Here is a 144,179-nt window from a genome sequence, read left to right on the forward strand (position 1 = left end):
AACTATTTATATAGAGAAATAGAAAAAAAGTTCATATTAAATGATAGAAAATAAGCAAATCTGACATCAAGGTGAGTTTATATTTCAATTAAGAGCATGGGCTACAAAAATAGCAGTGTTTCATGTTATGACCTTTTGTTCTATTATCCCTCCCCACTTTTTGGGTTATTTTTTCACCAAATATAGTTCTGATTTCCAGCCTTCCATGTGGATTCTTTATTTCGCTTCATCCAATTTTTTTTATGTCCAGCTTTTGTCGAGAGAGCAGGTTTTCAGGACTGTGCCCAATAACCTTCCTACTGCTGATGTCTGTGCAGAAATTGGGATATTGGTGCCATATTGTCCCTATTGATCCAGATTATTTCTTCATTGAACTAAAAATCAGAGACATCCATGCTTTTATTTATTAACTCTGTCTTCTCAGTCTTGATAGCATCAGGTAGCAAGTCAGATGACAGAATTGATCTCAAGCTTCTAAAATCGTACTACAAATGATAAGCTTTCTAATAACAGGTGGAGTACAAATAGAAGATTTTTGAAATCTCTGTTACAGCTATGGAGGTAAACTTGCAAGAGTTCTAACTATACTTTTGTAACCTTCAATAGTTCCTGTGTTTTTGACCTTACTGAACAGCTGTTAAAGGAATTATTCTTTCATGCTTGGCAGTTTTGTTTTGTGACTATCTTAAAATTCCCCGTAAACAGAGATATAGTGATCTGCATAGCCCATTTCAGGAGAGTGAAGTCTGACTTTTTATTGCAGGCATTGCATTTTATTGTATTGTCCTAGCTTCTGTTATCATCCACCTTTCTAAAAAGATTGTAAATGGGATGCTATGCTGCTTTCTGTCATAAAATTATAACTTAACTATACTTCGGAAAACACGCAGGTGTCTGTATGCATAGATTTTTTTTTACTCCTAAAATGGAAAAATGTTTCCTTCAACAGAACTATTAGACTATATATTTATTATCCTCAGGCTTGAAAAAGAAAGGCTGAGGTGGTTCAGTACAGTATCTGAGCATAGAAAGATAAAGTAGAATAGAGATGATATAAGCAATATTGGATTAGAAATATTTTTTTTTGAAAATTTTGTGCATGAGAAAGATTTCTAAACTGGTAACATATTAGAAGCTCCTGGAATTCAGGTTGCAAATATCACCAGTAATGATCCGCACATGCTCCTCCTTCAAGAAAGTGTTAGAATAAAGTCTTGGCCAATAATTTATTCAGTACAGTATCTGAGCATAGAAAGATAAAGTAGAATAGAGATGATATAAGCAATATTGGATTAGAAATATTTTTTTTTGAAAATTTTGTGCATGAGAAAGATTTCTAAACTGGTAACATATTAGAAGCTCCTGGAATTCAGGTTGCAAATATCACCAGTAATGATCCGCACATGCTCCTCCTTCAAGAAAGTGTTAGAATAAAGTCTTGGCCAATAATTTATTCGCCCTCGGAGTCCTCTCAAATGGAAGACCTTTTAAAAACCTGAAAACTCCTGAATTTAGAGATTCTTAGAAGTCATTTATTTTACCCCAGTGTTCATGCAGACAGAACATGACACCTTACTGCTAGATCATATTCAAACTGCTGGCCCTCAGAAGGAGCTGCTATAGCAAAATACCTCTTGCCAACACACATCAGCCCCTCGTTCCCTGCTGGGGTTCCTTTGCTTCACCCAGGTCTCATTGCTCAAACTTCCTAGATTTGGGTACCATTACTCTACACATAAAAACTTCCATATACTTGAAGGTTTAAATTATCTCTGACTTCTCATTTAGAGGAGAAATAATTCTTGTTCTTTTAGTCTTCCCTCAAAGGTATTAGCCTTCAAATCTTTTATCACATTCATTGCTCTTCTTTGGAACCTGTCCAAGTACTCACAAGCCTCAAAAGTTTTGGAACTTAGGACTCGTAGTTCTGTTCTGACAAGTGAAAGAATGACCTCAAGTTTTCCATAGCCCACATTCCATACATTCCTGGAGGCCCATGTCTGCTCTTGTAAACTACAGATGATACAAAGCAAATAACTTGTTATTCCATGTGACTCTGCCCATCTTCAGTTTCTCTAAAATGTATCGAACATTTCCTTGTTCCGATTTATATATTTCCTCTTCCAATTTCTCTCAAATATAGAAGATAGACATTTCCTCCAGAATTATATTTATTTTTCTCTCCAAAAAAGATGAGAGTAGACAACAAAATGGACAGCATCACCAAGAGAACATACACAGTCTACTCAAGAGAAAAATGGCAAACAAACAGGTAAATCTTTCCTGTTGTATGGAGCAAAAGAAGGGAGAATGAAAGAGTGCCAGATTGAGGTTATTATCATCATTATTGTGATTATAAAAGTTTCAGTATCACTTTCGAGAGTCCAATGGCATGATCCATTGTGTGCAATGAAATGTTAGCCTTACAGAGAAAACCTCCCCCACCCAGTATGTCTGGTATAGATTGTTAAGGTGAGTTCCTACCTCAATATTAGTTCTATTCTGTCTTCCCAAAGTAATTTATTGAGGTCTGGGGAGGCAGCTCAGCAGTAGAACTTATCTAGCTAGTTTATGTGAGGCCGTGAGTTAGATCACTAGCCAGTGGTAGGTAGGGAGAAGAAGGAGACTAAAAATGTATTTGGTTGAAGGTGTGACTTGGGAAATGTAGGCTGGATCTAAATAAAAATTAATTGGCTTATATTGAAGAACAACATTCCTGATCATTTAGTTCAGCAACTCTAGATGATTTGCTCTAATCTGTGTCTTCTGCACTATCGAGTCCCTCTCTATCTATCTAGCATCTTTTAGTGGCTCCGCTGCTGCCTGAATGTTGTAGTCTGTCCATCTCCTTGGGTACAACATACTTAATTCTGTCTGTTTTTCTCTAGATTGTTGGTCCCTCTACTTGGATCATTCTTCCTATTCTTTCTCCTATAGTTTGCACTCATACCTCAGTGAATGTAAGGTTGCTGCCAATTCTCTTCAACAGCATTCCCTTGAACATCCACACTAACTGAAGGGAACTTCTTATCTGCTTCCCTTACATCCCAAGACACCCCAAGTGCATCTGTACAGCTTGTGCAGTTGACTTCCTTGATGGAATGTAAGTCCTGCAAAGGAGACAGGATCACTTTTTCAGCTTGCCCAAGACTTCATGCTTAGAACAAAGCAAAGCCCAATATTTTTGTCAAATAAATAACTGGCATCAGTAGTATTTCATTGAGCCACTCATTTATCATAAAACCTTTGATTATTCTTCGTTGACTACAGGATCAAGCATGACTGTTTTATGAAATACTTTTTGTCCTTCACAAATGTCCACAACTTAAATTCTAAGTCTCTCTCTCTCTCTGTCTCTATCTTTTTTAGTCTCTCTCTCCCTCTCTCTCTCAAATTTTGCTCAGTATTATAGTGTCCATTGTTTAAGAGGTAGAATCCATGAGGAGATTCTTTGTCACTGAGGGTCTACCCTCAACGGCAATTGTGAGGCCTATACTCTTTTTTCTTTCCTCCTTGTTTCTTAGCCCTTTTGGCGAGTGGTATTGCTCTCCCTTGTACGTATTCCCTTCACAATGTATTTCCAAACTAGAGACTCAAACTAAGACAGCCATTCAGTCATGGATTGAAATCTACAAAATTGTAGCCTAAAGAAACTATTTATCTTATACATCAGTTATCTTTGGCATTTCATTATATTAATAAAAAGTTGAATAATCCACCACCCCAGGGCTTCTCTGCCAACAGCAACTGAGACACAAACAGGAACCTGCGCAGTCATTCTGTGCCTGCTCAAAACTTCAAATGCAAAAGGAGTTTACACACCTGTGGAAACATGCAAGCATTGCAGACAACAGACAGGATGTAGATACCTGCTTCTGCAACCCTCCCCTACCCCCCGCCCCAACCTGAGCTCCATCTGTCCACAGTAGCATTTAGATTCCAACAGTCTCTTTGGATTGATATATCTCCTATCCCAAATTAATCTTGATTTCCTTCCATTCCTGTTCTAAGTGATCAGACTCTTATCAGGTGCCATCCTTACTTCTATTTATTAATTTATTTGTTTTTGTTCCTTCTGCTGGAACTTCTTGCTTCCCATATCAAGCTACTTTTTCTTTTGATGCTCCTGTTTTCATCCAAACAATAGCATGATGGCATTTTCACAAAGCCTCTCCAGTCTTACTGACTGTGTTTTCTGGGTTCTGATTGCATCACATATACATTTCTTCTAATAAAATATTACAAAACTATGAGAATATAAGAGATACACCCATTCAATCAATTTATTTATAAAATATTTTATGAACAAACCTTTCTATGCACAAGTATTTTGTGAAGAGTCTGTTGCTAATATTCAGGGTTATATTAAATAAACTCTATTTGTAAGTGCCTTTGCAGTCAAGTTGCAGTTCTATGTAGCAATGTTCTATATTGCAATAGCCTACAATGATGACTTGGTAAGAAATCCCTTTTTACAGTGTCATATTGTGAACATTGATAGGTTTAAGATTTCTTTTCTTCAGTGCTGACAACCAAACCCAGGCCTTGATGCATACTAGGTAATTCTGAGCACTGAGCTCTATCTCTGAGAGCCCAATATTTTCTCACTGTGGGATGAATGAGTATTTGTGGGAGCCCTGATAATTTAAGGGAGAATTAGGGTAAGGTTTGCTCATACCTAGTAGGGTACCCTACATGTAGGTTTCTGCTCATGAGGCACAAAGAGGCTAATTTCATGTCACTCAGAAATGCATAGGCCACATTGTACAGGTCCTCAGGTAACCTTGTGTAGTAGAGTCATACAAGAAGGATGCTCTCTGCTCAGCTTTTTGTCGTTGCTTTGAGAGTCTGATAGAACAAGCAACAATGAAAGCAGGCCTAACATAAAAGAGTCATATTTGGCAGCCTGGAGGTTTCTTTAAGTACTCAAGAACTACTCTATGGAGTTGACAAACACAGCTCACTTTCCATAATGAGTCTTTTTGCAACACTGTCAATACCCGGTCTGGAGAGGCCCAGAGGAAGTAAGTGCATAATTAATGGACATTTACTACCCAGAGGTCCTACTTTGGTGGCAGAAGAAAAGATTAAAATTATCTCTTTTTTCATACATTTCCTACTTTTATATATTAATATAAAGATTAAATCATATTTTTCTTAATTCATTGAATATGAAACATGTGGTTTGCCTTACTGTGTTTTGCTACTTTTAAACTTGAAATATTTGTATAGGATCATTCCCTCTAGGCATATATTATGAGATGAGAATGTGGACGTGTCTTCTCTGACTGCCCCTGTTAATTGGTACTTTTTAACTTCTTATGTAAAACTGCTTGTAAGGCTTCATTTAATGCAGAAAACCTGCAGGACTCCTTAAATTATGAAAATCTTATTCCTCAAAAGTCAATAATCTCAGGGACCTGTGAATTTATTATAAATATGAAGCTTTGAATAATGTAAGCAGATCCTACCTGATGGGATTTGTCTCCTCCCTACATCTCAAGATGCATTAGAACTACTGATAATTCTCTAGGATGAGCCCCAGTGGGTGAAAGGGGCATCATAGGAGTGTTTCTCAGGTGGACTCAGTGCATAGTGGTACATACTCATCTTCCTGTGTGGCAGGAAATGTAAGATAGGAGGATTTCAATCCAAGGTCAGACCAGGGTAAAATAACCTATCTCAAAAAAACAAACAAACAGCACAGAAAAGAGTCTTACAGTTATGGTGCAGAGGTAGAGAATCTGTCTTGAAAATACAATGTCCTGTGTTCAAACCCCAGTGCCATCAAAGGTGAAAGGTAAGAAAGAGAAATGGCAGGGTTAAATTTAATCACTGGGTACCAAAAAGGCCACTTGGGAAAGCAGTATGGAGGTTCCTCAAAAGATCCACATAGAACTCCCCTATGACCCAACAATCCCACTTGTGGGCATTTACCCCAATGAAAACAAACAGGGCCATACTAAAGCTACCAGCACAACTATGTTTATCGCAGCATTATTTACTATAGCTAAGATATGGAACCAACCCAGGTGCCCCTCAGTAGATGAATGGATCAACAACAACAACAACTATATATATATATATATATATATATATATATATATATATATATATATATATATATAGTGGAATTCTATGCATACATCACAAAGAATGACATTGCCCCATTTGTTAGGAAATGGAAAGACTTGGAAAAAAATCATATTAAGTGAAGTAAGTCAGACACAAAGAAATATAGGTCCCATGGTTTCCCTTATTTGCAATAATCAATATATGTACAGAATAATCTTATTAGATGAGCAGAAAAGCTTGAAGCCAAGTATATATGACGATATAAGATGTTGCTAAGCAAAATAAACCTCAAGATAGGGACCCCAAGACCTCTTCTTTGTTGTTATAGTTTTTAATTTACTATATGATTTTCTCTTTGTTTCTTTTGTATGTTCTTCCTCCTATGGTATATCCCTGTTGTCACTGTATTTTATTTTGGTACCCTGCATCTTGTATATACATTTATCTAATTTGGGGAGGGGAAGGGGAATTAACAAAATGATGAAACAAGGACACAGGATGACCCAATGCAACAATTATATTCACAAGACACTATGAATCTTACAACTTTGGAGGGGGAGGGGAGGCGGGCAAGGTAGGGGAGGAAGGGACAGTTGGAGAACAAAGGAGGGCATAACAATGTCCCACAGGACACATACTCATGACCTTACTCATGTAACTGTAACTTTTCTGTACAGCATCTTTACAAGAAAATAAAATAAAAACAATCACTGTGTAGATATCTGCAGGTTCCTTATTTTCCCCATTTACCAAGCCTGTATCATAATTCTCCTCTTCTATCTTCATAAGCAGCTCCATGCACTGTGTACACTATTGCTAAAGTCAAGGCAGACACAGGAGTCCTCACTCTCGTCTCTCTCTGTCTCAAGGCTTCCCCTGTTCTTACTTTTGTCATTAACTTGTGCTGGTTTTCCAGTAACATTGTTCTCAACTTTTCTGTTTTGTTTGTTTAAATTGTTTTCTTCTTTTCCGCAGTGTTTGGTGGCTCACGGGTGAAATCATAACTCCTCAGGAGGTTGAGATTTAAAAATCAAGGGTAGAGGCCAACCCAGGCAGCAAAGTCAGTGATACTCTTATCTCCAATTCACCACCAGAAAACAGGAAGTGGCATGATAGCTCAAGAGATAGAGTACTAGCCATGAGCAAAAGAGTTCAAGGACTGTACCCAGGCCCCAAGGTCAAGCCCCAAAACCTATAAAATAAGAGTTTTTCTTCTTTCTTTTTTAGTTTCTCTTGACTTTTTTTTTAAGTTGAAAGTAGTTGTATAAAGGGGTTTGGATGACTGTCACCCCTTTCGTCATTCTTCATGGGATAACAGACATCAATAAAAGTAATTTAGTATAAATGAATTGTACTGTATGACCTGAAGTAATACTGACTGCATACTCTTGTTTTAATTTTTACTTTTTAGAGGTAGCATCTCATTATGTGGGATCCTCCTGTCTCAGTCTCCTGAGTACCAAGTGAGAGACGATCAGATGGGTGATATAGATTGAAAGTTGATTTGTTAGATTTAAATGGAGTTGAGCTAATTAGTAGCTTTCAAATAAAAGTAGATTTACATCTGACCAATGCAGCCAAGTTGTTGTCTTTCCTAAAAATATTAGAGAAAGAGGGTGGTATATATTTGTAATATCAGCATATTAGAGGAAGGAACCAGAGAATAATAAATTCCAGGCCAACCTGGGCTATACAGAGAAAACTGTGTATGAACGAATGGACTGAATTAATGAATCAGAAAAGAGATTAACACCTAATTTGGGCCACTGACCAAGGCATTAAACACCTAATAGAAATTCAGAATAATGAATTTTAGTGGCAGAGCTCCTAAATAGTTATCTATATTGATACACACATTAAAATTTAAAGAGCACTGGACAAAATTCCTTGTTTTACACATCTGCTTTTTTGAACAAAAGGAGTGAATAGGTTTTCAGTGGACCACTTGTAGGTCCTAGTGATTTCTCCTTGATAAGAAGCATCAACATCAATGAATTCCTTTGATTGGGCCATCCTGGTGCATCCTGGTTTTTGCATTGCCAACAGCTGCTAGAAGGAAGAGAAGGGAGAGTGTACCAGGCAATGATGAATGCCTTTCAATTGGAACAGTGATGTTTTCTACATGAAGGAGAATTGTATCAATTAGGAAACAAGAACCCATTCTTTCTAAGAAACATTAATACTGGATCCTTAGTATAACTTTTCAACTCACAAGAGCTGTGTTACTATAGTCTAAGGAACTTGGCTTCCTTCCCAGTATCTATGTAGTTTTTCTGAATGCAGGCAGCCAGGCACAATGACCCACAGGATCGTGTTGCCCTTCTCTTGTAAAAATGGTTTGAGAACCTAACAAAAGCTCACTCTTCCTTAGCAAAATAGCAGTGGAAGAAAAGTTAGAGGATGGATTCTAGAGAAACTGCACAGACTAACTTGGCTGAACTTGTTTTGCTTACCAGCTAATCAAATCTGTATCATCATACAAACTTTTCTGCTTGCTTGGCCTTGTTTTTAAAACAATACCTCCTAGCTGTTGGGATTAAATCCAATATTACACAAAGCTGAACTCTTTAAAAAATATTGCTCAGTATGAACATGAACACTGGAATTAGGCTTCCAACACTAAGCATTTTCATCCTGAAGAATTGCTCAATATTTTTTTCTGTAGTAGTCATAACTTTATTTATTTATTTTGTTATTGTGAAAATGTAGTAGTCATAACTTTAATTGAAACATTTTAATCGGCATATGCAAAGAGACAGCAATAGAGAGTCTTTCTAAACAGGAATTCCAGGATACAGTTTCCAGGTTTGTCAAGAAGAAAAACACTAAAAAAAAATGGAAAACCAGAAAAGAATTCTCTGGTGATTTTCTAGATCAAAGTTTTAATTTGTAAGACAACAGAAATAAAGTTTTCTATTGCCATATGTATATTTCTTTTGTTAAAATGATCCTAAAAGAAAGGGATTTTCAAAAATGAGTCAATTTTTATTCATGGATAATTAATCATTTCATTTAATATCATTTCTTGAAATACTAGAAGCAAATTATGCTCACATAACTTGATTTTGCCCTGTTGTTATATGACTAATACATTTAAAAATACATTTTTGAACAATTTTAATTACCATATATTTCATCTAAAAAAAATGTCTGTGTTGTAATATGGCCCAAAACCTAGCCTTTCAGGACAGCAAATAGACAAAGAGACACCAGATCTTATTACCAGGTATAACTGGTTTGAGTTCTCACTGAACCATTTCCTAGCTGTGAAACCTTGGAAAGTTTCTCTGTGCTTTATTGGTTTCACTTAAAAGAGACACAGAGTGAAATAATATTCTTACTCAATTAGTTTTCTTTACCTATTAAATATGAAAAAATATATAATGAACTTGGATAAGAGCTCTTAGTGATCAATAGTATATAATTACTGCTATTTTGCTCATTCACAATACTTAAGAGACCAGCTACAAGTACACAAAAATGTTCATTAAGACTTACATTTAAAAGTTATGTTCTGATATCTGAGGAAGCAGTTATGTAATAAAACAACAATGAGAAAAGAAATCCCACAGGAATGCAAACTAATATCTCTTGAAGTACTCATATGTGACTTGTACATCTTGGAAGAGTGAGGCTGAAGTATTTTGAGTTCAAGACCAGCTTTGGACTAATCAGTGGGTTCCAGGCTGCCAGGGGCTACATACTAAGACCTGTTACAAAATACAAAAAAAAAAAAAAAAAAAAAAGGATAAAATAAGGAGACTTTAATTAGTTAATTTATTGTAACTCAAGAATCTCCTTTACAAAATGAAGTCCTCTATAACTTATAGTAAAAAGAGCTAATATATTACAAACACATTTTATGTGCTAGATATACGTTACACAAATCCACAAATCAGTTTATTTAAGCTCAAAGATATAGATGGCTATGGGTTGGCAATGGTATTTTAAGCTAACAACATTTAACTAACAACAAAAGGTTAGCCATAAAAAAAGAAAAGAAAAACACCTATTATCCCCCAAAAACAAATCCTCAAGGAAACAGCTGCCTGATAAAGAAGTGGGCTAAAGACTTAAAGAGAAACTTCTCTGAAGAGGAAATAAGAATGTCCAATAGACACATGAAGAAATGCTTAACTTCTCTAGCCATAAAAGAAATGCAATAAAGTTGCAGAGCTTCTGCAGGGCAAATGACATAGCTAGCAAGATCAATAGAAAGCCCACGGACTGGGAGAAGATCTTTACTAGCCATACAACGGACAAGGGTCTCATATCTAAAATATACTTGGAACTCAAAAAATTAAACCCCCCAACAACAAATCCTCAAAGAAACAACTGCCCAATAAATAAGTGGGCGAAAGACTTAAAGAGAAACTTCTCTGAAGAAGAAAGAAGGATGGCCAATAGACACATGAAGAAATGTTCAACATCCCTAGCCATAAAAGAAATGCAAATCAAAACAACATTGAGATATCACCTCACTCCAGTTAGAACGGCAAAAATCAAGAACTCTAACAACAACAGATGCTGGAGGGGATGTGAACAGAAAGGAACCTTACTTCATTGTTGGTGGGAATGTAAACTTGTTCAACCACTTTGGAAAGCAGTATGGAGGTTCCTCAAAAAACTTCACAGAGAACTCCCCTATGACCCAGCAATCCCACTTTTGGGCATTTGCCCAAGTGTTTACAAACCAGACCACACTAAAGCTACCAGCACAACAATGTTTATTGCAGCATTATTTACCATAGCTAAGATATGGAACCAACCCAGATGCCCTTCAGTAGATGAATGGATCAAGAAAATGTGGTATATATACACAATGGAATTCTATGCCTCCATCAGAAAGAATGGCATTGCCCCATTTGTTAGGAAATGGAAAAACTTGGAAAAAATTATATTGAGTGAAGTAAGCCAGGCCCAAAGAAACATAGGTCCCATGGTTTCCCTTATTTGCAATATCTAGTATATGCATAAGTCAAGCGGAAAAGGTCAGATAATGTGATGTCAGGAAAATGAACCCTTAGATATGTATTTTAATGTTTTTTTTCTTTCATGCATGTGTTTCTAACGCATTTATAAGATTATCTCTTTGTTGCTTTGTATGTCCCTTCCCCACAGTATAACCCCTGCTTTCACTATATTTGATGTCAGTATAACTTGAGGAGGAGATGGGGAAAAACCAGTTGTTTAAGGATACAGGTGGACCTATTGCAACAATGAGAAGTACAAGTTGTCATGTCCAAAACGAGCTTTACAACGTCGGTGCGGGGGGGGGGGGGAATGGGGGGAAAGGAGAAGGATTGGGATTGCGGGGGAGGGGGGAGGCTGGGAAGGGACGTGAAGGGTAAAGAAAAGGAGGAGGCTGCAATGCTTGGTAAGAAATGTACGCATTATCCTGCCCATGTAATTGTAACCCCTCTGTACAGTATGTTCACAAATAAAATAAAAAAAAAGAAATGCAAATCAAAACACCATTGAGATTCCACCTCACCCCAGTTAGAATGGCTATAATCAAGAACTCTAATAATAATAGATGCTGGAGGGGATGTGGCCAAAAGGGAGCCCTACTGCATTGTTGCTGGTTTAACCACTTTAAAAAACAGAATGGAGGTTCCTCAAAAGACTCCACATAGAGTTCCCCTATGACCCAGCAATCTACTTTTGTGAATTTACCCAAACAATCACAAACAAGGCCATAATAAAGTTACCAGCACAACTATGTTTATCACAGCATTATTTACCATAGCTAAGATATGGAGCCATCCCAGATACCCCTCAGTAGATGAACAGATCAAGAAAATGTGGTATATATAATGGAATTCTAGGCCTCCATCAGAAAGAATAACATTGCCCCATTTGTTAGGAAATGGAAAGACTTGGAAAATATTATATTAAGTGAAATAATCCAGGCCTAAAGAAACATAGGTCTCATGGTTTCCCTTATTTGCAATAACTAGTGTAAGTCTAGGACAAGCAGAAAAGGTCAAAAGCTATGTACATATGACCATATAAAATGATGTTAAGTGAAATGAACTTCAAGAAAGGGACACAAGTGTTTTTTTTTTTCTTGCTTGCTATTGTTTTTTTTTTAAACATATTTGAAATGTACTATGTGATTTTTTTTCTCTTGTATGTTCTTCCCTCATGGTATAACCTCTGTTTTCACTGTATTTGATGTTGGTGCGCTGCATCTTGTTTATACATTTTTTTTAATTTGGGGAGGGGAAGGGAAATAACAAAATGCTGAAATAAGGATACAAGTCGACCCATTGTAACAATGAGATGTAGAAGACACTAAGTTGAGGACACTTTACAACTGGGGGGTGGGGAGAGGGAGAGGTTGGGAAGGTGGGGAGGGTTGGGGTGGTAGGGGAAAAACAAAGGAGGAGGTAACAATGTTCAATAGGAAATGTTCAAATTACCTTACTCATGTAACTAATTCCTCTGTACAGTATTTTTACAATAAAAACATATAAAAACAAAAAAATCAGGGGCTGGGAAGGTGGCTCAGTGGTAGAGTGCTTGCCTTGCATGCCTGAGGCCCTGGGTTTGATTCCCCAGCACCACATAAGCAAAAAGAAACAAAGCCAGAAGTGACGCTGTGGCTCAAGTGGTAGAGTACTAGCCTTGAGCTGAAGAGCTGAGGGACAGCGCCCAGGCCCAGAGTTCAGGCTCCATGACAGGACCCCCCCCAAAAAAAAATCAATTAAATGATATCATAAATGACTAAAGAATATTCACTTTTACATTTATTTCAAAATGTTATACACATGAGTATAGTATCATGCACCTGAGTATAATAGCCTCTGTTTATAATTCAGAGTTCTTTTGGGAAATCCCAAAGTGATAAAGTCAAAATAAAGATGAACATAATAAATGATTTCACGAAACATTTTATGTAAAATTCTTATAAGTCTTGAAAGACACTAAGGGGGAGACAGGATGATCAAAGTAATATTTCTTTCCAGTTGATATGATCCTCTTGCACAATTTTCCCCGGAGGGGCAGGAGCACCATACCGACAAGCACAGGTCAGGAAATTAACATTTGGGCTACATGGGCACTCATATGTGTGTAGCTGGGCACATCCTTTCCAAAACCTTGCCTCCATGGTAATTAAAAGAATTTTGTTTATCTATCTATCTATTTATTTATTTTAAGACCATATTGTTTTACAGTACTGGCAGCCAAAAACAGCACCTGGACTCTTACCTCATTCTCCTTGGGATTCCAGCCTGCTTCTACAGCTGTCTTGATTTTTTTCTTAAAGTTCAATAGTTCTCTCATGCTTAAAAAAAAGAAAAATACTTTTGAATATTGTCTATCTTTTCTCCTCATTATCTTCCTCTTTGGCTTCTACCTCCTCATTCTTCTTCCTCTCTCAGTCTCTCCCTTCTTCACCTTATCTCTGTCTCTGTCTCTATCTCCTACACACACACACACACACACACACACACACACACACACAGAGCAGCCTGAGAATGCTCAGAGTTTTATACTCATGCTCAGAGTTGGCATACTGATTAGAAAAGAGAGCTCAAATTTTCTTTCTTTTGTATGTTAAATATTTTGGAAAGAGAGAGTAGAATTACTAGATAATGTCTTCAGTAAGCAGAGAACCAAAATTTTGAGAAAAAATTCATTTATAGAATAAAAGTTATAATCACTAGGATAGAAAACAACTTGGCAACCTATGTTGCGAGATGAGATGTTTGAAAACTAAGTGATATCTATTCTTAGTGTCCATAGAAGTAATTTTTCTTTCAAGAGTAGCAATAAAAGAGATGTTTCAGTCCCTTTACAATGCCTTTCTGGTTAAAATCACTTTAATTCCTAATCTTAGGCATTTTGTTATGATATTTTATCAGTGTGGAGAAATACCCACAAATTCTTTTTGTGTAAGCCATCCTGTAATGTCAGATATGTATCTTACACTTAAACATCTTTTGCTCTTATTTTTTATACTGAGGGAGCTGGTTATTGTTTATATCGTATGTGAGTCAAATATTAGTTGGATTATTGAATAATAAGAGTTATCATTTTATTACATATTTATTTCTACAAAACTCTCTGTGAAGTGCATTTCAAGTACCAATTACCTAATACTGTAACAAATCTATGAGGAATTATTGTTATTTCTCCATTGTCAGTGTGAGCCTTAAGTTAAATTTCCAAAGGCGCTGAGCCAGCAACTGTGGGACTTAGCACACAGCTTACCTCAGGAGCTACATTCATAGCAATGATCAGATAGCACAGCAGCATGCATTGAAGAGCCATGGGCAACACACAGCAATTTTCCATACATGAATACAATTAAGTGACTGACTAAATTTTTCTCCACCTAAACTGATGGCATTTTTAACCCACACTTTGGCAAAACTGGGCCATTCCACATGCCCCTTTTTCCCCTCACTTTTAAACTCTCAGATCTCTTCTTTTTTTGGGGGGGGGGTGGTCCGGTCGTGGGGCCTGAACTCTGGGCCTGGGCGCTGCGTCCCTCAGCTTTTCAGCTCAAGGCTAGCACTCTACCATTAGAGCCACAGCGCCACTTCCGGCTTTTTTTCTTTTTGCTTATGTGGTGCTGAGGAATCGAACCCAGGGCCTCATGCATGCAAGGCAAGCGCTATACCACTGAGCCATCTTCCCAGCCCATCAGATGTCTTCTTGTTTTGTTGTTTGTTTGTTGCTTTCAATCCTGGGTTTTTCATTGTGGGATCTGTGTGTGTGTGTGTGTGTGTGTGTGTGTGTGTGTGTGTGTGTGTGTGTGTGTGTGTGTGTGTGTGTGTGTGTGTGTGTGTGTGTGTGTGTGTGTGTGTGTACTGAAGTTTGAACTCAGATTTTGGCTGCTGTCTCTTAGCTTTTTCACTCAAGACTGGCACTCTTGCCACTTGAGTCACAGCTCTTTTAATGTTTTAGATGTAAATAGGAGACAGTCTTACAAACCTTCCTGCCTGAGCTGACTTCGAACTAGAATCCTCAGATCTCAGCCTCCTGAGTAGCTATGATTACAGGCATGAGCCAAAGACACCTGGGATGGGTTTCTTTCTGGCTAGGCTGATCCCCTACCACATGAGACATTTCTCCAGTCTATATTTCCTAATTATTATGGATATTGAGCCTAGCAGACTTTTCTGTCTGGGTAACTTCAGACTGGGATCTTGGATCTCAACCTCCTGAGTAGTTAGGGTATACCTGTGAGTCACTGGCATTTGGTTTTCCTTTCTTCTTTTTTCCCCTCCAAATGCCACTATATTGCATTAAGTAACTTAATTTTTTAAATTCTCTTCTGCCATTAGATGAGTTCTTAAATAATGATATAAAGTATTCAAAGGTGCAATAAATATCGGACATAGACTACTGCTTGGAGATGTAAGTGAGTGTACTTTAGGCTTTTAGCTTCAGGAAATAAACTTTTTCTGATTCATTGTCTTGAATCTACTGGTTTGACAATAGATTGCTGAGGGAGCAGAATCTGAGAGGAACATTTACTTTCAAATCATCAATGAAGATATGTGATTGCTGTCATCAGATTCCCCCAGTGCAGAAAGACATACCTTTGGGTTAATTTTAAGACTCTGCTATTATGCTGACTTTTCAAAATGTTCTATAATTTACATTTTTTTTTCTGTGTTTATGTGAATGCTTCCAGACTACAAGCATTAGAATCCTGGATTTCTTAAATGCCTGCTGCTAGACATTTTATGACTCTTACAATCTCAAAGGTGAAAACGTTTTCGGAAAGAAAATAATAGCTTCCTGGTTTCTTATTTTATCTAAAGCTCGGTTCTTTACAAGGGAGTTTAAGTAATTTTTTATCTCCATTAAAGCCTTAGTTGACAAACTAAGGCTTAGATACATAGTACAAAATCTCTTTTGTACCTGTCAGGGAAGATGATGGCTCTAGTATATTAAAGCTAAAGAAACTAAGAGAATGAGACTCTGATGCTTGACAGACATATTGTTGTAAAAATACTGAAACTAAGCCTTTATAATGAATGCAATTTGAATTATGTTCCAGTAGAGATATAGTACAGTGGTACTTGGTAATTTGCTTTTAAAATAATGTGATTGAAAGTTATCTTCAGTCTTCATGATATAATAATGATACTTCAAGACTAATGCCTTAATGTTTCTGCAGATTTAAAAGAATAATCTCCTGGATACTTGCTATTTTGGTCTGGTATAATATTTCCCAATTATCAGTGTAATATTTTCCCATGTAATTTCATCATCTTTGTCACATATACCCCTATGCTTAGAAAAAGTAATTAGTGGTTAATGAAAACAACTGGCTCATTAAGAGAGGAGAAAGTCCCTCCAAGGGAGTTTTAGGAAACATGGAAAGATTTTTAAATCTATCAAATTCATGCCTTGGCTTTACTTTAGATTTACCATTGCTCTACATTTTTGGCAATGAGACATCCTTGTTACTACATTGTGGAAAGTGGATGAAGCTAGGTGAGGACAGAGGATGTAGGAGGAACATTATACATACAAAATGTAGAGCAATTTCATAGCAAAGTAATTATGTCCTAAATATAATACTGGTTAAAAAACTATATAAATAAATTACCCTTAACAAAGAACTTTCTCATATTAAAATATTTATATGACTTTTTGTTTAAATAGGGATACAGGTGGACCCATTGCAACAATGAGAAGTACAAGTCGTTATGTCGAAAACGAACTTTACAACTTTGGTGGGGGGGGGGCAGGGAGGGAGGGATGGGGGGGGCGGGGGGGGAGGATGGGAAGGGATGGGAAGGGGAAACAAAGGAGGAGGCTACATTGCTTGATAAGAAATGTACTCATTATCTTGCCCATGTAATTGTAACCCCTCTGTACAGTATTTTCACAATAAAAAAATGAAAACCAATAAAAATAAAAATTTATAAAAAAATAAAATATTTATATGACTTAAAATGCCATGGAGTTATTTAAAAAACAAACAAACAAAAAGCCCAAGAACAACAACAAAACTCAGGAATGTATACTGGATGCCAGTGGCTCACACTTTTAATCCTATTCAGGAGGCTGAAATCTGAGGTTCATAGTTAGAAGCCAGCCCAGGTTAGAAAGTCCATGAGCTTCTTATCTCTGGTTAACCAACAGAAAACCAGAAGTGGTATTGTGGCTCAAAGTGGTAGAGAACTAGCCTTGAGGGGAAAAGCTCAGAGACAGTACCCAGGCCAGGAGTTCAAGCCCCTTGACCAACAAACAAAAACAAAAACAAAAACAAACCAGAATGTAGCCAGGCAATGGTGGCTAACATTTGTAATTCCAGCCACTCAGGAAGCTGAGATTTGAGGACTGAAGTTGGAAGCTAGCCTAGACAGTGCAGGAAAGTCAAAAAGACTTATTTCTAATTCAGAGCCAGATTGCAACAATGAGACTCATAAGACACTATGTTGGAAATGAACTTCACAACTTGGGGGTGGGGTAGGTGATGGAGGGAAGGGATAGTAGAAGAAAAACAAAAGAGGGGGTAACAATGCTTGACAAGAAATATACTCATTACCTTACTCATGCAACTGTAACCCCTCTACACAGCATCTCTACAATAAAATAAAATTTAAAAAAAAATTGGGTAACACACACACACACACACACACACACACACACACACACACACACACACACACACACACACACGAGCCAGAGTGGAGTTGTGGTTCAACTGAAAAAGCACTCGCCTGAAGAAAAAAGCTCAGGAACAGGGCACAAGCCCTAACCTCAGTCCCCAGGACTGGCACAAAAAGACGACAAAAAAGACAAACAGGCAGATATTGCTTCATAGTTTTGGAGCCTGAAAACCCAGGCTATCGGTGTTAGCAAAATTCTATCATTGCCTTGTGCTGTGATTCCCTCTTCTCGGAAGGAAACCTTAAACCTTAATTATCTGTTGAGGACCATATCTTTGAATATAGTCACATTCAGAGGCTCTGGGGTAATGAGACCCAATTCAGTCCATAATAGTACTTAAATGCTTGTATTAATTTTTACATACATTTTATACTGCTCTTATTTCTGGTATGTCATGTTTCAATAGCATGGTCTTGAATTGTTCTTAGATTCACAGCACACATACATATATCTAAATTAACACTAAATAGTTGTACAAGGAGTTTCCATTTAACAAAGTAGTTTATGAATAAATCTTGATCAATGTCACCCCTTTCAACATTCTCAACCATGTCTCCCCTCCCTATCCACCTTCCTCTTACTCTTCTTAATTTTGTGGGATATACATTGGATTCTTCATGTTTTTCCCCTCTCCTTCTCTTTATTTGTCTATCTATCTCCCTTTGATCCCCCTCTACTTTCAAGTATCTCCCCTTGACCCTCTTCTACTTTTAAGTATGCACAAAGTTGTTATCTATTTTTTTGGTTGGTTGTGGGGCTTGAACTCTGGTCCTGGGCACTGTCCCTGAGCTTTTGAGCATAGGTGAATGCTCTACCACTTGAGCCGCAGTATCACTTTCGGTTTTCTGGTAGTTTATTGGAGATAAAAGTCTCATGGACCTTCCCTCCCAGGTGATCCTCAGATCTCAACCTCCTGAGTAGCTGGGATTACAAACCTGAGCCACCGGTGCTGGGCACAAAATTAATTTTTTAAATGCTCTGTCTTCAAATACAGTCCAATGTTTATACTGTTGATTAGAATTTCTTTTTTATTGTTATTGTAAACGTGATGTACAGAGGCATTACAGTTATGTAAGTTACGTAAAAAGTATATTTGTTGTTTTTTAATTTTTATTTTATTGTAAAGATGTTGTACAGAGGGGTTACAGTTACATGAGTAAGGCAACGAATACATTACTTGTAGCTCATTGTTACCCCTTCCCTTGTTCCCCCACTATCCCTTCCCTTTCCTACCTCCTATACTCCTTCCCACCCCACCTCCCCTCAAAGTGTAAAGTTCATTTCAAATATATGGTCCTGTGGGTATCATTGTTGCAATGGGTCATCCTGTGTCCTTGTTTCAGTGTTCTGTTATTCCCCTTCCCCTCCCCAGATTACACGAATGTATATCCAAGAAGCAAGGTACCATAATCAAGTACAGTGACAACAGGGTTTATACCAGAAGGGGAAGGAAATACAAAGGAAACAAAAAAAGCCCACATAGTACATTTAAAACAATAACAACAAAGACAGACCTCTTGTGTCCATATCTTGGGATTCATTTCACTTAGCATCATCTTATATATACATATGTACATAGCTTTAGAGCTTTTCAGCTCATATAAGATTATCCTATATGTATACTAATTATTGCAAATAAGGGAATCCATGGGGCCTAAATTTCTTGGGGACCGCATTACTTCAGAATGGCCAATAGACACATGAAGAAATGCTCAACTTCTCCGGCCATAAAAGAAATGCAAATCAAAACAACATTACCACACCCCAGTTAAAAATGGCTATTTGCAAGAAATCTAATAACAACAGATGCTGGAGGGGATGTGGCCAAAAGGGAACCCTACTCTATTGTTAGTGGGACTGTAAACTTGTTCAACCACTTTGGAAAGCAGTATGGAGGTTCCTCAAAAGACACCACATAGAGCTCCCCTATGATCCTGCAATCCCATTTTGAGCATTTACCCAAATGAAAACAAACAAAGCCACACTAAAGCTACCAGCACAACTATGTTTATTGCAGCATTATTTACCATAACTAAGATATGGAACCAACCCAGATGCCACTCAGTAGATGAGCAGATCAAGAAAATGTGATATATATCTATCTATATGTATATATATAGATATATATATAGATATATAGATATATATCTATATCTATATATATGAGAGAATTCTATGCTTCCATCACCCCATTTGTTAGGAAATGGAAAGACTTGGAAAAAATATCACTGCTGCATTTATTCACCCTTTGTCCCAGCATTTCTGTATGTTACATATTTTTTTTATTTTTAATTTTTTTTCTGATCATGGGCCTGAACTCTGAGCCTGGGTGCTGTCCCTCAGCTCTTCAGCTCAAGGCTAGAGCTCTACCACTTGAGCCACAGAGCCACTTCTGATTTTTTTTTTCTTGTGTTGCTAAGGAATCAAACCCAGGGCCTCATGCATGCAAGGCAAATACTCTACCACTAAACCACCTTCCCAGCCCTATTACATATATAATATATATATTACATATATTTTGGCTAACAGATGCTTGAAATACTTGCTGGGTTAATTTATATTTGACATATACTTACTGGTTTGCCTTAAATATATAACTATTTAATTTTACTTGTTTAGACCAAATGTTCTGCTTAAGCTTTCAAAGACAATGTAGCTTTCAAGGCCAATCATATGTATCTTAGTACATTACTATCTACTGCGTCTTAAAATAGGATGCTTAATAAATACTCAGTGCTAAAAAAGAAAATAGCCTCAACTTCAAAAACCAACATGCATATGGTTTTAAAAACTCAGTAGACTAGTTATAGTGCATTCATGGGTAAGTACATATGTGCATGTGTGTATTTGTATGTGTATGTGTGGCTGTAAGAAGTTTCTTGGATTTTTATATGTTGTTAAATATTAAATAGCATCTTTTATCTTACCTTAAAATTAATTTTGGTGTGCAATGACAATACTGGTGTTGAACAAGTTTAGCTTTCATATATTAACAATGTAATACATGCAAAAAAGAATAATTTAAAAGTAAACCTCACTATTATTCCCCTAAAAATTCAGGGTTTTTCTTTAATGTAAGATTTAAACATTTCATTCAGCACTCTATGCACATAACTGAAATATACACATTTTGTACATGCTAGAGAAATAGCCTATTGCTTTCAAGCAGAATCTGAGCCATTTCTGCACCAATCTTGGTATCCAAAATATCTCTTCTTTTTGGATTAATTTTTAGCTCTTCCATAAAAAAGTGTTTATAAAACATTAATGGGCAATTTAACTCCAGTTTCCAGAGAGAGATTTCTGCTGCATCAGAGCTTATATTTGCCACATGCAGTATTCCCTCTCCCAATACTTGCACTTATTTCCCAGTAGGTCTCACCATCTGCTATTGATGCCTGTCTAAAGTAGGAAATTCCTCCTCTAGCAATTCTTGTTCAAATATTACTCTTCAATGCTACCACTTTCCCAGGTTACAAATTGTTCCTGTATATTTGTACCCCAAAGACAAATTGGCAGGTAACTCTCTTCAAAGATATTTAATGAGCAAGTGTCTTTTAATCTGCTGAACTCAAAAGCAAGAGTAATTGTGCTGTGTTGGAGTTTTTTTTTTAATCTCATTTCCTTTTATCATTAAATTATATATCTTAGCGCCTCAATATGGAACGTGTTTTAATTTTTTTTTAGTTTAATAGCATGGCATTTGTCAGGTAATTTTAATTTTTGTAGATGCGGAAAAGGGGAATTTCTCCTTTGAGTGACCATAGGAAAGGCCATAAGTTTAACCAATTGACTATGAGTATTTGCACAGACAGGAAGACAGAAACCTAGATTTTTTTAAAGATTTTTTAAAATTATATGTAGGAATAAATCATGGATGTGTGATTATACTCATAATTTAAAAGCTTATAAAGCTTTTACAGTATTACTTTGTGTGAGTATTTGTCTACTGATCCTGGTTGAACTCAGGGCCTGAACACTGTTCCTGGGCTTCTTTTGCTCAAGTCTATCTCTGTATCACTTGAGACACAGCTTCACTTCCAGCTTTTTGGAAGTTTACTGGAGATAAAAGTCTCACAGATACAGTATCTTTACAATAAAAAAATATTAAAATATATAAAGCCATAGAAACAAAACAAAAAAGAAAAAAAAAAGAATCTCACAGACCTTTCTGTCTGGGATGAGTTTGTACTAGGATCTTCAGATCTTGGCATCCTGACTAGCTAGGATTATGCAGGCACCAGCCACTGGTGCCCAGAAAAAAAAAGTATTTCTTTTGAGTGAGATGAAAACAAACTTTACCAACTGATTTAATCAAATTGGAATATAAAAATAATACTAATCACCTATGTATGTTTCCAATAGTCATAATAATGTTTAACATTTGCAAAAATCCCTCAAACTTCAGTTTTTACTTGCTATTGCTCAGGTGTCTAGTATGATCTGGAAGTCTATTAAGCTTTTCTGTTCTTGCCTGGGCTTATAAAATCTGTTCTAAGGACTGCTCGTCTATGTAGTTTGGCCTCATCTTAGGAGACTGAGGTGGCTGAATTCTTCAGGAGGCCACCTAGAATATCTGCTTATGATGATAGCATGATCGAACAAGAAGAGTAGAAACATCAAAACTATGCAGCCTAGGAAATTGGTTTGCCTTTGCAAACCTCAAGTAGCATAGCCAAAGGTGTCAGTTCAAAACAGTTAAGAAACTAGCACAATTTTTCTATCTGAATATGAAAGAGCTTTCAAAGAGTTCCCAAAAACATTCCAGATAAGATAATCTCTTGAGATTTTGTCTGTAATAGAACTGAAATCTTAATATCATGTAAATGTGGAATTCCTAAAAGATGGCATACACATAGTTACACATTATAGAAACAACTAGATGCCCCCTAATATTTTTTTTTCCTTCTTCCCAGAAGTGAAACCAGTGTCCAGCTAAAGGATTTGCTTACCCACATACCCTTATCATTAACTATGCATAATCAATGACATACCATTAGACCCCTGAACAGAATGATAAGAAAGTTTCCTTCCTACAGAGTAGATGTGAACCTTTGTTCCCCTTCTCCTTTTTATTCTAGCCTTGCAATTCAGACCTGAACTGGCAGGTATTTTGGATCACACTTTTCAAATGCCAATTTCCTAGTTGGATGGTGTGTTTTGTTTTTTATTCTAATGAATTATACTGTTTGAATTCTTCTCTGGAAATACCATACTTGAGTTAATAACATTCATGTACTCTTGAATACCACTCTGTGTTTGCTTGTACATTTATAAATTAGTTCTATCTTCCACATATGAGAGAAAGCATGCGTTCTTTGCCTCTGAGGGCCTGACTTCACCTACCATAAATTTTTACTATATCTTTGCAAATGATATAATATTCTTCCTAATGGATGAGTCAAATTTCATTGTGTGAATATACTACATTTTCTTGATCCATTCATCCACTGAAAGGCATCAGGTCTGTTTTCATACATTGACAGCAGTAGTTGTGCAGCAATAAATATGGCTGTGCAAGTAGCTTTACTGTATCCTGATTTGCAATCTTTTGGGTAAATGCCCAAGAGTGGTTTTACTGGGTCATAGAGTAGCTCTATATTTATTTTTTTTTTTTGAGGAATCTCCAACTTCTTTCCAGAGTGGATGAACAAGTTTACATTCCTACCAACAATGTATTAAGGTTCTTTTCCCCCCCAAATCACACCAACTTCTGTTGTTGTTTGTATTTTTCATTGCTTTTCTAACTAGTGTGAGATAAAATTTTACTGTTTTGATTTGCATTTCTGTGATGGTCAGAGACATTGAACATTTCTTCATGGATTTACTGGTCATTTTTACTTCTTCTGAGAAATCTATTAACTGTGAAAATAGAATTATAACCCATATGCTATTGACTTTAATATATCTTTCAGGAATGAAGATAAGATAAAAACATTCTTAAATGAATGAAGGAGCAGGATTTATCATCAGAATGACAAAATGGAAGAAAATGCTATATATTTATATAATGGAAGGAATTGCTAAAGGAAGGTATCTTGGAACATTCCTTCTAATAAAAGAAGAGTGCAGTAAGAAAAAAATACAGAGACATGCTTCCTTCTTTTGAGTTTTTTAACTTTATTTGATGGTTGAAATCAAAATGGTAACAAGGCAAGGATACTCATGCTCACAATTGTCAAGAATACCTTTATATTGCCAGATATTCTAGCCAATGCAGTTAGGCAAGAAAGGTAGGAGAAGCATATATTCATAAAGGAAGATAGGAACAGTCCTTTTTCAAATCCAGATAGGAATTTGCAAGGAATCTCCCAGAATCTTTTAAAAATAGTAATTAGCAACTTATAAAATAACCACCCCAAAGTAAATTGTATTCATACTAACTAGCAACAAAGATAAAATATCTGCATGGGTGCTCGGTAAATAATGCTGAGGAAAAAAGTTAATCCTAAAAGTTTGAATACCATATGATTCCATATCATATGATATTCTAAAGAATAAAAATAGAAATCATGAATAGAGGAATGATTGCCAGGGCCTCAGAAGGTAAAAAGAAGGAATGACCATATATTGAAACATGAAAAATCATGATGGTATTTGAAATATTCTGTGAGCTCATGGTCAGGCCATGTTGGTAGCCTGACTATGATATTATATTGTAATTTATGGTGCTAGAATCAAATGAAACTGAATAAAAGGTACAAAGATGATTTCTCTTGAAAGTGCTTTTGCTTTTACATTAGACTGAATATAAAATGTTTTCTAGGAGAAAATAATTGTCATTATAAAGTTAAAATTACTTAGCATTGTTGGCTCATGGTTGAAATAGCTACTTGAAAGGCTGAGATTTGAGGATCATAGTTCAAAGCCAGCTGGGCAAGAAAGTCCATGAGATTCTTATCTGCAAGTAGAGCTGTTGCTCAAATGGTAGAGCACTAAACTTTAGGGGGAAAAAAGCTCAGGGACAGTGACCAGGCCCTGAGTTTAATCCCTGGGACCAGAACACACACACACACACACACACACACACACACACACACACACACACACACACACACACACACACACACACACACACACACACACGCACGCACTAAAATCTAGAGGTCAACTCACCAAGATTAAAAATGAAACATTCATAAACAAAAGGAAGAGTTTATAAAGATAATATTCAAAAGTAGAAGAGTTTAGCACCATGTTAGAGATGTTACTATAAAGTTATGATATGTGTAGACTCTGACATTACTCAATTTTTTTCTATTCACTAACTCTAAAAGATTGCAACAAAAACAAAAACAAAACAAGGGTTAAGTCTACACCCAAGGGAATTTGGGCAGTTTTTCTTATTAGACTTCCCTTTTTACAAATGGTGTTTACTGCAGCATATTTGAGTTTATTAAATTTGGTAGTAAAATGCCTCTTTAACACAGTCTAGCATTTTTGACCTTAGAGCTCTGTTTCAATTAATACTAAGAGCTCAGGTTGAGCCGTCCAAGACTGACCTGTTGAGAATTGACCTCAGAAAGATCTTGGCCAGAGTGTTTGAAGCAAGCAATTCAGCCAAGAGAAAGGCTTAGCATTCTGCTCTCTGCCCTTACCATGCTGGGAAGGGTTGATGCATAAAACCATGAGCAATCATGTAATAATTCCTGCTTATAGGCACCTCACCCCCTAGTTGTGGACACTAGTTAGAATCCCAGGTATCTGATTAAGCCAGTGAAGGGGCTAGATGTTCCCCAAATCCAAACACTGAATAGGCTAACTGAAGATTCAGCAAAGGTTCTTGTACATCTTATTTTCATACTTCAATTCCTGATCATGCCAGAACATGCCAGGTTAAGAACTTCCTTAATCAAATGATATAAATACTCCATAGCCCAGGGATGTCTCTGGCTCTGATTCACTTCTGCTGCTGAGCTAGAATGCCGTTTGCTGCTCAGCTGTCTTCCCAGTCCACTCAACAAACCCTGAGTCAACCTGTCTGGCTATTTGCTTTCATTTGTGCTATAAACTTTTATCATCTCTGATAAACTCAAAGGTACATTTTTCTTTTAATTTCTGAAAAATTCTTATGTGTATAAACTCTTAGGTAGAATATAAAAATACGTAAATCCTCACAATTCATTTGATAAAATAAGGCTGTCCTAGTTTCCTCTTTGCATCTCCCCCAAAGGGCCTCTTTCATCCCATCCCCAATCTAGCAACTCACTTATCAAACTCCTACACTTCATTCTAATCAATCGCCTACACACTCCCTTCATCATCACCCCAAGAAACCTCCCGGATCTCTAGGATAGCTTTTTGTCTTATTTTCCTCTCTATGGGATATATATTCCCTAGGATATATATATATATATATATATACCCTATGCTCTTTCCACTAGCGATTCAATGGAGCGCTCAGATAGCCCCTTTGACAGGAAAAGCGTTAGTTCAGTAAATGAAGGTTGTATATGCATGAAGTAACCTCATTATTATCTTCTGTGTCCTGGATTTCACAGCTTCCAAGGATAACTAATATATTAAGGAATTTGACCTAAATATAAAGAAGTTTGAACTCAGGGGAAAAATGACAGACTGAACCAAAGCAAACAAAATGCAAGGAACAATATGAAATTTTTAGAAAAATGCATTTGTAATATGCTTTCTAAGAAGATTCTGTTAAAGTTGTCAGCAAGGGCTAGTAATCAGATTCTGAGGCTCCAGACCAGATTTCTGGTGACCAGGTTAATCACTTGGAATTCAGGAAATGCTTTGTCTTTTGTCTAGCTGGGGTTTATTTTTATGTGTCTCTAGCAACTGATGAAAAACCCATTTCTTGAGTTACTTAAACTCTCTCAGAAGAGATGAACTAGACAAAATGCTCCAGAGAAAGAATTTCCAGTATATCTACTAAAACATTTAGAAAATATTTTGTCTTTAATGCAAATATAGATTACTACCCTTTCACTTCAGTCATTCTGTCTGCATAAAGAAAGGCACACGGAGAGTTGGCTTAAAATCGGATACAAACCGAGCCATCGATGCAAGCCAAATGCATGGCGTTGTCACTAAATGGCCCATCTGCAGGCTCATAGCCATTCTCCGTGGAAAGAAATGCAAGTACGTTGACTTTGGAAGGACTCTCATTCTTGAAGCAATCAGAACCAGTTTTCTGTTTCCCAAGTGATACAATCAGAACCTATTACGCGAGACAGAGCTTGCTCTGTTTCCTATGCTTGGAGGCAAATCTTTCCACCCACAGAAAACCATTTATCAGTCACCTCCCACTCATTAGAAAGCACTGCCTTGAAGTCCCCATTCCTAGAGTCTGATTTGAGTGGTTCCAAACCCACCCTGAGAGTGTATAATCTGTCCTGTATCTTCCAACCAAGCTATCCCTCTGCCAACACTTGTCATAAGGTTCTCAGACATCTGGGGTTTGTAGCCCAACATGAACATGGGATTTGGGATACTCCACCTATGGTACTTGCTCCCTCTGCAGAAATAGGTGGGACATAGCATATACAGGAGCCAGCCACCAAGCTTCTAGAGAAATCCTCAATGATGATTCAACATTGTGAAAGTTATTAATAAGGTAAAAAATATAAGCATGTAACAAATGGACATAAACTACTAAAAGCTACTGTTCAGAGATTTATACATGTAACATTATGATTTGCTAAGAGCAAACAAGCAGAGTAAACAAAGATTCTTGAGGTGAGCTATTGTAATCTAATACTACGGACTATGAAAGGGTTTTCTTCCTTACAATTTAAGATAATGGAGCTAGACATTGAAAAGACTGCTAGACATACTGTGAGGAAGGGTGTAGGTGACAAAAACAAATACTGAAACCACCTTCAAGTGCACAGAGTTTCTCAGAAGACACCAGACACTACAGCTAAATGAGGCTGGTTGGTATTAAGAGGCATCTCAAATGATATTCTGTTTACAACTGACATTAACTTGGAAACACAGTAAGATGGTTTTAGTAAGATGTTCGGTTTTTCTTACAAATTCTACGACAATGTTCTTAAATTTGTAACATTTGCTCTTTTGAACGTAAAGGTGAAACTTGGCTCCTCCTGCTCCTGATTTGAGTCTAGGTCTTTGGTGAAGAAAATACTGTTTCTGTTTGGTTTGCCTTACATTTCTTCTTTACTTCCTCTCCCTTCCCCTCTTCCCCCTCTCCCCCCTCCCCCTCCCTCCCCCCTCCCCTCTCCCCTTCCCCTCTTCTCCCTTCTCCTTCTCCTTCTTCCCCTTCCCCCTCCCCTCCCCCTCCCCCTCCCCCTCTCCCCCTCCTCCCCCCCCCTCCTCCTCCTCCTCCTCCTCCATAGGGCTTGAACTCAGGGCCTGATTGCTATTCCTGAACTTGTTTTTTTTTTTTTTTTCCCTCAAGGTTAGTACTCTGCCACTTTGAGCCACAGTATTACATCCATTTTTTCTGGTGGTTAATTGAGGCTAAAAGTTCCACAGACTTTCTTATCCAGGATGGTTTCGAATGGCTCTTCTAGGATCTCAGCCTCCTGTGTGGCTAAGATAACAGACATGAGCCACCAATGCCAAGTTTCATTTGCCTTACATTTCCATGTGGTTATTATTCCAATAGATTATAATGTATTTACTTTAAAAATATACTAATTAGTATTAGTATTAGTAGGTATCAGCTGTGTATAGTTGCTTACAATGCCTATGAAATGGTAATTATATGCTTAATAGTTTTTTTAGATTTATTTATTAGAAATATATTCAAAATACTTAATGTAAAGATGTCCATGTTCTCCTAAGTAACTAAATTCTGACCCTCTGGTGTGTGCTCCAAATTAAATTAATAAGAGAAACTTAACACTTCCAGCCTCCATGAAATGGTGTTGGAAATTGAGACCCATTAATTTTAATAAATGTATATTAGATAGTTACCCATAACTATTTCATGAATATGCTTATCAATGTATTTATATACATACTTCATATAATTCCCTCCATGTGGATATGTGTGTGGGGTATATGTGTGTGTTTATGTGAACAGAGAAGATGGGATCGAGAGAGGGGGAAAAACAGAAAAGAGAGAGAGAAGATAGCTTGTGTGAGAAAGAGATGTTCTCATCTATTACTACATAATAAAAAGTACTAAAGCTTTAGTGCATAAAACAGTTCCCATGGTGCATGTACATGGTGTGTATCAGGAATCAAAGTAAGGCACCTGCTAGGACAAATCAAGCGATCCACCTTGCTGCTTGAAGATAAATGACTAGGACATCAGATAGGGAGAAACAAATGGCTGAGTTGGCTATGTCAAAAAACAAAACAACGACAAAAACAAAACAAAACTACCAGAGTGAAATAGGTGAAGACTTCATCGCAGCTATTACAAAAGGACAAAGAGGTTGAACTCAGCACCACTGAAACCATGGTGAAACGATTCTTCAGTGCTGCAATGATCTACTAGAAAAGTATTAGAAGAGAATGTGGTTGGTCAATGAGATTAGGCCATTGTGCTCTGTTCACCAAATGAGACTCCTCAGCTTTGACCTAGACTAGCACACAGGCACCCAATGATTTCATCTCAAAGGATTGGTTCTCAGGTCCTTAGGAAAACCATTCCAGGATTACCAAACTGGCCAGGAAACTTGAGGATTTTCATCTCAAAGAAGAAAAATAATCCAGCTTCAAATGCTGTAAAAACATGTAAGTTAAGGACTTTCTACTCAGGTGTAAGTTTGTCTCAAGTTTAGGAAAGTGGAGTTAAATCTTCAGTTTATCCTGGTCAGTTGTCAGAGCCTTAGTTGCACGTGTCAGTTGCTTTCCCTTCACTCAGAGGTCCAGTTTCTTGCCCCTCATATCTGGAAGTGTTTAGGGCTATTCTCACAGCCCCTTCACATAGGAAGCTTCCACTTCCTTGTAATATATATGGTTGTCTCAGAATGGTCATATTTCTTACATGGAATTTAGCTTCCTTCAGCTCATGAATTTCAAGAAGTATGGGCAAGAATTGCCAAGTTTATATAACATCTGAAATGCTAGAATATTAATTCCAACACATTTTAGTACTCAAGTTTTTAAGTATCCTACATACCAGAGAATGGAAGGGAAGCAAAAAATCCACCTACTATCCATAGGAAAGAACACAGCTATGAGTCAATGTTTGGTACATTATGTGTTATAGACTGTATGATGTAAGTATTGGAACTAAGCATTGCATATAATTATATAAGCAAGTAAAAGTATAACTAAAAATTGAAATGCACTTCAGAAGGGCAAACACAACAAATGTTGGACGGGGAACTCACTGTCGGATCCTAGATAGGGCTTGGAAAAATTAGCTCTGACCTTAGATAAGTCAGTTTCCTGAAAGTTCCCTACTATTCTGAAACTCAGTTACTCCAGTCACTAGTATTGCCCTGATTTGTACTATTAAGCTTGTATTGAAAGCAGATATAAAAGGGCCTAGCAACCACCTTCATCAATTCCCCATTAAACCTCTGATCATGGTAATTTAAGTACTTTGAAACCCTTGGAAGAAAAACAATATATCAAGGAGAGATGTGGCTATTGTAAATAGTAATAGAAAATGCATTTCTTCTTAATGAATCTGATTCCGATTAGTTTCTTCATACACTCTATGTACATTGGGGAGGTTTCAGTTTGATTCTGACTTTATCAGACTCCCAGGTAGAGCATTCTCACCTTTGCAGAAGTAGGAGTCATCTCATTGATTGTCTTGAGTAAAAGGAAATGGCTCATGCATCTTTTCTACATTATAACAAATGTCCTTTTGCATTATAATTGAATGGTGATTGTTGTGTTCAATCAATGGGAAAGGTTAAAGGAGCTCCTCTGCCAGCATTTTTAATGGAGAAGTCGATTAAGATTCAGTTTAATCATTCTGGCTGCCTCAGAATTAAAGCAACAAAGGCCATCAATGGCACTATAATTACTAGTCTTTCTGTAAGTTTACACTGCTATTTATGCAGCTATAAATTTTATTATAATGCACAATGCATCTGGGTTAACTTGCTTTATTTGCAATGTAAAATATTTGCTTTAATTGTATGAAGAAAAGAAACTGTTCTGATAAAGTACATATAATTCAGTCCAATAATTTTTTTCAAAAGCCTGAGAGTCTAAGTGTATCAGTATGATACTCTATGTTAAATAGTTTAAAGTCATGGCCTTAACCTTGGGACACTTGAGACATATTTCAGTTTATTGAACATGGAGACTAACATCTCTCCCAGGTGACTGTAAAGGGTCAAATGTATTATTCTAATCCCTGTTCCAAACAGAGAAAAGGTCATTAGACAGTACCTACTGCATGTTGTAAAGAATGAAAAATTCACACTGGGGGCGTGGGTGCAAATCTATTTTAGACTTGGCCTTTAAAATGTTTTTTAAATTGAATGATTAAGTGGTGATGAACCAGAAAAAATACCTTGAAATTGATCCCATTTATTAATTAGTTTGCACATGTAAAGGTCTTTCTATAAATAGTCAGAAGACTAGAGAAAATTGTTCTTCTTGAATGGAGGAATGACTTTCAAATTAACCTTTTTTCAGTATAGACTAATGCTTATAAATGCACTTATTAACATCCAATATTTTACCATATATATATATATATATATATATATATGGAGAGAGAGAGAGAGAGAGACAGAGAGAGAGAGAGAGAGAGAGAGAGAGAGAGAGAGAGAGAGAGAGAGAGAGAGAGAGAGCAGCCTATGGGGAAACTTTTTGTTTTAAAATTTGTACTTAATTCACATTACAAGCCAATTGCAGGGAAAAGCTCTAGGGAGAGTAATTAAAGAAACCTGTAGAATTTGTACCATTGTGCTAAGATCAGCTTTGCTATGGAGAAAAACAACATGGTTGAAAAACAAGAATCTGAGATATTGTAAATAAAAATAAAGATTCTGAACAGCAAATAGAAGAAACAGAAGAGGAAATATGTGAGGTGAAAAAGAAGCCTATTGAAAAATGAAAATGTAAGAAGGAAACTATGGTACATTTTCCCTAAGGAAAAAGATAAACAATTCTTATCTTTTTTTTTTAGGTGAAAACTCTGAGGTCTTATAATCTGTACTCATTTTCTCAATGCTACAAAACTGATTGAAAAAGGTTGTATACTATGCTTATTTTATTGTTATACTTGTTGAGGACAACTGTGTGTGTATCAAATTCTAAAGGTATTTGTGTTTACTTTGTGATGTTTCCAAACTATTAATACTTGTAAAAGACAACTTCCACCTTTGATTTCTTATAGGAAAATAAGGAAAGGAAACAAATCCTTTTTTATGAACCTTGTAATGCCTGTAAGTATGGAAAGAGATTTAGATACATTGAAACTTTTCTTCTTAATAGTTCTATCTAGTAAATATGATTGAGGCAAGTTTTACCTAGAAATAAAGCAGGGTATTAAAACTTTCCCAAGCATGGTAATTCTGCAATTGCAAGACCAGGGTTTCTCTGGCAGAAAACTCATGCAGTTTCCAAGGTGAATCCTTCATAACTGTGGTTGCAATGTCTTCAAGTTTAGACAATAAAGTATTCATAGTACACCTCTGATTGTCAGAGAAATCCATATCAATTGATTTTTTAAAAATTATGCATGCATTCTTATAAGTTTTTTTTCTCTCATTTGTGAGCATACAATGCATTTCAATTTCACTAATAAAGTGCTGTTTTTTTCTGTTGGAATTATGAAAATTGAATTTCACTGTAACATATATTAAGAAAGATAGATAATTAGGATCATGGAAATGCTCTTATAATAAATTCTTTAGTGGAATATACAATTTTTCTAAAGGATCTATCTAATTAACATTACAAATGACCAAAATTTCTACTAAAATGCTCTAGGAATTGTATATGACATCTCACAAATAATCTTGACCATCTAGTGAGTTTGGGTAAGTTTGTTTTAAAATAAGTCCATAAATACAATCTTTATAAATACCAAAAAAATATGAAAAAGATGAGAGCATTTGCCAATGAAAACTGAAACAAAAATTATGATTAAGCTTATATAGTCTCTAGTTTCCATCCTATACAAAATTGTGAGCTAGTGTAGCAAAATGCAATTAAGTATATTAAATAGTGACAATTTAATAGACATTAGAATAGAGCATTCTATTCAATATAGAATCATACCTAATGAGAAGATATTCCTTTTTAAGTGTATTATTTTATAAAGCCTATGCATCACACATACACAAAAGAGGGGATACAATGCCAATAAGAATATATGTCAGATCATCATATATTGATCAACTGCCATTTTCATTGTTTTTGTTAGAATAGTATAGTATATTATAAAACACTTTCAGTTCCTGTATGGGGCTTTAGGCATATTCCATAAAAATTATCGCCAGCAGAAAAGTTATATTGCTCTATGGCATCATGTGCCACTTACAGTATGTTAATTGTTGTAACATATGAATCCCATTGAAATAGCTTAAGAAAATAAATGTTTTCTTGTTCCTATGGCCAACATTCCATAGTAACAATACAAGGTATGGTAATATTAGCTCAGAGCACAACAGCACCAACTCAAGGCATTTGTTTACTAGATAAAGCAAGATGACCAGATACTTAAGGCAACCAACTGCCAAGAGTCTCTGTAGACTATATGCATATTTTCTTTAGTTTTTTAGGACACTGACAAGGAAATTTACAAAATACCTTGAATGTACTCTATTTTGTTCACTGTCTGCTTCATGAAAAAGAGAAGTATAAAATTTCAGGGGATGTCAGAGCCAGATCTTCATTTAAAGGGATAACTTATCATGTTAGAAATTGATAGTTATTCTTCAAGTCACAGGGATAATTTGTGGAGTAATTGTTATTTCATATTCTTAGATCAAGTTTAGACTTGGAAAGCAGGAATGTTAAAAAAACAAAAAACTTTGAGGGGGTGGGAAGGGAGGGTATTGAGAAAATTGAAAGAAGCTGTCTGGAAACCAATTTAATACTAGGGATTTGGAAGAGATATATGGCTCTAAGGCTTTAAACTTTGATTTAAAGAATGTAGACTACTGGACTGCTGGGAGAAAGAAAGGGAAGGAAAGGAAAGAAAAGTCACTGAACAAAAGGAAATGCACTCATTACTTAACTCATGTAATTACAATCGCCCTTTACACCTTTCTTATTTTTTGTATATTCCCTTTAAAATAACAATAAAGCAAATAAAAATAAAAGAAAATAAGAAGGAAGTTTTAAAAGGTAGATTATACCATCACTTTAATGACTATGAGGGCTTACTCTCTTTTATCCCTAATAATATTTGAACATTAGCTATATCCAAACACAATCTCCATTTTTCACAAAATGCTAAGAATAGATAACTATATGTTGTCACTTAGGAAAATAATAGCCAAGTTGATGAGAAAGAACTTTTATGTCTATGTTTTGACCTTTAACTTCAAACCATGATACAGTATTTACGGTAATGTATACTGATGTCTGCAATGTATTTTACATAGACATAAATTAAAATGGATTGTTATTCCTGACCCAGTGGCTCATGCTTGTACCCCTAGCCACTCAAAGATCTAGAGGATCCTTGTTTGAGACCAGGTGGGCAGAAATGTTTCATAGACTTCATCTCCAAAATAATCAGCAGAACAAAAGTATAGTGATATAGCTAGAATGACAGAGCACCAGGCTAGCAAGCACAGAACCTAAATTCAAACTCAGTAGTGCCAAAGATAGAGCAAGAGTGAGAGCGAGAACAAGAGAGGCGGGGGATAGATAGAATAAAGTGGACTGTTATGGAGATATTTGGTAAAGCACACATAGCAACATGATAGCAATGATAGAACCAAAGAAGTGGGTAGGAATGCCTATGCATTTTGAGATTTATATTTTGAAGTTTTCCTAATGTTTTATTGGGGAAAAATTATCATTCTGCCAGGCTTCCATTTCCCCACCTCTGTTTCTAATCTCTTCACTTTCTGAGACTTGGTAAACTTTGCACCAACCTCTAGCAGGTATGTTAGTTTGGCGAATCGGTGATAATACCCCTTTGATTTGGCCTGACCTATTGGTCTCTTGAGTGTTTGTGTTATGTTATCACAAGGTACTTGAAGTTGTTTTCAAACATAGTTCTTTTAGAGCTAATAGGAGGCATACTGTTTTCTCACAGTGAAGTTTCATATTGCGAACTTAGTATAAAGTAGATAACTCCCAGATTTCATGGAGAAGCTTGTGAGAGTAAATCTAAGAAACAGGTAAAGTTAGTCCATGAGGTAACTAAGACTTGTTAGGTATTGAGATATTATGTCTACAGATATATTATGATCTCTCTTTAGAGTTTTCAAGTCATAATCCTGATACCCACAGCCCTTTGGATCTGGTGAGCAATTTCAAAATATCTCTATTGAATATGCCCTTCTGAAATATTACTTTGTTTAAACTAGTTCAAGCTGTTTCTTTGTCTTGTAACAGAAAGATATGATAGACACAAGAGCTAATAATATAGATGTATCAATCAATCATCTATCCTCATCTCTCTATCATCTTATCTTCTATCTTTCTAATTATCTATTATCTCTCTCTGTCTCTCTGTCTCTCTGTCTCTCTGTCTCTGTCTCTGTCTCTGTCTCTGTCTCTGTCTCTGTCTCTCTCTCTCTGTCTCTCTCTCTCTCTGTCTCTCTGTGTGGCTCTCTAAGATGACCCCCAATGGCCATGTCCTTGTTTAATCCTCTCTATTCAAATGTGGAATTATAGATTTGTAACTTCCTTTTGAGCCAATTGAATTTTCCAAAGGTGATGAAGAGCTACTCCTTTATGACCTTACTTTATGTAGAACTATATGTTACCACTTTTTTTTTTCTGGCCTTGAAGAAGTGTCTTGATATGAGAGGGCCACTTGGTAGCTAGAAATTGTGTGGTTAAGCCACAAGTAGATAATTGAACCCAAGACAGTCACTGAGAAAACTGAAAATTCAGTCTTAAAATGTAAGACACTGAATTCTGCTGACAACCAAGCCAGGCTGGAAGCAGAATTTGAACTTCTGAAAGAGTTATAGCAGACAGAGCTAATGATATCGGAAAGTTGTGAGATAAAATAATATGTTGTGAGCTTCTAAGTTGGTGGTTAGTTATTATCCAGCAATAGGTAACTATTCCAAATTTTAAACACAGTACACATGCCTGATATAAAGCTACAAGATTTATTATATTACATGACCTTTATATCAGTTTTTAATGTAGGCCCTATCATAACAACTCTTTGAAGCATTGATTCAAACTCAAAATAGGCTGGCTTTGAATCGAGTGGACTATTTTATCTCATAACAGATGTCTAATCTCTTTCTTTTAATTCTTTCTCTGTGACTCTCTGTCTCTCTCTGTCTCTCTGTCATTCTCTGTCTCTATCTCTCTGTCTATCTGTCTCAGTCATGAAGCTTGAGCTTAGGGTCTGGGCACTATCCCTGAGATTTTCTACTCAAGACTAACACTCTACTCCTTGAGCCACAGCTCCACTTCTCCAAACTCTTTCTTAATGAATGTTTCATCATCATTGTCATCATCATTATACTCAGTCTAGATCTGGACCATCTTTTTTTTGTCATACTCTTTCACCATCATCTCTTGCCAAAATCTTTCACCAAATCAAGTCACCACATTGTCTCAAATTCTTTGGTGGCTCCTAAATGCCTGCAGAGGAAAGGCCAAACTAATTGGCAGTGTGCAAGTTTTTCTGTAATTCCGCTACTTTGAATTAGCCAAGGTTTTATGTATTTACCACAGTGGAAGGAGGGGGGGAGTGAAGAAGGGAGACTTGGAAGAGAAAATTGCTTTACAGTATTGCTTCTTTAAGTGTAGTGGATGCAGCTAAGCTGTGACTGTTGTGTTCAATATAAGAATAAAATTGAGAAATATGTCTAAATGCTAACTGGCTTATAAATACTAAGGAGATGAGTATGCCAGAATGAAAATCATATGGGTCGGGAATTCCCCTTCTGTTGACCACAGAAGGTATAGGCATTATCTATCAAGAACAGAATGTGTGCCATACTTTGTTCATTAGCATTTAAAGAGGATGCTTGGCATTAGACAACAAATATAATACTTGCAAGATCTTGGCAGCAGAATATTTTTTCAGTTAATGACAATCCACAGCTTTTAAGGAAAAAACTAATGCCCAGTGCTATGTGGAAACTGTTACATTTTCATGGACTAAAAGGAGATGAAAAGAAACAAAAAGTATGGCTTTTCCAGATACCATTCTTCCATCATTGTAATCAAATAGCAAGAAGGAATGGGAGAAGGAGGAGGAGGAGGAGGAGGAGGAGGAGGAGGAGGAGGAGGAGGAGGAGGAGGAGGAGGAGGAGGAGGAGGAGGAGGAGGAGGAGGAGGAGGAGGAGGAGGAGGAGGAGGAGGAGGAGGAGGAGGAGGAGGAGGAAAGGTTGGTCTCTAAACAACAAGAAAAAAGCATGCCTCAGCTACTCCAAAGAGCCTTCAAATCACAGTAATTGCAAACCAAACCTGAAAAGCCACAATGGCCCAAACAGGATAAATGTATAGTAGAGGTAGAATGCAGAGCAGGTATGGTGTCTGATACAGCCTAGCCTTAACTGTTTTTTGGCCTTTGTCAAGTTTATTAATGTCAAGTCATAATGTTGTCATTTGCAGGTATTGCAAATAAGATTATCATGGACCAATAATGATCGTCATAGCATGGTTTATATCTAGTAACTATAGTCACCATGCTGTGTATTATATTTCCAGGTCTTATTTTCTAATACCTTTCCTGAGTGTTTGTACAGGTTCCCAGATCCTGAGAGCTACCACTTTCACGTGAGTTCAATCTTTCTTTTAGCTCCCACAGATAAATGACATCATGTGGTATTTGTCTTTCTGTGTCTGGCTTATTTCACTTAGTGTGCCTCTTCTAGGTTCACCTATGTTTGTACAAGTAGCGGAGGAGTTTCCATCTTTTTTTAAGCCTGAACAATATTCCATTTTATATGATACAGGTAAAGAGATGCATCAGTCTCTGAGTTCAAACCTCATGTCCAGAGAGAGAGAGAGAGAGAGAGAGAGAGAGAGAGAGAGAGAGAGAGAGAGAGAGAGAGAGAGAGAGAGAGAGATCAGGCTAGGACTATGGCTTAGTGTTAGAGGGCTTGCCAAGCATACATGAAGCTCTGGGTTCAATTGTTTTGATTTCTCAGTGTCACATAAACAGAAAAGGCCGGACGTGGTGCTGTGGCTGCAGTGGCAGACTACTAACCTTAAGCAAAAGAAGCTCAGGAACAATGACTAGGCCCTGAGTTCAGTCCTAGGACTGGAAAAAAAAAGAGAAAAATTATGACACAACCTATTACATAGATACATAGAGGTAGGAGTAAGTTTCAAGGGTGTTGGGACTGGTTTATAGCACTCTTTTTTTTTTTTTTTTGGTCTGTTGTGGGCTTGAAATCTGGGCCTGGGTGCTGTCCCTGAGCTCTTTTGCTTAAGGCTAGCACTCTACCACTTGAGCCACAACACCACTTCCCGTTTTCTGGTAGTTTATTGGAAATAAGAGTCTCACGGACTTTCCTGCCCAGGCTGGCTTTGAACCATGATCCTCAGATCTCAGCCTCCTGAGTAGCTAGAATTACATGTATGAGCCACTGGCGCCTGGCTTCTAATATGCTAACAGTAACCCAGAAGTGCCAAAGAGCATCTTGGCTTCCAAAGGCCCTTTCTGACCATAGTGTAATGTGTTCTAATGGCAAGGAAGTATTTATTTGCCTTTCTATCTCATAAGTGTCCATAAGAAATTATTTTCTGTTGTTTGCTGATGGTCCATGCTTGTAATCGTAGCTACTCAGGAGACTGAGATCTGAGGATCATGGTTCAAAGCCAGCCTGGGCACAGAGTCCATGAGACTCTTATCTCCAATTAACTACCAGAAAACCAGAAGTGGCATTGTAGTAGAACATTATCCTTGAGCCAAAAACTTCAGGGACAGAACCCTGGCTATGAATTCAGTCCCCACAACCAACACCACCAACAACAATAAAAAAGAAATTATTTCTCTGACAAGGACAGTTCTTTCCTTGGAACTATGTTTGGTATGGTTTACAATATTGAATCAACCATCATAGTTTCCTCTACAACTCTATAACTTTCCATAGATGAGGAACAAAACTATTGTTTGTTTTTGGTAAACCCATGAACCACAGAAGCAATTCCAGTGATCTCAGATTCATTTAAATTCAGTACAGCTCAGGCTAGGTCTTATGGTCTACAGTGTGAAAAGTGTTAAGATGAAAGCCAAGAATTAGAAGATGATACAGAAATGCAAAAAGGATAACAACTAGAAATCAATGAAGGTGTTGAGAAAAAAATAGAAGGAGGAAGTAATCTTTTTCATACTCCATTTCATAATTACAATTTTCCTAATATCCATCTTGGCTTATATATATATTGGTTCTTTGAATCCAAGTAGTATTTACTTCTAAGAAGCAGTCTGGAGTTCTGTGTAGTCAGAGCCTGGGAGTCCAGAGTCATTACATGTTCTTGCCCATGGAAAACAGTACCCAGAATAAGCAGACAGGAACAGCAAGGTGGGATGTAACAAAGAAGAACCAAAGGGTGAAGGACACTTTTAACATGTCTCAACGAGGGCAGGAAAAATGTCCCTGGACTCAAAGAAGAAGAGCACTGAAGACAGATGACATTATACTCCACCTAACTGTTTGTTGTCGACTGTAATTGCTGACCTTATCAGCCTGGAAAATTAAATAATCATTCAAAGGAAAGAATAAGGAAATTGTTTACTTTTACTTTTAACTTATAAACTCATCTAGGCCGGAGTGTCTTTGTATAATTCACTTTATGTCTAGGGTGATTGAGAAACCCAAAGAACCCTGATGCTGTATCAGGGGCTGGACAGAAAACAATGATGAGCATATTGCAGTCTGATCAGGGAGATACACATGCAGAAAAATAATGACAACACAACATGATCAGTGCTATTGGGTTATAACATTATAAAATGAGTTGAACTCAGAAGAAAAAGAGCTCCCTAAGGAGTAGAGGAGATTTCATGTAAGATGGGATACTTCATCTATGTCTCAAAAAATAATTTGATATTCACAAAAGAAAGAAGAGAGTAAAGGGCCTGACAGGCAAAGAGTAAAGCATGAAGAAGTAAAGCATAGACACATGAAAGAGATGATCCATTTTATAAAGTATTGAGCAGTTGGATCATATGTTGAGAAAATTGCACTGCATGTGATTGGATAGGCGCTCTTTCCTTTAGTTGTTGCCTTGAACTCAGGGCCTGGGCACACTGGCTTTGAGCTTTCCTGCTCAAAACTAGGACTCTACCTCTAGGAGTTACAGCTCCATTTCTGATATTCTGGTAGTTAATTGTAGATAAGACTCTCACAGACTTTCAATCTGGCTCTGAACCAAGATCCTCAGATCTCAGCCTCCTAAGTAGCTAGGATTATAGGCCTGCACTACAAGTGCCCAGGTAGGAGCTCATTTTTATGAAGCAAAACTAAAACTGGGCTAGTGCCACACTGGGGAAGAAGAATATCTGTAATCTCCTGTATTTGGTAGATCAAACAACTTAAAAGAGATACTAGTACATCAAACTCAGTATTATATTTAAAAACATAAAGACTAATAGACCCTCTGTGGAGAAGACTTCAGAGCTAAGAAAACTGGCTCACAAACTGTTATAAAAATCCTAATTATGTCTCTCACATCTTTTCACTAATACAGAATGCTAGATATCATTGTAAGACTTCAAACATTACAAAAACTAAAGTGGGGAACAAATTATGAACTGATTTCACCTGCCAGAGATTTTCATAATGGCAAATTAACATTTTTTTAATCTCTGAAACATAGAAACGAAGGCTGCATGATTCCCTCATCTGTGGCAGATGAATGTACTTCGAAATCTAAGAGTAAACATGTTAGGATGGGTCATATACAAGTGGTTACAAATGAGTGGAGAGAACAAATCTTTTAAAAAAGAGTAGATCAAAGTCCAACATAATCAACACCAGGAAATGGGTAAATCCAAATGGGTGGTAGACAAATGAAAGGAGGAAGGAGAAGAGAATGCAGTCAAAAATTTATTGAATATACCACAAAATTAAGAAAAGTAAGGGAAGCGGGGGTCAAAAGGGGGTGAGAATGTTGAAGGAGGTAACTCTGATCATACACATTTATTGATAAACTGTATTGTTACATGACACCTCCTTTGTACATTGACTTAAAGATAATTTTTTAGAGCATGTAAAAATATGCCGCTCTAGTTTCATAGTTTTGCCCCGGTTTTATCTCTGAATATTAAGTGGAGTTGTAAAGGTAGCAAAGAACATACTGTGGACCCAGTGAGAAAAATCAAATAGTTGAAAGCTTTTAAGATATGAACTTCATATAATACAAATGCTTTGAAATAATTATATTGCCCTTTCTATCACACCAGGAAAAATAACCTTAGTTGCTTGATCTTACATACTTGTGTATCAAAGTGTATCACTGAAAGGAAACTACTGGAAGCACATAGAAACATTTGTGGTTAAATACTTTTTAATTCCATCTGGTCATATCTTAGATAAATGATAATAAATCTCTAGAATATGTCAGTCAAGGAAAATAAATCATTTTCTTCACTTGTTGGGCATAGGAAATACTTTGCTAACATCTTGAAGTATATCCTAAAATTTTATTGACAGCACCAATAAAGTATTACTCATAGTGTGATATTTCAAAAACATTTTATTAATGCATAAGTGAAACAAACCAGTTGAAGTCAAAATCTTTGAACTTACTACAGTGCTGCTAAAATGCACTGATGCTTTTAACAGAATTTCTACTTTATGTTTAAAAATCTCTACTTATTTTCTTTTAGTAAAAGTGATATTAAGTGTTTATTAGGAGAATACACTCTCTATAGATTGAAAAAGAGTCATCTCTAGGGTGAAAATGATGAAAATCTTTCATTTTTAGATTTTAGTGAATGTCTCATGAATTACGTATGTTCTAATTTAAATAGGGCATTTTCTAATTTAAATAGTGCCTTAAATTTTAAAGAAATTTTTATAAAACTGTAAAGTTTATATTACCAGTCTCTGTGTGTGTGAGAGAGAGAATGTGTGTGTGTGTGTGTGTGTGTGTGTGTGTGTGTGTGTGTGTGTGTGTGTGTGTGTGTGTGTGTGCTGGTTCTAGGGCTAAAACTCAGGGTCTGAGCACTGTCTGAACTTTTGTGCTTAAGGTTAGCACTCTACCCCTTGAGCCACAGCTCCTCCAGCATTTTGGTGGTTAGTTGGAGATCAGAGTCTCATGGACTTTCTTATCTAGGCTGGTTTCAAATTCTGATCCTTAGATCCTTAGATCTCAGCCGCCTGACTATCTAGGATTATAAGCGTGAGCCACCAGCTTGTCAGCCTCCATCACTACTCAGCTGTTTCCTGTATGACTCTGCCTCAGACAACAGCATACTTCTGACAGTTGCGATGACTATAAGAAGGCTATCCAAGTCACTGCCTCTGGATGATAATTGAACTTGAGTGTCAGAGGAACGGTATTTGCAAAGTTGTTAAGAATAGTGCCTTTTGAAGTTCTGTCTCTAATCTGTCATTTCATGCAGAAGCAAGTTTGTTGATATGTGCTTTTTACCATTTCTTAAACAATTTCATTGTTCATAACTTTTTTTCTTATTTACTACTCAATAAGCACTATAGTTCAGATTTGTAATGTTCCCCAAAGGCCATGGGTCAAATTCTTCATTTGGACATAGAAATTTGACCTTCGGGCCACTTTTTCTCTCTTTCTCTCTCTGTCCTATGATACTGCCATGATGTGCTGTCCCTTTTCCCCTCCAACAAAAGCCCTGGTATTAAATAGCTTACCCCAGGGCCCAGGTTTGGAGTACAGCTACACCTGGGATCTTCATTATGGAAACTTCTAATCTGGAAATCTCTGGCCCCTATAACAATGTATAGTTTGAATAAATTTTCTCCCAAAGTTCTTCTTTTTTATTTATTTATTTTTTGGGGGGAGGGGGGGTCCTGTCGTGGGGCCTGAACTCTGGGCCTGGGTGCTGTCCCTCAGCTCTTCAGCTCAAGGCTAGCGCTCTACCAATTGAGCCATAGCGTCACTTCCGGCTTTTTTTTTTTTTGCTTATGTGGTGCTGAGGAATCAAACCCAGGGTCTCATGCATGCAAGGCAAGCGCTCTACCACTGAGCCACCTTCCCAGCCCCAAGTTCTTTTTTAAAACAGTAGTTGTACACAGGAGCTGCTATTGAAAAACGCAGTTTATGAATACAATGCGTGTTGATCAATGCCAGTCCTTTCAACGTTCTCACCCAGCCATTCCTTACCCTTTTAGCACTCATCTTAATTTTGTAGGATATACATTGAATTTTGACTGTATTCTTCCCCTTTTCTCTTCATTTGTCTACCCCTCACTACTTGACTGCACCCCATACCTTGCCAGTACCCATTTCCTGGTGCTTATTCTCTTCAAAGCATGGTTGACTCCTGATTGAACCTTTGGAATTGATTGGGTTACTGTGCTCTGACTTTTTTTTTTACCAGTTTATTTTTTTGTGTGTTTTTTATTGTAAAAATAGTGTGCAGAGGGGTTACATGTGTAAGGTAATAAGTACAGTTCCTATCAAGCATTGTTACCTCCTTTTTTATTTTTCCTCTACCAACCCTTTCCTCCCCACCTCCCCCCAACCCCTCTCACCCACCCCACCGTCAAAGATGTAAAGTTAGTTTTCAACATAGTGTCTTGTACATCTCATTGTTACAACGGGTCAACCTGTATTCTTGTTTCAGCATTTTGTTATTTCCCTTCCCCTCCCCGAATTAGAAAAATGTATATACAAGATGCAGGGCACTGATGTCAAATACAGTGAAAGCAGGGGTTATACCATAGTGGAAGAACATACAAGAGAAACAACAACAACAAAAGTCACATAGTACATTTTAGATACATTAAAACAATAGCAAGAAAGAAAAAACAAGTTGTGTCCCTATCTTGGGGTTCATTTCACTTAACATAGTCTTATATGGGCATATGTACATAGCTTTTGAACTTTTCTGCTTGTCCGTGACTTACACTAGGTATTGCAAATAAGGGAAACCATGGGACCTATGTTTCTTTGGGCCTGGTGTACTTCACTTAATATCATTTTTTCTAAGTCTTTCCATTTCCTAATAAATGGAACAATGTCATTCTTTCTGATGGAGGCATAGAATTCCATTGTATACATACACCACATTCTCTTGATCCATTCATCTACTGAGGGTCATCTGGGTTGGTTCCATATCTTAACTATGGTAAATAATGCTGCAATAAACATACTTGTGCTGGTAGCTTTAGTTTAGCCTTGTTTGTTTTCATTTGGGTAAATGCCCAAAAGTGGGATTGCTGGGTTATCGGGGAGCTCTTTGTGAAGTTTTTTGAGGAACTCCATACTTCTTTCCAGAGTGGTTGAAAAAGTTTACACTCCCACCAACAATGCAGTAGGGTTCCCTTTTGGCCACATCTTCTCCAGCATCTGTTATTATTGGAGTTCTTGATTATAGCCATTCTAACTAGGTGAGGTGGAATCTCAATGTTGTTATGATTTGCATTTCTTTTATGGCTAGAGAAGTTGAGCATTTCTTCATGTGTCTATTGGCCATTCTTATTTCCTCTTCAGAGAACTTTCTCTTTTAAGTCTTTAGAAGTTTTCTTTAAGTCTTATGTATAGGACAGTTGTTTCTTTGAGGATTTGTTGTTGGGAGATTTAGTTTTTTGAGTTCTAAGTATATTTTAGATATGAGACCCTTGTCCAATGTATGACTAGTGAAGATCTTCTCCCAGTTTGTTGGTTTTCTATTGATCTTGTTAGCTATGTCCTTTGCCATGCAGAAACTCTGCAGTTTCATGCAATCTCATTTGTCTAACCTTTCTTTGATTTGTTGTTTCTGGGTCTTTATTAAGAAAATTTTGGCCTGTGCCAAGGAGACCTAGGGAGACCTTCCTGTAATGTATTCAGGGTGTCTGCTTTGACTCCAAAGTCTTTGATATCTTTGGAGTTGATTCTGGTGCAGGGTGATATATAAGGATCTAGCTTTAGTTTTCTACAGGTATTTAACCAATTTTGCCAACACCATTTACTGAAGAGGCTGTCTTTCTTCCATTCTATTTTTTTAGCTCCCTTAGTTCATTTTTTTAGCTCCTTTAGTTCATTTCTGGGTCTTCAGTTGTATTCTATTGGTCTTCAGGTCTGTTCTTGTGCCAGTACCAAGCCGTTTTGATTACTGTGGCTTTGTAGTATAGTTTGAAATTTGGTATTGATATTCCTCCAGCACTGTTCTTTCTGCTAAGGATTGTTTTTGCTATTCGGGTCTTTTATTATTCCATATGAATTTTTAGGATGCTTCTTATATTTCATTGAAGAAAAGGTTGGAATATTGATAGCCTTTGGCAGTATTGCCATTTTCACGATGCAATCCAGGAACATGGAAGGCTTTGCCACTTCCTAAATTCTGCCTTAATCTCCTTTTAGGCTTTTAAAGTTTTCATCATAGAGGTCGTTCACTTCTTTAGTTAACTCCTAGGTATTTTATTTTTGTGGGGCTATTACGAATGGAGTTGCTTTCCTGATTTCACCACGCTCTTCTCATTGTTGGCATATAGAAAAGCCATTGATTTTTGAGGGTTAATTTTATAGTCTGCTACTTTGCCAAAATTTTGGATCAGGTCGAGTAATTTCGGGGTGCTCTGACTTTTAAGAAATAACTTAGTCCATTGATGGATTCCAAAGTGAATGGATGATTAGGAGGTGGCAAAACTGTGAAAAATGGTCCCTGATTGCAGTATCTGGGTGGCTTGCTGGGTGTGTGCCTTTGAAGCAAAGAACTTCTTTGTGGACTTCTTTCTTTTCTCTTTCTGTCTCTCAGCTTCCTGGGGGTGAGCTGCTTTCTTCCACGATGCACTTCTTGTTATCCATGATGATGTTCTACAACCCCATAGCCAAACAACAATGGAGTTAGCCTTTATGGAATGTAACCTCTGAAATTGTGAGTCAAAATAAATGTTTTCTCTCTTATGTTTTTTAACTTGAGTCTTTATTTTTTCAGAAGGAAAGTATAACTGAGTGACACAGAGGCGTTATTTCCACTGTGGCTACCACCGTGGATATTGAGGATGATTCGAAACCCGGCTGAACCCTCAGTGTTTAATATGAGGTGAAAGACAAAAAAAAATGGCCGCCAAAACTAGGACACTCTGTACAGAACTGAACAGGTTCTCCACAGAAAGGAAATTAGAAACAAGAATGCCCTTTCTTTCTCTTGGGCAGTATGTGAAGGGATGGCAGGCCCCAACAGATAATAAAAATCATAAATAGTTTGAACAAATAGGTGATCATGCAAGCTTTAACTTGGGGGAAAAAATGAAACCCATTTTTAATTTAGATATATGGACTCATTATATTGCCCAGACTTTGCCTAAAGTCTTATGCTCCACGTGATCTTCCTGTCTTGGCCATCCAAGTAGCTGGGACTATAGTATGAGCCACTGCATCTGGCTTGGGATATATTTAATGGCTGATGACAGTTACAAATGCGATTGTTTGTGTGTCTATCTGGGTATCCTCAACATGTATGTAACTGTGTCTAGACACAATATAGAGGTGTTATAATTCTTTCTTGTATAAATACACAGGTTAACTTATGACCAGTTTCTTTCTAGCCTCCCAGAGATGAGAAGGAAATGTGATCTGATTAGTATGAAAAAGGTTGCCTGATGAGATTGGAAAAGTCACAATTACAAAATACAGGCATAAAAGACCCAAGTAAAATGAACAATCTTGTGGGTGGGGAAAGGAGGGAAAACCAAGAAAAAGCATTGGAAGGGGAGAAATGGTTCAAAAAGAAATGTAATCATTACTCACTACTTGAATAACCCCTCTGTGTATCAACTCTACAATAGCGATTTAAAAATCAAGAAAACTGTGTTTATATAAAGTACATGAAATAATTGCAAACACATTTGCCTCTTGGAAGTTACTAAATGAATCTTTAATGAGCAATATTTAAACAATCTTTCAAAAATATCCTAAATATGATTTTTCTACTATTTTGAATACTTTTTACTTGACTTTTCTAAGACTTTTCAAATTAAGAAACCAGATTTTTTAATCACTTTATCTTTACAATGTATTTTTATACTACTTTCAAAAATTAAATCCTTTAAGTTTGTGAGGCTGTAAAATAATCAGCCATGTATCTGCTTGTGTAAAAGGTAAATATAGTTACACTGAATAGATACAAAGCCAATTAGTAAATGAAAATGCATGTATATTTAAATTTTTTGATCTATGGTGCCCATAATGTGTTGGAAGTCCTGTTTTTCCAAAACAGTTTATGTTTTAATTTCTTTTTGGTTGGTCATAGGACTTGAATTCAGAGCCTAGCCCTGTTCCTGAGATGTTTTTTTCCACTAAGATTAGTGCTCTACCAACTTTGAACCAAAGTGACACTTCCAATTTTTTTGTGATTAATTGGAGACAAGAGTCTTTTCTGCCTGGGCTAGCTTGGAACCATGATCCTCACATCTCAGTCTCCTGAGTAGGTAGGATTACAGGCAGGAACACTAATGCTTGCATATATTTGAATTAGCTGCTAGTTTTATTTTTTTTAACATTTTACTAGATCAAAAGCAGTTATTTTAATATTTGAAATTTGATTTCTCAGATTCCTAGTCACATAACTTGTACTCATCATCACAATGTGTACTTATCATTATGAAATTATCTGTTCTTTTCATTCACATTGTTTGCAATTTGTTTTATGGTAATCCACAGTTATTTAAAATATTAGTTAAAATATTAGTTTGAGGCTGAATTTAAATATCCTCCTGAATCTTGTAGATGTAATAAAACTGAGTTCAGCACCATTTTGATATAATGAAGATACCAAGAAATTGTTGCTTCCTCCTCTTCATCTAACCACGTGCATAAAAAGGGAAAAGGAAATATAGAGAAAAGAGGCTGAATGATTGACAGAAGCAGAATTTCAACCTCCCTCTGACTCTTGCTCAGTTGCATCTTCTTCCCATAATGCTGTGAGTTCTTGCTGAAAACTTTTTCCCACAATGCACTGGGTGTCTACCCTACCAAGGAAGAGCCAGGGTAGCATATGCACAAATGAGTAGACAATCAGCACAAAGCCCATGGGAGAAGATATAAGAAAAGTTCTATACTATAAAAACCACACTCTGAGAGGACTCCGTTGGGATCCTCTTTGAGGTCTTTCTTCAAATCTCTCATCTCTACTCTCTTTCACAGCTTCCTTTCACTTTCAAATCAACTTACTCCACTTTAAAAAAATTCAACTACTTAAATGAACAAAGTATCATTCTATTGCTGATCCACATTGCAACCCAACCTTTTTTAATGTAACTTACCACTATATTTAATCATCTGATGAACTTTATGAAAATCAAACATAAAAATCTTTTTATTACAAACATAAAGTTAGAGGAGTTATTACATTGTAACAAGGGTACAGATGATTTTGCGCAACAAACTACAAGAAGACTGAATTTCTTAGAGGCACTTTGGCAATAAATATACACATAGACATGGAAATGCAATCAAATATTTTTTTAATTTAGGGCAAATTTTTCACAGAAGAAAATTGAATCAAGGTACATCTTTTTTTTTTGTTATTCTTTCAAAAAATATTTAAAAGCTTTGGACCAAATTGTGTGCTTTGTGTGTAGATTTCTGGGCTTGATGGAATACTTGTTTTCTCTAATATGTGTCCCTCTTAAATATCTATGAAGACACTCTTGGCTTTCAGTAGACAATCTCTCTATGTAGCCCAGGATGCCTGGAATGCAAGATCCTCCTGCCTCAGTCTCCTGAGTGCTGGGATTGCACTACTTGCAATCAAAATGCATTTACATTTTTTTTTACTTGACATAGAATAATCTTGATCCTTGTATCCCATAATGATAGCATGGTCTTCTGGGTGATTCTTTATTCTCTGTCATTAGCCTTGTACATATCTCCCAGTAAATGAATCAAAACTTGGACTCATGATTTAAAGGATAGGACATCATTTTGTCCCTCCCAATCATCATGAAAAGATGTTTCCTGGGACAATGAGAATGTCAACTGGACAATCAACACCTCCACTTTCTTCACTGACTATAGAGAATTCCAGGGAAGGCAAAGTGAACATTTTTCGATTAAAAAATACATTTTTTTATTAAAAATGGAAAATATCTGGATAAACAGCAACCATTTATTGACTCTATAAGTTAGGTCTTATTAAAGAATAACTTGTAAGATAAAGAAGCTTCCAAAGAAATAGTTGCTAACACCATGGAGATGTAGAGGTATAGAAACTGAATTCTAATCTCTGCTGCTTCAGTGCCTCCCATGAATTCTTGTCCTCAAGAGAATCTGGGAAGAGAAACATTCACTGCATTCCCCATCCTCCCGTGGAATGAACATATTGCAAAGTTTAGGGGAAGAAGCCACTAAAATGATCTGTATGCCAAGCTTTCAGTAATGCAGATGAGCTAAAAATCTCAAACTACACAACAGATTAATTAGGGGATTTATTTTTACGTGTTAATAGCAATGTAAGGGAACCAGAAAGTCCTGGGACTGGGAAAGGTTTGAGCAGTGAGTTAACACACCTGGATCAGAAGGCATCTCCATTGTGAATATGACTTTCTTGGGAAAATGGACCTACCGAGATTCTCTCTGTATCTGTTAATTATCATCTTTCATAATACATTGTATTCTCTCATTTAGGTTAAAACATCTAATTGGAATTGTGTTCTTTTTTTTCACTATATTCAAGTATTGATTTCATTCAACAGATTTTTGTTGAACAACTACTGTATGTCTGGCACTATTTAAGTAGATATCAGTGAATTCATAGCTTGTCCTTAGCATCATGATAATTCAATATTTAGCATCATATTGAAAGCAGGATTAATATTGAAAGCAGGATTAAAGCATCTTTCTAATTCTAGAAATAGCTGTAAAACAGAGAATTGCCTTAATTTTTGTTTCTATACTCACCAACCCATTTATAATATGCCGTTCTATGAATTTTTCATGAGAAAGAAATATAAGGAGTGAGAAAGTGAAATAGAAAAGAATCAACATCAACCTGTCTTTAAATGACTCTAAACAAACTTAGTTTTGAAAAACCAAAAACAGTGAGCAATCACTATTGTCTTTTTTCCCCCATGTCTTGGATCAGCAATGCCATGTCCAGTGTGTAATGAAGATAATTTGGAGTAATCAATGTCCCCTTTGTGGCTAGTATTTTAGACATACAGCCACAGGCTGGGATGAAAGATAAATAAATCATTCCCATTTCTTTTATGTAACATACTAGAGAAATCCACAGAAAAGGGACTGGAAAGAGACATCTTAGGTATTGTTTATAGGCTTCTCTGTTCAGTATCCTAGAATAATTTCAAGTAAAGGTAAATTTGGATAAAACTTGATTCGGCAACCATCATATATTAAAGCACATATGACATAATAGAGCCACATAAGAATTTTTCAATCTCCATTGACTTAAAGGGAACTGGAGAAATATTAGTTGGTAAGAGAAATGTTTTTACCATCCCCAAATCTTCTACTCACAGAACAAAGGACAGGAAGCCATTTAAAATGGTACTTTGTGTCAGTTAAGTTTATTAAGTAGAAAGACTGGCAATCCTGGGTAAAAGTAGACTGTCCATCCAATTAAATTACAGAATATTAAAAAGGTCAAAGCAATATAGAAGTCCTCTAATTCATAGAAAACACTAAAATTCTGATTTCTCATACTCCTGACAAAGATTGTAATTGCAATTTGAAAAGGGTAAAATATTTATCTAGTCCTCTGACAAAGATTGAAATGAGGATGTGACTGGTCACAAATGTAGTTTCACAAAGGTAATGTGAAAACTAATTTTCTTTTAAAAAGAAGACTGAACCATGATACTTATTCTTTTGTGTTTGTGAAGAATATCACAAGATGGTTGTAACCAAGTCATTTTAATGTTTTAATATATTTATACATGCCCTATATATAAACATATCACTTATTGAAAGTCTCTTAGTTCAGTATTGCATAGACATGAATCCTTTATCTCTGCATGAAAATACTTTTGTGGTTTCCTTTTAGCACTTAGTTCACTTCTTACATCACTGAAGACATTCAAAAATGGGAGCCCTGAGTGTGTATCAAATCTTTCTAAGGATATGGGATATAAACTGCAATGTGTGCACAATAATGCTGTGACTTTGTTTGTAATAAACATTTAAAATGACCGACTTTCTCATAAATACTCTAAGTAGGATGATCTATGAGATTTCTAATTTATTCTTGTTTAAAATTTAAGCATGCTTTTTTAAAGCATATCAATTTTGTTAATACCATGTAATTAAAACATGTCAGTGCACAGCAAGTTTTAGTCTAAATTAATGACTATGAGAATTATTTTAATTAAATAACCAATTATAGAAAAATCGCAAGCATGAGAGCTGACATTTAAATGAATTTCATTTAAATTGCTTCTTAACATTGTCCCATCTAGGACACTAATGCAAAATGAACTATTGTATCAACTTAGATTATCACTATTTTTGTATGCGCGTAATGTATTCATATTCAATCACTGGAACGGAGTAGAATATTTGCTATTGATCTAAAACTTCTATTAATAAAAGCACAAGAGTATGAGCTCATGGAAAAACAAACCATCTTTCTTTTCACCTTTTGTCTTTTTTTTTAAGAATATGGGCTACTGGATGGTATTATAATTCTCACAGGAACAACAACCAAAAAGTTTATGCATTTGGAGCCTGTACCTAATTAAATCAGGAAATGTTGATATTCACTTCTAAGTGAATATATATATGATTTCATGTTTTGCATATAGTGGGGCTCTTGAGATAATGTGGATCAGTGCTAAGGTTTTATTTATTTATTTATTTAGTCAAATGCACCACCAGGCTATGACTTCCTCTTATGAAATGGATAATTCAAGTCCCCAAACTACGATGCATCTCTTACGTAATGGTCCAGCTGGATCTCCACCCATGCTTAACTCCATGTAGTTCAAACATTATAATATTCTTTTCTGTACTGAAATAAATTATTTCTACTATTCAGTTTTTTCTATTCAATTCAACCATTCTTCTACAAACAAATGCCTTAAAAGTAAAGCTAAGTAAGCTATTACAACTTTCGCCTCTAACATCCTTTGACTTTAACGCTATTTCCAAGAAAAGAAAAGCATGTACAAAAAGATACAAATTCATCCCACTAGTTCTACTTTAGTGTTTGTAAAAGGTACTACAGAAGAGTTAAAGTTTTATTGTGTAGAAAATGAAGTTAAACATGCTTTGATTTATATCTAAGCCCTCAGAGTGATTTTTAAAGTTTTTTTTTCTATCTATGTACTCCAGTTATTCCTTTGTTTTATGCCATATCCTATAGAATTAATGATTCCAAGTGAACCACTACTATCCTTTTCACCTATGTTCTCTAGCATTTTCTTTATACATGCCTTTGGGAAAAATATGACTTATCTGGTACTTTGAAACCAATAATAGAAGGAGCTTTTTATGTGTTTGCTAGCAAAGAAGCAGCCATATTTAGATGTGACTAGTTAATTGTTCCTCTTCATTGGCATGCGCTAGGGCATGTCGTTTAATTACAATGCTTGTATTTGCAGATTTCACTTTTTAGTCATCAGAAATATTTAGTAACAGAAAAATGAAGATATTTTCTCAATATTTCACTCTGCTATTCCTTTAAAAATAAAGAGGAAAAGAAAAGGCTATTGCATTTGTTGTTCATTGATTAACCAGTAATGTTATGTATAAATAATGTATCTGACAGTATGGCAGCCCACTTGGGACATTATGCCATTTACTACAAAATGGGATGCAACATACAACTGAGCAGTGAGAACAAATTAAACATCTTTCCTTGGTAACTTTAGCATTTTTATTAGGTGATAAACATCACAGTGAGAGGAAAGCAGATGTAGTTATTTCAGTAATATTAACCTTAATCGAAAGCTAACTTGACATATAGTATAATACTTTTGTATTATAAAAATTTGTCCAATAACAATAGAAACCAAATTTTCCAAGGTCATTATGAGATGATATCTGTAAAAATTAATGGCTACCTTGTGTAAAATTTCCTCTATAGCTACTGAGTTATATTATTAATATTGATGAAAAAGTTAAACATAAATCTAGTGACTATACGGATGAAAAATGTTCAAATATTTTCAGTGTTGTATTTCTCTTGCCTTAATAAATGTATCCTATAGTGCTATTTGACTGTGTGTGAATTTTATTCCTTTAATGCTGTTAAGATAATCTCCAAATGCTTAAAGAAGCAACAAATAGTGCCAAATTCTTTTTTCTTTCATTCCTTTTCTTTTCTTTTCTTTTGAAGTATCAAGGTTTGGATTCCAGTTTTTGAGCTTGGCAGACAGATGCCCTTTACTATGGAACCATGGAATCAGCCTTGATTTTTGCTCTTTATTTTGAGGTAACATCTAGCTTCTTGTGAAGTTGTATGTTTAGGTACAATTCACTATGCTTATTGAGAAAGGGTTTCATGAACTTTTTATACCCAGGCTGACCTTAAAGCATGGTCCCAACAATTTCAGCTTCCCTAGTAGTATGGATTTAGACATGAGCCACCAGCATCCAGCTCTCTTCTTCATTCATTTCATCATTTAGTCATGGGAATACAGAAATGTACCCCGTCCTTAAAGGAATTAACAACTGAGTGATGAAAATAGCTGAATGAGTCCATTGAATATGTAAAAATGTGCTGCTATAATAAATCTGTTCTTCACTTAAATTGTTTTCCTCCTTGCCATTAACAAGATAATTATTGTATTCAAATTTTGTGTCAAGCACAAACTTTGAGTTTCAGTTTGTAGCAGTAAACAAAAAAATGGTTTTTCCACATCAGTCTTATATTCTAACAGAGAGAAATAATGTGTGACATAGCAATATAATAAAGGAAGAATGGCATAAAAAGCAAAAGGAAGGGATTGGTGGTTAGAAAATTGGGGTCTTTGTAGGCCTCACTGAAAAGGGGAAGTCTGAGTAAAGACAGTTAAGTTTATAAAAGGAAAGTGAAACAGGTAGGAAAAAAGTTAGTATAACATTCACATATTGAAATTCTTTCTGACACCATCCAAGGAACATTAAAGAAGTCATTGTGGTCAGAAATTAGTTCTGAGAGGTTCTGCAATGCCATATCAATAGAGATTTATGGGTTATTGTAAGGCATTTAGCATTGGAAAAAATGGAGAGCTATGGCACAATGGTAACATTGGAAGGACATGAACTGACTACTGTTTTATAGGATCATGCTGTCTGCTGTTAGAAATTCACTTTAGGAGATCAACGGTATATTAGTCTGATGAGACTGCCATAACAGAACATCCACATGCCATAGTAATTTGTTTGCTCATAGTTTTAGAGATTACAAGTTCCAGATTAAGTTCAAGAAGGTTTGTTTTCTGGTGAAGCCTCTCTATAGCTTACAGATATCTAAATTCTCACAATAGTCTCATGCCTTTATGTGTTCATTCCTGATCTCCTCCTCCTCCTCCTCCTCCTCCTCCTCCTCCTCCTCCTCCTCCTCCTCCTCCTCCTCCTCCTCCTCCTCCTCCTCCTCCTCTTCTTTCTTTCTTTCTTTCTTTCTTTCTTTCTTTCTTTCTTTCTTTCTTTCTTTCTTTCTTTCTTTCTTCTTCTTCTTCTTCTTCTTCTTCTTCTTCTTCTTCTTCTTCTTCTTCTTCTTCTTCTTCTTCTTCTTCTTTTTCTCCTCTTTTCCTCTTCCCTCTTCCTCTCTCCTCCTTTTCCCCTCACTCTCCTTCTTCTTTGAAATGGCCTCCAGTCCTCTGGACTGTGGCTCCATGTTTATGGCCATCTTTAAATTATTTACCTTGCCCAAGGCTCTATCTCAAATACAATCATATCAGGATGGGGAGTGAGAACATATGGTTTTGGCAGGAACACAATTAAGTCCATAACAAAGAATAGAAGAAATGAGGGCAAGTGGAAGACCATGGCAAATCAAGAATGAAATGTAAGTGGCTAAAATCATGATGGTGGTAGTAGAAGTGGTGGAAGGTTAAAGGATTAAAGTCTAGGAAAATTTTGAAATTAGATGCGAATTTCCTGAATCATTGAGAGTATGGAGAAATAAGAAACTGAGATAAAAATAACTCTAGGGTCTTCACACTGAAGAACTAGAAGAATAAAGTTGCCATCATCTGAGATAAAGAAACAGATTTTGGCAAGCAGTGACCAAAGACTCAGAACTAAATGCATGGAATTTGAGATTTCTATTATATGGCTATATAATAATGTCCAGAAGACAGGTGGATTTATCAATCTCAAAAAAGTTATAGAATGAGAATGGGAATTTGGAAGTCTGTGACATATAGGTGGAATTTTAAGCCAAAAGATCAAGGAGAAGAGGAAAGCGTATGTAAAAGAAGGAGTGAGAAATACCTGTGGTCTATTTTGAAGAGGTCTGGGGAAGGAAAAGAACCAGTAAAAGAAGATCATAATCAAGAAACCAACAGAGTGGAGGAAAATCCAGTTCAGTACAAAAAAAAAAAAGCAAACAATAACTACAACAACAACAAAAAACCAACAACAGGAGAAAGAGCTTGATGCGCAAATGCTACCAGAGCAGAGGGTTTAACCACATGGCCTTTGATCACATCAGTATTTCTGATGAAAGTCTGATAGGAGAGCATTTATAAATAAGAAGAGAGATTTATATAATATAAAAGCATATGAAGCTTTTCAAAGGATTTTGCCTCAAGAGTGGGGAAGGATAGTGAAATGAGGTAGGTGGGGGTCAAGAAAAATCAAGAGAAGGGGTCAAGAATGAGTTGCTAAACTCACACACAAGAGAAAAGGTATAGAAATTAAAAAAACAGTGACAAAAATGCAAAAAGTAAAATTTTTAGAAATCCTCTTGTTTCCATTTCTTGGAGTTCATTTTGATAACTATCATTTTATATGATCATTTGCACATAGCTATTTGAGCCCTTGTGATCCTCTCCTAAGAATATCCTCCTTTAGTCTCACTGTGTGAATGTTTAAAGTCCTGTTTAATCATGTCCAAGTGTAATTTTTTTGTCTTTTACTGTCCATTGGGTTTACTTGTAGATTTATAGGCACATTCTAATTATTAAATATGAGGGAAACCATGCAGCCTATATTTCTGGGGTCTGTCTTACTTCATTTAGTATAATTCTTTCCAAGTCTTTCTATTTCCTAACAAATGAGGCAATGACATTCATTGTGATAGAAACATAGAATTCCCTTGTGTATATATACCACATTTTCTTGATCCACTGAGGGGCAGCTAGATTGATTCCATATCTTGGCTATTTCTGTACCTTTTATCTTGTATATAAGTTTATCTGATTTGGGGAGCAGAAGGGGAGTCAAAGAAATGGTGGGGGTGAACTAATTCAGTGTGATACTCACTAGACATTATGTTGAAAATGACCTATAAAACTTGTCAGGGAGGAGGATCAGGAGGGAAAGATCTGTGAGAAAATGAGGGAAGAAGTGACTTGAATGACTTGAGCAAGATGTACCTCATTCAAATTGTCATAGAAGTAGACTTGAATGTTGGCTTCTAGGTGGAGCAGAGGTAAAAATGATGCGCAGACAGTGGTCAAAGATACAATGTTTCAATTTTGCCATATCTAGAAATAGTAATGTTGAATAGAATGATGCACACTCACACTCCCATTTCATAAGACAATGAATGTGTTACTTTGAGTTTGGTGATCACATTATAATGTGAATCAAAATATCAAGTTGTATAACTTATTTTTTAAGTAAAAATAAACAAGATTAAGTGCTTAAGTATGGTATCATACTATATATTGAGTAACTTAGCTTTTGTTATAATTCTTGGTATGTGATTAAATAGTCCTTTACCAGTAAACTAGAACTGTAAAATTTTGTGTAATGAAGAGTTAGATAATTTAGTATATGAGCAATGTCCTCCATGCCATAAGTAAGAGTAATTAGTACCTGGAAGAAATTAGAATTGCCAAAAAATTGAGTTTTAGGGCAGGGAATGTGGCTCAGTGGTAGAGTGCTTGCTTAGAATGCATGAAGCCAAGGGTTCAATTCCTAAGTACCATATAAACAAAAAACGCTGGAAGTGGCACTGGGCTCAAGTGGGAGTGCTAGCCTTGAGCTGAAGATCTCAGCAGCAGCACCCAGGCCCAGAGTTCAAGCCCCATGGCTGGCAAAAAAAAAATTGAGTTTTATTTATATTCATGCTTCTATTCACAAAGATAAATCCCTATTAGTGTTTTCTACTGGATTCTATGGATCTGAGGAAGCTGAAATCCTGATTGAAAAGTTAAAAAAAAAATCCTGATTGAGACTGATCACCAGTTAAGACACAGTAGACCCATGAAACTGAAATGAAACTACAGGATTCTGTTTTTATGTAGAATACTTTCAGAATAAGCACTAACATAAACAGAACTCAATAGAACTCAATATTCTTTTGGAGTGGCCACAATTTGTTTTTCTGTCATTGTTCTTTCCTTATTCTGGTTTGTATTCTATTCAGCTTATCAACATTTGAACATATCTAACACATACTCCACATATGAATGCCACAGGCAGATGCAGTGTTAACCTTTCTCTTGTTTTGCAGTTTTAGATCTCACCACCTGGTGGTAGATATCATAAAAGGAAGTAATAAAATGGAGAAGGCAGGTTCCTAAGGAGCCTAGAGATCTAACAGTAACCCTGCTGGATGCAGTCTTTAGACCTGGGAATCTCCTCTATGTTTTACTTTGGGGATTCAAAATTAAGATGCTACCTGAGGCATTGTAGCACTGACAGAGTGAAGGTATGCACCAGATAGGAGAAAAGACAATGCTAAGAAGACAGGGCAATAGGTACAGAGAAAGGAGGGAAAAGGAGAAGAAATGGTGACGGGAACTGGGAGAAAATGAGGGAGGGAGTGACACTGTTCAAAAAGAAATGTACTCATTACCTGACTTAGGTAACTGTAACCCCTCTGTACATCACCTTTATAATGATAATAAAAAAGAATTGATATTGAATGCAATTACAGGTCATGTCATGACATTTGTAGTGAAATAATACCTTAACTATTGGTAATTCTGTTTTGGAAATTCTGTTTCTTAGTGTTTTTTTTATTTTTATTTTCTTGTAAAGATGCTTCACAGAGAGTTTATAATTACATCAGTAAGGTCATGAGTACATTTCTTGTCAGGCATTGTTACCCCCCTCCTTTGTTTTGTTTCTTAATGTTTTGATGGGGCATCTCTACATGGAAGAAGAAATGATTTCACCTTCAAATAATTTTACCTTTAAAAATTTTGATAGTTAGAGGGAGATATATCATTGTATTCAGCCACAGGTCATGATATAATATGCCTGGTAAGGTAATCAACATAGTTTAATGTATAAATTTCCTTTGAAAGGAAATTGGTTGAAATAACAAGAATAAGAAAGAGTATGGAGCTCCTTTAATCTTCATAGTTGCCAGAATGTTCATCATCCTTCTTTCTGCACTTAAACAAATTATTATTTAGCTGGACAGTGCAGTTAGTCTACTGAAAAGGTTAGTACTCCCAGTCACTTAGCTGTAAATATAACACATTCATCTTGCACTTGCTTTGACTGTACTGAATTTTCATGTACTATTGCTCTATTAGAATTCATTACTGATAAAGAGAATACAAACCTAATGTTTCCTTTTGCCTGTTTGCTTGGTTCTGTGGAGAGATTTGTACCTGAATCGAGACCTTTGGGACATATATTACCCTTTGTGAAGGCGACCAGGGGAAACAATGAAACAGGAGATGGAAGGGAAGAATCTGCTCATATTTATCAGCAGAGTCTCAGGCAAATCAGTTGTAAAAAATAAAAAAAAGTGTGCATAAAAGTTATGACCTAGAAATTGACTCTTTTAAATCCTTGTTGACCTATGGAAAGTTTTGTATTCTTTCAGTGCAATGTAATCACCTGGTTAGGAAAGTGAAAACAAGTCTATAATTCATAAAAAAACAAAAAAAAATCTTGAACCAAATAAACTCTTCAGATTTGATCCAGAAAACTTGAAAGTCTTCAAGGAACTGAATTTGGTCATGTAGAGGAGAAATGCTACATATGCTATGGTTTTCTTCTTGTGGTATATCTTCAGAGACTGTAGCTGAGAAAAGTAAGTATCTATTGAATTCTTAGAAAGAAATTTTCTATTTTTTCTTGGTTAGACAATATAACTATGTTTCCATTATCTTTTAGACTCAGATTGTTAGTACATATTTTGTATAGGACATCTGATTTTAAAATCCATGTTAAATTTTTTTTCTTGATTAGTTCTTTATCCATTAAGAATTATTTAAATCATGTAGTTACTGATAGACATTTATTCTTGATACTCCATATGCTTTTGTATTTTACAGTATGACTAGAATCTCATATAGTTGGGCCTAATGAAATGAGTAATTTATAGTACATTTTAAAGCAAATGCACACTTTCTCTAAAATTAAGAAAACTGGCTTGCATTACATTCCTTCTGAATTTCACCTCAGTATTCTCTTTTATAAATTTAAGTCCTGAAGACAATATTTTTTTCTTTTTATTTTAAGCTAGTCCTGGGGCTTGAACTCTGGGCCTGGGTACTGTCCTTGAGCTTCTTTTGCTCAAGGCTAGCACTGTACCACTTGAGACACAAAGACATTTCTAGTGTTTTTGTTTGTTTGTTTGTTTGGGATTTTTTGGTAATATATTAGAGATAAGAATCTCATGGACTTTCTTGCCCAGGGTGGCTTTGAACCACAGTTCTAAAATCTCAGCCTCCTAAGTATCTAGGATTATAGGTGTGAGCCACCAGTGCCTGGCTCAAGACAATAGTCTATACAAAAAAAAGTATGTCAATAGATTAAAATCCCAAAGTTTAGGGGCTGGGGGGAGAGGCTGGGAAGGGATGTGAGGGGTAAACAAAGGAGGAGGCTGCAATGCTTGATAAGAAATGTATGCATTATCCTGCCCATGTAATTGTAACCCCTCTGTACAGTATGTTCACAAAATAAAATAAAATAAAATAAAATAAAAATCCCAAAGTTTACCCTAGATAGATAAATACAAATATGTCTAGATATATATATATCTTTATATCCCTCTATCTCTGTAGAAACACACACATATGTGTGTGTGTGTGTGTGTGTGTGTGTGTGTGTGTGTGTGTGTGTGTGTGTGTGTGTGTATTATTCAAGAAAAAAGGTTGAGCACCAAAAATACGTGAGCTGTTTTGCAGGACACTAGTATTGGCAGAGTGACAGTAACACTGACAATTTTGTGGAATGAACTAGAAGGATCAGATGAGCTGTAGATGTGAAGCTTTCATATACTTTCCCTGGTATTTAAATGTCAGTGAACATTTTAAGCTATAGAAGCTCATGATAGAGGTACTGTTTGTTGTTTATTCAGAAATTCTATATTAAGATCCCTCAAGTGGCAAAAGTTATAGGTATGGCCTCTTGTGGCATAAAAGATGCTTTCAAAGATGATTGCAATGATCCGAACAAGGTGCTTTAGTTCTATTCTTAATATTTTAGTGACTTGATGGATACATACATGCCACTGTGATATTGAAAATGGAGAGGGAAGGGAACATTTTCTTCTACATGGGCGAAATGGCTTTATTATCATGTACTTTTAAAATGACCTCAGCATCTAATTGATCCTGCCTTTTAATTATTGTCAGAACTGTAGCACAAGATGAACTATCCAAAACTCAAATCATGTATTTTGGCAGATGTCCTCCAACAGTTATTGGCTTATATCCAATACTTCTGTGTAACAGGTCAAATTATTCAGCTATCTATGGATTCATTCTCTCAATTAATCTATGTTGAAGGTTTACCAGGAGTTACATTGTTTAAAACTTGATATGTTTAATAGATATGGCTTATGAGATATTTTATATCTATAGGGGTGGTGATGGTAATAGTACCCACCACTTTGGAAATCATTTGAGTTTTATGTCCATTTGTTGGAGCCACGGCAAAAAATACATTTTCCAGATAATCTCAACTCTTCTTATTACTAATTTGGCCAACCTCCAAAAATATAGCATGGCTTATTTTCAAAAGTATATTTTTCAAGCCTATCTGATGTTGATCAGGTGAAAATCATGGAACCCCTTTAAAGCTACAGCATCCAATTCTCATACTTCACTTGTTAAGCTACAGTATCCAATTCTCATACTTCACTTGTTTTAGGTTTTGCCAAACAATACTGACCTTGAACTCTCTGGTGTCCAAATCTTCACAAAGACACATTTTAAGAAACAATATTCATAAAGATATTTGATACACAGATTATTGTAGATATTTTAATTTTTATTCAGAGGTCAAGCCAGCTGCATATTTATAGAACATTGTGTGGGGATAGTAATGATTACTTTTACTATATTTTTTCAGGAGAATGGCACTGACATCATTAGGGAACATTAAAAAATGTAATAAGAAACAACAATCATTAGCAGTGGAACCCTAGGGATACTGAGGACATTTCACTTGTATCATGCATAAAGGAGATCTCATGACACTGAGATTCCCTTACAGAAATCATGTTTCTCTCATAGGATCTGTGATCAAATTTCCCTCATAATTTTGGGAAAGAGCTTATACTGGCTTAGATTATTTTTTTAGTGTTTGTGCTTGTGTATTGGTAGTTTCTATTCATTTTTATTATTTTGTATTTATCTTGTATCTTTTTATCTTATTTTGTGTCATAATCTGATAAAATAAGTTGTATCCATTTTAAGTAAGATAGGTTCAGAACTGTGCATAAAATTACCTTACTGATATAACTGTAACCTCTCTGTACAGCATCTTTACAAGAAAATTAAATGAAATTAAAAAAATAAAGGTTCAAGATTCCTCTGTCACTGAATTCTGAAATGTGATCATAAGAATGAGTTATTAACCAGAAGTGGAGGTGAAGACCTTTAGAAAGTCAAAAAATATGAAGTTATTAAAATTAGTTTTGTGATACAGAAATCTAGAAATTGCTCAACATGTTACCTGCAGGACAATGGAATGGCATACAGTGAGTTAGCTGTGTTCATGTTGAAGATGGCCAATGCCTGCCTGCCTGCCTACAAATCCATACAAGAAAAATGAGAGGTTTGTAATACACACAGTAGCCAAAGACAATGGAAAATTCCATATGAAAGAAAATGAAACAAAAAAATGAAAAAAAGGTGTTGAGAATAAGAGACATTTCCTGAGGTTTCAGAGACTACATTGGTACAGGTATAAAATAAGGCAAGGATAAATGTACCAGTGTGAGGATAGGAGTTGGGAAAGATGATTTTAGTCTTGTTTGGGTAGAACAAACCAGCGTCTCCTTCCAAACAGTGCCTAGTCAAGCAGTTCTGATAGCCATCACTTTAAATCTTGGCTAGCTGTTAGGATGCCAAATTTGAGGTTCTACTTCCTACTTAATCTGTGCTTAGGGTTTTAAGTAGTATTTCCCTTAACCCTCTATGATTCCCAGAAACCCACAAATCTACAGGCAAAAATGAAGAAGGAAAAAAAACCTCAACTTGTATGGATTGCAAAGCTCAAAGAACCACTATACATAAGTATTATTCCTGGGTCCCCTACTGCCTGTCTTTACTCAGCCCCATTTGTAGGCAACATTGACAAGGAGGCGCTCTGTACATCATCCTGGCTTGTCCTCAGATGAAGAAGTTCTGTGTCCTCTTGTCTTTTCTTGCACCATTCCTTACCTCTAACTCCACTCCTGAGTTTGTCTAGCTCCTGACCTTTTAGATTTCATCTTCCACTCCAGCCCCCTAAATTTATTCCTTAGAGCTGATGACAGATTTAGTGTCTTAGTATGATCTTTTGTAGTCTCGTCTCAAATATGATTTTATACTAATCTTTGTCTATATTCACTTCTGTGCACACATACCTCTGGTAACTACCTTCCAGATCAAATCTGCTAGTGGGAGCTCACCCAGCCCCAGCGCTCCCTTAAACACTTCACCATCTTAAAAGCTTAATAAACAAATCCCCTCTGTCCCTAATCTAATCTTTGGCATTCAACATCATATTCCCTAAATACTCTAGTCTTCTGTAAGTGATCTTCTAATCTGATAATACAATTGCTCCAAATGTAGCATCAGTTCCTGAGCTAGTGCAATTTCTCCTAAGGGTTAAATGTGTATTTTAATTTGATCTTCTCTGGATTTTGTCATGAAGTATTAAATTTTCTATTAAGTGATGAGCACAAGTAATTTGGCAGTACTGAACACAGAGCCTTTGGGGGCTGTTAAACCTTTCTGGATGGAGAAGCACCTACCCTATGCACATAGTAAGTCCTTTATCTCACCTGTTTTTAACCACCTGTCATATTAGAATATCTTCCAGGCTGGAAAGATGAAGAGGAGAAACATCATTTGAATACTTGCTGCATTCTTGAAAGTTGGGGAGTGTTTAGAGGTAGAAAAAAATTCACATGTTTGGGAAGACTATGCCATTAGCAGATCAATTAGAATTAATATCCAAAAGTTGCTATGAGAAAACTGAAATTGAAAAGGTTTAAATAAGCTATGCAAGTCACCTAACCTCAATAAGTAAAATAAAATAACAAATAAGATGATGGTAACTGTTCTTCATTTTACTGTATTAAATTATTAAATTGTCAAATTTCTATAAATGTTGACTTACTTATTCCCATTCAGAAGAGGTAATGAAAGAACAGAGAAGGCAAGTAACTTGCCCAGAGCCCGTGAGTAGATAAATAGGTAGGCTCAAATTCAGGAAGATGCATTTTTATCCTTCTCCCAAGCTGCCTAAATAAGGCACACAAGACTCAGTTGCTTTCCATACTTAACCTCCTTCTTCTTTTAGCAAGTAAGACACCTAATACCAGTACATTTATTTAGATGTACCCTTAGGGCATGCCCCACTGTGAACTGGGAAAAGAAAGGTGCCTTGCTGATAACTCAGATAAAACATAAAGAAAAAAAACAAGGTGAAGAATGACTACAAACATATTTTCCCCTAAGGAATGCTAGTTGGCTGCTGTAAGTACGTGTAACTCCTCAGTATCATGGAAAGATAAATACACAAGCTTCGAAGGAAGCTATTTGGTTTGGGTAGCAATGATTTTTGACATTCAGAAAACTTGCAGTGCATACAGAAACATAAAGAGCTTCTCATTGTACTCCTCAGTGGTGATAAAATGTTCCATAAATAAACATTTCATTTTGTTTCCTCCTCAGTAATATTATCTTTGCTGCTGTGATAGCTTTTCTGGTACTTAGGGCAACCTGTCCTAACCTCTGTTGGAAGAAAATGAAAAATAATCCCTATATGCAAGATAAGACATATCTAATAGTGGTGTTTGCAAACATCAAATAGCAGTGGGCTAAAGAAGTGAGATATAAAGCTATCAATTAATTTTGTTGTAACTGTATGCACCTGTGAACAACTGCTTAATTAAAGAGGCAAACAGAAATCTCTCACAATAATACCTCACATTACTTGCACTTATGTGACTGTCAATTAGCTGGAGTGGATAAACACAATTGGAAGCCTGCCATGTGGACTTCTGGTTAAAAAAAAGAAAGAAAGAAAAGAAAGATATAACCAGGAGATAGGTGAATAGACAGAGGAAGACCCACAGATAAATATGGGCCATCCTCTATGGGATAAATATCCATTTCAATAACAAAATAAAAGTAGATGCTTTACATGGAAAAAGACTGAACTCCCTACATCGTGGGAACAAAGAAAATGAAGCTTTCATACACAAATACACATCAAAAGGGGAAAGAGCTGGAGCATCTGGCTGCTTGTGAAGACAAGCTTAGTGCTGGTGTTTTATTTCTATATAAAAGAAAGCCAAGTGATCCCCAAGCTACTTGTCTCCCAAGATAATAATATTCTACCTCAAGGTCTCTCCCTACAATTTCATTCTGTCTACAATTCTTTAGTCTTTCAAAAAAAAAAAAACAACTTTGGCAAGGTGGCAAAAAAGAGAAGCTTAAAACTTTTGAGAAGAGAAATGTCAAGGTTCCTTCTAGAAAAAAAAAAGAGAGATGGATGGTACAAGTTGGAAATTTCCAGTTGTCAGCTCTGCTTGCCAGTGATTTATTTTGCTAATTGAAGGAAAAGGACTATGGAGTTATGAGATTGAAAATTGAACAGGCAACATTTGAATTATGATGAAATTATAGCCAGCCACTAAAAGCCTCCTTCAACTTTTGTCATCAAAGAGGGCAGTGAAATCCTAGCTGCTTTTATCTGGGTGCTCTTGAGGAAAGTTTAAATGATTTCTTGAGAAGCAGACAACACATTTTCTGCATTGCCAGAGAACAATCACTACGGCCTTCTGAACATACAAAGGCCTGCCGTTCCTTGAAGGCTGGGATTCCTTCTTAATCTTCATTTCCCTGGCATCTAATATAGTGCTTAGTACTCAGTAAAAATAAACTTCACTGAAAAATAGGCTTTTTAAAAATCTCCTGTCCCACCCTACTTTTCTAGTTCTTAAGACTTTAAATTGAGAAGTACATTTTACTTTTGGAATGAAAACTTAAAAATTCCAAGTGGAAGAGAGCCAGAATCTCTTAACATTATGGTTTGCTGCTGTGCCATTGCTTTTCCTGGGGCATTAAACACTTGAAAAGTCAAGGGTAGCCATATAGTCCATGTGTATATACCCCAGTTACCCATATGACTACACACTCTTCCTAATTTATAGCTAACATACATTTCTGGTGCAAATATGAAGGAATCTCTCCAAGTAATATCTAAAATCATGTTATTATATATCTGTGTGAATATTCTTCCAATCTGGCCTATCACCTGTCTATAAGTAAAGTTTTGTTGGAACATAGCTGGCAAAATTTATTTATGTGTTATCTATGGATGATCTTGTACTACAATGGAAGAGCTGGTTAGTTTTGTGATAGGCATGTCAAAACCTGTAAAAACCTATAGGATTCACTATAAGATCTTTTTCAGGAAAAAAATTTTAAGAGTTATGAAAATAATGTGGTTTAGTTGCAAAACAGTAATGCAATAAATACATAATGTTGGTTTGATTTTATTCCCATTTCCATAGTTAAAGTAGTAACTACCCTCTTAGTGAGGGGCTACTTAGCCTTAGAAATCCTCTTTGAGCTGGGCCCCAGTGGCATCTTGTTTAAGCTAGTAAGAACTGACACAGAGTGACACAATGTGTCCCCTCTCATGTTTATTGAGGCTGCTTCTCTCTCTTATGTGTCCCCGTGACTCCAATTGATCCTTAAATATACTGTTAAGCACATATTTTAAGCAGGACAAGATGATCAATAAATCTCATAAATATTGATGTCTTGGGCAGGAAATGCATCTTCTGCTTGAGATCAGTATGTGGGGCTCAGCTCTCACTGAGTCATTCTTCATAAGTCCTATAGAAAGCCATTGTCACATTATTTTTGCTTTCTTACTATGTCATTATAGAGTGCATCAAAGATGCCTGTCAGGCGCTTGTACCAACAATGTTTTGAAACCATGATATCATTTTGACACTAATTTCCATTTTTTCATTATTCCATAAGAAGCCCCTCACATATCCTGTTTTATGGCAAGCATTTTACTAAGAGCTCAGACATCAACTGTGAACATTGCTTCCATGAAAAAAAATACAGATAAAAAGACAGGTAGATTGTTAATTGATGTGCTAAAGACTAATCTTTGTATACCTTGGTAATATGATCTATAGTGTTTGAACTGATTTCTTTTCCTTCAACTAGCTGCCTAATGACACGCCCATTTTTCAATTCCTTAATAGCCACAAGCCTTGTGGAAGGAAATCCTTGGCCTTACCAAGCACTTTAATTTGCAGGAATAACTTCAGTGTGAGTGAGATAAAACAGTAGGAACCAGCTATTTTTCTGAGAACTTTACATTGTCACCCTCCCATGCAAGTCTGTCACACTTACAGTAAGTGGTTTTACTAAAACCCCTTCAGTTTATTGATGCCTCTTCCATCCTTCATTGGATGTTTGAACCTGGCCCCATTGAAATACACTGTATATAATATAAAATGCCCTATACTCTGCAGGAAACGCAAGGGACAGAGAACCATGCATGTCCTTGGAAATTGGAGAGGTTATGGGCTTTCCTGCTTTTTGAGAAAGTATCTTTCCACCTTAACTCACTGTGACTGGATAGGTGACAAAATACAATAAATTACAGTTTGAAAAAAAAGCCAAACAGCAAAGATGTAGAATAACAATGAATTTCTGTCTTAACAGACTATTCTCTTGTATAAAAAATATGCTGAATAAGCATTTTACTCTCAAGAATTAGAGCTGAATTAGGGCATTTAATTTTTTGGAGATAATTTTAAAATTTAGTCTTGAAGCTTAAAGAGAATATTGTGATAATATTTGTGGTTTCTGGAACAAGATTTTTTATTTTTAGTTTTAGTTTCAGGTGGAAACTAGCTCTGTTACCAGTTCTGTGACTTTGCATGAGTTACTTTACCTATCCATGTCTTCTTGTCACTTTCAAAAACTAGGGTTAATATCTTATGATGCTGTAAAGATAGTGTTACTATACCTAGTTGTTTAAAACAATATTTGGCACTAAGTCCTTATTCAAAAAATATTCATTGTGATCAAGAAAAAGAAAAATCCAACAGAAACTGTCTTTGTAAAAAAGATCTAATAGGAGCTGTACTAGACAAAGTATTTAAAACATCATATTAAAAATGCTTAAAATCTAAAGGAAGATATGGAGAAAGTAAAAAAGTGAATATATGCACAAAATGCAAATATCAATCAAGATGAAGACACACAAACCATTATGGCTTGAGTATGAAATACCTTCCAAGGGCTCATGTGTTCAATGTTTGGTGGTACTATTTTGGAAAGTAATGGAAACTTTAAAAAGGGAGACATTAGCTAGAAAAAGTAGGTCACTGGTCAGACTTTTAATGGTTATGCTAAGGCCCTAGTCTTCTTTCTCCCTGCTTCCTATCTGCCATGAGATGAATAGGTTCCTCCTCCTCAATATACTTTTTTTTTTTTGGAGTTTAAAATAAAATTTAATTATCCTACAGTTTGGGAGTTTGGTGAAGTTATTTCTTTTTTCTTTCATTTTTATCCCCCCTTTGGTTAATCCCCTGTTGTCACTGTACTTGATTTTAGTGCTCTAGGTATTGTATATATGTTTATCTGAATTGGGAAAGGGAAGGGGAACAAAAAAAGTGAGACAAAAGATAAAGGGCAAACCAAGGCAGCAGTGATACTCACAAGACAATATGTTGGAAATGAACTTTACACTTGGGGGAATTGGGAAGGAGGGTAAGTGGGAGAATAAATGAGGCAGGGGGTAAGAATGTTCTACAAGAAATGTACTCATTACCTTATGTATGCAACTGTAATCCCTCTGTACAACACCTTGACAATAAAATAAAATTTAACTCCCCCCCCCCACACACACACAAAGAATGATCAAAGAGACACAAATCACTGGCATTTAAGGTAGAGAAAGACTATAAAATATATAATCATTAGAAGCTGGAAAAAGAAAAGAAAATGGTTTCTGTTCTTTAGCCTTCAGGAAGGATTTTACCTCTTCTGATATCTTGATCTTAGATTGGTGATAGCTATGTTGAACTTCCATATACTTCTGCTATGATAATATCCATCCAGAGCATGAGGTTGAGAAACCAGTAGCTGAACCCTTAAATACCATAAGCCAGGAAAAGTTTCTACATTAAAATTTTTTCATCACAGTGATGCAAAAAAAGACTACACAGACCTTTCTAGAATTAAAGATTTGCAATCTACTTTAGAGGAAGTTCAGAAATTTTTTTATGGTCTGCCTCAAGGGAATATAAGAGAAGATGATTAGAGTCCTTCTGTTTTCTTTCTTTTTTTTTTTGTTCCAGTCGTGGGGCCTGAACTCTGGGCCTGGGTGCTGTCCCTCAGCTCTTCAGAGTCCTTCTGTTTTCTACTGTTCTCTCAAATGCTAAGGTGCTGAGGTACTACCTAAATGCCCTAAATCTTGTCACTAGATATGCAATAGAATTGAAAGCAAAGTCTCCAAGATATATTCGTACACTGATGTTCATAACAGCATTATTCACAACATGAAAACACAGACACAACCCAAGCTTCTATAAATGAAAATGTATAGGCAAAATTAAGTATCTACATATGATGAAATATTGCTCATCTTTAAAAGGGAAGGACATTTTGACATGTCGTCTGTATATTACCTTGGAGGATATTATACTTAGTGAAATAAACCACCCACAAGAAGACACTATATGATTTCATTTACACAAAATACCTAAAACAGTCAAAACCATGAGGACAAAGAAGATGATAGTTTCCAATAAGTTATTATCTAGTAAGCAGATACAAAGTTTCTATTTGGCAAGATGAAGAGTTTTGGAAATAGATGATTGAACAAGATAAATGTATTTAAGGACTGCAAACTATACACTTAGAAATGGGTATGGTAAGAAATCCTATGTCAAGTACATTTTGCCAAAGTCCTAAAAATTCAAATAAAACACTGTAGGTTTTCTAGTGTTTCTAATATTTCTTCAAATATTTAATCTAAAGACCTAGAAGTGGAGTGTTAGGAATACAGGAAATAGAATTTTTTGTGTAAAGGAAGAGGGTGGAGGAAGTAGAAATGCATTTGTATATAGTACGCTTCTAGGCAAACAGCAAATGGCAATGTGGGATGAAGGAGAAGTGAGTGAGGAACTCGGTGTGCAGAACATCATTAAAATTAATTATCAGAGACATGAGAAAAATCCCTTTAGACATCCAAGAAAATAATCAAACAAAACTAAAAGAGGACACTTTCACCCACATGTCTACTCATTCAGAAAAGCTCATTTTACCACTTGAGTACAGAGAATTTGCCATGTAAATATACATACTTGATTTCTTTTCCAAATAGTAAATATCAAACACCAGGAAAGGCAAATACAGGTATTTTTTCCCCCTTGGATATTCTTTGACTTTGTTAATGAAGAAGTTAAGAGAGCTAATAAACCTCAATTTTCTATTTCTTTGTGCAAGTGAGTGTGGTAATATTTGGGCCATTACAAATATTGAACAGCATTTGGTGCTTATTATTCCCAAAGCATGCAAAGATGAAGTTCTATTTTAAATATTGATTGATTCAGCCCAATTCGTCTGTTGCTTCTGAATTATCACTGCCTCCTCAGTCAGGAAATCAAGTTTCCTGAACCAGAACTGTGCAAAGAAGGAAAATCTCCATCTTGCAAGGACACAGGCAGCTTCTGCCAATGCAGGTCAATCAAGGTATAATGGGCTCTAATTAGCACTCCACAAGCTGTTAAATCCTTTACCTGCAGCTGAATGGCAGTTAAAAAGGTGTGAAATTCTTTCTTTCCTTTGAAAACATCAGAGTTAAATATTTTCTTCCTAATCTCTGTCTTATATCTTAAAGTCCATAGAATGAGATCAACTTAAGAAGAGAAAAGATGGTTACAATTTTAAAGGTTGTTATTATTTTTTGTAATCTTTCACGATCATAGGTTACCTGCTTGGCTACTGTCCCTCAGTGTTTAGGTCTGTTAAATGGGATGGAAACAAAAATGCCTGTCTTGCAGAAACATTATAAAGAATAATTATTTAATAATTATTTAATGTCTTTGAAGTTAAAAAAATGATTCATGTGCTAAGTGTTTTAATCATCATCCTAAGCCTAGGCAAAAATATCAGAAAAATTAAAGTTGGGTTTGAATACAGAAAGAAATATATACTTGATGCATGTAGTTTTGCAGTTCTGACAGCCCAAATTCTTGGAAACTGAGCTTTAAGATAAAACTTGTGCTGCCTACTTCTCTGTTCACCTCTGATTGGAGCTAGAAAGCATACAGGTTTGAAATGGCAGAATATCACTCAGGTTGCAATCATTGCTTGTTACTCATCAACATGGTGAAATGAACTTAGGAAAGGCAGGTGTAAGTGTAATTGTGCATGAAAAATTACTTACAAAAGAAAGCACAATGATCCACTAATCATATTTGTTTTTGGTGTCTCTTTTCACTTCCTTTTTATGTTACATAATTATAATTACAATCCCAGAAAATTTGAGTTATATTGTGTTTCTTTGCTGTCTATGTCAACTTGAAAACACTGTCTTGTTAAAATTATCATCAATAAACATGTGAATGGAATGTCCACCTAAAGCTGTTTACTAGATCCTATCTGGGACTATATAAGAATAGAAGTGAATAACTGGGCACCAGTGGCTCATGCCTATAATCCTCTGAGGATCATGGTTCAAAGCCTGCCTGAAAAGGAAAGTCTAATTAACCACAAGAAAACCAGAAGTGGCACTGTGGCTCAAGTGGTAGAGCTCTTGCCTTCAGCTGAAGAGCTGAGGGACAGTGCCCAGGCCCAGAGTTCAAGCCCCATGACCAACCAAAAAGAAAAAAAGAAAGAAAGAAAAAAAAAAGAATAGCAGTGTAGTGACTTTTTTGGTACATAAGTAGAAATATATATATATATATATATATATGTGTGTGTGTATGTTTATGTATATATTTATATATATATATGTATATGCAAGAAAGCATGACCAGATGTTTTATATTGAAAATAATAGACATACTTGCAGAGGAAATTTATGCTAGCCAGAAGAAGGGAAAAGAAGAGAAATTTGTACAATCTGTGTTTATGTTACATATCCTCTGGAAATGTTTTTACGTAAGTCCTGACTTTTCCTAAAGCATTCAAAACATGAATGAAACAGGTCACTGGGTAGATTATTTTCTAATGAGATTATGACACTTACAACTGGGTCTTCAGATACCAGTTTCTATGTGTGAATATGTCATACACATATTTTCTTTTACCTGGATCTGACTTCAGAGCTAAAATCAAATGTTTTATTGATCATGTTAAACTGGATGTGCTGCAGGCAGCTCAGATTCATTTATATGAAACGGAATGCATGAAATCCGCTGTCTTTCTCTGCTCTCACCTCTGCTAATGCTTCTGATTTCACCTAGTGTGTGGGTTGGAAGATTGACTTTCATCCTTCACTCTTCTCATCAACTATCCATGTCTAAGTCATCATCAAGTCAGTGTCACTTCCTGACCACTACCCAAATTCATCCACATTTGTCTTAAGGGTAGAATTCCATGAACAGTATGTGAATTAGGCCTACATTGAGCCATGTGTCCAACCCTTGGCCAAGTTTGGACACAACACTTTAAAGGGTGATCATACGTTGAGTAGGAGTAATGAATCACTGCAAAATGTAATCCATTACTTCTGAATTCTCATTGTTTCCAATCTTAACTTCCTCTCTTTGTATTTAGCTATAGATGATCTTGCTAAGACACAATATCAAGAGTTCTATGATGTCACGATTTAAACCCTTCAATTATAGCCTGTTTATTTCCTCACAGCTTCATAAACTAGCCATCTATGCATGCAGTTTCATTTCATTTATTTCTTTATTTTTGCCATTTCCTCCCCTGGAAAGTACTTTTTTTTTCCTTTTCAGACTACTCTGTGTCCACAATCTCCTTCTCTACTCATTTTCTTTTGTGTCCCATACCACTTTTCCTCGCATGATTCTACATTAAAATTAATGGGATACTTTCTAAATTTCTATTTTGATATAATGGGTTAAATAACATCCCATTGAAAATTCATCAACATTTGCAGCCTTAGAGTGTGACTCATTTGGAACTAGGGTACATGTACTCACAATTAGTTAAGATACCAAGGTGAACTCATGCTGGATTGATATCCAATGATTGATATCCAATGGTGTCTTTAGAAGAAGAGAGGTCGCAGAGGCAAAAGGAAGAAGTTCTTGGAAAAATAGAGGCAGAGAGTGGTTTTTTGTTTTTGTTTGTTTGTTTTCTGCAACACATCAAGTCATGGCCTGGTTCTTCTGGGTAGTGGAAGAGAGCAAGAATCTCCCTTCCTCCTCCTTCCTCCCCCCATCCCTCCCACCTCCAATCATTCAAATGACGCACAGGGATATGGACACAGCTTTCAGACTTCAGACTTGTGAGGGAATAAATTAATAACTTTCTGTTCTTTTAAGCTATGATGTTTGTGGTAACTTGTTGCAGCAACTTTAGAAAATTAATACATTCTGACAATATTGGTGTTTTTTTTAATTTATATTTTTATATCTCCAAAGATACAAAATGCCTATCATGTAATACAATTTAAGTAAAGATGTGCAGGATATGTGAATTAAGTGTGATCAAGCAGGTCTTCACCTCTAGTACCAAAAAGTCTTGGATCTAGTCACTGATCTGCATCTTGCTAGTGGGTGTTAGAGTGTCTAGAATTTAGGAATCTACAGAGACAAATTAATGCCTATTAAAATCTGATGTTATATTAATTATTTCTTAAGCTATATGGAATATAATAGAAAATAATACATTTCCTAAAAGGGATTTGCCTTAAGCTAAAAAAGAAAGAATTCCTCTACAAAATACTGGTTAACTTTGTCTGAGGCAAAAGAGATAATCTTAAGTATTTGGAATCAGGTTGCCTTTGAAAAATTCTATAGATTCCTAACTATGTTTACAAATAGGTCTCTTAGTTGATAATTTTTAAGATTTTTGTCAAGCATATATATTCCAGACTATCATTTTTCTGGGTAAGAGATAAATGAATCAGTTAAAAAAAATCTCAAAACAGAGCAATGACAATCTGGTCTTAGGTACATAGGTATATAACTGAAAATAGATCCCTTTCTGGAACAAAACAGTTCTTCTAAAAATTATTTTTTAAAAAACAGAAAAAAACAGTTCTTCTATCTCAAATACCACTTTACAGGTTCAATCAATTAGTTTTCATGATCCATATACTAATTAATGCCAGTTCATTTTGAAACAACAATATCACAAATCAAAATAATAAAATAATTTCCTTTCCCTTCACAAAGTCTTGCTTGTGCTGGCACAGACACATGCTAAACATTATAATAAGGTACTTCACTCTACTCACATCAGTTAGAATTAGGAAAGGAGCTGAACTCCCAGGGTTATTAAGAGCTCTTTATCACCAGCTCCATCAGTCATTGTCCAATCTCACAAATGGAATAACAAAACCTTTGATGGCATTAGCACTCACTCTGAAGAGCTATATGCTATCTGTCTTAATATTCCAACTTTGAAGATTTCTTAGATGACACACTTTAAGATTGTCTTCCATGTAGAGTTTATGCAAAAGCCCTCTAGTATTTTCTAACAAAAAATAAATTATAATTGTATATAAATTATAATTGTATACAAACGGCTGAACATTTCAGAATTAGGCATTTTAAAATATTTTTATAAGATAGAAATGAACTCTTTACAGCTATCTTCATGTGCTTAGTAAGTTTTATAACATGATACATTTACCTATAAGATTACAGAATTCAATTCCCTGTCCTATGCCAAAGACACATTTTCTGGAACTAAAACTATGTTGTGCTTAAAAAAATAAAATGAAATACAATTCGGATACAAAGAAACTCTTAGAACTCTTGGTGTTCTTTTGAAAATAACATCTATCAGCCATCAATTATTTGTAAAACGAGGTTTTCTTCAACAAATTCAAAATGTTTTAGTATTAACTGAAGAGAAACATATCAACCTAAAAAGTTGTTTTAAGGCTTGGAAATATTATAAAACAATAACATTTTATGTGTACCAGGCTAATGAAATAAGGCAGCCTTATTTCATGTTATGCTATTTTGCATGCGCCCACCTTCACTGGGAGAACCAATGAATGATGCTTCCTCTTGGACATCCTCCCATAGATGTCATCTTAGAGAAATGTTTCTGTACTCACAAAATAATCTATAATAATAACAAAGGCGAAAGAATTTACTCCATTTTGAAGAATACGTGCTCCAGACTGTTCCCCCAGTCAATTGGGTTATGTGAGGCTGCAGTCTGGACCATCTCTCTCAGTGGTTCATGTCCTTGGGTTGAGTCTCCCCCCTTCTACCTCCGATTCTCCCATCCTCATAGTGAGCTTTTTCACTTTGTAGAAAAAACCACTTTTCTTGGCATATCACCTCAGAATCAAATATGTTTACTCTTTCATCTGCTGTCTTTATTATCCTCATGGTAACCAGTTTACCAAAGGGGAAGTTATGGATGATTCAGATGACTTTCCTTCAATTCCCACACAATAAGGCACGAATATAAGCCAGTATGTCGCTGGGCACCAGTGGCTCACGCCTGTAATCCTAGCTACTCAGGAAGCTGAGATCTGAGGATCACCGTTCAAAGCCAGCTTGGGCAGGAAAATCGGTGAAACTCTTATCTCCAATAAATTACTAGAAAACCGGAAGTGGTGATGTGGCTCAAATGGTAGAGCGCTCGCCTTGAGCTGAAAAGCACAGGGACAGCGCCCAAGCCCAGAGTTCAAGCCCCACGACTGACCAAAAAAAAGAAAGAAAGAAAGAAGTGAGTTCCAAGAAATAGAAATAAGGTTTTTTTTTAAATTATACTGTTTATGATTCTTTTAATTTTTTATTTCCTTTTCTCTTTTGCTTATTCCCTTTTGTCTCTGTATTTGATTTTTGTACACTTTATCTTGTATATAAGCCTATCTGATTTGGGGAAGGGAAAGGGAAGCACAGAAATAGTGGGACAAAGGGTGAACCAACAGAGCAGTGATATTGCCTAGAGACTATATTGGAAATGAACTATACAACTTGGGAGTAAGGGGGAGACAGGAGGGGAAAAACTGGGAGAGAAAGAGATGGTGAGTAACACTGTTCAAAAGAAATGTACTCATTAACTGACTTATATGACCTTACATTATATTTACAATACAATTAATACTAACGTTATTATTTCTGTAACTAAACTCTTTACTCCATTGCTACTAAATATATGCTTTCTTCCAGTACTCCCAACTCAGCTAAGTGACTGCCACTCATTTAGTTGCCTGTTTCAGAAACCTGGGAATTATGATGAATTCTTTCCTCTGTGGCATCCCAAATATCTTACTAGTGTATCTACTAAATATCTCGATTGTTTCTATTTCTTGTAGTGTCATCATCATTGCTCTCTGAGACACAAAGGGAATAAAAATATTTTTGAGAAGAAAACAGTGACAATTATTGAAAGTCATTGGCTCATTATATGATGATGAGTTGAAAGATGGGGAAATGGACAGTGTTGTTTTTTTTTAATCTATGTATCTATATATTTATATACACATCTATCTATTTATCTATCAATCTACTGATTTATCATCTATCGTCAATCTTCTTTCTAAACATCCATCCATTTGTCCATTTGTCATCCATTTATATATTGAACCAGTGTCTCACTTTGCTGCCCTGCTTTCCTACAAGTCATAATCCTCTGGCCTTAGTCTCCCAGGTGCAGGGATTAACAGATGTACCGCCATACCAGGCCTTATAATGTGATATTTTAAAAAGAACATCCGAATTTGAGGACTCTGAATTTCATTTTCTTGTTATAATTTTCATAAACATCATTATAATTCAGCCCTACAATTATGCTATCTCTTTAATTACTGACCTAGTAAAAGAAAACAAATGAAATCCCCCTTGGTTCCCTTTTACACTACTGCGATAGATACTCTGTGATTTCATAAGGAATTTAGTTTATGCTAAATAGAAACAAAAGGACAATGATTAGAGGAAATGCAAACATCATTATCACAATTACTTTTCCAAATTATAGGTTTATGCCACAATTATTAAACTTAGGACTCAAAATACCGGTATAGCTTGCTCTTTTTCCCAGCAGTAACCCATCTGCCTTTGGGTAACACAACTTTGTTTTCCCCAGACTAAGATCAGTATTCGAGGCAAGTTGTGTGACTTAATATCTTTTTTTTACCTGCCTTCCCTTCCCTTCCCTCCTCTCCCCTTCCCTCCTCTCCCCTCCCCTCCCCTTCTTTCTTCCTTCCATTCTTCCATCCTTCCCTCCCTCCCTCCCACCCTCCCTCCCTCCCTCCTTCCTTCCTTTCTTCTTTCCAATTTAAGACAAAAGTCAATATTTCAGGGAGAATATTTCTTCACCATTTTTCAATTCCTGATTCACAATGCCTGAGTCTTTTGTAGGTAATTAGCAGGAAGATTTCCATAACTGTTGTCAAAATGATACTGCCCTTCATATTTCAAGAGACATTCTGCATTTTTTGTACACATCACATTGTGTGGAGCTTCATCAGTGTTTGTCTGTTGTGAATTGGGAATATAAAACAACCTTAATGTTGTGATAGCCTTAATTAAACAATAAAGAAAATACACTGATAAGGTATCTGCACCTACAACCTAAGGATCAGCAGTTGGATTATTTTCCACTCTGCACTCATGCATATATTTCAGTAGAAGGCAACCTTAAGCACTAATTGTTCTTATACATTTATCAAATCCAAAATATTGAGGTAGTTCACTCCAATTTTAGATTATCCTACCTCTGAAATCTGAGACTACACAGTGTCTTCAGCATCTGAGAGAACCAAGAACAGCACAGATCTGTTGTTTTCTTGTATCCCAGACTCTTTCAACGAATGTCCTTTCATCTTATTTGTACAGCACTATGTTTGAAAATATTCTTGCTTCTAACTCTTTTATTTCAGAACACTCATTTATTTCTTGGACCTGTTTCTCTCCTAACATGACTCCTTTAGTTTCAGTTAGGTGTGGTTTTTACCTTGGCCCTGGGCCATTTCCCTGTTTCCATATGCAATCCTCCTGTCAACCTACACTACTAACCTCACTAAGTGTTCTAAGGACACATTCCTTTGAATGCTCTAGTATACTCAAATGCAGTTTCAGATAAGAGTTTATTAAATTTATTTTTGTATATCCCAACTGGGATGGTAAAGGAAGATTTCAGATGAATTAGATGTTAAGCTTGATGTCTAAGTTTGGAAGAACCATTAACAGTACATTTAAGAAACTCAATATTGCAGAACAGTTATGAGCACCGCATTTAAATCAGATATATAAAGTTGCAGTTCAAATACAAATTCTAACGATTATTAGTTATGAGGCTATGGACAAATTTCCTCCCCTCAAATGTGTCTCTTCTATAAAATACGGCTGGCAAAACACAGTCTAGCTCAGAGGGAAGTTGTTTAAAACATCATGACAGTTAATAAATTTAAAGTATTTTAAAGTACGTAAATATTACTGAATACTCAAGATATGTAATTTATAAAAACTTTTATATATACTTCTTTTGAAAACCAACTTATGGATCTCATTGCTTTGCAAACCTCAGAACTTCACCTGAGATTTCTTTTTCCTAAATAGAATTTGCTTTAGAATTTTCTGCAGTGAATGCTTGATTGAAGCATATACTCAACTCTTAGTTGGTGTGAAAACATTTTCATCTTTTTCATCTGGAATAGGTGTCATTTTAGTACTATTTTAAAAAATCTTATTAAAATAACTACTTCGTCTTCTGGTGATACTATTGAGATGTTTCTACGGTCGAAGTCCATATTTATTTCTTTTGTTTTCTTTTAAAGGTATCTTTGTTTTCAGTGTTATGTAGTATCAATGTGATGTACCTGGATGTATATTTCTTTTAATTCACCATTGGTTTTCTCAGCTTGTGGGGAAGATTCTTTGAAATCTAGGATAAGTAATTTGAAGTCTAGAAGATGAGTGTATTCTATGTTTGTCCAGAAACTCTCTCAGACGCTACTATTTAGGTTCACTTAAGCCAAATTCAGTTTGTATTTTTCTATCCACCTAGAAGGAAGATAGTTTCAGGCTTGAATCCTCTTGAGATTTTATCACTTTGGAGATTTGAGTAAATATTCTCTTCAGCCCTGTTCTACGAGGGATACAAAGTCACTTTCTTTGTTATCTTGGGGAGAAAACTTTTTGGTTTTGCTTCCCCCACCCCCAACATCTCAGGGTAGAGTCATCTGTAGTCAGGTTAAGGTCTCTTCTCAGAGCACCACCCTGAGAAATCTTTGGGTTTTGAGGTTTTTTTATCCACATACAAGAGGTTGTGAAAAGTCACAATTTATGGTTCTGCTTAGATAAATGCCTGCTGAGGAGAGGGAGGTGAGTGATGATGATGATGATGATGATGATGATGATGATGATGATGATGATGATGGTGATGGTGATGAAGGGGATGATGGCTGTGAGATAGGGACAGGGAAGGAAGCTATATGCATTACATTCTTGCTGTCACTTATTTTGAGCCTGGTGAATGCCTTATAATTTTGTCATTCAACGATCAAAAGAAGTTTTAACAAGGTCTTTCTCTCCCTTTCCTTTTCCCTCCCCGCTCTCTCTTTCACACACACACACACACACACACACACACACACACACAGAGAGAGAGAGAGAGAGAGAGAGAGAGAGAGAGAGAGAGAGAGAGAGAGAGAGAGAGAGAGAGAAGAGTCTGTATTACCCAAGAAGTAGATTTGCTAAATTATCAATGACCACAGTATAGAACTCATTAGTCATGCCAAATACTATTGGCAAAAATTGAACATCCACCAGATGCTATATTCTATCTTTATTATTTTTTTGTTTGGATTTCTACAGATTCTAGCTCTTTGTAAGCATCAAACAAATCCCTGTTTGCTAATATCTTTTTACTGATTTATATGCTGAGTGAAAATTAAATTATGTAATTTTCAATGGAAGAACAGAATTTTGTAAGTATCAACCCATATCAATGCATTTAAAGGCTTAAACTGATCAAGTATAGGCACGTCTTTCCAGTGAGATTGCAGATAATAACAATTGGAATCCACTAAAACAACCCTACACACCATCCCAGTGTAATTAAGGAAAATAAAATGCTAATTCTTTTTCTAATATCTTTTTCTTGAGATTTCCCCTTGCAGTAGCCCTACTGTTAGAACCAATTTGTTCACATGAACACTTATTCCTTTACTGTGCCCTGACACCTCACCAGCTTTGATTTCGGCTGAACTATCTTTGTAGCTGGACTCTTTCCTGTATCCTTATACAGAGCTGATGTTTCTAATTCTACATCCCAGTATTTTGATCCACACCAAATCCTACATTTTCAAAAACTTGGTCTTAATCTCTCACATTAACTTGCTATTGTGTTTTCTGCATCCATTTGAGAAATAAGACCTTGTAGCAAAGACACCTTGTATTTATCTAAATTTGAAAATGTGCAAATCAAAGAAATGTCTTTGCAAACAGACTACATTGCAACCACATACTGATTAAGACATCTCATGCCGTGGACTTGCCAATATGAAGATTGCATTCTGGATATTTAAGAAGTTATTGACTTCTGAGCTTATGTTGCCACATTTAGATGAAAATAGAACTTGGCATCTGTTACTCTTTCTTGCTCAGCTTTCTTCAAATCCTGTGGTAGCTGTGGGACTGTTAAATTCAGACTTTTCTTCTCCCCGGCTATTATGGGATAAGTCAATCAAAGTTTCTTTCCTAGGAATCTGAATCTCTAATGAAGTTACAGATGATAAAATTTATTCCATTATCAGTTTGTAAAAGACGCTCTCCTTAAATGCTTGCCTGGAATTCCCAAAACTGCTTGTCTAATTCCTTTTAATACTCGATTTTATTTGTTCAACTTTTCTTTTGAGATACAAACTACCCAGTAGTTTTTCAATGAAATCCTTTTTTGCTGTTTCTATAGCCAAAGGATTCCAACAAAAACAAAAAGATTTTTGTTAATTTTTATCATTGTCAGATTTCAAATGCCAGAGCTATGCTTAATCTTCCAGTGCCAATGAGCATTGAGAATAATGTCACATTCAGAACAGGTCAATACATATATTGACAAGAGAGACTTTGTCGTTATCTCAGCAGTCAAGAAGTTTCACTTCTACTCATTGCCTATGTAATTTATTCATATGTAATTTATACATAGGCAATGATCACACACAGTCTCTTTTGGAATCTTTCCTACAGATAATATTGCATACCTAATTATATAATCATGCATGCAATGAAGGATTTATCAATATTCAGTACAGTGCAATATGGGTCTCAAGCCTTTGTTAAGAAAATACTATACTTCTACAATATGCTAAATTATCTTGTAAATTATCTGTAAGCATTAAAACAATAGAAGTAATCATAATGGAAAAGAGCAGCAGAAGTAATTACCTTTAAATTTTAGACTTCTGAATCTTCAAGAACTCTTCAAACCTTTTGATTTAGCAACTCATCTTATTGGAAATATAATCTCAACTCCTAATTACAAGCATGGATGTTCATTTGTCTGAGTTTGTAAGTAATCCATCTATTCAGTAATACGAAGGGTATTGTCATGCAATAGAATGTTGCATGGGCTCCTCAAATGCTCATATTCTGGCACAGAAGCCAGTACAACAGCTTCAATTTACCAATTTTCTTTTTCCTTTCCTTCTTCCTTCCTTCCATCCTTCCTTCCTTCCTTCCTTCCTTCCTTCCTTCCTTCCTTCCTTCCTTCCTTCCTTCCCCTTCCTTCCTTCCTTCCCCTTCCTTCCTTCCTTCCTTCCTTCCTTCCTTCCTTCCTTCCTTCCTTCCTTCCTTCCTTCCTCCCTTCTTTCCTTTTCCTTTTTGGTACTGATACTAGTACTGAACTCGGGACTTAAGTGATGAACAGGGTTACAGTTACATAAGTAAGGTAATGGATACATTTCTTTCTAAACAGTTAGCCGATCCCTCATTTTCTCTTGCTTACCACTCCCCACTGCCCACCCCTAAGTTGTAAAGTTCATTTCCAACATAGTGTGTAGTTGCATTAGTTCATCTTTTGACCTGCTGGTTCTGTGATTCCCTCTCCCTTCTATGGATCAGATAAGATTATATACAGGACAAAGTATACAGAAAACTAAACAGAAAGAAAAATAGAAATAACTGCATATAGGACATAATAAGATTTCTTGTTTCTAATTCTTGGAGTTCATGTTGATTGTCTTCATTATATGTGGTTCTATGCACTTAGTCATTGGGCTAAGAATATGCCCTGCTAAGAATATCATAGCTATATTCTAGTTATTACAAATGAGGAAACCATGAAATCTTTATTTCTTTGGCCGTGGCTTGCTTCACTTAATATAATTTTTTCTAGGTCTTTCCATTTTCCTATGAATGGGGCAATGTCATTCTTTCAAGTGGAAGCATAGACACTCCATTGTGTATATATACCACATCTTGTTGATTCATCTACTGAGGGGCATCTGGGTTGGTTCCATATCTTAGCTATGGTAAATAATGATACAATGAACATGGTTGCACTGGTAGCTTTAGAATGTCCTTGCAACATTGAGATTCCACCTTACCCCATTATCAAGAAATCTAATAACAGCAGATGCTGGTGGGAATGTGGCCAAAAGGGTATGCTACCACACTGTTGGTAGGAGTGTAAACTTGTTCAACCACTCTGGAAAGCATTATGGAGGTCCTCAAAGGACTAACTACAGCTCCCCTATGACCCGGCAATGCCACTCCTAGGCATTTACCTCTTTTATGTTTTGTTCAAGGCTTTTTTTCTACAACATAAACCATAGCTCCACTTCAGGCTTTTTAGTAATTTATGGGAGTCTCATGGATTTTCCTGCCTAGGCTGGTTTCCAATTCTTATCCTCAGATTTCTGCCTCCTGAGTAGGTAATGCCTTTATTTGTCAGTTATATATGAAACAATAATGCTAAAAATATTATAAGACTTCAGTATTCCTCCATGTAATTCGGCCTTGTACAAAATAAAGACACAAATTGTATGTGTTCCATGATTATGATTTTGTTCATATTTATTTTTCATTTTTATTTGTGCTAAAAGCACACAATTTTAAAAAGAAATAGAATACATTTGAAGCCACTGAGAAATTCACTAGAATTTGAAATTTCTTAATGGTAAATGGTGGATGTGTAGCTGATCTTCTCCATCAACTTGCTTCATTTAAAGAATTTACATAAGAGCCAGCCACTGTGGCACAGACTTATGAGCCCAGCACTAAGGAGTCTGAGTTAGGAAGATAACAAGTTAAGAGGCCAGTTTGGGTTACACAGGGAAGCCCTGTCATGAGAAAAACAACAACAAAAACTTCAACGAGACACTTAATAGTGAAAATAATCTTTCAAGTTTTATTCTAGACAAACCATTTGAATAAATGCAAAATTTTTCTGTGAGGTGTCACAAGTTTATAATGGTAGCTATTAGAAAAACCTAGAATTCATGGGAAGAGATGGGAAGGGTAATCAAAGGAGGGGCTACAATGCTTGATTAAAAATGTACTCATTATCTTGCCCATGTAATTGTAACCCCTATGTACAGTATTTTCACAATAAAAAATAAATAAAAATTAAAAAAAGAAAAACCTAGAATTCAAGCTGTTTCTGAAAATTTGTCTACAAAAGCATTTATTTTGGAAACATATTGTTATTATTTCCAAAGTAAGCATGTCTTTTGTCTCCATTGTACTCATGTCCAAATGTTTACATGTAGGACATTGGTTATTATTAGTTCAATAATTTTAATTTTAATACATAAGACATGTCAGAGGAATAGTGTACATGCCTGGCTACTCCGCATAAACCTTTCTCGGGAAAAGAATAATCATCCTTGGTCAAGAGCCATGTTAATTTTCTGAAAGGCTTTTAGGAGTAAGATTTTCTGATTTAGAAATTACTTCAAAAGAACTTAAAGTGCTCCCAGGTTTGTTTGAAACTTCATTTGCAGTGATCAGAGCTATCCCATGATTTCTGATAATGGTTCCTGCATTAATTTCTGTGGTTTAAGGATCTACAGAGATAAAGTTCATCAAAGCTTGTCAGTCTTATCGCTCTAAAATGGTAAGTAGGTTAGATGCAGAATACTTAGGATGCCCTGAACATGGACACTAGAAGGTGAATAACCTTCCCGCTTACCTAGTACCAATGGCAATTACTTGTTGTTGGCTGCTTGGAAAGTATGTGACACCTCCTTTAGTGTGATTAGGTTTTAGTTAAATCCCCCTCAATAAAGCTTGGGTTTATTTGTGTTGCTTGTCTTGTTTGTTTCAATAAGTTTTGTCCTGAAAAGGGTGAAAGGGGTATATTTCAAAAGCCATTGGCTCATTTTCTACTTTCTTTTCACATAGAGACATCGATTAAAAAAAAAAAAAGATAGAGATCAGGAAACAGAGTACCTTCTATGGTGATCCTTGACTCAAGGGCAAGGATTTCCCAAGATTAAAGGGGCTAATGGAGAAACCTGTGATAGTTTTTTCCAGTGGACTGGGTAATATAGTTCTCTGTCCTGATCATAGTCACTAAAACTCAAGGTCCTTACATCTTGTAGCCTTCTCTTTTCTCCATGTGCCTAATAGCCTGAGCTCTCTGAGCGTGGGAAATGGAAAAAAGAGTTAGTTTTTCATATTCCTAATAGTTTCATACTATAGTAAAGACATTTATGGTTCATTATATTATGATACTAGTCTTTTCATTAGATTAGGATACTAGTCTTTTCTCTCTAGAATCTCATTCCCATATGTTAATTGAAGATTTCTGAATATAAGCAAAAGCTTATATACTGGCTCCTTCTCTAGATTCTCAGTAGTGTCATTTGCTTACCAAATTCCCTCTTGGATCATCTTTCTTCATTTAAATTGTGTGAACACTGCTTAGACAACAATATTTACACTAAACATCTTGTTTTGCTATCAAACTGAACCTCATTTTATAGCCTCTTAAGTTACTTAGGTCATTCACATCTTATGCCTTTCTAGCTTATCAAGTTGACTTATGATGAAATAAACTTTAAATCCTGAAATTTAAATGTAAAATAGAATTTTGCAATAAATTTAAAGAAATGGAACTTAATGTATCTTAATAGCTTCTCTTGAATCTATACCTCCAACTCTTAATAAGCCACATCACTGAAGAAATTATTTCAGTGATTGATTATATATCACCTAACTCAGTTTTAATTTGTTAAGATCCATAAATAATAATCTTTTAAAAATATATGCATAACAGCCTCTGAAGTAGTCATGTATTTCTTTAAATCAGAAGAAATGAATTATTGTTAAATGTTCATGTAATTTAAATCACATATATCTTACTAAGTTAAATACTCTAATTATAGGAAATACTGAGTTATTATATATCCTTCAGTGGAAATTTTGTTAATTGATCTCCATTTAACTAATTCCCAAGCAACAAAATTAATTCTGGCTAATTTAAAGGGAAAGGCAATTTTTGGAAGAATATCAATTAGGAACCTGAGTAGCCAGGCTCTGGAAAATATGCAGAGAAAAGGAAGCATCAAAGTTTGAAAGTGAATCAACCAAGTATAGTTCATGTACTTGTTACTCTGAGCACTCTGCTGCTGGACATTTATGAGTCTTTTGTTGTTCAACACCACAGGTATTGTATATTCAGACTCTATTGTATTTTTTAATGTGAGTGATTTCTCAGTTTTCTTCAATCCTATTATCATTCTTGTAAAATCAAATCAAAGTCCTGAGAATGACAGAATCTTCTGATACTGTATCACTTTTACTCCAATAGACTAAGAGATAATAGCTCTTCCTTTTAGGCTTTCATAGGGAAAGGTGAAAGTAAGGACCTTGCCTTTCACATATTCTTGCATAGCAATGTTGCAAAAAAAGAAAAAAGAAGAGAAAAAGAAAGCCAAAATTGGAGCTGTGGTTCAAGTAGTAGCACATGAGCCTTGAACATAATAGTGCATGCACAGCCCTGAGGTTCTGAGCTCCAGTCCCTAGGATCTGCACCCGACAACAACAAACAAACAAACAAACAATCCTTATATGAAAGCACCAGAGAAGGCACAAAATAATGAAATAAAAACCAGATGAAAGCAAATAAAAGGACAGAGGCCTAAGGAAGGTAGTGACACTGGTATTTAGGGTTGCCGTTTACTCGGAGAGTATTGTTCATCAGAGAGAACTGATTTGAGGCTGAAAACTGGAGCAATAAATGAGATGTACAAGATGTTATATCGAAAATGAACTTTACAACTTTGAGGTGGGGGGAGGGAGAGGGAAGGGGGAGAGATATGAAGGGATGATAAGGGAAACAAAGGAGGTGGCAACAATGCTTGATAAGAAATGCACTCATTACCTTGCCCATGTAATTATAACCCCTTTGTATGGTATTTTCACAATATATAAAAAAAAATAACGAGTGGGGAAAAAATCTGGAGCAATAGTTCAGAATGTTTGTACAATTAATCAGGAATGGAGTCCACACCTATTCATAACCACCTAGATGAACCCTGCTGTACTGAATTGAAAATCCTCAGATTCTTTCCTACTAAGCAAAAGATAGGATAGAATTCAGCTTCAATTGTTTTACACCTAAGAAATTGGCTCAGAGTAATTCAGATAAGCTAGCTGTCATATGGTATCTACTGAAGCAAAGATCAATGCTCTCTGGAAAACTGCTAAACCCCAGATTGTTTTTATGTGTAGTTTTTGGATGCATAATATTTGTCACTGAATAAAAAAATAACAAAGTGAGCCAGATGTGATGGTTCATACCTGTACTCCTAGCTCCTCAGTGGGATCATGAGTTTGAGGCCAGCCTCGACAAGTTGAGAGCTAATGTTGAAAACAAAAGTTAAAGTCAACAACTTGAGTGAATGACTCAAATAGTAGAGTAATTGATTTCAGAGGTTTTATTTCATTATCATCTAGGTCTATGGCTCTGGGCCTGAGGTCAGGCAGAGCATGATGGTAGACGGGATAGGGTGGAGAAGAGCTGTTTGTCTCATGGCAATCAGGATTCTTCCCAACTAAGAAAAAGGAGAGGGATCATGAGACAAAATACTCCTTGCTGAGGAATTCCTCAATGACTTATTCCCTCCAATGAGGACGCCCTCCCTCCAAAAGTTTGATACAAAAATCATCTCCCAATGATTGGGTCTAACACCTGGACAAATCTTTCAAAACTTGAGCCTTTTAGGGGAGTGCAACATATCCAACTCACAATAGTGTTATTTTTCAATATATATTATATATTGCATTTACATTGTATTCAGTGTGTATTGTGTGTATATATTAAATTTATACATTATACATATTTTCAATACTATATATATGTGTGTTATTTAATGCTCATAACAAGATAAATGACATATCCCTTCAAAAAGTTATTATTTCTTGGGAGGTGAGGAGGTGGGGAGGAAAGGAATGGTAGGGGAAAAATGAAGGGGAAGGTAAAATGCTCAATAGGAAATGTACTCATTACCTTACTCATGTAACTGTAACCCTTCTGTATACTATTTTTTACAATAAAAACATCTATAAAAACATTTAAAGATCCCTCTGAATGAGGCAGAAGATGATGGACTCATGTCATTTATTCTTTGGGAGTAGAAGACCAGCTACCCTTTGAGGTGGTGATGGTAAGAAGGCATTGAAGAGTCAGAATCAAATAGACAAAACCATATAAAAATAATAGAGCCTTGGCACTGCAGTCAAAGAAAGAAAACGAGTACCTCAATGTTCAGGATGCAGAGACATAGGTAAAAGAGAACTGAATAAAATACATATGACCCAAATATAAGAATCCATTATAAAGATCATGCACCACCATCAGGTTAGATTCACAACAAGAATACTAAAATGTAACACAAAACAAAATCAAGGACAAAATTAAATTATCAGTTCAACCAATGCAGAACAATTCTTTGACAATATTTGAATGCCCTTGTGATAACATCCATGAAGAAGAAACTAGAATGGAAACATTACACCTAAAATCTATATATGAAAGACCTAGAGCCAATAATATACTGAATAAAAAAACAAAGTAATTTTCTAATAAGACAAGTAATGGATATATAGCCAGCCTTTACTTATAAGTTTTTAAAGATGTGACATTTAGATTTCTGTTGCTGCCTTGTTTCACTTAACAGAATAGGTTCTAGTTGCACCCGCGTTTTGCAAAGGATAGGATTGCACTTAAAGATACATTTAAAAAGGAACAAAAGATAAATGCTTGGAGAGCTGTACTTTGAGTATTTTTATAGCATAAAAATAGTATGTAGTAATAATTGTGTGAATTAGAGAACAGATTGTTACTCATTGTTATGTCCTGAATTCCTTGCACAATCATTGAAGAGGTGAGGATTACAAATAATTTTAGACTTTGCAATCCACAGACTGTATTCTGTAATTTCTAAAACAAATAGAATAACCATAAAAGAATATGTAATTTCTAAGTTAATGGACAATGGGTGGTAAATAGAATTATAAAATACAACTATTTCAAAAGAAGATGAGACCAAAGGAGAGAAACAGTTTGGATGGAAAAAATAGACATCACGGAGCCTGCCTACTTATTTGAAGTTGAAAACAATAATTAAGTACACATTATATAAGCTTTCCACCTGAATAAAAGAGTAATACAGAATCTTAATTGTAAACCGGATGTTGTGGTACATGCCTGTAATCTCAGCCAAATAGGAGGCAGAAACAGGATTGTAGTTTGTGTCTCCCTGGGCAAAAGAAAGCACAAAAGAGATGGAAATATAGTTCAAGTTAGAGAGCACTTATCTAATAAGTACACAGTCCTGATATCAAACATCAGTAACGAACACGCATGAGCGTGTGCATGCACATGTGCTCAAACACACACACAAACACATACACATACACATACCATATGTAGATTTTAAAAAATACAACTAAAATTTTTAAGAAAATTTTAAAACCAAGCAGTTAAAAACAAAATATGCAAATAATGTGGTATAGAATTCAAATGAAATTTAAAGTAGCTCACATCAAACAGAGCAATTTTTTTGTATGTATGCTAGTCTTGTGGTTTGAATTCAGGGCCTGGACCCTGTCCTTGAGCATTTTTTTTCCCTCAAGACTAGCACTCTACCATTCTAGTTACAGCTCTACTTTTGGCTTTTTGATGGTTAATTACAGATAGAGCCTTATAGACTATCCTGCCCCAGTTGACTCTGAAACTGAAATCCTCAGATCTCAGCCTCCTGAGTAGTTAGTATTACCATTCATTTCTTTTCTGTAAAAGGAACTCTGACATTTTCTTCTCAAAAGTTAAAAAAAGTTAAAGAAAAATGAACTACATGGGAGATAGTAATCAGCTTTTAACGATACAAGAATAATTTTGATCTTAAAACCTGGAAACCATAAGCACACGGAAAACTGAAGGACAATCTCCACTTAGCAAAATTGCTAAGTAGCATAAAACCAAATTCCAGAAATATATAGAAAGGATATTCTGTCATGATTAAATCATGTGAATTCCTGAAGGTCGGTTTAAAAAGTCAACATGAAAATATTGAGCAGGGCTGTGACAATACAATAAGTGATAGATGATGGAAGTGTGGAATAAGTAATAGATGATCTATTAAGCACATACATAGTCCAGTCCAGAATTCTAATTCAAAACACTAAAATGACAAACTAAACCAAAGCATGAAACAAAAAACCCACAACAAAAAAGAAAAGGAAAAGAAAAAGAAGGAAGGTAGAAAGAAAGGAAGGAAAGAATGAAGGAAGGAAGGGAGAAAAGGGGAAAAGGAAGGTAGAAAGGAAGGAACGAAGAAAGAAGGAAGGAAGAAAGTAAGAAAGAAAAGAAGGAAGGAAAAAATACTCTAGAACAACTTCACTAACCAAATACAATAATTTTATGTTCAAAATATTATTTGAAATCTGAGCTTGAATTTTTTTATAAAACATAACTGTTTCACCAACTCAACATTATCTTGAAGACTTTTTTCAGGGAGGTCAAGTTAGAAAAAGACATAAAATGTAAAAGAAAGATACGAAATTATCATTTTATGTGATGATTGCATTTGTAAGAAATCCAAAAAAAATAGGGATAAGCTGCTAGTATTGATAAGTGAATTTAGCAAGATAAATGCATATTAAAATTAATTGAATTGCTATAAATCAATAATATGTGTAATATAAAATTTTTAAATATTGTTATAATTTATTAACTTTCAAACACCTTGGAACAAAACTGTATAAGACCTTTATGCAGGAAACTATAAATATTACTAGAGAAATTAAATAGAGAGGCAGTCCATGTCTAGACCCCTTACAAAGTGTTCAACCACAGCAACATCAGCACACCTGGAGCCTATGAGAAATTCAGACGTACACAATCAGAAACCAACAAGATTCCTTAGTAAACTCTATGTTATTTTAAAGTCCACAAAGCAATATGCTAGAAAACCCAAGGAAAGATCCCAGTCCTCTCCACATTGATATAGGTTTGTGCAATACTGATTTTAAAAATCTCAGCAATTATGTGCAAAAGTGTGTATATAGAGGTTGTTAACACTGATTGTAACACTTTTTAAGCCCAAGAAGAACTGGGCTTGTTCTTCTGAATTAAGAATTGTTCTACTGAATTAAGAATATATTAGTTGGGGAAGAGAGAAGTATTGAGATATTGAGATGTAAGGATCTAATTAATTAGTTGTGGTTTGGTGATGCATTTGATACATAAGCTTCACCATATATGACCATGGGACTTGAGTAGACAGCAATCTGTGGAAGGCTGCTGGTGTTGTATTTGCTGTTGGAGCTTGAGGTCTGTAACTATCAAGACTTTAAGAGGAGGCAGAGAAGAGGTAGGCTAACACAGTTACAAGAGAAGAGGTAGAACAAGGAGCAGGAACAACCATGAGCACAAGCGGGAACTCCAGGACTCCATAGATTCTTTATCAGTTCAAACTGCTTCCAACCTCCGTAAAATGGGAGTCCTGCAGGTGAATCTGGACCCATTTATCATAGTCCTGAACCCATGATACAGTGAAGAATTTCACACACCAGTCCATGGGTGCTGTCCTACACTGTAGTGAGTCAGAACTATAAAGAGTTATGATGATCCTGCTTCAGCCTTCTAAGTATAGTAACATGACTGCTATCATTAACACCTTCCATCATTCTCCCCCCACTTTCCCAACCCACTCATTTCCCCAAGGTACCTAGCTCCATGTACATAAATATATATCAATATAATTATCAATATATATTTATGTATTGATAATTATGACTACATTTTCCTACCCTTCCTCTGTCCATTTATCTTGGCTTCCTCTCCTTTTCCCTCTACCTCACCCTCCCTGGGCTAACTCAGCATTCTAATTTCCTATTATATCATTGATCTATATGGAAATTTGGTTGTATATTGCCTTTCTTCAGAACATTGAGTGTAAACCTCTTTTCAATGGGATTTTAGTATAGCTTAATGAAAATCCTTTATTAAGTATTCTGGTACTATTAGAAATTCCCAAGCTTGTCTGAAAGAAAAAAATATCTAAGCTGCTTCACAAATTAGTAAGTTCATGAGATGCCATTGTTCAGGAGTATGAGTCAGGATACTGGAAGTTTTTTTAAAAAAAGATCTCCATGTTATCTCAATGTGCAAAAAAGTTTGGAAACCACTGCTTTACACTATTTAACACAGGTGTTGTGTTGTGATCTTCCTTGACCCAGATCTATATTGTAGAACAAAATATTCTGAAATGTGCATATACATTTAGGGTCTCTAACGTAATGCTAAAGATTCCCTTGTCAATCAAGCAAAACATTTTATGACGTTCACTGTGATGGTTCATTTTATGGGTCAACTGTTATCCACATAAATGGCTGAACAATTCTAGATGTTTCTGTGAAAGCCTGTTTTGAGATAAGATTAACATTTGAATCTTGGAATAATCAGATTATTTGAATCAGGAGATTGCTTTCCATAACACAGGAAGGAATTAGCAGTTAATCAAAAGCTTTAAGAGGAAGCCTCTCCTGGAGAGAGAAATAATTCTGCCTCCATAGCACATGCATACTCTGTGCTCTCTCACCTCTCTCTCTGTTTCTTTCATTCATTCTCTCTCTCTCTCTCTCTCTCTCTCTCTCTCTCTCTCACACACACACACACACTCACACACACACACACACACACATACACACACATTGTCTGTCTGTTATAAGATTTGTGTTTATCATCGCTTGGTCTGGTTTCTCTGGAGAACACTAACTAATACACTCACCAATGGTACTGGTTTTGCTTAAAGCCAGGGGTCATTTTCAGTGCTCATCTTTCATGGTCTGTCAGCAGCATTTCAATTCATGGAAGGCTATCTCTTCTCCATTACTCTTTGTCTTTTGATTTGGCTTTTTATTCTCTGGTTGGTTAGATTTACCAAATTCCAAAAATCCTCATGCCTGGGTCTTATCCTCAGCGTCTGAATCAAACCAGACAAATGTAATCATAAGCTTCATTAGAAACAGAGAATCATGTTTCAAAGGTATCGTGCTCTATATTTTGCAATGTCAAATGAAAGAAATAATATCATTTCATTTTCTTCCTTTTCCTTGTGTGGGCTGCTGCCTCAGAGCTGAGATGTACAAAGGCTCCCTGGGTGATTAATGTTTAGAGCCATAGCTCAGAATCACTCATCTCAGCAGCCCACAAGCTTGAGCTTGGGCTGGGGTCATCTACCTCCCTTTATTGATGGAAGTCTTCATTAGGTCTCTTCTTTTGAGGCCACATCTTTCTCTGGACTAACACTTATCCTCAATCCAAAGGTCATACTTTGCAAATATAATATGGAAATCTGTTCTCTCTTTATCAGGAAAGGGAAAAACTTTCAGAAGGGACCTAACTGTTACCTAGTTGTTGTTATTAGGTCTTGTACAAGGCAAGGCATTTCCTCTGTCTCCTTTTCGAAGCAAGATGGCTACCACTTCAGCCCAGGTAGGATCACATCAGCCATATATCCCGGAGGCCTGCATTCAATTTTCCTAATGATAAAAGGAGGTCAGAGCTCAAAATCTTTACTCTTAACAAAACAAGGTCAAAAAGGCAATTGGTTCTATTTTTATATCATTGTCTTTCAAAAGAGTATGATAAATGAATTACAATGTAGCTTTTTAATACACGAACTTACAAATTTACATACGTTGAAGGTCATATGATATGTTCTATAACTAATGAAGCCCCAGAAAGATGAATGTGAATACCTTAGTTCTTTCAGCCACCAAAGAACAGTTTATTCCGAGAGGTTTTTGCATTATTTGTATTGTATAGTTTGCTTGATTACCACCTTTGGGTTTTCGTTGCTATTATTTTAATCAAGTCAACTTGTAAAATGCATGAAATTAAAAAGCCTCGTGCTCAAACTAATATTTTTTTCTGAACCCACACACTAGCCAGATGTAGTCTGTCACACCGTGCTACCCTATGCTGTTTGATGTTGTGTATCATAGTATTTTTTAAATTATTCACATATTGAATTTAAATTTATGCAATAAAATGAGGTAGAGAATATGCACTCACAGTTTTCTTTATTTGGGAGGGGGACAGCTATTTATCCATATCACTTTTTTATTTAAATGGCAAATCTCCAATTTTGAAGTTTGATGCTAGTGCCTAAAAACCAAGGAGGATGAGTGTTGTTATTTTCATTGTTTGGGAAACAAAAATGTACCTCTGATAATTTTTGTCTTTGATTACTGCTTCTTCAAAGGATTTAAACCAGAGTGAAAGCCTTTGAAATCTTCAGAGATGAGGAGACATGAGAGTTATTCTGTATGCACTGGGTAAACAGATGTCTTAGCATTTCAAACCAAACCAGGAAAATATAAGCACAAGTTTCATCAGAAGCAGAGAACAATTTTTGCAGGTGTATGATGTTTTATATTTTACTAATGTGAAATGGAAGAAATAATGTCATTTTCTTTGTTTTTTTTGTCTAAGAATTTAGTTCCAATTAACACTTCAGAAAACATGTTTTTAATATCTCAAAAAGTAAGATCCATTCTATGGGAGAGAAAGAAATCTCTTCTTGTCACTCTGAATACAAATAAACACCATTAGAAACATATCTATAAATTGCTTGGGAAGTTGTAATACTAATTGAGAAATTCCAAATTAATAAAAACCAAATTTCATTCATTTACTCAATGGACCAAATCTTGTAATCAAATTTATTTTGAGACACCCATTGACTTCAATGTTGAGTTTCTCATATGGAATAATTGTAGAATTAAGCAGAATGTTACTAATTGAGAAAAAAAATAAAGACACTAATAGACTTTACATTGTGGGAACTGATGGCCTACACCGGATAATATATTATTTGGATGTAGAGAGCATAGTTGTTCACTGATTCACAGCAGTACAGAAATGGACCTAATGATGCAAAGAAGCAAATAATCTCTATCCATTATGTTTTCAGCCTTCCCAAGATAAAAGTACTTCTTACATACTTACAAGGATAAGGGAGCAATAAGAGAATTATGCTGTCCATTGGTAGAATGAATCTTGTGACAAACAGGAGCAATGTTGAAGTTGAAATCTTACGTGAAAACTCTCAATAATATCATATCTTGAAATTCAGCACTTCATTACATCCCTATGCCTTTAAAACCATTTATTAAAATCACTGCAAACAGCTGCAAGATTGGTTAAATTGGAATTCTTTCAGTGAATGTTAAAAGCCAAATGGAGCCAACCTGCTTAAATGCAACCTTCAGAAAGCAGGGTTTTCTTCAACGCTGTCCACAGGCCTTAGTGCTTAGCACTTATTTGATCAGAACCTTAAAATAAGCTTGAAGATATGACTTTTGAAATTGAAACATGGCAAATGACATCAGTTCTTCATTGGCAAAAACACTGTACACAACCAATTGACATTTAGAAAAAGGTAAAGCAAACTGATAAACTGCAGAGTGACTTGATATATAATATATCACACTCCTTTTATTTTAATCAGCATGGAAACTTGTTTAATAAGAGGATAAAAGATTGTAGAAGACACATGCTTTGAGTGTAGATTCTGGTCTCTTTATTGCATAGGTGATATGTTACAGGGGCTCCTACGCCCTTCCCACACTGTTCCTAAGAAAAGTGGCTTCTAGTCTGGCTTGCTCTTGAGTTACAATCCAGGCTGGGCCCTAAACTCTATGTCCTCTGCTCTTTCAGGTACATATCAGTGTGATTTCAGGGACAAGACTAAAAGCATGGCTGCTGCTTCTTCCCAAAGATTGTCCTCATCCAAGTAGCAGCCCTGTTAAAACGCACGGCAGTGATTTACTTGGGAACCAAAAAAATATGCATTTATGAATAAGTTGTGCTGACCTGTAAATTATTATACGTTGCAAGCCAGATTTGAAAGTCAAATTTTAATTCTAAATACACTCATTATGATTTCAAATTTCTCTTCTGCCATAGTTGAGATAATCAGGACCAGTGCTAGGAACAGTCTGATTCCTTTTTTTTTTTCTTCTCTCATCTAATGAAGTGGCCAAAAATTAGAATGTTGTCATCTCATATACACCCAACCGAGAAGAAAATTGAGAAGTATTGTATGCAATATCATTCCTGTTTTATTTAATAAGTAGCGCTAATAAAAATTAGCTTACCATTATTTCCTGGTTAGTGATTGCACCAAAGTCTCTTCAAACATACTTTCTAATCCTCAAATCAACCTTACAACATGACTATTAGTATTCCTGTGTCAAGTAGGGAGTCATTAAATAAAAAAATCAGAATGTATTAAAGAGTTCCTCTATCTTTAGCTATGAGAGGAGTTCATTTCATTATTTTTCTGAACACAATTCAATTTCTATTTCAATATCTACGCTGCTCTATATTAATTGAATTAAGTTATTTTCAAAGTGTTGTACAGAGGGGTTATAGTTGCATAAGCAAGGTAATGAGTACATTTCTTGTCAAACTAGTTACCCTTTCCCTCATATTTTCCTACTTTCCCTCCTCCCCAGACTCCTCTCCCAAAGTTGTACAGATCATTTCCAACATACCATCTTGTGTATATCGCCATTGCATTGGTTCCTTCCTTGTCCTTTGTCTAAGCATTCTGCCATTCCTCTACCCTTCCCTAATTCAAATAAACATATATACAATATCAGGATACCAAAATCAAATATAATGACAATTAGGGATATACCATAGGGGGATCAAGCCAATGTAAAATTCAGTAAATGTGGAGTTTATTTCCCTACTTTATGTCATCTTTTAAGTCTGAGGGTTTTTTCCTGATCTGTACTTTCCTTCACATTGTAAAAGTTAGCTTACCTTAGGTATACAGGGAGGAATTTCATTGTAACTTTTCCATACCTTTTTTCACACTTTTTTGGTCAATGACTAAAAGGTTTGTATAGATCATCATAAGCTTTCTACACATGCATCTGCCAATTCCGGTTTAGTATTCTATTTCTGCATTACAAATAATTAGTATGAAAGGCCACACTTTTATTATCTCACAATTGTTTATATAAGAAGCCCACATGAGGGTCTCTTTTAGGTAATCACAAATCCAAAAGTCAAAATTCCAGTTTAACTTGGCTTCTATCTGGGTTTTGGGAGAAGAATCTACTTCCAAGTTCAACTGGGATGTGGAAAAGTCTAGTACCTTGTGACTAGAGGAGCTGGCTTTTCTGCTAGTTCTAGGCTGGGATTCACTCAGCTCTTACTGTCTTGCGTAAAGGCGAGCATCTTCACCCATATTCAACCCAGTGTACTCTCTGCGACCAGTTGAAGAAAACTCTGCTAAAACAAAAACAAAAACAAAAACAAAAACCTCATGATTGCAATAGGCTTACTTCCATAAGAGTATCTTTTATTTAATCTAAGTAAATTAGTGACTTGATTTACAACTGTCAAATTCCTTTGCTATGCAAGATAACACGATTATGGCCATGATATGGCCTCCTATCCACAGACCTGTAGATTGGGGTTGGAAATCTTAGTGGAGGTAAATAAAAATATACCCAAACAAATCCTCCTTTAAATTGTTTGTTTCTTGTAATGTAGAATTTTAGCCAGGCACTACTGGCTTAGGCATGTATTCCTAGCTACACAGGAAGCTGAGATCTGAGGGTCATAGTTTTAAAACCAGCTCACACAGATAAATCTGTGACTCTTATCTCCACTTAATGAACAAAATCAAGAAGTAGAGATGAGGCTCAAGTTGTAAAGCATATTGGCACAAAGAATTGTTTAAATAGGGATACAGGTGGACCCATTGCAACAATGAGATGTATAAGATCTTATGTTGAAAAACGTACTTTACAACTTTGGCTGGGGGTGGGGGGGAGGGACAGGGAGAGGGCAGGGAAACAGAATAGGAGGCAACAATGCTTGATAAGAAATGTACTCACTACTTTGGTCATGTAATTGTAAACCCTCTGTACGGTATTTTCACAATAAAAAACTTATTAATAATAATAAAGAAATACATAATAAATAAAAAATGCAGAAAATTTTAAAATTTATAGGAGCGAGAGAAAACAAGAGTACTATATGTACTATATAAAAAAGATCCTTAACTAGTTGTAATTTGCAATCACAATCATAAAATATGTAATAGAAAAGTAATTCGAGCAAATAGTTAAAAGAAAAAATAGGGAATAAAATATATAAGAAGATAATATAATCATTAGGAGATTAACTATGTTAATACGAGTTAGAGAAAAGGCAAAATATTGATATTGTCAATTATTTCAAATGTTTCTTGCTGAAAGAAAAATTTTGCATTTTTCTTATCTCATCATACCAGTGATGGCAAGATTTTAAACATGATATCTATACACTATCTCTGGTGATTGTCAGTTTTTCTCTATAGCTTCATTTGTACTTTCCTCCATCATTTAACCTTTTCTTACAGTTCAGCATTACTAGCTATAATTTCTTTGAGTTTGTATTTTTGACATTGCCCCATTTGTTAGGAAATGGAAAGACTTGGAAAAAATTATATTAAGTGAAGTAAGCCAGGCCTAATCCCATGGTTTCCCTTATTTGCAATAACTAGTATATGTCTGAGACAAGCAGAAACGGTCAGATAAGTTGATGTTAGGCAAAATGAACCCCAAGATAAGGACTCAAATGTTTTTTCTTTCATGCGACTGTTTGTAACGTATTTATAAGATGATTTCTTTATTGCTTTGTATGTCCCTACCCCATGGTATAACCCCTGCTTTCACTGTATTTGATGTTGGTATAATTTGTGGAGGGGAAGGGAAAAAACAAATGGTTTAAATAGGGATACAGGTGGACCCATTGCAGCAATGAAATGTACAAGACGTTATGTCGAAAAACGGAGGGGGCGGGGCGGGGGAGAGAGGGAAAGGGAAGGGAAGGGAAGGGGGAGATGGGAATGGATGGGAAGGGGAAACAAAGGAGGAGGCAACAATCCTTGATAAGAAATGTACTAATGGGCTGGGAAGGTAGCTCACTGGTAGAGCGCTTGCCTTGCATGCATGAGGCCCTGGGTTCGATTCCTCAGCAACACATAAGCATAAAGAAAAAAGCTGGAAGTGTCGCTGTGGCTCAAGTGGTACAGCGCTAGCATTGAGCTGAAGAGCTGAGGGACAGCGCCTAGGCCCAGAGGTCAAGCCCCACGACCGGACCCCCCCCCAAAAAAAAATATATATATAAAAGAAATGTTCTCATTACCTTGCCCATGTAATTGTAACACCTGTGTATGGTATTTTCACAATAAAGAAAAGAAAGAAAACGTTATATTCCCAAGTTTTTTCATACAAAAGATATACTTGTATAGAACTCTAGATTGGCACTGTTTTTGTTATTTTTTCTCTGGTGTGTAGATATACTCTTAGAGTTTATAGTCTGTCATTGTTTCTCATGGAAAGCAAGCAGATGTTCTTACTATTTTTATTTTTTTTTGGGGGGGGTCTGGTCATGGGTCCTGAACTCTGGGCCTGGAAGCTGTCCCTCAGCTCTTCAGCTCAAGGCTAGCGCTCTACCACTCGAGCCACAACACCACATCCGGTGTTTTACTTTTTGCTTATGTGGTGCTGAAGAATCGAACCCAGGTCCTCGTGCATGCAAGGCAAACGCTCTACCACTGAGCCACCTTCCCAACCCTTTACTATTTTTAAGTAGTCACTATTTTCCAGTAGTTGCTATTTTCCATACCTTGTGTTTGCATATCTTTTTCAGCCATTTAACTATGATCTGCCTGCTTGCAGTTCTTTTTAATATGTACTAAGGCTTAGTGATGGTATCTGTAGGTCAGGACTTTTATATTTAGGATATTATCAATTACTATTTCTTCAGTATATCTTACATTTTACTTCCTTTCCAGATTTAATTACTCAAATACTAATGCTTATCCTACAAATCACTAAGACTGTGGACATTTTTTAAACTTTAATTTCTTTCATCATTCTTCAGATTGGATCATTTTTACTATTTCACAGATATTTTTCCAGCTATATACATTACAATTATATTTATCTGGTGAGTTTTTGAGATTTCATCATTATGAAATATAACATGAAATGGCTTATCTCTAAATAATTTTCTTGTTTTAAATATTTCCTTGAAGTATAATAGTGACTTCAGAGTCTTTCCAACATGAAGATGTCAGCATCCTATATATCATGGGGTTTTTTGGAGTACTGTATTTTGCATATTTAGCCTCTAGTAGGAAGCTATTTAGTTATGAAGCTATAATTGCTTCAGTATTTAAGAAAACTATATTGTACATCAGCTCAGCAATTTTTTTTTTTTTTGGTCGGCCGTGGGGCTTGAACTCTGGGCTTGGGTGCTATCCCTCAGCTCTTCAACTCAAGGCGAGCGCTCTACCGCTGGAGCCACAGGGCCACTTCCGGTTTTCAAGTGGTTTATCGGAGATAAGAGTATCACGAACTTTCCTGCCTGGGCTGGCTTCGAACCGAGATCCTCAGATCTCAGCCTCCCGAGTAGCTAGGATTACAGGCGTGAGCCACCAGCACCCGGCTAGTTCAGCAAATTTTTTGTCTATAACTATGTTTCAAGAACTATGATACTTGCTATTAGTATAGTTTTTTCTAATAATTTTTAGCATTCTCTTGAGTCTCTTATAAATATAAGGTATTATATGATTTCATTTGTATAAAATTCTTGAAAGGAAACATTCTATAGTTATAAAAATATATGCTTGTTGGTAGGATTTGTGGGAAGATTTGACTACAAGAGAACCAATAGGATCATTAGAGGATGAAGGAAATGGTTTATATTACCATGTAGCCTTTCAGACAAATGCCAGATTTTTCTTTGGGTTCTCGAAAAAAATTCAGAACAAATCCTTTTACCTTTAGGAATGTTCAAGGAAAATAGAAATTTTATCTTGGCATTCTGAAAAATGCCAATGTATATCCTGAGTGAGCAGATTATTCCAAATGAACATTATTGTCTATACTGAAAAAAAAACTCACAAGTCAGAATAGACTAGACACTAATCAAGTATTGTCAAATGAGTAAAAGTTGCATATACAAATCGGAAAATAGTCATGATGTACAGCATAATGATGAAGATCTCTTGGATGCACACATAACCTTAACTTCCAGTCTTCACAACAAAATAGCAAGCCCAGTGTTACTGGCATCATTTTAGAAAGGAAAAAGATGAAAAGTGAGAGACTCTGAGAAGTGTATGTTATTTGTTAATGATCTCCTGGTTATTAAGGACTGGAATAGGATGCAAATTCTCAGTTTTGATTGCCTTTCACAATGAGTCTGGGATTAAAGTTGACCTTTTTCCAGGAAACTTTATCAGGAGTCTCTGGCAGAGTTAATCACACTCCTCTGTCTCCCTAAAAATATTTTGGGCAGTTTTATTAGTTAACTTTTACTATTCATATGACTAAGTCTTTTTAATAGACCCAGATCCTTAAAGGTAGGTATTAGTTCCCAGTCATTCATTGTTTTCCCAGCAGGCAACAGTATCTGGCACATAGTTAGTGGACAATAAATAACATTTTAAGTAATGAATTATTGAAAGATATAAAAGTGAACATTGAACAATGTGAGATGCTGATGTATTTAATCACACAAAAATGATGTTTTCTAGGATCCTGTAACACTGTTAGATTCCTTTCTCCCATTTCACAGGAGAAAATACATGGGTCCCTGGATCTCATTTTTATAAATTCTTGGATATTCTCACAAGTGAATGTGATCCAAGAAGACAAAATTCCTCAAGGCTGTGAGATTCTACCTTTTGCCAAAAGGATCTGAGCAATTCTTTCAGCATAGATGACTAATTAGAAATTCTCTCAGATTAGAAATTATCACTCATGCTGATAATAACATGAAATATGTTCTATGTTTTATATATCTAGATTTATTCTACAACATTGAACCATTATGAACTCAGACTTATTTGATTCTTTCATCCTGACATTGAAAAAGTTGTGGTCTAAAATGAAATATAGATTCAAGTAAATTGAGTAATTGGATAAGAATAAAAGATAGTTTACAAATGACTACATACTCTTCTTCAGAAATAACTTTTGGGGTACTATGCAAGGGCTCTATCCAAGACTTGGGTATTTGAATGAACTATTTGAACCTTGTACACTATTATATCCTGAGTTAAATGTTGGCGAGAGATGGTCACCTGTAGTTTCATGACAGAAATACCACATGGGGGAAGATCTTGTTTGAGTGCTTTTACAATTTGGAATTGAGAAGGTAGAAGGAAAGTAAACAAAGAGCATGCTGTAAACATTTATGAGCAAGCTCATAATATATTTACGCTTACAGTAGGATTTAGTGGATTTCCATGGTCATTTCAATGAGACTGAAGTGTGTACTTATCCTTTGATCCTCCAGCTTCTCAGAACATGTTGCTCACGTGGCCACTAGACTATGTGTGCTAACAGAATTCTTCCCCAAATAAATGCTGTCTCTATGCATCGTTCTCAATTCAAAAATAGGAATAAAATCTGAGACAAGATTCCAAATAGAATTTTTTCAAGCAAGAACAACATAAACTTTCAAAAATCATATTTGTATATTCTGGTTATAATTTATATGTGCTGTACATGGATTTATGTATGCATCCATGTGTGTATGTGCGTGTGTGTACACGTGCATGTATTAAAAAAACTAATCACTAGCTTTGATGTAGAGAGGAATTCTGCCAAGTAAGTGTGTATATAAATCCCAATTTATTGAAAATATAACTATTATAGCAACATAAAAATCAATGTTTGTCCAATTATTTTCTGCAGGCAGTATCATGCATTGCTGCATAGTTTCTCATTAGATTAAATCAAACTCTTCTTAAATACCATTTTACCAGCTGTTACTGGATAAAGGATGAACAGAACAGTTTGTAGTAGCAAATATGTTGCTCTCTGGCACAAGTTCTTGCCAACATTGCTACAGCTGTGAATATTGTTTATAAAAAGCAAATGCCCTTGAGTGGTTTTTTCCTTTAATTTTATTGAGATTTTTTTTCTCTCCACAGTCATTTCATATGTTTCTTAGAGAAAAACATGTTGCTGATATATATAAAATAAGTCAAATTCAGTACATTACTGAAGACATTTTAGGCTTCCGTTTAAAATAGAAGGTAAGAATTTGATTACTAATGGTCAAAATAGGTCTACTAGTTAAACATATTTCCCAAGCTAGAGTTTTATACATAGCTTTTAAGAAGTAGTAAGCATTTCCATTCATTTAAACTGGGATCTAATCAGATAGTTAATAATCAGAGCTTCTCAAACACTGTCCCAACATGACAGTAAAAGAATATACTGCCAAATTTCAAATAAGTTTTCTTGACCTAAATTGAACTTTGTTTTCAATAGATATGAAACTGAGACTCCATTGTTTAAGATTATAAAGCTATTGGTTGACTTGACCATTGTTGGCAACAATGAATGCTTCGAGAGTTTTCCGACTACAACAAAGGTCATAAAAAAATCTTGCTCAAAGATTCACAACTGAGCAATCTATATAAAACAAAGTTTCTAGCCAATGTTGCTGTAATTCAATGTTCAATGAAATTGAGCAACATCTCTGGATATACAGGCTTTCTGTTGCCAACGTCATTACTATTCCTTAATGGCTCCATTTACCTACTGTAGGTGCTTACATAACTGCTAGACCAAATAGGAAATTACATATGAAATATGTCAAATACAGGGAGTGGCTGAAACATTACTTCAACAGTCAAAGCAGGAATAGAAAATAACATTCTATGTGGCCATTGAGAAGTTCATATTTAAATATGTCTGTTACATATTTTCTTAAGATATTTTTAAAGTGACCATTGTCATAGTTAAAAATACCTGCTGAGGCCCTATGAATATGTACAATATTTATATTCATGCATATTCGTTTAAAAATGCATTTAATTTGAACTTGAAAGCTACAATGAGATGCTACCCACAAATGTTGGGATGACTGAAGGAGCAGAATGGCAGGTCCTCAAAAAACTGAACATAGACAGCTATGACATATGGCAAGGATTCAGATATTTGTACTATTATGTTTATAATGAAGTTATTGACAATAGCCAAAAGATGGAAGCAATTCATTGAAGGATGAATGAATAACTAAAAATGCTTATATAGATATAATGGAATACATCTCAGTCTTAAAGGGAAATTCAATTCTGGACAAAACTTGAAGACATTACACAAATGAATTAAACCAGCCAAAAAAGAACAAATATTAGATGATTTAATTTTTTTGGGGGTTCGGACGTGGAGCCTGAACTCTGGGCCTGGGTGCTGTCCCTCAGCTCTTCAGCTCAAGGCTAGCGCTCTACCACTTGAGCCACAGCGCCACTTCTGGCTTTTTTCTTTTTGCTTTTGTGGTGCTGAGGAATCGAACCCAGGGCCTCATGCATGCAAGGCAAGCACTCTACTACTGAGCCACCTTCCCAGCCCCTAGATGATTTAATTTCTATGAGGTTCCTAGTGCCAAATCATGGAGGTAGAAGATAGAACATTAGCTGGCATTGGTGGTGGTATGAGAGCACTGGGGAATGATTGTTTAATGTCTAGAGACTTTTCACCAGGGGAAGATGAAAATGTTTTTAAGATGGATGATGATGGATATAATTCTAACTGATCTTTCATTATCTTATATAAATTTATTTTGATCTGTTGACAGTCTTTGAAATGTGGTGGTAACAAACTACATTGCTTATAATTTCCTTTTGTTGATGGACTTTTTTGATAAGAGTACACAGAATTTCACAAAAATCTCCAAGTATGTTGGGGTTGTGCACTTGTTTACTAAACATCATTAAGACTGAATATAGCTCCTCTTCAGACAATGTAGCTACTAGAGGCCAAGAATTTGGAGACAAATATTGGATAATGGTTATTATTTTTATTTTCTGAAATAACAGTAAATAGACTTGTAGACATATTCCTTTGAGTTGTCTTCTTCCTAATCATAATCCAAAACATTTTCAACTTTCTACTGAAATAAGTTCAATAGGTAAAATTTTCCTTTTTCCAAAACATTTTAAAGTTAAAATTTAATTGTAATGTAAAATTAGACTTCTTCTCAAGGAAATGCCCAAATGTGTCCACTCTTCTTTAAATATGATTTTTCCATGAAATAAACATGATAAAAATCTCCCAAATCTTTTTATTAATGCTACCTATCATTTATCTAAGCCCCTTATTTTTGCTCAGCAAAATCTCACTTGTCTTTGCATAGATCTTCCAATCACATTTGCTTTTTAAAATTTTTTATTAACAAATTATCAATGGTATAAGGTAAAATTACCATACGTGCATATAATGTACTTTGTTCAATTCATCCCATTTATTACTCTTTCTATCCTCCTACCCTTTTTTAAAACAAATTTTAAAGGATTTGATTAGTGTCCTTTTCTTTTTTTATAATTCAAGTCACATTTTACTATAGTTTTAAAAACATTTCCAAAGTCAACTACAAATACCTGCAAGTCTTTAAATTAACCATTAGTATATTGCTTTTTTTTTAACGTGTATAAAGTACTCCCATTTGATTTTATAAATCTAGCAACACTCTGAGGATCTCAAGATCAACACACAACTCCATTCCTTTCCCCCAAGCAAGCCCTAAAACTGAAACATTCACTCCAAATTCCCTTTCTTTTGTACCCTTGTTCTATTGTAGGTCATTAGATCTAAGTGAAGAAAGAGTTCTGTCCTTTGCTATGGCAAGGAAGGAATCCTGTACAGGAAGACCAGGAAGAATATTTTAGATATTACAGATAATACAGCTTTTCTCCAGTAATTCTCCTACACCATAGTCTACAATGTAGCAGATCCAAAGATAAAAATGGTTAGTTTACTCTGGACTGCTATGCTACCAAAAAAAATGGTCTAATAAGATTGTCTTGCTTTTCTCTTGTTAGCCTATTGTTCGTTACACTGTCAGCCATGAGTGGGCCAGAGGAGAGATTATTCCCCCTTACAATTCAGCTTGCTGGCTTGAAACTTCCATCAATTATTCCTTGCCATTTTTTTTTTTTTTTTTTGCTGGTCATGGGGCCTGAACTCAGGGCCTGGGTGCTGACCCTCAGCTCTTCATCTCAAAGCTAGCACTCTACCATTTGAGCCACAGCACCACTTCTGGCTTTTTCTGCTTATGTGGTGCTGAGAAATCAAACCCAGGGCCTCATGCATGCAAGGCAAGCACTCTACCACTGAGCTACCTTTCCAGCCCCTCCTTGCCAATTTTTAACATGCAATTTGGGGCAAGTTACTTTACCTCTCGTGGTCTCAACTTCTTCATCAGGAAATAATAGTGAACTGCCTTACTCAGGGTTATAAATAGCAAGTGAGCTACGGATCGAGCAGAAATTTGCTAAGTAGTATCATGCCTATATAGGTTAAATGCTTCATATCTTAGATACTTATAAAATATTTGGATATCATAAATACTTAATAAATTTCAGACATTATTAGTCTGAATTTAGGTATATTATTTTTGTAGTATTCATGTGATTGATAACCGAGAACTTGAGTAACTGAAGCAAGAAAAAAGCTCAACCCAGGTGTGGATTACCTAGACCTTTTTCCTTCTTGGCCAGTTTCAGGATAGGTGTTTTAGTAATAGTAGAAGAAAGATCAGGCTTAGCAATCTGAGATTGTGAGAATGGCGCGTGTCTTTTAAAGAATGTCTTTATTCCTCTTTTCTACATCCCTTAATTACATTCACCTTTGTCAACATAGTCTCTCCATAGTGGGACTTTGATTTCAAACACTATGAAGAAGAAATGATGTTGCAAGTTGTACAACATTGTTGGGACCTTTTCGTGATAACTTTGGTGTTCATGATGCATAGTTTGAGAAATATTGGCTGAAGCTCCATTTTCTCTGCTGGTTGATGACTATGTCATATGGAACAAAATTTAAAGCTATCCCGAGGTTGAGATGTATTGGGTTTATTTATTGCTTTTCTGCTATCTCACATATCCTCTGCTCTCAGCAGAGGACTAGATTGGTCTTTAATAATTTTCTCTTCCCTGTCATATTAGTTATTATCCTATGATCTTTTTCTATATGCTTCCATTTTTCTATATATACTTAGCACAGATAGGCTTATAATTTCTAATGTATATATGACTAAACAGGTCTTCCAAGAGGCATTCCCCTATCCTTTGAAAAATCTATCCCATTAACTATAAGTTCTCAAGATAGCACAACAATTCATTATTCCACTGTAGGATGACTGTCATCATTGCTGATGAGATAAACAGGCACAAGTACTTTCAGTGGTTAGCCTTCATGATGTGTATGTTGTCATGTTTCTCAATCTTTTCACTCTTCCTCTCTTATTTCTAGTTTATATCCTTACCTTTCCCTATTTTTCTTTTCTAAGTACAAGTAAAAAGTATATGAAAAACTATTTACAACATTTTTTTTTATTTTTCTATCATTTACCATAATGGAATATTGCTAAGCTTCTCCTGTTTTAAATCCTCTAAGCAAGGTTCCTTCCTTTGACACACTTCAAAAAAGATAAAAGGGAATTCCTGAGAAGGAAAGATGCCGCTTTGCATGTATCTATAGCCACTGCTAATATTGTCCTCTTGCTTAGGGAACACAGAAATAGGAAGAATCACTATTTAGGAAGTGAAGGCAGGAAGATCAGGAGTTCAAGGCCAACTTGGGCACACTGAGAAAATATCTCCGAAAAGCCACTTGCTATATATCTGTATATGCTGTATGTGTGTGTGTGTGTGTGTGTGTGTGTGTGTGTGTGTGTGTAGTGGTGGTGATAAAAGCCTTGAGGGAAAGAAGGTGGAGAAGGTGTTTATTCCCTTAACAAAGATTGATTTTAATGTCTGGTTTCAATATTGTAATTGACTAGATAACAAAAATAATACTAGCTATTTATCTTTTTAAAAATAAACTGATATGACTTACATAATATTTATATTTGTACCACTTGAACATTATACTTTTGTACACATATAAATGTGTGTATGAGTGTGGAGTTCATTAATGCCTTTTCTGTTCTACTTGTGTTATAAAGAACCGGGAGAAATGCAGCTGAGATTTGCCATAATTAAAACAGTAAGAAGAATCAAAAATGAGCAAGTGAGTGTAACAAGTGAGTTCAGGAGTGAAATGGGGGGGAAAAGGGATTGTGGTTAAGAAGACAAATAAGACCCTAGGATTCAATCAAGCAGGAAATGAATTCCAGTAAGTTAAACAGTTATCATCTGAATTAAGACTTAATAGAGTAAAAAGCAGAAGCAAAGCCTCTGCATAGGGTTAGAATGTAGACACTACATTTGGAAAATGACAATGAAGTAAATAGTTCTAGATTGGAATCAGGAATGCTTAGAAATGCATAGATTTTGCATGGAGACTGAGTTTGGACAAAGTTTAGTAGCTTTCATTAGAATGAAAGAAACTGCAAGATATAGATATTTTAATTTATTTGCCTCAAATAGTGATATATACCTATATACGCATCTATGTAAGTCAAGTGGTAAATCTTAAATATATACAAAAAAGAGAGAGAACAAAGTGCCAAATTAGAAGAGCCACACTTCATAGAAAAAAGGGAGAAACTGATGGAGGAATGAAATTTTTCCTTTCATTTCACAAAGTAGAATTTTAAGTATTTCCAGTATTCTGACTTTTGAGTGACTAACTTACAAGTGAATATGTACAGTCAAAAAACAGAGATCTATCAACCTAAAGCAACAAAAGGAACATTTTTATTATTAATTTTTATTGTAAAAATGTTATACAGAGGGGTTACAGTTACATGAGTAGGGTAATGAGTGCATTTCATAGTGAGCATTGTTACCTCCTCCTTTATTTCCCCCTACCATCACTTCCCTCCCCACCTCCCCAACTCCTCCGGCTCCCCCTTATCCCAACATTGTAAAGTTCATTTTCAATAGTGTCCTGTACATCTCGTCGTCACAATGGTCCAGCCTGCATCCTCATTTAAGCATTCCGCAAAATCCCATCCCTCCCCAAATTACAAAAATATATATACAAGGTGCAGAGCACCAGCATTGAATCCAGTAAAAACAGGTGTTATACCATGGGGAAAGAACATACAATAGAAACAAAAGAATCACATAGTGTATTGTAAGTACATTAGAAAGTAGTACAAGAAAGTAGAAGAAAAAAACAACAACCTCTTGTGTCCCTGTCTTGGGGTACATTTTGCTTAACAGTATCTCATTTACATATCCTTTTGACCTATTCTGCTTGTCCTAGACATGTAACAGTCACTGAAAACAAGGAAAACCATGGGACCTATGTCCCATGGACCTGGGTTACTTCACTTAATATAATTTTTTTCCAAGTCTTTCCATTTCTGAATAAAAGAGGCAATGCCATTTTTTCTGATGGAGGCATAGAATTCCATTGTGTATATATACCATATTTTCTTCATCCATTCATCTACTGAGAGACATCTGGGTTGGTTCCATTTCTTAGCTATGGTAAATAATGCTGTGAAAAACATGGTTATGCAGGAACCTCCATACTGCTTTCCAGAGTGGTGAACAAGTTTACACTCCCACTAACAATGCAGTAGGGTTCCCTTTTGGCCACATCCCCTCCAGCATCTGTTGTTATTAGAGTTCTTGTTTATAGCCATTTTAGCTGGGGTGATGTGGAATCACAGCATTATCTTGATTTTCATTTCTTTCATTACTAGAGAAGTTGAGTATTTCTTTATGTATCTATTAGCCATTCTCATTTCCTCTTCAGAGAAGTCTCTCTTTAAGTCTTAAACCCATTTGTTAATCAGGAAGTTGTTTCTTTGAGGACTTGTTTTTGGGAGATTTAGTTTTTTGAATTCTAACTATATTTTAGATATGAGGCCCTTGTCTGTTGTATGGCTAGTGAAGATCTTCTCCCAATCCGTGGGCTTTCTATTGATCTTGCTAGCTATGTCTTTTGCCTTGCAGAAGCTTTGCAGTTTCATGCAGTCCCATTTGTCCAACCTTTCTTTGATTTGTTGTGCTTCTGGGTCTCTATTAAGAAAATTTCGGCCTGTGCCAAGAAGCCCTAGAGTTTCTCCTATTCCTTCCTGTAATGTTTTCATGGAGTCTGCTTTTATTTCTGTCTTTGATCCATTTGAAGTTGATTGTGGCGCAGGGTGATATATATGGATCTAGTTTTAGTTTTCCACAAGTGAACAAAAACAACATTTTTATATCCAACAAAAAATGCAAGATCCTATGGGAAAATTTGATTTTCCCAATCTTTTATGTTGTTAAGAAATTAATATTAACTTTTGAAGTGTGATAATGCCTTTGTGGTCATGCCTTTGAAGAATCTTTATCTTTCAGTGCTACTAAAATTTTGAGACTATGTGACCTTAGAGATCTTCTTCAAAAGAAAGCTGAGTTATCAACAGGTCTAGGTCTAGGATAAATATTTCAGGGTCCACTAAAAAATTTGATTGCTGAGCAGTTGGCCTCAAACAGATGGTGTATGAAAGTCTGTTTGCAACTGGAAGTATTCCATGTGTGGCATTATGAACGTATTTCATAGGTTTAAAAAAAAGTATTTCATTAACACACCTTTTAAGTGTATTTACTACACTTTAGTGCTTAGAAAAATAGTTGGTGGCAGGATATGGTTATTCCTGTTTTTTTTTTTGCACCCCTCTATTTCCACCACCACCCACTTCACCATCATTTCTATAGTTCAACAACAAATGGTAGTTTTATCTGGATGAGATTCTATTGTGGGCTCTGATGTCACTTTAACGGCCTGTAATACTACAGCCACATATGAGTCCACATGTGTCCTTGTTCACATCTGATACCTAACAAAAAGCTTCCTGAGGTGGCATATTTGAGTTCAACAGGGCTAGGTATCCACTACTAGGGAGTAGACAGCACAAATGAAAAAAGAAATGAACAAAGCGTGAGTGAAAAGTTTCCAGACAAAGAAAGACATGACTGAGTCAACAGTTATTACTTTGGATTTCTGTAAAGTACTCTCCATAGATGAAAAGATTCCTTTAGACTTAATTAACAATAAAAACTTCATTAACTTATAACAACAATTAGTTTTCGTTGAAGCTTTTCCACAGACTATCCCTCCTGCTTTCAATAACAGATCAATGGCTACGTCTTATAGAATGGTTTGCTCATAAGCTGTCAAAATCCAAACAGCTCTTTTGTACATAAAGCAAGATAAACGGAACTTGGAATTAGCTATGCTCAAAGTTAAACTACTTCTCTAAATATAGAATGTGTGTTTACTCCTCCGTGAGATTGTTGGCGTTTTCCCCAAAATGACCAACATTAAAGCCATGTAAACATTCTGAAGATTACACCACAGCCGTTCTTGTCTTTTTTCTTTGGTTACGATTACTATAATGTGGTCATTATGGACAAGCATGCCCTGAGAATGCCTCACTGAATTTTAAGAGAGCAGCGGTTGAAAGAAATTCTCTGCATCCAATAATCGTTAAGAAATCAAGATATGCAAAGTAAAACTTAGTTCCAAAGAACTTGCACAGTCTCTGAGTCTCTTCACTACTTTGGCTGCTACATATTTTAGTGAGTAGAATAAAAGCTGCCAAACATTTGAAAATTATTTAGTTAAAAATTCTCATTTAAAAGATTTTAGAATAACAAATTTGGCACACTTCAGTAGATAGGGTGCTTGCTAAAAGATTTTTTTTAAATATGAAATGTAATTATTGCAGCTTTGTAGTAAGGCAAAAGGTTGAGTACCGAGCCTTCTATGCATGGTCACAATCGTTCTGTGAGGCATACAAGTGTAGCAAGTTCTGACTAACAGGACTCAAACTGTTTTCTTCCATCTAGGACTAGTATTGGGGAAAGGAAGGTACTTAGGTCTACAAAGTGTAAGAAGGTATTTTAGGTCCTAAAACATAATCATGTCCTTGCATGAGCCAGCACTGGCCTGATCTTTTTATCTTTTAATTTAATTTTATTACCTAGTAAGGTAATGAGTACATTTCTTGTTCCCCCCTCTCTTGTTTTTCCCCCACTTTCCCTCCCCTGCATGTCCCCACCCCAAGTTGTAAAGGTCATTTCCAACCTATTGCCTTGTGAATATCGATGTTGTGTTGGTTAGCCCTTCGTCCTTTGTCTCACCACTCTGTTGGTTCCCCATGTATATGCATCTATCTGAATTAGGGAAGGGAAGGAGAACAGCTGGTGTGGCCTGGACAGTGAGTGGCTCTGATTTTGCAAACACCTGGCTTTCTCACGATACCCCAGCAATTGTCCTACAGAGCTAGGCCACAGTTCCCAGCACCTCCATCCAGCAGTCTCCTGAGAGTGAGTTCTGTCCAGGGAAGCATAAATAGCAGTATTGGTTTCCCCTCCTTGCTATGACATACAAAATCTGCCCAAGAATTGTGCTGGTTGATTTTAGGTGTCAAATTGACTGTAGTCAGTGATACACAGCTGGTTACTTTTTCTACTTATGTCTTCAAGGATAGGGATGTTTCTGAAAGAGATTTTCCTGTGAATTAGTTGACAAACTGATGAAGAGAAGGCATCAGGTAGACAACACATGGACAGCATGGAACAAAAAATTGGAGGTAAGGTAAGTTCTCTCTGTTTTTAAATTGGGAATTTCATCTTCTTATAGTCCTAAAACATCAGAACTCAGGTGAACAGCCTTAGGATTTTAAGATTTATCCCAGTCAGGCCTTAAGACTTGAACTGGGAATCATACCAGTGGCCCCCGCTAGGCCTCTCCTAGTACTTAGATCTTCAAACAGGGTCTGTCTTTCCTAGTTCTTCAATTTTTCAGTAGCATATAATGGGGCTTCTGGACCTCCATAATCACATGAACCCACTGTCAAAATCACACATACACACACACACACACACACACACACACACACACACACACACACACACACACACACACACACACACACACTATTGGTCATCTGGTTTTCTAGACAACCTTGGCTAACACGAGCTCCATCTTCTTTTCCCCTCAGAGGACTCTAAATATGTAGTTATAGTGAAGATACAAGTTACAGGTCAATGAGTTACCACCTAGAATGTGGCAGGACTGCTGCCCAACTACCAATGTTAGAACCTCAAGTAGATTTTAAAAAAACTAATTTTTATTATTTTAAGAAATTCCACTTGAGGATTATTTGTTAACTCAAGTTTGTAGTAGATAATTCTCTCTTTTAGAGGAAACTAAGGCTTAAAGAACCTAATTTCGCTTCCCAATGTCCCTAGGCATTGGCGGTGCATCCTGGCTTTGCATTCTTGTCCATCTCACTCCAAAAGTCAGGCTATCATCCTGCTCACCTTGTTTTTCTAGAAATTTCTAGAAATGTGTGCAGAAAATATTCTTGATGTTGACTTCTTTTCCAATATTTATCCAGCACAGTATATAATAGTTTTTGTTTCTGTTTCTTGTAGATTTGCTTACTAAAATCAGGAGTCCCTGGCCTTGCTAATAAAATGCTTTATAATTTGAACCACATCCCAGTTCTTTTCCATTTAGTTTAGTTTTTTTTTTTTCAGATAGGGTTTCACATGTTTGTCCAGACAGGTCTTGTTCCATGATCCTTCTAACTCTACCTTCTGATCTCCTCCTCCTAACAAATGATCTTCTTTCCCTCCCCAGCCCTCTCCTCATGTGGGGCTTGAATTGAGGTCCTGAGCATTCTTTTAAGGTTTTCACTCAAGGTTGGCACTCTGCCACTTGAGCCATACTTCTGGCTTTTTGCTGGTTCATTGGAGATAAGACTCTCATTAGCTTTTCTGCTCAGGCTGATTTCAAACATCTGTTCTCAGATCTCAGCCTCCTGAGAGATGGGTTGGCAGCCAGAAGTCACCCATGCCCAGCTCCCACTCCCTTCTATGCACATTAGAAAAGTAATGTGTTCACCCTCCTCACCTCCCTCTGACAATTAGGTCCTTCCGCTGCAGGTTTTAATACTTGTTGATTGACTATAGTTAAACCCAATCGATATCATCTTGATAAAAGAGTCTATTTTGTGCATCTACTTCAGAAGGCAACCTTTCAAGGGCTTTAAGATTTACCTCTACATACTCTAACACTCTTAAGTCCATTTATGTTTTGTATAATTCCACAGGTTTAACCTAGATCTTAAAACATTTAACGCCACCTAATTTTTCAAATTTAGACAGTCTTATTCTTGAGATTTGCTTTCTTTTCATTTCTCTCCTTTCTTTCCTTTTTGTAGCAGATATTTTAAAATTGAAAGCCTTAAGGTTTGCAGAAAATTTGAATTCTACTCCTATGTAGCAAGGGAAAGACAAGCAGATGTTATGACATAGATCTTTTGAAGAATAAGTCCCATAAGCCATGTGTGGTGGTATATATCTGTAATTCTAGCACTCAGTTGGCTGAGGCAGGAGGACTTTGAGAGTTCCAAGTGAGCCTGAACTACACAGAGAGAGAGAAGGGGTGGGGCAGGCAGGCAGGCATGCAGGGAGAGACAGCAAGACAGGGAGATGAGAAACAGAGACAGAGACAGAGAGACTATAACAAAATCCTAATATCATAGAATATAATTCGAGAGATGTAGATATTTCCAATCCTAAATATCACATAAGCACCAAATAGCCACTACCATAAGAAAATCAAGGCATCTGAATATTTGTTCAGTATGATTGCATAATTACAAAACTAAAAATGAATGCCACCATTCTTTGTTTAATTACTTTTATTACTATAGCATGACAATAAGGTAGATTTACCTCCACAGAGCTACAGAATCATTGTCATATGGCAAATTATTTCCTAAGAGGGTCTGAACCCCACTCAGGGAGTTTATCAAACTTCCACAGTGCCAGACCATTAAGTAAGTTTGTTTCCTCCCTCAGTATCTGCCCTCTAAAATGCACACTCGGCAGGTTAATCCACAGGACATAGTGAAAATGCCCACATGTTCTCTAGAGTAATCCAACCCTGCATACTGATCAATCAGAGAACACATTGTCTTGCATACTGATCAATCTTGAAAAATAAGGTTTACTAGCAACGAAATGGAGAATGAAAGCAAGAGTCCACTTGAATTTGGACATAAATAGGATTTATCTGAAAAGTTCATAACAGTAAGAGTTGTAGTTTGGAGTTGCTATTATTTTAATTTTTCAGTTAATTGCTTTGGAATTCTTTCTTTTTGTTAGCCTAGACCTTGGCAAGGTCACATTACTGCTATAAACTTGTAAAAGAGTAATTTGAAATACCATAAATAATGAACTATGTGGGCATATATTTATTTGGCTCCTTAAAATAAAAAATATAAATTAGTCACATATTTATATGCTCTCAGGCTATGGGTGATTATCACTGTGCAAAGTACAGTACCATATATTCAATTTCTATGTCACTTATTTTAGCATACTATGATTTATGATACTAGGAAGGCTCATCTATTGCAACAACCTTTGGAGAAGTATGCATTGAGAGCCAAATGGGAAAAAAAAATCAGCTTTTGATGGAATATATAAATGCATCCTAAGTGCACACTATTTGATTCATATACTGCATCTTTAAAATGCAGTATACAGTTCACAAGCTGTTAGTAGGCATACATACCTGAAAGTAGGGATAAATATGTGATGGAATATTGGAACCTTTGATAAAGTGTAATTGGTATCTAAAGTCAGAAGTTATAAAAAATATTTATTGCTTACTTAGCCAGATTTCTTTAAGTCTGTCTTTGCTATTATTCAAAGCAGAAAAGCAAGAACTAAATCTAATACTCAATTTCTCTTTCTTTTATGTTTTCTGTTATATGTCTAACTTGTATTCTAATGAGGAATGTCCATACATCAAGAACCACCAGCTTTCTTGAGCAGCTGGAGTCCCAGCTGGGTGGGTTGTGGGGGGTAACAGCTTCAGTAATTTCCTTGCTTTTCATGTGTCTTTTCTCTAGGTTAACTGCATTGTTTAGAAGGAAAATTTCCTCTGCATGGACTCTCTATCCTTTGTTTTGGATCTCTAACTTGATTTATAAGCTATTTTACTTTCATTATTATAATAATTGCTAAAACGTTTTTTCGATCAAACATTATTTTACAAAAACACTTTATTCTTGCTAGGAATAAGTATATTATTATATATAAATTCACACATATTTCAAATAACCATTAATATTTTATTTAGTATGATACTTATTTAACAATGAGGTGGCAATTATAAACACACTGAACTTTGAGATGCATATTGCTTGTCAAAATTTGACATCAATTTTATTATTCATCCTCATACTAGAATACAGAAGACATGTTAAAAGTTATGATAATTAAGGAGTGCTCATTTTAGATTTTAGAGAACTTCAAATTTAAAGAAAATTATGTGATTGAAGTTTTAGAATATAATCTAAGTTTTGAAGGAATTGGAAATTTTATATTGGAGCACAGGTAGTTAAAGTTTGATTTCATAACTTTCTGAAAATAAATAAAAAGTAATCATTCAATATTTCAGTCTTATTTTAGTTAAGAAGACTCCAGCTCTTATTTCTCTTTTGTGGCTGCCCCTTGTATTCTTCCTCCTCCTCCTCCTCCTCCTCCTCCTCCTCCTCCTCCTCCTCCTCCTCCTCCTCCTCCTCCTCCTCCTCCTCCCCCCCTCCTCCTCCCCCTCCCCCTCCTCCTCCTCCTCCCCCTCCTCCTCCTCCTCCTCCTCCTCTTCCTCCTCCTCCTCCTCCTCTTCCTCCTTCTCTTCCTTCTCCTCCTCCCCCTCTTCCTCCTTCTCCTCCTCCTCCTTCTTCTTTTGCTAGTCCTGGATCTTGAACTCAAGGCTCTGAGCCTCTCTGTGCTCAAGGCTAGCACTCTACCACTTGAGCCACAGTGCCACTTCCAGCTTTTTCTGTTTGTGTGGTACTGAGGAATTGAACCCAAGGCTTCATGCATGCTAGGCAAGCACTCTACTACTAAACCACATTCCCAGCCCTTATGTACTTCTTTTATCTTTTCTCTATATTATTTTATCCAAAACATGTAAATAAAGTTACGTTATCACTAAAGGAACACAGAAATATAATGAACACTGAAATGTTCATGTTCCATATGCTTATGAAATAATCACAAAAATTCCTACATCTGAATAATAAATGTCACATATCAGACTTTTACTCTGTCAAAGATCTTTGAATTGTAGAAAAGAAGGCCTAAACTCAAAGGATTTTTTTCTTCCCTAGAATAACACCTATTGTTCAAAGTCTCATAATCCATTAAAAATATCTTAGTCACTTAAGAAAAATTTCCCTAATTCATTTTCTAAGTCAAAATGATTGAGAATCTAAGCAAATGAGAAAGGGGTTGACGTTTTCTAAGACAAGAGCTGATTTCACATCTGGTATTGAGTTACTAGAAGGAAACAGCTAGGAAATCATCATACTCAGGACATTCTTTTCACTTGCTTATTCACTCAGGCTTTAGATAACTTGAAGATATGTTTTTACTGGCAATCCCTATTTTTTAAACAAGAAAACAATAGTACCTTAAAGAAAACTCAAATGTAAAAATAGCAACAGCCAGCCTGTTTTCCTACAAGAATATTTTAGAATCTTTGGAAGGCATGATTATTTTATGGACACTGATACCTTTAGCTCAATAAAGGACCAGCAGAATCAAATAAATTAATAGCTAAGTCAAAAAGAAATGGCAGCCACATTCCCTTCAACAAACCTAAATTATAAATAAAATTTTAATGCGGTAAAATAAGAAAGTATGTTTCTTCATTTTTGTATTTTAATAAGTATATTCTGTAAGATATTATTAAAGGTGATTATTTAATTTAGGCAAGTAAGGAATCTTAGGAAGTTGAACATTGGGCTTTAGAAAAATTATTGACAGAACACTGACTTAATAACTATGAGGTTCATTTTTTTCCCCATTTATCCATTTCAAGGCTAGGACCCTTTCAAGCAACAGCAACTGATTCCAGTTAATGAAAATAAAGGCAAACTTACAGACAGATATATAGAAACCATAGAAAGAAAAGGAACAGTAAGTGTAAAAGCCCAAATGAAACAAATGATCAAAACAACCTAGGATCTCTCATAGCAGAAATTCTAGAAGGCAGCTTATCACACATGCCTGAATAATCTTCAACTATTCACAATAATTACATTCCTCTGATAGAACCATAACCCAAGGTCCAGCTTATGTTGATCTGGTCATCTTTCTCAGTTAACAAAGATACGAACATGAATTCTCACCAGCACTTACACAAAGCACTTACTGTATGCTAGATATTATTCTAAAGGTTTTTCATGCTTTAACTCATTAATATCTGTCAACCATCATTAGGGGCAGATGAAAAATTAAGACTTTTAAATGCTTGTCTCAAATACAGACATGGTACATAACAAAGCAATGTAAGCAAACCATCAGCTTTGACTGGGTCTCAGTTTTCTTATTTGGGATAATAGGATTACATTTCACTCATAATTTTCTTATAAGATGTACTAAAATAGCACATTTTCAGTCATAGATGAATACAAAGCACAGAGTCATTCCTTGTATAGAAGCAATGGCCTATATGATGTGTCAAAATAGCTCCATAATTCTCTTATAAATCCTTATCAAGAGCAAAACCTTCAAGGCCATTTATACTGTAAAACACAAAAATCTGCTATTTACTTTCACCATACCTTATTTCTTTAAAACTTCATTTCTTTTATTTATTTAGTTATTTGCATGCTTGTTTATTTTTTGTTTTTGCCAATCCTAGAGCTCCAACCCTGGGCCTGGGTCCTGTCCCTGAGTTTTCCTGAGTTTTTGCTCAAGGCTAGTGCTCTCCACTTGAGTCACAGTGCCACTTGTGGCTTTTTCTGGTGATTTATTGAAGATAAGAATCTCAGAGACTGCTGCTTAAGCTGTCTTCATACCACAATCCTTAGATTGCAGTCTCCTGAGAAGCTAAGACTGTGGGCGTGAGTTGCTGACACCCAGCAAGTCTTCAGTTCTTTACATAAAAAGTAGAAAATTCGCAATATGTGTTTCTAGAACACAAAAATGATTTCCAAGTGAACAAATGGGATACAATTTTGGCAGGATTGATGACACAAAATCTATTTGAATGTTTTATAAAGTTATGAGGGCAATAGAAATAAAATTCTGATCAAATCATAAAGATTGAGCAAAAGTATTTTTGAACACAGGATGTAAATGTTAAGTACCCCAAATTGCTCCTTTCAACTAACTACTTATTTTTTTATTAGATATGTCAAACAACTGAAGTAAGATATTATGACACATAGGTAAACTAATGAAATTCTCTTCAAATGATAGTACTCTAATAGAACAGAAAATGACTGTTAGATAGATAGGAGAGGAATAACAGGCAATAAGGGAACTTGGATTTGAAGAAAGATCCAGGAATAAGAATGAAAAACTCGCATGATGGCTCACACACAAAAATAAAAGATTGGCAAAAAAAAATCTTATCTGCTACTGCATCTTCTAGAACTCCCAACTGTGAAAAGGATGGCAAAAGTGAAAAATAAAGCCCAAAAGAGAAAGAGAATTGCCAAATTCTTACGTGTAATATTCATCATATCATTTTGCAACCTGTTCATTATTACTTTATTTCTGTCACAGAAAAAAACGATGGGCAAGTAAAGAAAGTGTGTTTAAAAAGCTCTCAATACTCGACATAGTTTCAAGAGGAAAAGTGTAAATAAGTTTCAAAGAAAAAGCTATGAGGTTTATTACAAAAATATAAGATAGGGATGAATCATTATGAAGTAATCCATAAAAATATTAGACAATGAAAAACACCTGTGCCTAGTCAAAACAACCATCATGAAGCAAAGAAACAAATACTGTTGGGGAAGTAAGATAAAAGGAACTCTTGTATATTGTGAGTTTATAAATATATATATATATATATATATATATATACATATTATAGGCAGAGCAGAATGGGCACATAGGGAAGGTGATACAGAGCTAAATACCATCAAAACCCTTTAAATGCATTTATAAAATACAGAGAAGAGACCCATTATAAATTGTAAAAAATGGGGAATGGGGATATGAAAGAGTAATTAAAGGGTGAATTGGATCAAAATACATTATATTCCTGACTAGAAATATCACAAATCCTTTTATACAATTAATATATGCTAATACCAAAAAGGGTTGAAAACCAAGTTATTAAGGGAAACATTGTTGGAATATTTAAGAAATTCCAGGTTTCTGGGATTTTAGACCTATGTTATTAACATTATACCCCCAAATATTAATAATAAATATTGCATATGCATACATAGAGTTGTTAATGTGGAACAAACAGACTAAGAACAATGACTCACTCCTCTAATTCTAGCTACTCAAGAAGCTAAGTTTGGGGAGAAAGACCTGCAAGACCTCAGGGAGGATTCCAATGGTGTAATTCCGAAGACAGTTTAACATGAACAGTTACAAATGAATACCAGGTAGCTGAAACATGTTTTTGTTAGGGGTGGAGGTGGAGGTTCAATGAGTGAAATAAATGAGTGAAGAGAAGAAACATGGGCAAATACAGTCATTATATTCAGTGTACTTATGTGAAAATGGAACTATACAACTTCAATGTATGGATGGAGTTGCAGGAGAAAGATGAAACAGATGACATTGAGCAAGGTATTTTATCCTTGTAAACTGATTTGTTTAATTTAAATCCCTTGTACAGCTACTTCAAGATAATACTAACAACTAAACCTGTGAGACCTCATCTCTAAAGCAAAGGCAAGACAGGAGGTGTAGCTCAAGTGGTAGAACTCAAGCAAAGCAAACAAACTGAGCAAGTGTGAGGCACTGAGTTCAAATATCAGTAATGACAAAAAATTAGCATAGAATATAAAAATGAAATTACACACATATAGGCGTGACTGACTAAATATATATTAAATATGCCTAATTAGTCAAGTATATATTATATATAATCATGCAAATATATATACATATATATTTGTTGTTTGTTTGTTTTATAGGTCATAAGGCTTGAACTCTGGGCCTGGGCCCTGTCCCTCAGCTCTTCAGCTCAAAGCTAGTGCTCTAGCACTTGAGCCACAGTGCCACTTCTGGTTTTCTGGTGGTTAATTGGAGAAAGAAGTTTCATGGACTTTCCTGCCCAGTCTGGCTTTGAACCATGATCCTCAGATCACAGCCTCCTGAGTAGCTAGGATTATAGGCATGAGCTACCAGCAACCGGCTTCACATATATATATTTGTAAGAAAATACACATACAGTACAACCTGATATTAAGGGATATAAATAAAAGCTGTTTTATCCTTATCTATAAAGGTTTAGAAATACTAACTAATTTTTGGGTTGTTTGTTTAGCAAGGCTAAGAACTGAACCCAGGACTTCATGTATGCTGGACTGGTGTTCTACCATGGGGATGCATTCTTAGTCATTTTCTTCTCTCACTTTCAATAGTGATTCTCAATTACCTTGGAAAAAATTAATCACCTTATCTGCTCATATAGGCTATCTTTTAGATTTGTTAATAAAAGAATCCTTTATTTTAATTATAACTGTAATATTATTTTGGTAAACTAAAATTATTAAATCAATAAATGAAATATATTTATTTCAAAAACCTCTTCTTAAAGTCTCTATAAACATGTTTTTTCTTAATCCAATGTTTTTTTTTTTTTCGGTCGTGGGGCTTGAACTCTGGGCATGGGTCCTGTTCCTCAGCTCTTCAGCTCAAAGCTAGGGCTCTAGCACTTGAGCCAGAGGCCACTTCCGGTTTTCTGGTGGTTAATTGCAGAAAGAAGTTTCATGAACTTTCCTGCCCTGTCTGGCTCTGAACCACGATCCTCAGGTATCAGCCTCTTGAGCATCTAGGATTACAGGCATGAGCCTATAAGGCACCGGGCCTTAATCCAATATTCTAATGGTTATCATTTCTAACGTAGTTTCAAGAATGTATACACTGATATAGATACCCTTTAACAAAATTTATAATGTGGTATGATAATTTTTACCTGACAGTTTTAGAAAGCTAGTAATGTTTGCATATTGGTCGTCAAATCATTCTCAAATTATTCCAAGAAAGCATATCTTTTTAAAATTTTTATTAAGTGTTAAAGATGATGTATAGAAGGGTTATGGTTACATAAGTCAGATGAAGAGTACATTTCTTTTTTAGTATTACTCCTTCCCTTGCTCTCTCCCAGTTTTTCTCTCCAATCCCCACCCTCAAGTAGTATAGTTCATTGGTAACATGTCTAGTGAGTATCACTGCTGCATTTGTTCACCTTTTGTCCCTCCATTTTTGTGCCCCCCTTTTGCCCTCCCAAAGACAAATAAACAAGATAAAAGGAAATTAAAACAAAAGCAGCAACAAAGAAAAAATAACTCCACTTCCTGGAGTTCTTTTCAAGACAAATATTTGATATGGTCAGGTACACACAGTTATCGTACCTATGTGATCTTTTCTTAAGAATATCCTCCTTTGGTAGGTATACTGTGTGAATGTCTTGAGTTCTGTATAATTTCTCTTGTCCCAGTGTATTTTTTCAAGTAAACATGTCTTCAATTGTATGTAGGATCTTAATGTTCCTTCAAATGTTGATGCATATCCTTATTGTTGTATTTCTTCATGTAATAACTTTCTTATATTCAAAGAATATTTGTCCAATCATTGGTATATCATTGTATGTTGTTCTGCACTGTATTTTTTTCTTCATTTACTTAAGCAAGCTTGTCAGCTTAAAGCTACTAGCTCTGGATAGATGATTTTCTAAACAAGGCTAGTTTCCTGGTGGGTTTTCCTGGTCATTGTCAAATCAAGTAATCATGACTGGGGTTACTTCAAAAATGGAAAGAAAACAGTTTATCACTCATTATTTCACAAAGGTCTGCTGATTTTATGACGACACCTTTATTATTGGCATAATACAGAAAAAGGCTCTTGTGGTGAAAAATGAGAAGAAATTAAGCTGGCAGTGTGGAAGGAGATGACACTTAAAGTGAGCTCTGTGAATCATGCAGAATAATCCATCCGTCTAACATATTCAGCAGCTAATTATAATGCTCCTCTAAATCAATCTGTTTCATAACCATATTTTTAAAAGACTACTCTTCAAAAAGCTAAATATAACTCTAGACACCTCAAAATTAGAGTGTTTCCAGGAAAATGGTGACTTTAAAGAAATATTCTAGATGTCAAATTTGGACTATTTAACCAGGGAAGTAATAGGATTCAGTGAGTCAAGAATTTATTCTACAATAAATTACATTCAAAGTTTTGTGAGAACTTTTAATACTTGTCTTAATTTTAAACTTGCCTTTAACTTGGGTGCTTGTTTACTGGTTTTGCTAAAAGTTGTGCATTTAGTTCTGTTGGGAAGTTAGTAACTCTAAAGTCACTTAAAATATCTTTCTTCCAGAAAATTAGACCTAAAAAAAGCAATTTGCTTCATTTACCCTTTTATAAGTTATGATTCTGTTATTCTAACATTTTGCATCATAATAACTAAGAATTTCAGAAAAATTAATTTGTGTTACCTCTAAAGTCCCCAACATTTTCTGGATATGGAACCTGAATAATAATAAATATGGAGAGAATAATCTTAGCTTAATGTAGCTTTGGACTTACTACTTGACTTAGTATTTTTCAAGTCTTCAAATATATATTTAATCTTGAAAATGCAGTAATTGTTCTTTTTCCTTAAACTACCAAAAAAGGAGCCATGGATAGAACCTCCCCCAAAAAGTACATCCATTCAAGAACCTACCAAATTAACCTAACACTTGACTAAACACTGTAAATTGAGAGTAATAAACATGGTCTTAAAATACCTCTAAACTCCAACTTTATGTTTGGATGCATAGGATACAACATCATTCACCATTCTGTGCTAAACCATGCATTCAGTTGTTTCCATTTATATTGCATCAAAGCAGTTGAAATCCAATTGAAAAGTTTCTTTAGACAGCCATTGTGTGGGAACATGATGTCAATATTAATAAAGGCTGAATTTCCCCTTGGCTCACTTCTTACAGATAAGCTTTTCAATAATACACTGCTTGCACCAAAGGTCTGATGGGACTGGGAATAGTAAAAAACACTAATAAAAGAATGTTGAATGTTTTTATATTAAATTTCCCCACAGGCAAACTGAAAAGCCTACTTAGAGAACGCCAATCAACATGGCACTTATTAAATGTAACAAGGGTCCTGTTACAACAGATCTTTAAAGCCTTAAAAATGAATTAGGAAATAGAGACAAAAGACAATTGCAAATTCATTTTTCAAATGCAAACTCTGGACATTTCACCTGATATATACTAAATGAAACCTGACTTACTTGATCTTCAAAAATATTCATTTACAGGAGCAAATACGTTTAATTTTTTCACTTAAAGGAAGTATTCTTTCACTGAAATAATTCTAGATATTTCTTTTACAAGGTTACCCAGAAATAAAAGACTTTTACAGGAATCGAGTCACATTCTATTTATTCCTAAAAATTAATAAAAGTAGCAACACTCCAGGTCACCAACTAAAATAATAACAGGATAAACTAGAAAAAAGACTGTTAAAATTAATTAGTATGAGACTAGCAAGATATATTGAAACTTAGAACAAAAATAAACACTTGGGGTTCTAAAATAGCATATCAACACTAACAACTCGGGGTTTGTCCTCAATTCACAGACATACCAACCATCCCTTTCTTCTGAAGTTAAGCAATATCAAGGTGGTGACAAGTATATTAAATCTGCCCATCTTTGAGAACTTGAACCCCAGGCTGAGACTTGGACTTGGGTTCAGTAATAAAAATAAACTCAATTGCTGAACATCAGTTATTTCTCTCAGACATAGGAGAAAAAGAGACGGTCACTGGGAGTTCAGGATAAAATTTAATGGCTTAGAAGCAAATTTTTATTATGTAGTTTATTATTCTGCTTAAAATTATGATGATTTGGATTTTTGGGGGTGGGGGAGAAAACAAAGATCTTCCAGAAAACTCAAGTAAAATTCCCCTATATCCAGGGGAAAAAATACTTAGAAAATTCTGATAAGTGGCTATTTTATATAACAAGTTATCTAAACTAATGTAAGTGAAATAGACTCCTTGTTTTTTTAATTCAAAAAATGTACTGACTATAAACCATGTATGCAATACTGTATGTTTATTTACATGTACATGTCTATGAATCTTTGAAATACACTGAGTTATCTGACTTACTCAGTTTTCAATTAAATTTTGCTAAATTTCACAAAGATGATAGAATTTTTGAAAAGCAGTGCACACACAGGCTAAGAGCTAAACATCTTCCTTTTATTGTTTGTGAAAATCTTTAACATGATTATCAGTAGGTACTATATTTCAACTATATTTCATACCAAGACACAAAAATTGGTCAGGATACCATAAAAGATGATGCTAAATGAAATGAACCCCAAGATAGGGACACAAGAGGTTTCATCTTTCTTGCTATTGTTTTAAATGCACTTGTAATGTACTATGTGATTTTTTTTTCTTTTGTATGTTCTTCCCCCATGGTATAACCCTTATTTTAGCTATATTTGATTTCAGTGCCCTGCATCTTGTATATACATTTTCTAATTTGGGGAGGGGAAGGGAAATAACAAAATGCTGAAACAAGGATACAGGTTGACCCATTGCAACAATGAGATGTACAAGACACTATGTTGAAAATGAACTTTACAACTTCGGGGGTGTAGGGGTGGGGGAGGTACGGAAGAGATGGGGAGGAAGGGAGGGAAGGAATGGTAGGGGAAACACAAAGGAGGGGGTAAGAATGCTCGATAGGAAATGTACTCATTGCCTTACTCATGTAACTAACCATTCTGTACAGTATCTTTAATATCTATCTAACTATCTATCTATCTCTCTATATATATCTATAAACATATTCAGTGGTAAACTAGTCCAATAAAGAGAACATTACATTCAATGTAATGTTCCCCAAATTAAACAAAAAAACTGGTCAGGATAGGGAATCTCTATTATACTGCTATGTATTTCTTTATCTTTAAGTTCTACTTTAATCAGTGTGGCTTCAACTTTTGGAAGCTTTTATAGCCATGGTAAATGCTAGAATATTTTTTGTTGTCTTTCATCTCACCCCTGTCCCCTTTGGTGGTACTAAGGATAGAACCCAAAGCATTGAATATGATCTACATTCCAAACCCCTCTACCTAAAATCTTTTTTTTTTTTTTCTGTCTGTGATGGGGCCTGACCTCTGGATCTGGGCGCTGTCTCTCAGCTCTTGAGCTCAAGGCTAGAGCTCTACCACTGAGCCATCTTCCCAGCCCCTCTTCCTAAAATCTTAATGAAGGTAAAATGTATCCGTTTTGTAATATACAAAGGCTATATAAATTGAGATGATTCCAATTAGCCTTCATCCTCTTGTCACAACCAAAACTTAATTCACTTCATGCACAAATCATTCTATTCTTTTCATAGAAAAAGGATGATGATGAAGCAGTACATCAGTTTTACTCCCTAATATTTTGGGGGAATTTCTGTGCCATATGTTTTGGTTAGCTTTTATTGTTAGGTAGATTGTGTGTTGCAAAGGAAGTGGAAAAGATGTTGAAGGATAACTAAAACTAATGATCAAATTAACTCAACTTTTAAAAAAAAGTTTTCTGTAGTTTTTTTTTCCTTCACTTTTTGATCTAAAGGAAACGGGACAAAGGTTATGCAGTGTGCAGGAGAGAATGTTGTTATACAAACTCAGAGTTTATTCTTTACCTGTTTTGTTAAGCACTTCGAATCTTTGATTCCTTGGTGCAGCTATAGGATTAGCATAGCAGATAACGTCCATGGAAGATAAAATCCCTTTACAAGCTAAGTTGTTAATAAGGCTACCAAGATAAACTGCAACCTCAATTCTTTCCTCATTCAGACTATTTTAATTATTTAGAGTTTCATATAACTTTGTCCATGAAAAAGCTGTCACATGTAGTCTTTAAGGGTCATATGTATGCATATTACTTTCATTTCATATTGAACCATTCAATTTTCCATATGTTTACATTTCTTCCTAAATTAAATGTGAAAGTAAATTTTTAAGAAAAATGTTAGCTTTTAGTTTTGTATTTTTTTTCGGCTTATTGTTCCTTGATTTTATTGTTTTTAAATTCTTACAGATTCTCACAACTCATATTTTGATTAACAGACAGATTTGAACTTTTACAGGCATGTTACTCCTTTGTGCGTCTTTTATAGAATTCAACTTGCACGCTTGTTTACACACACACACACACACACACACACGCTTATACTTAACCTATCCTTCCACTCATAACTCCTAGAGTAACTTGACAGTCATATTTAGATTATGTATCAAAATATGAACATTGATTTTACTGGTACTAAAAGTAAAGAAATATAGCATACAGGTGATTTAAACTTTGCTATTCTTTCATTTAAACAAAGTTTAATATATATATATATGTAACTAGTTTTATACAAAGACAAAAATTCTGGGTAAGCACTTAATATTAAAAATAGACATATAAAAAGCTATCTAATCTATCATAGGAGATTTGTTAATGTATCATATAAATATAAAAGAAAAACAAACAAATTTATTATCATCACATGACAAATTACAGCGTTGTACACATGAAAACATATACAAATATATATGTACATATATGATGAAATAGAAATCAATTTGAAGACAAGCTCTTCTAAAATGCTTCTAAGTTTCACCCACTCACATCTCTTAACTTTTTTTTTCTGTTACTAAGTTTAACAAAGACAAAGATCTGGAATAGAAAAGAATGAAGGTTTTTTTTTGACATTAAATGTCTGAACCTCAGTTTCTTCTGTGTATACTATGAGAATGGATATTCATCTTAATCTGATAATCATAGAAAATCAGATGATTAAAACTAAGTAAGAACTATGGGAAAATAATATTAAGTACGCTTTTGAAGTAAATAAAGGAGAAATTCACTTGCATTCATATAAAACTATCAATGAAAGCATATAGGTTAGGCTAGAAATCAATGCTTGGTGCATGTACCTAACTCAGTGAGGGATAAATGATGTATTCTTCTCAGATATTTAAATTGTCATTTGTATTATAGCATGGTCTAGTTACTTGGACACTGGTTTGAAGTGGAAATATTAGGTGTTTCTTTAATACTAATATTCACAGTTTATGTTCCGTGGGGCATTTTAAAGGATAGTATCCATATTTTTCTAACTTTGAAATGCGTGGTGAGCAAATTACAGGACATATGATAGTGAATAATGCTTGCTTTTACCTACATAAAGCACAACGCCTTGGAAATATAACCAAGAGTTACAACCAGTAATACAATATTGAAGTTAAAAGTTTCCCAAAGTAAAGAGACAAAGGTGACATCTACTTCAGCTTTTTCTCTTTCCTTGAATTTTTGATTTATATGACTCAAAAGGTTAATCTTAGTAAAGTACAGAAAAAAGATAGTTATCTAAGTGACATTTTTAGACATTCTACAGGTTTGATATATTAAAGGTACATTTAGGAGTCCAAGAAATGTTGGAAAATACCACACATAGACAGTTTTAACTTGCTGACTTTTTGGCAAAATTACAAAATGACCCCTTGGAAAGTCTCCATTATAGTCAGGATTTTTGACTGGAAGGCACTTTAAAAAGACAGTGATTTTGGTCTGGCTTACTTCACTTAATATAATTTTTCCAAGTCTTTCAATTTTCTTATGAATGGGACAATGTCATTCTTTCTGATGGAGGCATGGAATTCTATTGTGTATATATACCACATTTTCTTGATCCATTCATCTTCTGAAGGGCATCTGGGTTGACTCCATATCTTAGCTATGGTAAATAATGGTACAATGAACATGATTGTGCGGATAGCTTTGATGTGGCCTTGGCTGTGGTCATTTGGGTAAATGTCCAGGAGTAGGATCGTTGGGTCATAGGGAAGCTCTACATTTAGTTTTTTTCCTTTTTTTTTTTTTTTTTTTGGACGGCCGTGGGTTTGAACTCTGGGCTTGGGCGCTGTCCTTGAGCTCTTCAGCTCAAGGCCAGAGCTCTACCGCTTGAGCCACAGTACCACTTCTGGTCTTCTAGTGATTTATTGGAGATAAAAGTTTCCCGGACTTTCCTGCCCGGGCTGGCTTTGAACTGTGATCCTCAGATCTCAGCTTCCTGAGTAGCTAGGATTACAGGCGTGAGCCACGGGCGCCCAGCTTCTACATTTAGTCTTTTGAGGAACATCTATACTGCTTATCAGCGTGGTTAAATTTACATGGTTTCTTTCATTTGTAATAACTAGAATATGTCTAAGATATTCTTAGCAGAGGATCACAATGGCTTAATAGCAGAGTGGATATGATCATATAAAATGATGCTTTTCAAAATGAACTCCAAGAAATGGAAGCAAGAGGTTTTTATTTCTTTGTAATGTTTGCATTATGTCTATTTTCTTTCTTTTTTCCCCTTTAGTTTATTCCCTGTTGTCACTGGTTTTGATTCCTGTACCCTTTGCCTTGTACATAAGTTTGTCTGATTTGGGGAAGGGAAGGGGAAATCACAGAAACAGTGGAACAAAGGGTGAACAAATGGAACAGTGATATTCACTAGACACTATGTTGGAAATTAACTTTACAACTTGGGGGGGGGAGAGGAATAATGGTGGAGTGGGAAAAAATGAGAAAAATGAGAGAGGTAGCAAATGTTCAAAAAGAAATGTACTAATTACCTTATTTACATAACATAACCTCTCTGTGCCTCACTTTTACAATAATTTTTTTTAATTTTAAAAAAGATGGCTGCTTTTTTAAAAAAATGATTTCGTGCTTTCTTTTTTCAATTCAAAGCCACTGGGCACCTTATGGCATCACTGGTAACCATTTCTTAAATTATAAGTGAGTACACATGTTTGGAAGAGATCCAGTTAGGTGAGGCAAAAGTTGATTAAGACGTTGTCTTTGAGGAAGCTGAAGTCTTATGAGGCAGACATATTTAAACATGTAAATAGTGCAAGGCAGAGTAAAGTAATTGCCATTTAGAGGTTCAAAGTGCTTTGAGAGCCCATAAGAAGAAGTAATTAATTCTGACTGGTAGATTGAGAAAAGCTCCATGGAAAAGAGCTTTTGAAAGGGCCTTGAATGATGTAGTAATGTGGTGATTAGAAAGAGGGGACAACTCCATGCAGAGGCAAGAGTGTCATCATTGAAGGTTGAGATCTATTTAAGATGTGGGGGAATTGGATAGGAAAGTCATAGGTCCTACTTCTCAATTGGAAATGTCTCTTGCATTAGAACAGTAATTTTTGCATTTTTTCTAATGTATTTTTATCTAAGGCTTGGGGAAAAATAATTTCAAATATTTATTTGTAAAAACGTGCTCCGATTTTCCCTACATGTATGCTTTATGAACATGCATTGGCATGTTCATGTTTAATCTGTTATCCAGTACCATACATGGCTTTGCTCCTTACATAAACATTTTCTAGTTTATTTGATTGCATGAAATGCATGTGTTCAAAGCAGGCCTTGTTTTCCTGTGAACTATAAGATTCATTTCATCCAATTGCAGGGGTTGAAACAATTTGGTAGGAAACAATAAATAAATATCAACATCAGTGTATGCTGTATATATAAGGGAGACATAAAATTAAATTTGAGATCTGGTTTCAGAATCTTATAATCCTGCTCTGTACCTCAAAGTCCAAACTTTTGCTCTTTTAGCTATCAAACAGTGGGGAAAAGCTAAAAATAGCATTTTTTGTAATCTTTAAAATCATGTAAAAGAATGTTTATCCCCAAAACATATTAGAATAATTATTTTAAATATCACATGAATGTCTGAGGAACAAAGACCTAATGCTTCATTCATTTACTTTATTAATAGGTAGCTACTTTAAATGGAAACTATTGCACTAAGATTTAGTTGGTATCTGAATAATATATTTGTGCCAGGGAATAAAGAACCTCATTATTTTAAGTGTTTCTTCTTATAGCTACTACTAAAGCTACTTCTCACTACATTTTATTGGTCATTATTTTTAAAGAGGAATCATAAAGTAAATTCATTTGTTTTTATTTTTCTGGTTTTACCTACAAATTTTCAATGTATATTCCTTATACTATAATAAACAAGTTCAATGCAATTACCAAGAATCATGAAAATTTTACCTATTATCCTTTATGTCTATACAAATCCATAGCCCATCTCTGGTACCAGGTTGTAGCATAAATGGCTTGTCTGCTGGCAGTGATAAAGTCCCATGGTTGCCATGCTGAGGTCACACTGAGAAAGGCAGTTTCCTGAGCCGGGAAGAAAAGTAGATAAACCAACAGCTCTTCTTCATCAGATCCAAAGTTCCAGGATTAAGACAGGGCCCTTAGAAGGTAGTCAGTTGACAGAAGGTAGTCAGATGACAGTTATCCAGGACAGAGCCTGTAAGGACTTTTTCTAATCAGTGGGCTTCGCTGTGCTTTATTTGCAAATATTTACTAAGAATAAAGAACAAAAGAATACACACACACATATGATTTTGATGGATTACTATGATTGCCTAGGGAAGGACAAAATTTGTAAAGGAAAATTATGCTTTATAGAAAGTGAGAAGGCAATTTAAGAATCTAATGCTAAGTGATATTTTCAATTCTGATTGATTTTATTATCTGTCCATACCTATGAATCATCTCACCTATCTCTATGGTTTTATCAGAGATGGTTTTTTATCATCTTCTAAGTCAAGCACACAGTTCTTTCAGTATTCCTGATCTAAAATGAAGTACTCAGCTTGGGTTTAGGGACCAGCATAAAAAAGTTACTCATTTTTTTTTACCAGTAATAGTAATGGTTTCCATGAGTGAAACCCACATTTTAATCTTAGAATTAATGTAGAACAGATCATTTCGGTACTGAAGTCATTGGAGCTTAGTATCTCTCTTGAATTTTTATAGTACTAAAGTCAAACTATAAAATCATAGATTAAAAACAAATTAGAGCTTATTAATTTGATTTCAATGTGTTTAATTTTATTAATACACCATGAGAGATAGACAAATCTTTGTGGAGTTTATTACTTTCCCAGAGAGTACTGATTTCAATGTTTGTCTGTGTGTTTTTTATATCATAACTACAGGATATTTTATCCTTATCTATAAATTTAATTTGGTTAGTTTTTAGTTGTTAATTAAATACAGGATTGTTCAGATGGCTATCTTTAGTGTATAAAACTTCAAAACAAATTTTTATTCTGTTCTTATGTGATGTCTGTGGTTTAAAGTATTATAATCATTATCTCAATAATATTTCTTATTGAGAATTTTCTATTTCTTTTGCTGACTCCCTAGGACACAGTCTCAAACTATTACACAAGAAACATATGTATTCAATTAAGAAAATATCCCTTAATAAAAAATGTGTGGTAAATTCAGCCTAAGATGATCTTTCTCAGAATAATTACAAAGGCTATTATAGAAAATACTTAAAGTAACAGTTCGGAGCCATTGCTCATGGCTTTTGCTTATAATTCTATTTAGCTGGGAAGTTGAGAATAGGAGGCCCAAGTTTTGAAGCCCGTCTGGACAGAAAAGTTGAGGAGATAATTTCTCATGCCGGAGCAGGGCACAGTGACAAAGCTTGCCATCCAAAACTATGTGGGTAGATAAGACTGGAAGAATCATGGTTCCAGGCCAGCCTGGACAGAAAAATTCACAAGACTTCTCTACAGAGTAAATCTCAGCACGATGGCCTATGACTGACATCCTAGCAAAAATGGAAAAACTTTTAGGCAGATCATAGTTAAGATGTATGTCCAGTCAGGATGTAAGACTCTTCCTCAAAAACAACCAACACATAGACACCCAAAAAAGATTGAAGGCATGGCGCAGAGGTAGAGAAGGTTGAAGCCCTGAGTTCAAATCCAGTACTGCCAAAAAATAAAGAAAAACATAAGGAACCTAGCTGATTTCCCTTAACTTGTAATTTCTTTTTTTTTTTTTGGGTCCAGTTGTGGGGCCTGAACTCTGGGCCTGGGCGCTGTCCCTCAGCTATTCAGCTCAAGGCTAGCGCTCCACCACTTGAACCACAGCGCCACTTCTGGCTTTATTCTTTTTGCTTATGTGGTGCTGAGGAATCGAATCCAGGGCCTCATGCCTGCAAGGCAAGCATTCTACCACTGAGCCACCTTCCCAGCCCCTTGTAATTTCTTTTTGAGCACAAAACAATTTCTTCTAAAAACCTCCAATTCAGACCACCAATTTGGAAAAAAAAATTTGCTTGGTCGTTTTCAATTTACACATTACATTGATTTTGGAAATAAGATCCAAAATCTTCTATGGCAAAATATATATTATTTCAGACAACTTTGTTTTGGTTTACTTTTTTATCTTCACCCTACAGTTTTGTCATTAATAGTTCTTTTTTATTCCTCCAATGGATTTTTTTTTTTTTTGGTCGGTCATGAGGCTTGAACTCTGGGCTTGTGCACTGTCCCAGAGCTCTTCAGCTCAAGGCAAGCACTCTACTGCTTGAGCCACAGCACCACTTCCAGTTTTCTAGTGGTTTATTGGAGATAAGAGTCTCATGGACTTCCCTGCCTGGGCTGGCTTTGAACCATGATCCTCAGATCTCAGCCTCCTGAGTATCTAGGATTACAGGTGTGAGCCACTGGTGCCCAGTCCTCCAATGAATTTTTATGTCCTGTTTCTTCTTACAGGAAAGGCATCAACTTAGTGGAAGTAATATATATAGTATTGTTTGTGAATAAAAGAAAAATTTGTTTTTATTGTATTGCCTCTAGAAATCACAATTTCTCAAAAAATTATAAATACAATTCCTATAGCTGTTATAATATTTGGGTACTATAGTATGACAGAGAGATTCTAAATGTATATTTTTCACAAATTATGTAGTTAAGGAAATGAAATTTACCATAAATAAAAGCATGTGAAATTGCTAAATTTCTTTTGATTTATAAAAATAGCCATTTTATATTATTCACTGTGAATACTATAATTCATAATTATTCAAGGAAATTTCACTGTTTCATTCAACTTCCAATTCATTGTGCATTTGCTTTCTTATTTGTCTATTATAAAATGAAAAATATCATTTCTATTCTTGCCTAAGAAATTGTCTCTGCATATACTTTAGAAATAATATTCTTGAAAGTACTCTACACTGATTTACTGCAACTCAGTGGCATGGCACGGCCAGACTAGGGTGCTCAGCACCTCCAGCATTGTCTCTGCAAATGGACTATTAATCATGAGAAATTATGACATGACTAAAATAATCTGTAAGTAAACATTGCATAACTTTGCAATATAATTGTAAATGTTCTTGTAGTGGGTGTTTGCCTTATTTTATTTCTTAGTATTATACTGAGATTTGAACCGCATTTTAAGCTCAGTTGCCAAAATGCCACCTAGTTCCAACATTTCTCTTTGTTTAATCCTAGAACTGTGGATTTGCTGTGTCCTTGCCTGCTGCTCAGGTTAATGAAAAGACACAGTCATGTGATAGATACTATTATAGTTTCTGTCGTCTTCTACTGTAGACTTCTAATGTTGGGCTATATTTTATTTAATTGTCCTGTTTTACAAGTAAATACACACACACTCACACACATTTAATGTTCCAAACAGTGAATATTGGAAAAGTATGTTGTTTTCTTTTTCCTAAAGTGACATGCTTCTTTCAAGAGAACAAGAGATCTGTAACTCATAGTGTTTATCTTTTTGCTAGAACTACTCAAAATTCCAGAGTTAAATTTAACTGTAAGTGAAATACCTTTGGCATAAAGTTTTTTTCTTTTTTTCTCTTCTTTTTTTCTTTCTCTTCTTACTTTCTTTCTCCACTTCCTCTAACCCAGTGTATATTCAGTTAGCTTAAATAAAAATAAATACATAAACATAGACCCTAACATACAAAATCACTTATTTAGAGATAAAATGAGAAAAATAAGAATGCCTAAGAAGGAAATCAACTGTAAAATAGAAGTATATATTTATCTGGCAGAAAAATAAATAAAATTCTAAAAATCTTTTAAGTGTAACATCTTTTAAGATTAATTTAGAAGCCAGCTAGAATCGGTGTGCTTGCTACTGTCCTAACTGATGAAGAATTTTTTTGAGATTAAAAATCAGCAACCACAACAGTCAGAAATTTTACTTCTCAAGTGTTTTATCAAAAAGTGTATTTCTGGGACTCAGTAAATAATCCATCACTACAGGGGATTGACAGATTCTACCATCTATTAACCCTGATAGCATCATGTCTTCAGGGTTCAGTGCTGACCATCACTGCAGTTTCTCTAAAGCGTTCAAATGCCAAGACAGGTAATGCCCATTTTCACTGATAACCAACCACTGCAAACATCCCAGCCTTTGTCAGCACAGCTGCTCCCAAAGCCATCCATCAGCTCTGTTCCTTCTGTCATGTGCATTTAAGTGCAGTATCAGACAGCATTTCAAAAGTCTTTGTTACCAAACATTGTCATTGTCCCCATCAGAAAGGGATTAAGGCAAGGGCAAGGCTAAAAGTTTTATGTTATTTCTTTTCATGATCTTCATGATCTATGTGGATAGTTACTAAGGTTTGTGTGTGTGTGTGTGTGTGTGTGTGTGTTTAAAATCATTGACTCTGATGTGGAAGGCAGAAAATATGTAGAATATGTATTCTACTATACTACTTCCTGAAAGTTTATAAAGTCTTTTGATTTGGAAGAAAGGATCTGGGTTAGTTAATACCAATTGCTGTGTTCCTTGTTTTAAATTCCAAAGTGGAACAATGTGCCTTTACCAACACAATATTCATACCATATGCTTCCTAATGTTTTCATTCTCCAGGGTACAGTTCAGCAATCTGAACATCAGATAATGTGTTCTATCCTCCCCAGAACCTAGGTCATATTCGGAGAATAAATTAAGCTTAAAGAAGTGCATTGACTCTTTGAGGCCACTGGGGTACCATTTAAGGAATCACATGTTGAGGACAAGGGGTGTTGCTGTCTTTCCAATATCTGAAATCGAGATTTATTTCAAACCTTGGCAGAGATGTGGGCCAGCTAATTGTCTGCAGTTTAGACTTTGGATAAAACAATCGGGCATGCTTTTGAAGAATATGAACATATCTAGTGTGTATTAAAATATGGTAGATGATAAAGGAGGTCTTATGCAATTACTAAGCATTTATGAATTAATAACAAAATGCACTTATACATTACAGTATATACAGTACATACAATAGTATATTCGGCTGGTGAGAAGGGCTTGTTTTTCTTCTTTTTTGAAGAGATAAAGTTTTAGCAAAGGGTTTATTACTTCAGATGGGCCCTAGCAAGTTCAAGATGAAGTAAATGTAAGTGAAAACACATTTGATAGTTGAAGTCTATTTGAAAGAGAATATCTTTTATGAGAGAGAAAACTGCAAAGACACAAAGAATGCCTTGAACATATATCTAATAAAAATATCTTCTCTTCAAAGGACTCAGAGCATTTTAATAAGTTAACTTGCCCTTGTAACTTCTCTTTCAAAATTTTAAAACCATAAAACAAACAGAAAGTACACTGTCTTTATGTTACTAGTGTCTGATGAGAGGGGGAAATGCTTTAGATAGAAGGATTATCTTGGAAAGATTTACTGCTGTGAAATTTCTCTAATTCTTCCTATTAATGTATAGGAAAATAAATAAATGGACTTCTTTCTCCCATACCTAAGCACAAGAGCTTGAAACATTTTTTGCCCTCTACCCATCTAATAAGAGTGTTGAAGATCCATTTATTTAGTGTGGAGATGGCAGGGTCATAGATTAAGCCTAGTTATAGAAGATTAGGAAATAGCTTATAATTTTAGTTTTCTCTTAAAATTGATAATTAGGATAACATCTTAATTTTGGGGGAGGATGAAAGGGACTACTGAATGTAGAAGTCTTTTTATTGTTTGTTTGTATGGAGATGTGAACTGGAAAACCAAATGAAGCATCTTATCAGAACAACATAATAACATAGTCAGGATAACACAGCCCAAGTTGAATGTGTGCTTGCACAAGGAATGATTTCAATAGGATGATAGTTTAGAAAAGATGACTTGGAGGCAAATTAAAGAAAATTATACTGATAGGTCAAAATTGGTATTAACTTAGCATTCAAAATTTACTGTAGTAGATAATGGTTTTCTATGTATTAAAAATGGTACACACTGATCTCTGCAAGTTTAAATGCATTCATATAATAGGATATAATCTAATAAATTGTCAGCAATTCATTAAGCACAAATCAGAGTGTTTACCCAGCATACTGATTTTAAAAGCCAGTGGGCCAGAAAAGATGTCGGAGAACCTATTAATGCCCTGTTGTAAAGCACCAATATTTCTTTGGTAATATTTTTCTAACTGAACTTTCTGTTTTTACTTTTATGTTCTTAGACTAGCACCTAACGTGATAGTGTTAAAATGTTAGATCAGTGTCATACCGTATCTCTACATTTTTTCAGTGGCTCACTAACCCATTCAGAGTAAAAGCCAAATTCCTAACAGATCTTATGTAATGGCCTTCCTCATTTTTATTATCTCTCTAACTTAATTATTTACTGCTCTCCCCTTGCTCACCTACATCTAGTCTCCTGCTTCTCATCAAGCAAATCAGCATGTTTTCCTGCTTAAGGTCTTTGCTGTGCCTTCATCTTTATCCTGTAGCTATGTTTTTTTCCTCAAGAATTGAAGCCTACCTATTCTATTGTTAGCCTAAACTCCAACTTGTTGATGGAACCAACTAACCTTCACCAAACTATTCAGATTGGCAACTTACTCCTACCACTGTCCCTCACCTCTGTGCAGGCAAACCTTGCTATCTGTGATGCGCAGAAACAGTGTTACTTTCCTCACACGAAGGGTTTTATGGCACCTTGTAGCCAGCAAGTCCATCAATGCCACTTGTTCAGACCTTGTACTCTGCTTATGTCTGTGTTAACTTTTTGTTAATTCTCCAAAATATTTCAAACTTTTTATTGTTATCTCCACGACTGGAATCGGATAAGTGACCTTTGATGCTATGATTGCAACTGTTTGGGGGGAGTATCATAAAAGATGTTCATATGAGACACTCAATTTAGTTTCAAATTTATTTGTTTGGATTCCTCCACCGACAGGCTATTGCTCACTCTCTCATCTTGTATTTGTGCTTGCTCATACCTCAAGACACAATATTATTGAGAGTAGGGAAATTACTAACTTTAAAAGCATCAATTGACAGTGTTCTGATGAAAAGAAGGTTCATATGTCTCTTATTTGAATCAAGAAACTAGAAATTATTATGCTCCGTGAAGAAGGAATGTTGAAAGCTTAGATAGGCCACAAGCAAAGCTTCTTGCACCAAACACCTATCCAAGTGACAGTATGAACAAAAGGTTTTTGAAGGAAATTAAAAGTGCTCCTTCAGTGAACATACGCACGATAAGAAAGTAAACTAGCCTCACGGCTTGTTGATATGGACTACATTTTAGAAGCTGAAGCAGCAACAGCATTCCTTAAGCCAAAACTTAACCCAGAGTAAGACCCTAACTCTTTTCAATTCAACAAAGCTCAGAGAGGTGAGAAAGCTTCATTGAAAATGTTTAAAACTAGCAGAGGTTGATCCATGAGGTTGAAGGAAAGAATTGATGCTGTAACATCAAAGCAAAGGGGAAGGGACAGGTGCTGAAATAGATGTTGCATGCAGCAAGTTATCCATAAAAATCTAGCTCAGATAATTGATGAAGGTGGCTGCACTAAATAACAGATTTTCAATGTAGATGAAGCAGCTTTTTATTGGAAGTAGATGCTATCTAAGACTTTCATAGCTAGAAAGAAGTCAGTGCTTGGCTTCAAAGCATCAAAGAACAGGCGGACTCTCTCTTATTAAGGGCTAATGTAGCTGGTGACTTTCATTTGAAGCCAATGTTCATTTACCATTCTGAAAATCCTCGGGACCTTTTGACCCACACTAAAGCTATTCTGCTTTTGTCTATAAATGGAACAACAAAGTCTAGAGGACAGTACATCTATTTAGAACATGTTTTACAGAACATTTATAAGCCTGCTGTTGAGACCTACTTCTTAGAATAAAAGATTTCTTTCAAAATATTACTGCTCATTGACAATGCACATGATCACCTAAGACATGTGATAGAGATGCGCAGCAAGAATGATGGTACTATCACTACTACAAGCACATTATCCATTCTATAGCCCACAAATCCAAGAGTCATTTTGACTTTGAATTATTTTTACCTTTTAAAAAATATGTTTGGTAGCCGAGTGCTAGTGGCTCATGCCTGAAATTCTAGCTTGTTAGGGGACTGAAAGCTGGAGGATAGTACTCCAATCTGGGAATCTCCAGTTAACCAGTATAAAAAAAAGGAACTGGAAACATGGCTTAAGTGATAGAGCACAATCTATAAGCAGGCAAGCCAAGAGAGTATAAAGGCCCTGGTACCTGCAAAAAAATTTTTTTAATGAATCTGGTAAGGCTGTAGCTGCCTAAGATAGAATTCTTCTGATGGAGATGTACAAGGTAAGTTGGAAGCATTCTAGAAATTTACCATTGTACATGTTATTAGCAACATTCATGCTGAGCATAATGATACACACTTAAAATTTCAGTATTTAGAATGAAGAATTCTTCCCAGCCTGAGATACATAATGATACACCTGTATTCAAATTGTATATGTACACATATATTCATAAAATACAAATAAAATGTAGAAACATGTACACCCAAATATATGGATATATCTATATATCCCAAATGGAAGAGATATATGTCTATATGTATGAGATGTTTATAATATATACAGTTATATATCCAGTTTTGGAGGAAACTGATTCCAATCTGACCCTCATAGGTGACTTTGAGTGGTTCAAGAATTCAGTCTAGGAACAACTGAACATATCATGAAAATAACAGGAGAACAAAGTTACAAGTGGAACCTGAAGATGTGGTTTAATTGCTTCAATCCTGTGATACAACTTTAATCAATGAGGAGTTACCTTTGTAGAAGATTAACAAATGAAGAGGTTTCTTGAGGTATATTCTAGCAAAGACACGGTGAACATTGTTAAAATGTAAGAGCAACAATTTAGACTATTACACAAATGTATTTGAGAAGGTAATAGCCAAGTCTACCATCAAATAGCAAATAGCCAACATAGTATTCTACAAAAATCTTTTGTGAAAGAAAAGTCAATGGTGACACATATAATTGTTATCTAATTCTAAGGAATTGCCTCAACCACCCAAATTTTAGCAATTATCACCCTGACCAGGTAATAGTTATCAACACTGAGGCAAGAGATCTACTACCAGAAAAAAAAAACCACTATGACATATGGAAGGCAGTAATCATTAGCATGTAGCAATAACTTTTCAAACATAAATATTTTAGCAATAAAGCATTCTAAATTAAAGAATATCTATTTTAATTACTTATCTGCACCTTAATGCTATTTAACACTTAGTTCTACAATATAGTGAAACACTAACTTCCAGGTGTAAAAGGAAATGAAAAAAAATGTGCAATGCACTTAGTTGAGATATTACTGCAGGATTCTTGAACAAAACCTATTCTGTCTCAGAGCTTTGACTATAAACTTGATTTTTCCCACCAGGCCACTTATTTCCATGTCCAGTTTTAGAATGCTGACATATTGTGTGATTTATCTCTTTTGAGAATTCTGACATATCATACAATTTATTTAGTTATGTTTATTTTAGCCTCCCCTCTATTACCTCCAGTGTTCAAATCTGAACCCCAGAGGGCTGACTGTGAATGCTAGCATATTTCAATTATCTTGAAAAATTCCAGGCTCTTAGTGAGCTAAGTAATATAAAAGAAACAAGTATTGCAAGAAAGAAGGCAAGAATTGTACTCTTGTTGATTTTGTAATCCTTCACTTAGCTCAGCTTGGCATGTCATAGTCATTCAATATACAATTGCTAAACTGAACTAAATCTCTAAGGCTTTTTCTTTTCTTTCTAAGCAGTGGTAAATGACAAGAAAAAATTTAAATAATATTCCAGGGATAAATGACATTTGAAAATTTTTCCATAGACTACAGGAAGTCTTTGTGGCCTGAAGCTATTTAAACACTACTTAGGCTTAGATGCTTTGCATGTTTTCCCCTTCTGACGAAACTAATAATCAAACTGATAAATAAGAGAGCAATAATTCAAACATAGAATTTTAGAGGAATGTGGGTTTGATTTGATTATTAAGGTATTTTCCTCCTATGGAATTACACTTCTCATAGTTTTAGCTGCAATTTTATTTGCCATTTTAAAATCAGATTTATCCATAAGTGACTTCTTTTTGACTCACTCTATTAATAGTAATACCTTTCCAAGATACATTAACAGTTAGACTGGACTCTGGCTCCTACAGAAAATATACTCCTGGCTACTCTACAATTTGAGAAGATGAGAAGTTGTAGCATATTTGCATTTTATGATATAGAAATTATCAGTTGTTAATGAGAAAATAGATTACAAATACTCTGGATCCTAAGTGCTTTATGAGTATGTTGTATGTAACTAGCTGCTCTTCTTTTACAGAAAGAAAAACTGAAAACTATGTTATTTTGGTAAAATAAAGTAAGAGAAGTATGTAATAATAAATTGGATGACAAACAAATAGTTCAGAAGTGCTAGATATTGAAAAGAAAACTTGAAATAGGAAAAGTTATAGAATTGTCCTTTAAATAGGTTTTTTTATAAATCATATTAAATAGTAATTTTAGGTCTGCTTTTCTAGTTTGTGTTTGAATTCTCATTGCTGTACTCTTTTAGAAAGAAAGCAAAACACATTTTTATGAAAACATCAATAAGTTATCCTTCTTACTATGGTTTATATGTGGAAAATTCACTATCTCTGGCTGTTCTGAGATATTTTTCTGAGTTTTTCTATTAATTTCATTGGATTTGTTTTAAAAAATCTTGTTCTGCTGAGAATTATTTCTTACCCTTTTAGGTAAGTAGTCAACCTCACAAATATTGTTGGAAATCTAACAATATTGTTAAATATCTTGTAAGATGCAGGTAGATTTTAATGTCTAATAGAATTGTGTACCTGCAATTCTGTGTATGAGGAAGCAAATATAAAACCCACTAAATATACACTATTAAATTAAATTAATTGTATTACAAAACATAATGTGTTTCCCCTACTCTGAGTCTCATATTGGGAAATTTGTTCCATCAACTTATTTCAGATTTCAGATTAGATGAGAAAGCAATCACTATGCATCTGCTATGAATTTCATGTGTTACCTACCTCTCCACTTAATGCTTAACATTTTACTTTTGTCAAAAAGAATTTTTTAAAAACATATGTGATACCACTAAGTTATGAAGATATATAATATTTAATGTAACTGCATGCCTATATTTCATGAAAATTAAAATAAATAAGTATTTTGTCAGGATGATAATATTTGTTTTAGTCCTTTGATTTCTTTTTCCAATAAAAACTAGAAGCAACCTTTTGTGTTAACAGTAGTAACAACCTAATTTTCTGGACTGTGATTCTGTTTTAAAGGAAGTTAGGTTTCTTATACTTATTTATTGGTATATTTTTTGACTTTCCAAACACTTTGCTTGGATCACTGTTCTCATCGTACTAATTTTTAAAAGCCTAGCTTACAAAGGTTTGTTCTAAAAATTGAAAGAGCTTAGTGATTCTCTGGTGGGGTTCATAGATGCCTTGGTTTGATATATGAATTATGCTGTAACTCTGAAAAAATCATAACATTTACAATTCTGAAGTAGTTACCAAGTCTATGATTTATTCCAAAGTATAATGCTGGTTTAGAGTCTTGCTTTCATGATCTTGGGATGCTGATGGGTTGATGTGATAATCTTGTGATTCATGAGGATGGCTCATTCATTATTTTTGAGGGGGATGAAGATAGTCTTCGAACTTATTTATAACTCCCTTAATTGTTTGAAGCTAGAGATGCAGATATAAAATTCTACAACTTAGTTTGCCCTGTTCTTGCTCATGTTGTATCACAAGGACAAAGATTCATTAAAGAGACCTTTAAAATGTGTTAATCTAGGTACTTTAATGAAATTTGTTTGCAGGCCAACCTGTCCCACTTATTTATGCTTAGTAGTATTCATACATAATGGTAATGTGTCTGCTCATCTCTAAACCATTAAGGAAAGAAATATGAGAAGAAGAGGCATGATGATTAATTTAGGGTGGATTGCTTAGAAGTTTTTTGCCTTTTAAAGCAAACTATGCTCCTCTTATTTAGCCTTTAAAAAAACATTAAAATTTTGAATTAAAATATGCAACAGACCAGGAACATAGTAAAACTGAAAAGGTAAGTAATATTTATCATCGTGAATAAAGTAGGTAAAAGGGATTTAAAACCATTTCTAAAATGTTAAAGGTTTCCAGTGTAGTAGAAGCCAAGTTTTACAAAGCAAATTAGCCTTTTAAAAGTATTTTCCTGTTGTTCAACTATCTTTATATTGTCAACCCCCTTTTCCTTTTTTCTGAGAAAAAATCATCCCAAATTTCTCATGGTTAATCATCCTGCTGTGCTTTTGATCTCACATCATCCTTTGAATTATCGTCTTTTCTATTCCTCTTTTATCTCTGCTCACTCCTCTACTTCAGCTATCTCTGCAAGCACTTAATACACGTGAATACAACATTTCCTCTGTGAAATCAATCATTTCAAAACAACTGTGAAGCAAACCACCCAAACCCAGTGGCATAAATCTATGATGTTTGAAATTTGCTCTGAGTCTAAAATGGTGGGCAAAGATCCTCATGAAAGACTCACCTGTGACTCTTCCAGCATCACTGGTGATGGTTTGAAAGCAAGAGTTTGGAGTAGTCCCGAAATTTGTTGACTGATAGGTGTGGAAGTAAATGTTGGCTGCCAGAAAATTTAACTGAACTTGTTCAGGCAGAATACCTCTCTTTGTGGCCACGGTTCCTCCATAATCTGATAACTGAGTTTCTGCTGAAAGTATCCTGACAGAGGAGAGAGGGATCCACAGAGCAAACAAAGTACTTGAATTGCCTGTTCCTAGAAGTCACACAATCACCTCTTCTGCGTTCTGTGAAGAGAGACAGCCTTGAAGTCTTGCTTGATCTCATTGGGAAGGAAAATTGATTTATTTTTTGATGGAGTACTAGAAATATTCTGAAAAAGCGTATGGGACCAGCAATACTGCTATAACTATTTTGGGAAAATGAAAACTTTTCTAGTCTGCCCACCTTACCTCGATGCGATATGGACTAGCCCTCTCTTCATCTGTGTCACATAAAGACAAGACCCTTCAGAAGACAGTGCTTCAAGTGCCAGCCCTTTGAGTACAGTTCTCCATTTGATTGCTCCATGAACTTGACCTAAAACACGACTCTTACCTGAAAGGAAATGAGGTCATTTACTATGATCCAAATAGATGTGACTAAGGCCCAAGAATATGGGTTCAAATTTCACTGTAGAAGAGGTTACATGAACTTCTATAGTCACTGAACAAAAGGAAGTAACAAATCATTACCTAATAAGTGAGCGGGGTACCAGGCAGGCTGCAGTGGAGTGGGGGATATCTTTGTTTCTACAAGTGAAATAATCTTTAAAACTTTGTGAATTTTCTGCTACTGCTTCTGAAGTTTACTCCATTAGACAAAATATGGACCCACCATCTCACTTAAAATTCTTAGACATTCCTTAAATAGTTAATGGAAAAGAATCTGTAAGACACATCTTAATGGTTTTTAGATATTTTTGTCTGGTTAAAAAATTCTTTGTGGCACTGTCAAGTACATTTCTGAGGTTTTAGTGACGAAACTCTAAACTTGTAAGTCATGTGAGTAAGTATGAGATACAGTCTAAATTTTTTTAACTCAGCAAGGTTAGGGTTTTTTATATTTTTCTCTAAATTTTGCTTGAAACTAGAAGCTACTTTTCCATTTGTTTCTGTTTATTTTTCCTCAATTTACCACAGACAGCAAGAAGACATATTCTGATGGAAACTTGCTTAGTCAGAACCACCAATTTAACAGATCTGTTTTCTATTTTCTCTATGACTTTAGGACAACTGTGTTGGTAGCTTGAGATGTATTTCAAGAATTCCCTTACCTCCAGGTTGCAATAACATACTTGTCACTTTTGTTTAAACCCTTACAGAAAGCCTACTCAGACTTTTGTTTAACAAAATCTCTTTAGCCTTTTACTGAATGAGGATTTA

Source organism: Dipodomys merriami, unplaced genomic scaffold (assembly GCF_024711535.1).
Source record: "Dipodomys merriami isolate MVZ:Mamm:240054 unplaced genomic scaffold, mDipMer1.0.p SCAF_6, whole genome shotgun sequence".
In the NCBI taxonomy this organism is placed as follows: Eukaryota; Metazoa; Chordata; class Mammalia; order Rodentia; family Heteromyidae; genus Dipodomys; species Dipodomys merriami.